General features: G+C 46.5%; 1 protein-coding gene across 2 annotated transcripts; it reads left to right on the forward strand.

Annotated features, from left to right (window-relative positions):
• Window positions 1-48,859: 48,859 nt before the first annotated feature.
• On the forward strand, window positions 48,860-118,856 carry KDM6B (lysine demethylase 6B). 2 transcript variants are annotated; one of them, XM_082255393.1, is made up of 23 exons: window positions 48,860-49,087; window positions 76,225-76,297; window positions 85,479-85,596; window positions 85,812-85,910; window positions 86,094-86,307; window positions 87,760-87,852; window positions 87,933-88,079; window positions 88,483-88,620; window positions 88,721-88,945; window positions 89,072-91,665; window positions 96,665-96,791; window positions 97,491-97,596; window positions 97,795-98,000; window positions 100,746-100,789; window positions 100,835-100,855; window positions 103,597-103,668; window positions 104,796-104,944; window positions 107,856-107,970; window positions 110,155-110,342; window positions 112,857-112,998; window positions 114,183-114,309; window positions 114,399-114,569; window positions 118,596-118,856. In XM_082255393.1, exons 3-23 carry the CDS (start codon window positions 85,484-85,486, stop codon window positions 118,617-118,619), a joined length of 5,115 nt encoding a protein of 1,704 aa, XP_082111519.1. In that variant the 5' UTR covers window positions 48,860-49,087; window positions 76,225-76,297; window positions 85,479-85,483; the 3' UTR covers window positions 118,620-118,856. The 2 variants fall into 2 exon arrangements, with proteins under 2 accessions (XP_082111519.1, XP_082111520.1); XM_082255394.1 differs by lacking the exon at window positions 88,483-88,620.
• Window positions 118,857-144,179: the final 25,323 nt, after the last annotated feature.

Consider the following 144,179-nt stretch of genomic DNA (forward strand, 5'->3'; position numbering starts at 1 on the left):
AGCTTCCATAGCAAAAAGACCTTATGAGGTCTTGCCTAAAACATTGGTCTTGTTGACTTTGTGGAATAAAAATTGTTATATTCCAAGTCTGCCGCTGGTAATCACACCATTATGCACAAATATCCTAGGTGATGCCATCTGTGTTTCATTGTGACCATGTCGGACATACAGGGCCGCTGAAGGGGGGGGGCACCAGCCCTCTTGTAGGGGGCCCGAGCACACAGGGGGGCCCACACAGGGAGGGGCATTAGTAATGGACAACAAATACAGAAATCTTCCTCCAGCACCTGAATCTGATCTATCCCTCTCCCTGCTAGCAGCTTTTATCTGCTGAGAAAGAGACAGTCGTCTCTCACTAATTCCCCTCCCTGTGTGGGCCCCCCTCCCAGCACTGGCTCTAATGTTATCTCTGCTCAGGAGTTTATTTGTAACTTTGTTTTTCTTCCTCTGTCTCTCTGATCACTGAGCTCCAATTGCCCAGCCTGTATATTTTTCTCATCTCCTCTTCATTTTTATTTAACATTGTTTTTTTTCTAGATTTAGCAGGAATTATGTGAGTTATGTTATATTTGCGTCTGCTAATAGTGATTCTGTTGTAATTTTAGCTAAAAATATCTTTAATATTTTCTTGGGGGGGGGCCCTGCCAGGTAGTCTGTACGGGGCCCCACGATTTCTAACAGCAGCCCTGCGGACATATACACAAGGCGATGAGTTGTGCAGTTTGAGACCCCGTTCAGACAGGGGCGAACACGAATAATTGAAGTAAATGCAAGTCGCCTCCAGGTCGCCCCAAAGTAGTACAGGACCCTTTTTCTAAGTCGGAGCGACTTGTGTCACTCCTATTAGAACGGGTCCTGTGCTAATCAATGACAAGCGACCAACCGCGACTTGTCAGGCGACCAAGTCGCCTGACAAGTCGCGCTAGTGTGAATGGGGTCTGATAGTAATATATTACTTAGACCTTCTGGCTTTTGTCTATGGGTCAAAATCAAAAACTGCAGCCTAGGAGCACCACTGTTTGAATCCCATACCCCTTACAGTAGTTTCTGGTACCAACAATTATACTTGGCACCTTCTGTAGGTAATATAGGATTTATGGTCTGTTTTATGATAGTGTTCTATTGATTTTTGGATTCCCTGTGTCATTTTACCATTTTTCGACAAATTTTATAGCAAAGTGGCTTTTTTTTTTTTGTAGAAATAAGATCCCCCCTACTTTCCGTCAGGCATAGAAACCTTTGCAAAGGGGTCTCCGAGACTGGACATATGACTGTATGCCTTATGAACCTGTTTGCTGTTAATGATAAAGATCAGAGTTCAGATTAGCTGACCCTTTCCTTCACCTGAGATCCTATAACCACACATGGTGGGAGATTCTTCAACCATGGGAAATATTGTGTGTTCTGTTCCCATTTAAAGTGGTTGTAATCCTCAGACATGAAATATGAACAAAGCATATCCCTCTAGTGTGTACTAATTTCAGAGCACGAAGTGTCACTTTTGTCTGCTGCCTCCTTCCTCTGCTGCCTCCTTCCTCTGCTATCAACATGAATCACTTTTGACAATTTTTTTTTCCTTACGCCAAGAGAAAAAATAGTGACGGGAAGGGAGCTCTAGCTCATTGATTGACAGCCTCGGCTCTGTTGCGTGAATGGGGGTGTCCCTTTCCTCCAGTCAGCTCTCAGAGCTCTCCTCCCTGAGCTCTGCAGAGTGTAATTCCAGATCTACGCCCCCTTTTTTAAATTTATTTATTTATTTTTTTCTTTTGAACTCTCAGACAAGCTTTAAAAAAAATTTGGACTCTGAGTCCCGGTTCACATATGTGCAATGACCGACATCGATGTGGGAACCCGCAGTGGATTTGCAGGGTTCCCGCATCGCATATATGTGAACCGGGGACTGAACGTGTAGAGAGAATGAGACTGCAGATAGATGGCTACAACGTATGTAGGAGGATTTGTTTGATCTGTGTATTACCTGATGTTAGTCTCTTCAGTGGTGGGTATATGGAAGGGTTTACAACCACTTTAAAGCGGAGTTCCGGTCTCCAAATCTACATAATCGATTTTGGGCCATCCGCTTGCTCTAGGTCACCTGAAAAACAAATGGATAGTTACGATTTTTTTTTTTTTTGTTTACTTGCCTTGTTATTGAAGAAAATATACTCCCCTTTCTTCCACTTCCTCCCTCTGCGTCCGCCGTCTGCGCCGTCACTTCCTCCTTGCATTGATTCCTGGGAGCTGAATGTCATCGCTCCCAGGAATCAATGCACCGGCCCCGCTCGTCCGTTACGGTGCGGGCGCCTCTTTCCCTGATAAACCGCAACTGGGCATGCCCAGAAGCTGTGGAGGGATGACGCGCCCGCACCGGAAGTGACGAGAGGGGCCGGTGCAGACGCATTCTGGGAGAAGAGGACACGGAAGGGGACGCAGAAGAGGATGCGCTGGCTTTAGCTGCCCACACCTAAGATGGCAGCGCTGGAGAAGAAATTTTCAAGGTAAGTATTTCTTCTAAAAGGTTAGTGCAACCTGGGACAGTACAGAGGCTATCCATTGTGGAATGTACTAGCCCTGACTGTCCCGGGGGTATTTTTAGCTAAATTTCACCCCGAGGCCGGAACTCCGCTTTAAGTAAGCGCAGGAGATGGGGAAAATGAGGGACCTTATTTTAATGAAATTCAGAAAAGTAAGGAGCTGGTAAATTACATATTTACCGACCCCTTCCTCGTTCTCTATTGTGACACATCCCCTGCAGCAGCTGGCAGGAGAGGGGAGGGAGCACAGTGGGGTGGGGGGCAACACAGTGTGGGGAGCACACAGGGGCCCAGAGACAGCAGAACACAAGTGAACTGGATAGGAGAAGTGGCGGGGGCAGCTAAGGGAGGAAAAAGGAGGACAGTGATTTCTCTTCATGCTGCCCCGCTGCCCCTCCTATCCAGGTGTACAGGGGAGCCGCACAGGCCCCCTTGAGCATGGGGCCCGGTTTCAGTTGCAACCCCTGTAGGTAGGGCCCTTCTATAGACATTCCTTCATGTCACCATTGCTGGTGGTGAAGGTCAAGGCTTAAATTGGCTGATCCTTCCCTTATGCAGAAATCCTATAACTTTTGTGTGATCATGTGTGCTTTTGGTTGGGTGACCACCACTAAAGGGAGCCTGGAAAAAGTATTTTCCCCAGACAAGTTTAGTTTTTATTCTTCTGTTCTCTTGATTTTCTATATAAATTGTAAATGTTATTAGTTTAGATCCTCGTTTTGTCACAATGTGTATTTTAGAAAACAGTCCTTTAAAACTTTAACTGATCACTCCCACCAACTCCCGCTGCGTTTGTAAGACTCCCTCCCTTGGCACCTGTTGAACAGTCAATTTTCCTGCTCAAGTAGTTTGAAATTTGAGAGATTTGACACCTCCTCTCTGTTTCAAGAGAGCTCAGATGGCTGCCCGGCCATCTGGACTCCACTCGGTTTGTCAGTTGGGCGAATGAGGTAATACGCTACAACTGTAAATCTTTAATACTCTGCCAGTACCGTGACATTTAATTTCTAGGGCCAACCCAAGCTTTAGTAGCCAATAAACCAGATCTACTTAAAGCCCATTGATGGGCAAATGTAAAACCCACACCAGTGCTTTGTAGATTTCTAGTAATGTCAGTGGGGAGTTAGGGGACCAGAATTCTGGGAATAACTGTCTACAACAGAATAATTTTTTCTGTGTTAGAAATTTGCTTTTGAATTTTTGGAAATTTTTATGAATGCATGCAGAGTTTCCCCACTTTTTGAAGGAATATTTGTCAGGATTTCGGAGATGCACTATACTGTCAAATGTTTTGGGACACCTGCCTTTTCACGTACATGAACTTCAATGGCATCCCAGTCTTAAGCCTCGTACACACGCGTCGAAAATTGGCAGGGAATTTTCGTCCGACGACCGATCTGCCGATTTTCGGCTTGTTAGTATGATGCTTCCGACAACCAACTCCGACTTTTCGGCTGAAAAAAATCTGGTGTGCAGGCTATAAAATTTTTGTCCGCCGTCAAAACACGGCCGATTTTCGTGCAGTCAGTATAGATTTCGACAGGGAAAAATCTAATGAGCAAGACTGGGCATGCTCAGAGAAGAAAGAACACAAAGAAAGCAAACCAACACATGACATCACTTCTGAAGTAGATTTTTGTTAGCCGAGAAAATTCGTGTGCAGTCTAGGCACATTCCAACCAACAAAACACCACTCTGGACAAAAGTCGGACGATCAGTCGGCCGATAATCGTTGCGTGTGTACGAGGCATTAGTCTGTAGGGTTCAACTTTGAGTTGGCCCACCCTTTGCAGCTATAACAGCTTCAACTCTTCTGGGAAGGCTGTCCACAAGGTTTAGGAGTGTTTCTATGGGAATGTTTGACCATTTTTCCAGAAGTACATTTGTGAGGTCAGGCACTGATGTTAGATGAGAAGGCCTGGCTCGCAGTCCCGCTCAAATTCATCTCAAAGGTGTTCTATCGGGTTGAGGTCAGGACTCTGGGCAGACCGGTCAGGTTCCTCCACCCCAAACTCGCTCATCCATGTCTTTATAGCCCTTGCTTTGTTCACTGGTCCAAATCATTTGATGGAGGGGGGATTATGGTGCAGGGTTGTTTTTCAGGGGTTGGGCTTGGTCCCTTAGTTCCAGTGAAGAGAAATCTTCAAGCGGAGTTCCAGTCCCCCCAAATCAATTTTTTTTTTCTTAAATACTCTGTAATTTGTTCAACTTTATCTGCAACATTTAGATGGTATCTATTGTGTAGTCCTTTTAATCTATGTTTAAATAAAGTAAGACTACCTGGATCTCAAAAGCTGGCAGGGTCCATGTCCACTGTGGGCATCTGAAGCCCTCTTGTATCTTTTTCTGGAATTCGGTGCAGCTGGCTACCCAGCATGCACCTTCCGATCTCGCGCATTTGCAGTAATGCCACTGCGCGGTGTTCCTTCCTCCTGACACATTGCCATCGCAATGGTCTGGCAATAACGCGAGATTTCGTCACTAGGCGATTCGCAAGGACTCCTGGGATACATGGCGCTGCTATCCCAGGAGCCCTTGCAAATCGCCTAGTGACGTAGTCGCCTAGGCGGCTGCAGCCGGCAGTGCTGCAGAAAAAGGAAAAAAAGGTTTTTACTTGCAAAAAAAAGTTGGCATTTGTAAAAGCATTTGCAATGGTTTATACCATATCATTTATATTTATATTGCAACGTTATATCATACGTTACAACAATAAAAAATGGGTGGAACTCCGCTTTACGGCGTCGGCATACCAAGATATTTTGGACAACTTAATGTTCCCAACAGTTTGGGAATGGCCCCTTCCGGTACCAACATAACTGCACACCAGTGCACAAAAGCAAGGTCCATAAAGACATGGATGAGTGAGTTTGGGGTGGAGGAACTTGACTGGCCTGCTCAGTGTCCTGACCTCAACCCAATAGAACACCTTTGGGATGAATTAGAGCGGAGAATGCGAGCCAGGCCTTCTCCAACATCAGTGCCTGACCTCACAAATACGCTTCTGGAAGAATGGTAAAACAATCCCACACTCCTAAACCTTGTGGACAGCCTTCCCAGAAGAGTTGAAGCTGTTATAGCTGCAAAGGGTGGGCCAACTCAATATTGAACCCTACGAACTAAGACTGGGATGCCATTAAAGTTCATGTGCGTGTAACGGCAGGTGTCCCAATACTTTTGGCAATTTAGTGTATGTACCGGTTCCTCTCCTGATTTCAAGGCACACTCTGAGATTCTCACAATGTACATTAGAAGCTGCAGCAAGTCCTATCGATCCCACCTCATTTCCTGGCTAGCCCTTTCCTGCCCATCCCGACTGCCCGTGGCCCTTTAAATTGGACTTCAGTTCTTTCAGTCATGGAGGCTCAGCATTGCCTGTGGGCATTACCTATGGAGGGCTGCATGGAAATACACACCCACTTCTCCAGACTGACTTCCACCCATCAAGGCATTTTAATATTTGCATAACCCTTCAAAGAGCCAGCCCACTGCTTGCATCAGAGCTAAAGGCTCTTAAGAGTACTGGGGCAGGGTGGTATATTTTCAGGAAGCTATGTACAGCACCACGCCGGCCCCTACCACCAGCCATAATCTTTCTGCAGGGCCGGGACAAGGGGTGGGCAGGAGGGACGGCTGCCCTGGGCACTGTGGTATCATATGAGGTACAGGCGCACCACAAGGAGATTGGGGGGGAGGGGATTTGTGTTGAGAGGGGGAACTTGGGGGGGGGGGGGCAGCAGGAGGTAAGGAATATTCGAGGAGGGGAAATTTTGGGCAGGGGTGGTAAGAATGGTAATTTGTGTGATGGGGAAGAGGATTTGTGCAAGGAGGGGGAATTTGGGGGGAGGGGGGTTTGTGCTGGGCATATGTGGAATGAGAGGACTTGAGTGGGGGGGAATTAGTGCTAAGGAGGGGGGATTTCAGCAGTGGGGTGGATTTGTACAGAGAGGAAGGGGAAGTTATGCTTGCGGGGGCAGGCATGCAGATTAGTACTCAAAGTGCTTTTTTTTTTTGGGGGGGGGGATCTTTGCTGACACACAATGCTCATACATCTTGGGGGGGGGCGCAATTTGGCATGTTCACCGTGGGCTCTAGACCTTGTCCCGACACTGTCTCTCTATATAGAGAAGTATAGAAACCCAGTGCTGACATCACTGGTATTAAAATTTAAGGTATGAAATGAAAATTTTAATAAAAAAAAAAGAGGGGGGGGGGGAGGTAGGAACCGGGGGAAGTCAAAATAAAGAGCCGATTAAACGTCAGCTTGAACAGACAAGCACCTAGACCAGACCAAGGTTTGATGTGAGCATGAGTTGGAGACTGCCGAGAGAGATAAAAGTAGTCTCTGTGTGAAGTCTGAATGTTCCGGCACCCAACCTTGACCGACATGTGAGAGAGTTGTCTGTGCTGGAATGGGCTTAGAGCCAGAGCAGACCAAGTGGTGTGGTGGAATAGCCGGAAGGCTGGAAAATCACTGGTGGAAGTCAGTATGTGTCTGTATGCCGGAGGAGGAAAGACCCTGTATGGTCAGGCACCTGGGCTAGGGACAGTGAGAGCAATGTCTTCTTGGATGGGTGTCCTACACAACTAACACAGTTCTGTATCAGATTAAGGAGGACCTGTCACCAACCTAAAATAATTGTTGGTAAAAGCATGGAAAAATTAGGCATTTTGAACTGACTTGCCAAGTTTTTTTTTTTTTTTTTTTTTCTCGTTCCATTTTTTATTTTTTATTTTTATTCATTTGTAATGTGCCTTTGAACTTGCTAAAATATTTGACCACTCCAGGAAGGGTCCATAGAACAGCCACCGTTCCTTCTCCCTCCCTGCCACATCATGGCCATCTCCTTTTCTGGGAGTGTCTAATTAATGAGTCACTGGCCCAGCAACTCTTCCCCCCCCCCCCCCCCCTCCCTTTATTATCCAAATTTTTTTTATAGTTGCCAGGAAGGAGCCAATGAGAATACTATAAAGCAAGGGTGTCAAACTATTTCCTTGCGGGCCACATCAGCACTATGGTTGCCCTCAAAGGTCCAGTTGTATCTGTAAAATGGGTCTTCTCTTTATTATATTTAAGGTGAAGTATAGCCAAAGCTTTTTTTGGCTATACTTCTCCTATGGATTACAGGAGTACAGGTAGTTCTGCACTCCTGTGACCTGTTTTCAGCTGACAGCAGGCTAAAGCCCGCTGTTGGCTGACATCCGAGCCGGTCCAGGCTGTGAAAAGATCCTGACCATATGGTCAGGATCTGCCCAGAAGCCTGGACTGGCAGATGGCTCAGCCTCTCACTGAGCCAGCCCCTCCCACCCCCTCCACAGTCCAGTGAGCGCTGGAGGGGCAGAGCAGAGAGCTGGTGACTGACAGACACCAGCTCGCTGCAGGCTGAAGACCAAGAGCTGAGCGGTCTGCGGTGTTTGATTGCACAGTTCTCACTGCAGAGGTGGCGGGGGAACTGATGAAGCTTTAGATCAAGGCTGCATCTTCCCAGAAAGGTACAAGAGCTTCTTTGGGGCGTCATGCGTCCCGCAATTTTTTTTTTTGCGCAATGTTATCGCGATTCAGCAGGTGGAAATCGCGGCAACATCGCACAGTGTTTGGGGTGCTATTGCAAATCACAGGCAATGCACAGGCGTCCTGCGATTTGCATTGATTTCCGGATCAAGGGCAGAATCGATGTGATTCTGCCCGCGATCGCTACGCCGACATGTGAACGTAGCCTAAAAGCTGTCTGATGCCAATCCTTACAATAGTAGGTTATTTATGTTTCCAATATAGTTATTTGTCATGCACAACACATTTTCTTTTCGATCTTTAGGAAAAATGGCATACTTTTTTTTTTTTTTTTTTTTTTTTTGGATTTTATTTTTTTTTTTTTAATTACAGTGTAAGAAGGTATATATGGCATTAAAGCCCAACTTCGGCAAAAGGGAGTGAAGGCAAGCTGTATACTCGAAAATGAAAATAAAAAAACACGGCAGCCTAAACCCACTCAAACTGGAAGAATGGGAAAAGATTTTTAATCATGCTGTATACTCACCCGATCTCTGCTCCACTGGAAAATGGCACTCCCCCACCACGATCCAGCAGTGGCCTGTTCCTGACGTCTGTCTCATGTCCAGAGCAGGTCTGTGGGCATGATGACTTTTGGGAACAGTCCACCACACTAGACCCCACCATGATCCAGCATTGGCCTGTTCCTGACGTCTTGTCTCATGTCCAGAACAGGTCTATGGACATGATGACGTTTGGGAACAGTCCACCACACTAGACCCCACCATGATCCAGCAGTGGCCTGTTCCTGACGTTTGTCTCATGTCCAGAGCAGGTCTGTGAGCATGATGACGTTTGGGAACAGTCCACTACACTAGACCCCACCATGATCCAGCAGTGGCCTGTTCCTGATGTCTATGGGCATGATGACGTTTGGGAACAGTCCACCACACTAGACATCACCATGATCCAGCAGTGGCCTGTTCCTGACATCTGTCTCATGTCCAGAGCAGGTCTGTGGGCATGATGACTTTTGGGAACAGTCCACTACACTAGACCCCACCATGATCCAGCATTGGCCTGTTCCTGACGTCTGTCTCATGTCCAGAGCAGGTCTGTGGGCATGATGACGTTTGGGAACAGTCCACCACACTAGATCCCACCATGATCCAGCAGTGGCCTGTTCCTGATGTCTGTCTCATGTCCAGAGCAGGTCTGTGGGCATGATGACGTTTGGGAACAGTCCACCACACTAGACCCCACCATGATCCAGCATTGGCCTGTTCCTGACGTCTGTCTCGTGTCCAGAGCAGGTCTATGGGCATGATGACGTTTGGGAACAGTCCACCACACTAGACCCCACCACGATCCAGCATTGGCCTGTTCCTGACGTCTGTCTCATGTCCAGAGCAGGTCTGTGGGCATGATGACGTTTGGGAACAGTCCACCACACTAGACCCCACCATGATCCAGCATTGGCCTGTTCCTGACGTCTGTCTCATGTCCAGAGCAGGTCTATGGGCATGATGACGTTTGGGAACAGTCCACCACACTAGACCCCACCATGATCCAGCATTGGCCTGTTCCTGACGTCTGTCTCGTGTCCAGAGCAGGTCTATGGGCATGATGACGTTTGGGAACAGTCCACCACACTAGACCCCACCACGATCCAGCATTGGCCTGTTCCTGACGTCTGTCTCATGTCCAGAGCAGGTCTATGGGCATGGTGACGTTTGGGAACAGTCCACCACACTAGACCCTGGGGAAAGTTGGTGGCAGGGGCCTATCTTGCATGGAGAGAATTGGGGGATTAAGTAAGTACATCTCCATTCTCCTCTCCTCTCCCCTAGACAAAAACAGGCAGCTGCCCCATGTAAGTTTTTTTGCCTGGAGTTGGGCTTTAATGTTTCCATAAACAGATAAGACAGTATGTCATCGTTATCACCTTTCACCAGGAAAATTATTTCTGTTCTAAGAGAAAATACAAACTAATATCGCTATTAGTAACAAGCTTTTTAGCAATGGCCAAGTATACCAACAGTTCTCATCTTTCATCCGGTGAAGCTAAAACATGTATCCACTATCTGTCAGGTTCTGCAACCCTACAAAGGTTTCTTTTTAACAATTGCAGTTTTTTACTCCCTCTTTAGCTTCATAAATGTCCCCCATTGTCCTACAGACAATTGCTTCATACAAGATAAAACGGGCATTCACAATATTTCCTTGACTAAGAAACGAGTTCATGTTTTTCACTTTCTTTTAAGAAGTTGACCTGAGAACGGAGAACATCAGACCACAGTTGGTATTGAAAGCTCATAATGTGTGAGCCTGTGGTGAAAACTATGAATCTGTATAAACACCTAATGTTTAGTTTTCTTTTAATCACGTCTTCCATGGTCTTTGTGGCCAAATATTTGCAATTCCGAGTTATGAAAGCAAGGCTCAAATTCGTTGTGTAGTTTGCAAAGCAACTTTTATACATCCTGCTGGAGATCCTATTCCCTAGGTAGGTAATGACTGGGTCAGAACATCAAAGGGAGTCCCTTTATATATTTAGTGTCTATGGGCTGTTAGATGGGAGGCTATCTATTTTTTATTTTTATTTTTATTTTTTTGTGGTTGTAGACCAGTTGCAGTAGCTTTTTTTTTTTTTTTGGTGTTCAGAATCTTGAAGCAAGTCCAGTCTAAACTGAAAAAAATGTCAATGGGAATCCTGATTCTTTCTTTGCTCAGTGGTCTCCAATGTATGGCCCTTTGCTTGACCTTATCCAGCCCTTGAGGCACTGTTCCTAACTCTAATTTGAGTCAGTTACTCCCATAGATACATGGCACTCTTCCATCCACTGACACCAGAAAAGGGGCACTATTCCTTCCAGTGACACCAACAATGGGGCCCTGTTCATCCTACTGACACCAATGATGAGGCACTGTTCCTTCCACTGACACCGACAATGGGTCCCTGTTCAACCTACTGACACCAATGATGAGGCACTGTTCCTTCCACTGACGCCAACAATGGGGCCCTGTTCATCCTACTGACACCAATGATGAGGCACTGTTCCTTCCACTGACACCGACAATGGGTCCCTGTTCAACCTACTGACACCAATGATGAGGCACTGTTCCTTCCACTGACGCCAACAATGGGGCCCTGTTCATCCTACTGACACCAATGATGAGGCACTGTTCCTTCCACTGACACCGACAATGGGTCCCTGTTCAACCTACTGACACCAATGATGAGGCACTGTTCCTTCCACTGACGCCAACAATGGGGCCCTGTTCATCCTACTGACACCAATGATGAGGCACTGTTCCTTCCACTGACACCAACAATGGGGCCCTGTTCATCCTACTGACACCAATGATGAGGCACTGTTCCTTCCACTGACACCCAACAATGGGGCCCTGTTCATCCTACTGACACTAATGATGAGGTACTGTTCCTTCCACTGACACCAATAATGGGGCCCTGTTCATCCTACTGACACTAATGATGAGGTACTGTTCCTTCCACTGACACCAATAATGGGGCCTTGTTCATTCTACTGACACTAATGATGAGGCACTGTTCCTTCCACTGACACCAATAATGGGGCCCTGTTCATTCTACTGACACTAATGATGAGGCACTGTTCCTTCCACTGACACCAGTAATGGGGCCCTGTCCATCCTACTGACACCAATGATAAGGCACTGTTCCTTCCACTGACACCAATAATGGGGCCCTGTTCCTCCTACTGACACCAATGATGAGGCACTGTTCCTTCCACTGACACCAAAAATGGGGCCCTGTTCATCCTACTGACACCAATGATGAGGCACTGTTCCGCCGCCTACTGACCACAGGCCCTATATTTTAGGGATCGACCGATTATTGGTTTGGCCGATATTCACTTTTTTCCAAGTATCCGTATCGGCCACAAACTTGGCCGATATGACCGATATTTCTGCCTCCAGAGGGGAGGGGGGGGGGGAATGGGGATTAGGGCGCCACCTGATAACACAAAAAGCAGGCTTCTTCTGCTTACCCAGCGTGGGCGCTGTCATACGAAGTCCCGCCACCTGGAACGGCTCCTACCTAGGATAGACAGCACACTGGTGACATCTGTCATAGGAGCCGGTCCAGGAGGCGGGACTTCGTATGACATTGCCCGCGCAGGGTAAGTAGAAGAACCCTGCTCTGTGTAATCAGGCGGCGCTCTAATCCCATGCATTGGTCACCCTGCATTGTTGGGGGCACTGGTCACTCTGCATTGGAAGGGGGCAATTGGATGTGTGATTGAATGTGCAGAATATCGGCCCATATCAGCCGATATTGATACGTTGTGACCAAAATATCGGTATCGGTCTATCCCTACTATATGAAAATATATATAAAATACCAATTTTAGGCCGCATCCAATTCACCTACCAGCATGTCTTTGGAGTGTGAGAGGAAACCCACGCAGGCAGAGGGAGAACATACAACTCCAGGCAGGTAGTGTCTTGGTTGGGATTCAAACCCTGCTAGGCAGAAGTGCTAACCACTACACCACTGTGTGCTTTTTTTTTTTTGCTCTCATTGGTTACAACCTGGCCTTCCTAAGGCCTATGAGACTGTAAACTGGCCCTGTGTTAAGAAAGGTTGGAAATCCCTGCTCTAGCAAATGCTAAGGAAAAAAAAACATTTTGACTCTACATAAACTTTTAGAACAACGGACAAAAATGTAACCACAATTTTTTACACAAATCTGGTACTGAACATGTTAATTTTTGTTTAATGCTTAATGGCTGGCTCCCTGTGGTGGCTGGCTGGCACCCTGTGGTGGGTGGCTGGCTGTCTGTCTGACATCCTGTGGTGGGTGGCTGGCTGTCTGGCACCCTGTGGTGGGTGGGTGGGTGGCTGTGATACACTCCCGCGAGACTAGTCCCGACTCCAGACGAGGCTGTCCAAGGAGAGGGAGGTGGCCTAATAAGGCAGAATGACGTCACAAAAATATCGGCCAGTTCCGGGGCTGATACTGATATATCGGGGAAAGTGCATATCGGCCTTGCCGATAATCGGTCTACCCCTAATGAATAAATCTATATTAAAATATTCGGCCAGGATCTGCTCAGTGGAGACCTGATCCAGACCCCCTATACAGCTCTGAAGGAACAGGTTACAAATAAAAGCTACCGATCACTGGCTGCAGTCAGCCAGCAATTGATCATAAAGCAGAGATCTACTGCTGTAGGGACTGGCTGGAGAGGCTGCACTGTTGTCAGAGCCTCTGTGCTCGTCACTCGTGGTATCGGTACACTTCCAATGTAAACACAATGCAGAAGTATTGTATTTACAATTTACTTCATTGACACTCTACTATGGAACGAACTGTAGAAGAATTGGAAGGCCAAGAGCTAATCCTTTCATCTTCTGGGCTTGATGCTGTGTCCCGTCTGTCACTGACCACTGGCAGTTCCAGCACTAGTGCAAATAGAGGCTGCAGGAGCCACTGAGTCTGTGTTCCATTTGAAAACACTGCTGGGACAAATAGCTACCATCCATGTGCCATTTTAAATGGCTTCGGGACTACAGCGGCTAAGGTGCATCATTTTTATAGACTAAGACATTGGCTATCCATTATGTCTATGACCTTCAGTTGCAGTGCTGAGAAGTTAAATTTATTATTGGCGAGCCAGTCAACTGTTCAGAGTCCTAAAAGGACCATTTTATTTCAGGCAGGAGAAAAATTAATTTGGAAGCAGTCTAGCTCCCTATACTCTGTCAGAGATTAATCTGTATTTCTGTCCACAGAATGTTGGCAAGGAGGTATGGGCTGGTAACCCTAGTGGCCCCTGAGATGCTTTGTGGAGAGCTATCACAAGGTAGCCTATAATGCAGAGACAGGATATGAAACGACAGGGGTTAAGCGGATGAGCCAAAGTTGGACAGGAAACAGGCAAGAGCGTAGTTGGTGCTCAAACAAAGGCTGAAGCAGGTGGCAGGTAAGAGCATAGTCTGTGTCCAGGCAAAGGTAGAGGCAAGTGGTAGGCAAGAGTGTAGTTGGTGTCCATGCAAAAGCAGGCAAGAATGTAGTTGGTGTCTATGCAAAGGTCAAGGCAGGCACGAGTGTAGTCTGTGTACATGCAGAAGGTAGAGGCAGGCAGCTGGCAAGAGCCTAGTACATGTCCAGCCAAAGGTTAAGGCGGGTGGCAGGCATGAGCATATTCTGTGTCCAGGCAAAGGTTAGGCAGGTGGCCGACAGGAGTATAGTCATGTTAAGGCAAAACAGAGGCAGGCAGTAGGCAGAAGCATAGTCAGTATCCAGCCAACATTAGAGGTGAGCGCAGGCAAGAGCTTAATCAGAGTCCAAGCAAAGGACGAGGCAGGCAAGAGCGTAGCTGGTGTCCAGCCAAAAGTCAAGACAGGCAAGAGCATAGCCCATGTCCGGGCAAAGGTCAAGGGAAGCAGAAGCATAATCTGTGTCAAGCCAAAGATCAGGGCAGGCAAGAGCGTAGCCTGTGTCCATGCAAAAGTCAAGGCAGGCAAGAGCATAGCCCATGTCCAGGCAAAAGTCAAGGGAATCAAAAGCATAATCTGTGTCCAGCCAAATATCAGGGCAGGCAAGAGCGTAGCCGGTGGCCAGGCAAAGGTCAAGGCAGGCAAGAGCATAGCCCATGTCCAGGCAAAAGTCAAGGGAATCCAAAGCATAATCTGTGTCCAGCCAAATATCAGGGCAGGCAAGAGCGTAGCCGGTGGCCAGGCAAAGGTCAAGGCAGGCAAGAGCATAAGAAGTGTCCAGCCAAAAGTCAGCAGGCTAGAGTGTAGCTGGTTTTCAAGTAAAGGTCAAAGCAGGCAAGAACATTTCTGTGTCCAGGCAAAGGTAGAGGCAAGCAGCAGGTACGATTTGTAGTCTGTATCCAGACTGAGGTCCAGGCAGGCAGCAAGGCAAGAGACTGTTATCAACAGGCTGAGTTGGCAACAGGGTCAAGAGACACAAGCTGAGTTGGGAAGTCTTATCTGTAACCCGAGGAATCTTCACACAAACACACGCAGGGCAGCAGGCAAGAAGACACAGCACCAGCCAACAGGAAATTAGGTGTTTAAATACCCTCCAAAGAGTGAGAGAACTCCCAGCTTTGAGAACACAAGACAATGCACTCTAATGCACATGCACCAACACGTCAAGCTTATGCGTGCAACCAGCCATAGCCAAACGGCCAGCCCTTAAGCTTGTGGTTTTGGTTGTAGAAAAGATCTGAAAAGCCCACCTTTTTGAAGTACCCTGAGATACAATGTTTCCTTTTGTAATGGAAGATATTTACATATGGGGATATGTCTTAAAAAAATGTATCTGATAGGTTTTTTTTCTATTTTGCAACAGCGTTACAATACTTTAAAGGCAGGCATGCTAAAGTGGGGTACACACTATAAGTGTCAGTTCACACTATGGCAATCCGACTTCAGGGGCGACCTGTGAAGTCGCGTGCACCGCGACTTCGGCGCGACTTGCACGGACTTCACATAATGGAAGTCAATGCAAGTCGCTTCGAGGTCGCCTCGAAGTAGTACAGGAACTATTTTCTAAGTCGGAGGGACTTGAGTCGCTCCTATTAGAACGGTTCCCGTAGCACAGAATGGACCGCGACTTGTCAGGCTGACCAGTCACCTGACAAGTCGCGGTAGTGTGAACCGGGACTAAGAAAATCAGACGAACGATTGTCCGATCTTCCTCGTTGTTTCACAGCAAATCAAAACCGATTAAAGAATTTTCGTACGTAAATTCATACGAAAATTCTCGTACGACAAAGACTTTTTTGTTTATTGTTTCTGATCATGTGCAGTCTTTTTTTCGTTTCTGATTTTTTTTCTTGTACGAAAATGGTACACATTAAGCGAAAATCGTTCGTTCGTTTTTTCCCATACGAGAAAAAATTTGGAGTTTTGTCCCTTCGAGAATTTTTGTAAGCAAATTCTGAATCGTCTGTAGAAAGTTCTGTACACTCTATACGAAAATCATACGAAAATTCTTTGGACGAAAATGTTCGCCCGATTTTTCTTCTAGTGTGTACAAGCCTTAACTCTGTGCCGCTAGTTTGCAAAGCTCATCTTGATGACAAGTTTGCCTGAAAGCAGAAACATTGGGCAATTGTCGCCTTCTCCTCCTTCAGCGAAACTTTTCATATCCCATCTTTTTGTGATTTTTAAGCTCAACCCAAAAGTCTTCAAAGTCTTTTTTTTTTCCCTCTTGACTTTAAAGCTAGGCATACAAGAGTAGAATTTTGTTCCCTTATTGCTGAACGATCACGCGGCCTCTTCTCGCTCACTTTCTTTGGTCTTGCGCACACATCTGTGAGCTGCCCCCCCCCCCCCCTTCAAACACACCTCTGGCTCCCCCTCCCTCCATACCTCTTTCTTTCTAGCTCGCAAGGGGAGGTCAGCGGTGGGGAGGGAGGTGCACTATATGGGGTGAGTTAAGGACAGACTCCAGATGTTATGTAATATAACCAGAGAAAGGGGTCTGGGCAGAGGGCCAGGAGCTGTATACAGCTGTGCGTATATGTGCGTACGTACATGCAGCTCAGCCTATAGACCGAGTCTTTGTGTCTGTGCCGAGGAATGACAAGCCCCTACCGAGTGTGCCTGCGTCTGTGTATACCTGGGGCTCCACCATGCCTATTGTGGTGCTGCTAGCCTGCAATCTATGATTATTTAATCAGGTTACTGTTGATCCTTCAGGCGTCTCCTCCTACCCCCCCCCCCCCCAATCCATGAAGTCATTGCCTCCTTATAATGGGTCACACCCGCCAATGCCAAACACCAGCATTACACGCCAGACAGGTTGTGTGTGTCACTGCAAGGCTGGAAAAGTTGTAGAACTGTAAAAGACTGTAAAGGAGGGGACTCTGCTCCCTTCTGTTACTGTGGTCACCCAGGGGGAGGAGAGTGCAGAGTCCCATGTTACTGATAACATAAATCTCTTCTGTGACACCCTGCAGGACGAGGACACATAGCTAGGATTGGTTTCAGACATAGTGCCGGTTGGTGTCACCCTGCAGGAGGAGAATACTTGGTTCTATTTTGGTGTCACTCTGCAGAAGGACAGACTCCTATTACCCTTCTGTCTGTATCACCCTGCAGGAGGAGGACAGACTCATAGCCCCCTTCTGTCCGTATCACCCTGCAGGAGGAGGACAGACTCATAGCCCCTTCTGTCTGTGTCACCCTGCAGGAGGAGGACAGACTCATAGCCCCCTTCTGTCTGTATCACCCTGCAGGAGGAGGACAGACTCATAGCCCCCTTCTGTCTGTATCACCCTGCAGGAGGAGGACAGACTCATAGCCCCCTTCTGTCCGTATCACCCTGCAGGAGGAGGACAGACTCATAGCCCCTTCTGTCTGTATCACCCTGCAGGAGGAGGACAGACTCATAGCCCCTTCTGTCTGTATCACCCTGCAGGAGGAGGACAGATTCATAGCCCCTTCTGTCTGTATCACCCTGCAGGAGGAGGACAGACTCATAGCCCCCTTCTGTCTGTGTCACCCTGCAGGAGGAGGACAGACTCATAGCCCCCTTCTGTCTGTATCACCCTGCAGGAGGACAGACTCATAGCCCCCTTCTGTCTGTATCACCCTGCAGGAGGAGGACAGACTCATAGCCCCCTTCTGTCCGTATCACCCTGCAGGAGGAGGACAGACTCATAGCCCCTTCTGTCTGTATCACCCTGCAGGAGGAGGACAGACTCGTAGCCCCCTTCTGTCTGTATCACCCTGCAGGGGGAGGACAGACTCATAGCCCCCTTCTGTCTGTATCCCCCTGCAGGAGGAGGACAGACTCATAGCCCCCCTGCTGTCTGTATCCCCCTGCAGGAGGAGGACAGACTCATAGCCCCCTTCTGTCTGTATCACCCTGCAGGAGGACAGACTCATAGCTCCCTTCTGTCTGTATCACCCTGCAGGAGGAGGACAGACTCATAGCTCCCTTCTGTCTGTATCACCCTGCAGGAGGAGGACAGACTCATAGCCCCCTTCTGTCTGTATCACCCTGCAGGAGGAGGACAGACTCATAGCCCCTTCTGTCTGTGTCACCCTGCAGAGGGAGGGGACTGTAGCCCTGTTCGGAGTCACCCTGCAGAGGGAGGGGACTGTAGCCCTGTTCGGGGTCACCCTGCAGAGGGAGGGGACTGTAGCCCTGTTCGGAGTTACCCTGCAGAGGGAGGGGACTGTAGCCCTGTTCGGGGTCACCCTGCAGAGGGAGGGGACTGTAGCCCTGTTCGGAGTCACCCTGCAGAGGGAGGGGACTGTAGCCCTGTTCGGGGTCACCCTGAGCCCAGCCTCCTCTGTACAGGTCACTCAGGACACAGACAAGGACTTTATCCTCTTTGCAGTAGATGTCACCATGCAGAGGGTAGGGTGGGGTGGGGGCAGGTCTGGTCAGATGTCAGGGGGGCAGGCAGGCAGGAAATGTAGGCACAGGATGTCAGGGAAGAGATGAGGACAGGCTGGGGAAGGGAGGGGGGCTGTCAGGGAGGAGGAGGGATAGGGTTCTGAAAGCGAGGCTGGTGTTCCGGAGGGGGGGTGGAGGAGGGCAGAGACAGATCTGGGGGGGGGGGGGAGGGGAGCTGAGCTTTCTTTGTTTGAATACAGACTGGAAAAAAAAAGAGAGAAAGGCAGACTGAGTGTGAAAGGGAGAAAGGAAGAGAGAGATTCGGCTACTGACACCCGGACTGTGATCAGGAGAAGGGAGGGAGGCACGGGGCACAGAAAGCCTCTTCTGGGATCTGTACCCCCAGCTACTTTTTATATTTGTGGGATTATTCCGGTGAGGAGGATGACCGATCCCGGGATGATCCGAGCCGAGTGATCAGCCCCATGCAGGTACTGAGCACGGGACTCTCTGCACGCCGCCGGCACGCGCCGGTTTAAAGGGACGGAGAGGGGATTTAAATGTTTAAATGGCCATTTAAAGGGACAGCGAGACGTGCGGCGCCGGCTGAGCCGCCGGGCTCCAGGAGGGGGTTTGAGGACAGGCTGGGCGGATTACAAAGGGTTAGCTGCAAGGGGTTAATGCCCGATGACATGGAGCCTGCAGTCAGTGTATTATGGGGTGCAGTGTGTAAAAGAGGGGGGGGGGGTGCTGGAGATCGGGAGGTGAATGTAGCACAGAGGGCAGGAGGGGGCATGCAGCGAATAGCAGAACAGCTGATAGGCAGTGACCGGGGTGCAGTGTGCGGAGACAGCAGCTGATTGGCTGAGACTTGGATTGCAGTGGTCAGGATGGAAGCATGCATTGATTGGGGGTGCAGTGCAACAGGGGCGACAGATCGTGGGGTGCAGTGGGCAGTAATCGGGTGCAGTGCACAGGGATTTTAGACACTGAGTGATTGGGGTGCAGTGCACAGGGAAATCAGGCATTGAGTAATTGGGGTGCAGTGCACATGGACAGCTAGTTGGGTGCAGTGCTCAGGGACAGCAACTGAATAGTATTGGGGTGCAGTGCACAGGAACAGCAACTGAAAAGTAATGGGGTGCAGTGCACAGGGAAATCAGGCACTGAGTAATTGGGGTGCAGTGCATCGAGACAGCTACTGGGGTGCAGTGCACAGGGATATCAGACACTGAGTGATTGGGGTGCAGTGCACAGGGACAGCTACTGGGGTGCAGGGCACAGGTAAATCAGGCATTGAGTAATTGGGGTGCAATGCACAGGGGCAGCTAGTTGGGTGCAGTGGGAAGTAATGGGGTGCAGTGCACAGGGACAGCAACTGAGTAGTAATGGGGTGCAGTGCACAGGGATATCAGGCATTGAGTTATTGGGGTGCAGGGCACAGGTAAATCAGGCATTGAGTAATTGGGGTGCAATGCACAGGGGCAGCTAGTTGGGTGCAGTGGCAAGTAATGGGGTGCAGTGCACAGGGACAGCAACTGAGTAGTAATGGGGTGCAGTGCACAGGGATATCAGGCATTGAGTAATTGGGGTGCAGGGCACAGGTAAATCAGGCATTGAGTAATTGGGGAGCAATGCACAGGGGCAGCTAGTTGGGTGCAGTGGGAAGTAATGGGGTGCAGTGCACAGGGACAGCAACTGAGTAGTAATGGGGTGCAGTGCACAGGGATATCAGACACTGGGTAATTTGGGTGCAGTGCCCTGGGAAATCAGGCATGGAGTAATTGGGGTGCACAGGGACAGCAACTGAGTAGTAATGGGGGGCAGTGCACAGGAAAATAAGGCACTGAGTAATTGGGGTGCAGTGCACAGAGACTGCAACTGAGTAGTAATGGGGGGCAGTGCACAGGGAAATAAGGCACTAGGTAATTGGGGTGCAGTGCACAGAGACAGCTACTTGGGTGCAGTGCCCAGGGAAAGCAGCTGAGTAGTAATGGGGATGCAGTGGGTAGTGGTGATGTACCAGAAAAGCAGCTGATGGGAAATAATGGGGTGCAGTGCACAAAGACAGCAGCTGATGGCATGCAATACACAGGAAAAGCAGCTGATGGTTAATGCTGGGGTGCAATTCACAAGGACAACAGCTTGGTGGGGTGCACTGTACCCAGACAGCAGCTGATGGTGTAGTAATGAGGTGCAGTGCACAGAGACAGCAGCGGATAGGCTGTAACTGAATTGCAGTATGCATGAGAAAACATGCATTGATAGGGCTGCAGTGCACAGAGTCCTCATCTCATAGGCAGTGGCGGGGTGCCATGCAAAAAAGAAAGCAGCTGATGGGCTATAATAGACAGGGACATCAGCTGATAAGCAGTGATTGGGTGCAGTGCACAGGGACAGCAACTAATGGGCAGTGAAAGGAGTGCAGTGTGCAGAGACATTAGCTGATCGTCTGTAACTGAATTGCAGTGCGTTGATTGTGCAGCAGTGCACAGGGACAGCAGCTGATGGGGTGCAGAAAATGGGGGACTTCCAGCTTTTGGGTAGTGATTGGGGTGCAGTGCACAGGGACACCAAGTGCTGGGCAATTCTGGGGTGCAGTGCACAGGGACATCAGCTAATTTGGTGCAGTGTACAGGGACAGTCTGGCAGTGCTGGGGTGCAGTAGCACTAGGTGACTTTCTGCACGTACACAGTGCCGGCTGGACATTGTAAACGAGTAGAGCGTCTTATCTCTGCACTAATGCAGCCTTGCAAAGACAGGTGAATCAATACTGGTTAGCATCTAATGTTCCTCTGGGTATACTGTGTGCTGCATTCACCAGGATTCTCTAATGTCCTGCTATCTGTAGGATTTGTATATTTCCTTTTACGGCAGACTCCTGTGGTGTGCCATTGACTGTCTGTAAGAGATTAGACTATTGTTGTGCTAGACTGGTACCACATACGTGTGTATCCGATGTGATAGATCCAGGGATGAACTCTGTGACATGATCTCTTGCTCTGTACCCCTCTTTGTTCATCTATGTACCTCTGTCCTAAATTGTCTTAGATAACCATTAAAAGCAAGAGATCATCACATGACCGCAGCATGAGATGGTTTGGCGATCGCATGGGTTGGTAAATGTTGTACAATTTTTCTCTCTGTACACCGTAGCCGGTTAAGGTAGATATGAAAAGAAATGAGAGCCGGTGTCGTATGCTTCTAATCATAGGCAGGGCGATCACCTGATATGCGCTGATTAGTGAACACGCTGGGCAAAGGCGGGATCCCTTAGTCTTCTAGCCATTCAGCTTTTGAACAATCCAATCCACGTGTGTATGGTCGCATTATTTGTGTCATGTAAGGTCTGTGTTTACCATAGGATGTCGACTGTGTAGGAAAAGGTTTATATATAAACGGTAAAACAAGATCAAAGTCCGTTTTCGTAATTTGTAAATGAGGTAACCTGAAGTGTGACGGGACTGGTGAGCTCCTATATTGGGCACCTCCTTTGGGTTATATGGACCAGTGACCACTTCTGTTGGGTTATATTGACCATTGAGCGACTCTGTTGGCTTACATTGAGCAGCTCTGTTGGGTTATATTGACCATTGAGCGACTCCTGTTGGGTTATATTGACCATTGAGCACCTTTGTTGGGTTAAATTGGCCGGTGAGCACCTCCTGTTGGGTTATATTGGCCACTTTTGGGTTATGTTGGCCAGTGAGCACCACTGTTGGGTTATGTTGGCCAGTTAGCACCACTGTTGGGTTATGTTGGCCAGTTAGCACCACTGTTGGGTTATGTTGGCCAGTGAGCACCACTGTTGGGTTATGTTGGCCAGTGAGCACCTCTGTTGGGTTATTTTGGCCAGTGGGCACCTCCTGTTGTTGGGTTGTATTGGCCAGTGAGCACCTCTGTTGTATTATATTGGCCAGTGAGCAACTCTGTTGGGTTATATTGGCCAGTGAGCACCTCTGTTGGGTTATATTGGCCAGTGAGCACCACTGTTGGGTTATATTGGCCAGTGAGCACCACTGTTGGGTTATATTGGCCAGTGAGCACCACTGTTGGGTTATATTGGCCAGTGAGCACCACTGTTGGGTTATGTTGGCCAGTGAGCACCACTGTTGGGTTATGTTGGCCAGTGAGCACCACTGTTGGGTTATGTTGGCCAGTGAGCACCACTGTTGGGTTATGTTGGCCAGTGAGCACCACTGTTGGGTTATTGTTTTGGCCGGTTATTTTGGCCAGTGAGCACCCCCTGTTGGGGTTATATGGGCCAGTGAGCACCCCCTGTTGGGGTTATATGGGCCAGTGAGCACCTCCTGTTGGGTTATATTGGCCAGTGAGCACCTCCTGTTGGGGTTAAATTGGTCAGGGAGCACCTCCTCTTGGGGTTTATTGGCCAGCGAGGACCTCCTCTTGGGGTTTATTGGCCAGCGAGGACCTCCTGTTGGGGTTTATTGGCCAGCGAGGACCTCCTGTTGGGGTTTATTGGCCAGCGAGGACCTCCTGTTGGGGTTTATTGGCCAGCGAGGACCTCCTGTTGGGGCTTATTGGCCAGCGAGGACCTCCTGTTGGGGCTTATTGGCCAGCGAGGACCTCCTGTTGGGGTTTATTGGCCAGCGAGGACCTCCTGTTGTTGGGTTGTATTGGCCAGCGAGCACCTCCTGTTGGGGTTATATTGGCCAGCGAGCACCTCCTGTTGGGGTTATATTGGCCAGCGAGCACCTCCTGTTGGGGTTATATTGGCCAGCGAACACCTCCTGTTGGGGTTATATTGGCCAGCGAGGACCTCCTGTTGGGGTTTATTGGCCAGCGTGGACCCCCTGTTGGGGTTTATTGGCCAGCGTGGACCCCCTGTTGGGGTTACATTGGCCAGCGTGGACCCCCTGTTGGGGGTTATATTGGCCAGCGAGGACCCCCTGTTGGGGGTTATATTGGCCAGCGAGGACCCCCTGTTGGGGGTTATATTGGCCAGCGAGGACCCCCTGTTGGGGGTTATATTGGCCAGCGAGGACCCCCTGTTGGGGGTTATATTGGCCAGCGAGCACCTCCTGTTGGGGTTTATTGGCCAGCGAGCACCTCCTGTTGGGGTTGTCATGGCCAGCGAGCACTTTTATTGCTGTCACATTGACTGTAAACATCCCTTGTGACAGTAATAGGCAGTGACAGGTACTCTTTATGGAGGGACCTGGGGTCTGTAAGACCACAAACCTCTCCACTGCACTTCAGTATTCAAAACTTCAAAGTTTGGCTGTTTTGAATACTGTGAATACTGTAATTTTATTTATCGACAAGTTTGTGGCTGATACCAATACTTAAAAAAAAAAAAATGAATATCCGCCTCTGATAATCGGCCCCACCAATAATTGGTCGATCCCTTGTCACAACACATTATTTCCGTTAGACCAGAAAGAAAGAAAGATACTCTGGTCAACAGCTAACAAAACACTACAGCTAGACCAGGCAGCTTGTGCAGGCCCAATAGTAAAAAGCAAAAATAACAACCCGCAACATCTGGATCAGGTATCACAATGGATGTACGTTGTACCCCTCTGTTGGGTTATACTGCCAGTGAGCTCCTCTATTGAGATTCTTATTCTATTAAAGTTGACTAGGGTGTTGCTTACTAGACTGGTAAGTGTTTGTTTATACTGTGTCATGCTATAAAGTGGTTAATAGGTTTTGAAACCGGAATGGTAAGTGTCCTTACTGTGATATAAGCTATTAAGGGGTTAATAAACTCAGTGACAGGAATGGTAAGTGTTTTATAGTGATTGAAGGGGGTTAACATGCTTTGTTATAGGACAAGTGAATATTTTGTGTGCTTTAGGCCTCTTTCACACTTGTGCGACTTGGGACTGCAAAGTCGCATGACAAGTCACACTCCAGGATTTCCAATGATTACCGTTCATATCTGTGCGACTTCAAAAGTAGTCCCTCCCTGCACTACCTTTGATGCATTTTGAGGTCCATAGACCTCAAGGTTACACAGGCATTGCTTCAAGTACAGTCAAAATTGTGGCAAAAAATTGCTGCAAAATCGCGCGACTTTTAGGTCGCACAGGTGTGAAAGGGGCCTTTAGGCTATTAGGTGCGTAATTAGATTTGTGATCACCTATACCAGGGATTGCGAACCTTGGCACCCCAGATGTTTTGGAACTACAATTCCCATGATGCTCATGCACTCTGCAGTGTAGTTTAGCTTTATGTGAAATGTAGTTCCAAAACATCTGGGGTGCCAAGGTTCGCCATCACTGAGTCCTATACTATACAATAAAGTATTAGCGGTTTCCTTTGAATGCTTTATTTTTTTTGGCGTCCTCGTATTATGCCGCAATATACATCAAATAATAACTTTGCAGATTCCATACAATTGTGTGCGTATAAGAAAACCTAATTAATTGTTGCTTGAACAAACCGCTGCATGGTTCATGCAAAAGGGGTTAACCTGCGCGAAGGAACCCGGGAGTGACATATCTGGAGAATATTTGTACGGCGGTGTGTGTGATGATGTAATGTGCAGTGTGACCCAGAGAGCGGATCCACCAACGCTCGCGTTATGTTGTTTCTGGGTTAATAGGCTGCCTGAGGTAACCATGAGTATAGAGAAAAATGGAAAGGGTTAATTCGTGGCGCTATCCAACGGCGTTCTTCCGATTTGAAAGAAATGGCGTGCCCCCAACGATGGGGGCTTCATAGTAATGTGGTCAATGAAGGGGTTAAACTGGCATTTGCCTTACAATATAAGGTCTGCAGCGGGACAGGAGTGTTGGATATTGCATATATGAAAACGTTGATCTGTAATACTTCGATATATTGTGTGGAAGGGGGTCAATCTGCAGAAAATGGGGCCCTGAACATGCTTGCTGTGCCGCAAAATGGTACTAGAGAAGGGGTTAATGTTATAACAAGACATGGGAAATTATAATGCTGGGTGACAGGAGCAGCTAGTTGTGTAGTATGCTGTACTCCAGAAAGGGTTAATGTGCTGGGTGACAGGACCAGATAGTTTTATATATGGTACACTGGACTCCCAGATGGGGTTAATGTTCTGGGCGACAGGAGCAGCTAAATATATAGTATGCTGTACTCCCAGAAAGGGTTAATGTGCTGGGTGACAGGAGCAGCTAAATATATAGTATGCTGTACTCCCAGAAAGGGTTAATGTTCTGGGTGACAGGACAAGCTAGTTATATATAGTATGCTGTATTCCTAAAAGGGGTTAATGTGCTGGGTGACAAGAGTAGCTAGTTATTTATAGTACATTGTACTCCAGAAGGGGTTAATGTGCTGGGTGACAGGACCAGATAGTTTTAAAATAGTACACTGTACTCCCAGAAGGGGTTAATGTGCTGGGTGACAGGACCAGATAGTTTTTTATATATATATATATATATATATATATATATATATATAGTACACTGGACTCCCAGAAAGGGTTAATGTGCTGGGTGACAGGACCAGATAGTTTTAAAATAGTACACTGTACTCCCAGAAGGGGTTAATGTGCTGGGTGACAGGACCAGATAGTTCTATATAGTATTCTGTATTCCTAGAAGAGGTTAATGTGCTGGGTGACAGGAGTAGCAGTTGTATATAGTACATTGTATTCCCACTGTATTCTGTATTACCAGAAGGGGTTAATGGGCTGGGTGACAGGAGTATATATATAATATAATATTATGCTGTACTACCAGAAAGGGTTAAGTGCTGGGTGGCAGGAGCAGATAGATATATAGTATGCTGTACTCTTAGAAGGGGTTAATGTGCTGGGTAACAGGAGCATCTAGTTATATCTAGTACACTGTACTCCCAGAAGGGGTTAATGTGCTGGGTGACAGGATCAGCCAGTTATATATAGTATGCTGTACTCCAGGAGGGGTTAATGTGCTGGGTGATGGGATCAGCTAGTTATATATAGTACACTATTACCAGAAGGGGTTAATGCGCTGGGATCAGCCAGTTATATATAGTACACTATTACCAGAAGGGGTTAATGTGCTGCGTGATAAGACCAGCTAGTTATATATAGTACACTGTACTCCTAGAAGGGGTTAATGTGCTGGGTGACAGGATCAGCTAGTTATATATAGTACACTGTACTCCTAGAAGGGGTTAATGTGCTGGGTGACAGGATCAGCTAGTTATATATAGTACACTGTACTCCTAGAAGGGGTTAATGTTCTGGGTGACAGGATCAGCCAGTTATATATAGTACACTATTACCAGAAGGGGTTAATGTGCTGCGTGATAAGACCAGCTAGTTATATATAGTACACTGTACTCCTAGAAGGGGTTAATGTGCTGGGTGACAGGATCAGCTAGTTATATATAGTACACTGTACTCCTAGAAGGGGTTAATGTTCTGGGTGACAGGATCAGCCAGTTATATATAGTACACTATTACCAGAAGGGGTTAATCTGTGTTTATGTGACAGGACCAGCTGTATACAGTCCTGTGTACGCGGTTATCCTCCTAGTGGCCAGTGACACGAGGGGTTAATGTGCAGCACAGAGTGCAGCCAAGTGAATATTTATATTCGGCTCTGGAAGGTATTTTTAGGAGTCAGTTGGGCTGTGTGTGATTTGTATTTAAAGGGGAAGGCACACTTCAGCATTAAAAGATTAGCGTTAATCAGATTTAGATAAGATGAATACATGGTTATCTTCTGACCAAGCCTCCCACATTCTCCATGATGGGGACAATTATCTTCCCCTGGTTATAGAAAGTAAAGTCAGACTGGATGAACTATACTGGCACTTTGAAGGGTTAGCACAGTGTATGTAAAGAATTAAAGCCGCTTCGCAGGAACTTTGAACTGGCTTCTGGAATTGCTTATTATAACCTTGCTAGCCCCCCCTCCCCCCAGCCCCCAGCCCTTTTAAGTTGGAGGAGGAGTTAATATGCGTCCCAGGACAACACAGCCTTAAATACCAGTTATCTGTGTCCTCCTAGTCCATTGGGGGAGGAGGTAGTTTACATACCAGGACCAGACATCCCTAAATATCAGTTGTCTGTATCCGCCCTGTCCATTGGGGGAGGGGTCAGTTTACATCCCAGGACCACACCTCCTTCAATTCCAGTTGTCATTGTCTGCCCAGTGCATTGGGGGAGGAGTCAATTTGCATCCCAGGACCACACATCCAATTCCAGTTGTCTGTGTCTGCCCAGTGCATTGGGGGAGGAGTCAGTTTACATCCCAGGACCACACCTCCTTCAATATCAGTTGTCTGTGTCTGCCCAGTCCTTTCGGGGGAGGAGTTAATTTGCATCCCATGGCCAGACCTCCCTAATGCTGGCCATACATGTAAAGATACTAATTTGGAATTGATAATTTTAAGAAAATTCGTTTGATTTTCTAATAGTGGGGTCAGTGTCCAAGTTCGACTGCAGTGATGGGAAAATTCAAAGGGGCAGGAAGGAAAACGTTCAATATATTTCCGGGCAGTGGCTGTGGTTATCCCTCAGAAATTACATTTATTTTAAAATCGAATGTTAAAAAGACAATTTTCAAACAACTTTTGTCCATTCATCGAATGTTCAAAGAATTTTAGTATGAATGGTCTTACAAACATCCTCGTCCAAATATCTATTTGTGTATGCCCAACATAAATATCAGTTGTCTGGGTCCTCCCAGTCTATTGGGGGAGGAGTTAATTTACATCCCAGGACCAGACCTCACTAACTCTTCCCCTAATGGACTGGGCGGACACAGACCACTGATACTTCGGGATGTCTGGTCCTGGGATGTAAATTAACTCCTCCCCCAATGGACTAGCCGGACACAGGCAACTGATAATTTACATCCCAGGACCAGACATTACTAAGTATCAGTTGTCTGTGTCCGCCCAGTCCATTGGGGGAGGAGTTAATTTACATCCCAGGACCAGACCTCCTTGAATATGTTGTCTGTGCCCGCCCAGTCTATTTGGGGGAGGAGTCGTATAACATCTGAGGACCAGACATCCCTAAATACCAGTTGTCTCCACTCAATCCATTCGGGGAGGAGTTATTTACATCCCAGGACCAGACATCACTAAGTATCAGTTGTCTGTGTCCGCCCAGTCCATTGGGGGAGGAGTTAATTTACATCCCAGGACCAGGCCTCCTTGAATATGTTGTCTGTGCCCGCCCAGTCTATTTGGGGGAGGAGTCATATAACATCTGAGGACCAGACATCCCTAAATACCAGTTATCTGTCTCCACTCAATCTATTCTGGGAGGAGTTATTTGCATCCCAGGACCAGACATGACTAGGTATCAGTTGTCTGTGTCCGCCCAGTCCATTGGGGGAGGAGTTAATTTTCAACCCAGTCCATTGGGGGAGGAGTCATATAACCTCTGAGGACCAGACATCCCTAAATACCAGTTATCTGTCTCCACTCAATCTATTCTGGGAGAAGTTATTTGCATCCCAGGACCAGACATGACTAGGTATCAGTTGTCTGTGTCCGCCCAGTCCATTGGGGGAGGAGTTAATTTTCAACCCAATGCCAGACATCCTTGAACATGTTGTCTGTGCCCGCCCAGTCTATTTGGGGGAGGAGGCATATAACATCTGAGGACCAGACATCACTAAGTATCAGTTGTCTGTGCCCGCCCAGTCCATTGGGGGAGGAGTTAATTTACATCCCTGGACCAGACCTCCTTGAATATGTTGTCTGTGCCCGCCCAGTCCATTTGAGGGAGGAGTTATAGAACATCCGAGGACCAGACATTCCTAAATACCAGTTGTCTGTCTCCACTCAATCCATTCGGGGAGGAGTTATTTACATCCCAGGACCAGACATTACTAAGTATCAGTTGTCTGTGTCCACCCAGTCCATTGGGGGAGGAGTTAACTTACATCCCTGGACCAGACCTCCTTGAATATGTTGTCTGTGCCCGCCCAGTTAATTTGGGGGAGGAGTTATATAACCTCCGAGGACCAGATATTCCTAAATACCAGTTGTCCGTCTCCACTCAATCCATTCGGGGAGGAGTTATTTACATCCTAGGACCAGACATCACTAGGTATCAGTTGTCTGTGTCCGCCCAGTCCATTGGGGAGGAGTTAATTTATATCCCAGTACCAGACATTACTAGGTATCAGTTGTCTGTGTCCACCCAGTGCATTGGGGGAGGAGTTAATTTACATCCCAGGACCAGACCACCTTGAATATGTGGTCTGTGCCCACCCAGTCTATTTGGGGGAGGAGTTATAGAACATCTGACCAGACATCCCTAAATACCAGTTGTCTGTCTCCACTCAATCCATTCGGGGAGGAGTTATTTACATCCCAGGACCAGACATTACTAAGTATCAGTTGTCTGTGTCCACCCAGTCCATTGGGGGAGGAGTTAACTTACATCCCTGGACCAGACCTCCTTGAATATGTTGTCTGTGCCCGCCCAGTTAATTTGGGGGAGGAGTTATATAACCTCCGAGGACCAGATATTCCTAAATACCAGTTGTCCGTCTCCACTCAATCCATTCGGGGAGGAGTTATTTACATCCTAGGACCAGACATCACTAGGTATCAGTTGTCTGTGTCCGCCCAGTCCATTGGGGAGGAGTTAATTTACATCCCAGTACCAGACATTACTAGGTATCAGTTGTCTGTGTCCACCCAGTGCATTGGGGGAGGAGTTAATTTACATCCCAGGACCAGACCACCTTGAATATGTGGTCTGTGCCCACCCAGTCTATTTGGGGGATGAGTTATATAACATCTGAGGATCAGACATCCCTAAATACCAGTTGTCTCCACTCAATCCATTGGGGGAGGAGTTAATTACATCCCAGGACCAGACATTACTAAGTATCAGTTGTCTGTGTCCGCCCAGTCCATTGGGGGAGGAGTTAATTTATATCCCAGTGCCAGACATCTTTGAATACAAGTTGTCTGTGCCCGCCATGTCTATTGCTTTCTACCACAAACCAGCCAAAGCTGCACATTTCATGGTAAGAAGTGATGTTTTCAGTGCCGTTCCCATTTGGAAAAAGGAAACTGTGGGCAGAGTTCCCTCTGGGTCGGCCGCATAGGCCAGGAAATATGTGAATCACAGCTCCAAACAGAACTTTTTTTTTTTTCTTTTCAAGCTAAACTCCAGCCATAAAAACTCAAATATATTGTTCAATAGCCGCAACTGGATATAAATACAGTGTGTATGGACCAAACCCAGATATTACCTCGTAAATGTATCAGTGCTGTACATAGCCTGTGCAGAGAGCAGATCTGTGGGAGGGGCCAAGTATTGTCCAGCCACCACAGGCTGTCTGCAGAAAACTACAGGAGGGGGCGGTGACCAGACCAGTCACCCTGCACAGGGAGGGAGATCAGCAGTGAGTGGTCTTTATTAAAGGAAGTTTAGTGCCGGTTCACACTAATACGACTTGTCAGGCGACTCGGTCAGCCTGGCAAGTCGTGCACCGTCGCGGTCCATTGATTAGCACAGGACCCGTTCTAATAGGAGCGACACAAGTCGCTCTGACTTAGAAAAAGGGTCCTGTACTACTTCGGGGCGACCTGGAGGCGACTTGCATTGACTTCCATTATGTGAAGTCCGTGCAAGTCGCGCCGAAGTCGCGCTGCATGCGACTTCGCAGGTCGCCCCCGAAGTCGGAGAGACCTAATGTGAACGGGGGCTTACAGCAAAATTTAGCAGATTTCCACTAATTTAAAATAATAAACCTGGAAACATAAAAGAATGCTGGAAAAGTGAAGTTAAATAAAGTATTGCTAAACCCAGGAGCCTGCAGTCACCATATCTGGTCTCCCACAGTTCATAGAAGATGGAAATGCAATTATTTTAGTAAAAAAATTATTATTATTATTATTATACAGGATTTACATAGCGCCAACAGCTGACGCAGAACTTTACAATATGAGGGAAGACAATACAGTTACAATACAATTCAATACAGGAGGAATTAGAGGGCCCTGCTCGTTGGAGCTTACGATCTAGAATACCTTTACTCCTCAGCAGTATATAGCAGTCTTGTGACTTCTATCAGTGTCTGGTTAAAGCTTGTAGGAGGAGTTTTCGTTCTCCTCTGACTGTCCTATGAGGCTGCAGGACCCCTGACTCTCTGCCTGGATAGTGCTGATTGGCCCTGTGCTGATCACATGCACTCTCCCAAGAGGAGAAAAAAAAAAAAAAAAACTTTCTAGCAATACACACTAAACTGATTATGTGCCGAGTGACTCCAAAGCTTTGTTCCATCAGGAGATGGATTGGTGACAGTGGAAGAAGAGGAGGATCAGAGAAGACAGGATCAAACAGCCTTTTTACTTAATGAGGATTAACCCCTTAGGTTCCACAATGGCTATAACTAGCATGCTTTACTGCATATACAGGCTGATTTTTACTTAGTTTAAATCTGTACAACTAGAAGATGCCAATTCAGTCAAACGACTCCTTAAATTCTGTGCACAGCAGCAACTCGATTGGGAGTAAGAGAGGATCCACGCTCTGGAGGGAGGAGCACAGGGAAGACTGTTCCTCAGGGGCGTTTTCTGGTCCAGGCTCTGGCTGTGCTGCCTAGTATAGGGTTTCCCAAGACTGGCTGAGCATGATCTCATCCCCTGGGGCTCTTTCGGATATGCAGGTATTGTGATATGTTGCCTCCTCCCATCAAAATGCCAACACACTGCACCACAACCTATGGTGGTTGTGGTGAGGCCCTATTCACTTGAATGGGTTGGGTTTGGTAATGGTAAAGCTGACCAAATGCGACGGTTTATTTTTATTTTTTTTCTGTGTACAGCCCTGAGTGGTTGCACTTCTATGGGGTGGTAAAACCAGTTTAACTGCCTGCATTTACCGCCACCTGTCTCCTATGTGAATGAGCCCTTAGACTACTTTCATACTGGAGCATTGATGACTTTTGGTTGTTTTTGAGCGTTTTGTGTTTTTCACGCTTGAGCATTTTTGTATTAGCCAATGGAAAGCTTGTTACTAGGAGAAGACGTTTGTTGGACGTTAAACTACGCGTTATGCATGTTTCTCATGCGCTCACAATTACGTTTATGGGATCAGAAATGCACAATTGTGCTCCAAAGAAGCATCCAAACCAATTCGGCATGTCACTGTAGTGTAGTTTTGTTTAAGTGAATTTTTTTTATTGCAGATTTCCTTTTTAATAAGTTTTTTTCATGATATCGTTTTTTGCAAAAATCTCTATCTGGATGCAGCAGACTTTTTTTTTTTTCAGTGCATGAAGGCAGGCAGTGGCAGCTGGTGCTCCATGGGCCGGGGGGCGGCGGCAGATGGACCACACCCTACCCCCCCCCCCGGACCACACCAGCCCCAGCCCACACAACACCATACCCCATGGCCCTCCCGGTCGCCAGCTCACTCACCCTGGACTGACATGTTAAGGGCGGGTAGCGGCGGCGGCTTCCCCCTCAGTCTCCTCCCTCTGTCTCCTCATCCTCCTTGGCCAAAAGCATGGCTTCTCCTTTCAGGACCCGCTTCTTGATTGGCCAGGAGGAGAATCCGTGTGACAATAGCGACTATTCATTAGCTATTGCCACACAACTGGGTGGGCTTGGGGCGCAGTGCTCTGCGCCCGAGCCCACCCTTCTTTGGAGCTTATTAGAGCCTCCTGCTCTATTCACGTGCTTCAAAAAACCCATTGGAATCCATGCATCTGGCTCTCCCTGCATGTAGATTAGGTGACCGGACGCATGGATAGGGGGGCGGCGCCCTTGCTCCCCAATGGACAGGCCGCCACTGAAGGCAGGACAAGAGCCTCTTATCAAGTGAATATGAGGGCTACGGAGGGCAGTAGCTCAACCAGGGAAAAGCTGGCTTTATTTTCTCAAGCTGAATTTTAGTGATCGGTCAGGAAAATGGGGGTACAATGGGGAAGACAAATGAAGACCTTGAATTCTTGCTTCATTTATCTCGTAGATTTTATGCCTGGAGTCAGGTCAAATTTCTGGTTTCACAACAAATTGATGGGTATAATCGCGCTCCCAAAACTGATGACAGGTAGGCACTGTAGAGTGGACCCAGGGATAGGGTGGGATCGACTGCCCAAATTCCAAGCTTGTGGAGGGACAACAGGAGCACTGATGCCAAGAAGATGGAAAAGCCTGAAGACGATGGAAAAGAGGAGGGGAGAAGCTCAACCTCCAAATTTTTTGTTTGACTGAAATGTACCCGTGTTTTAAACGGAACTCTACAGGCTGCCATTGGATGACCTTCTAAAGATATTCCATAACCATCTTTGGTACAAACTATATGATCCTCGCTGGTGTTGACTTCTCTATCATTTGAGGGTCAACCCCATTTGGTAAGCAGTTCACCTTCTATCCACATGGTGTTTGGTGACTTGTTTTCCTTCTGATTCACTGGTGTGTGGAGAAAATCTATTTGTTCACATTTGATATGGACTTTCTATTTGGACTATGATCTTTATTACACCTTATACATTTACATTGGTGCTGCCCTCTTCTCTATATGTGACCTAAAGATGCCACTTCTCTCACTTTCTGGATTAAAATTGCCCTTCCAGTAAATTTACAAGTCTATATGAACAAAGTTGTGATAGACCATATACATCAAAACCGTATCCATATTCCACCTTTTTTGCTATTTTTATTAAAAATCCTAGGCTGAGATGATGTCCTCAGTCTGCTGCATGCAGGAAGCAGCATTTTCCCAGTCTCTCCTCCCCCCAGTGATATAACATTGTAGCAAGTCCCAAGATGAGAATTTGCAGGAGGGGCTGATTCTGGTTCAGACATTTTGTGACCACAGGCCCTGGGATTTACGTAAATTTGTCATCTAAGCCTGCACCTCAGTCCAAGAAGTAGATGGTGACCCTGGTGATGTCTGACTAAAGATGGCTCCTTCTGGAGAGAGAAGCTGATGAGGACATTAGGGGGGAGTACTTTGATCTTTCTGAGAAATCATACATACCTGGAAGTATGTTCCTTTTTTAAAATTAATGTATTTACCTAAAAAAAAAAAAAAAAAAAAAAATCTGATAGGTCCACTTTAAATTTCTTGTATCCTAACCTCTCCATAATAGGTCGGAGTGAAGGCTGGACAGGGGAGTCGATACTCCCCTGTCCCAGCACCTGTGGCAGTGAAAACAGCAATGTGCCTAACATTTTTCCCTTCACTATAAAGGCTGGACAGGGGAGTCAATACTCCCCTGTCCCAGCACCTGTGGCAATGAAAACAGCAATGTGTCGAACATTTTTCCCTTCACTATAAAGGCTGGACAGGGGAGTTAATACTCCCCTGTCCCAGCACCTGTGGCAGTGAAAACAGCCATGTGTCTTAACATTTTTCCTATCACTTTAAAGGCTGGACAGGGGAGTCGACACTCCCCTGTCCCAGCACCTGTGGCAGTGAAAACAGCCATGTGTCTTAACATTTTTCCTATCACTATAAAGGCTGGGACAGGGAGTATCGACTCCCCTGTCCCAGCACCCGTGCCTCTTCACTCTTTTGCTGGGCTACACCAGATGAAAATCTGCAGCTTTCGACACTTCCGGGTGTGTCAGATGCTCACAAACAACCCCTGCCACCCCCCTCCTCCATTGTGTGCTCTGTTGGGCAACGAAGCAGCCTATCACAATGATGGGGCTACTAGGAATGTCTGGATGGCGGAATGAGACGAGTAAGTTGTGACACTGCCCCGATGTGTCAAAGCTTTGCCTGTTCTAAATGGACTACTGCACCTCTAGTTGCCCTTTACTGTATAGCTGCTTTCTTTTTGATGGGATCACTTTAAATTCCGAAGGTTGAAAGTTTGTAAAGTCACCTGGGGGAGTAGGGGGGAGGGGCTGTCTGTTGACAGTTGTAAAAGAACGATCCCTTGTCCGTGAATGCACTCTTCCCTCCCCTGAGAGTGCCTTTTTAAGTTTCAGTCTCTCGCGCTTCCTGTATGTGTATTCCTCGGGCACCGCGCTCTCTCTTCTCGTAGATCTTCACTTCCCTTTTTTAACCGCTTTCTAACGTGTTTTTACAACACCGTCTCGTGCTTCCTTTTCCTTTCCTGTTTCCTCCTTTCATCCTGTGTTCCACTTTTTCCTCTCTGACCTGCCTCTCTTAAAGGGTCAGTCCGCTATCATTTTTTTTTTTCTAATTTGAGTCCTCAACTACCAGTTCGCTATTACTGGAGTGTCTCGCTCTGTATAGCAAGGAAAGCAATCCTGGGCCCTGTGGCCGGTAAATTTTGGACACCGGCATTCCCAGAGATGTCAAACCAAACGGGTAGCTGATTGCGGTCTTCTATTGGGAGTTTGACCCTTCAAACTGAGCCTGTTGCTTTTAGTTTAGTGGATGTTTTAGTTGTCAGCTGGTAAGTCTGGCTGCGATTGCATAGCGTGTCATTGCGCTCCAGAGAATTCAGCAGCAGATATTGCCTTTTGATACTTATCTACCATGTTATCAGACCAGCACATGTAAGAGACCCATGTTTTTGTTTTCTAACATGTATAAGACCCATGTGGCTTCATGCTGATTGTTTAATTTGTTTTGTTTTTTTATCTGCTTTCTTGCTAACGTTATACTCCAGATTTATTTAATTTTTTCCCTTTGCTGTTAGGTTCCCATGCCCTTGCGTCCCTTGCCTTCTCTATCCTAGCGCCCTTGCGTCCCTTGCCTTCTCTCTCCCCGCGCCCTTGCATCCCCCGACCCTCTCTATCCCCGCGCCCTTGCGTCCCCTGACCTTCTCTATCCCCGCGCCCTTGCGTCCCTTGCCTTCTCTATCCCCGCGCCCTTGCGTCCCTTGCCTTCTCTATCCCCGCGCCCTTGCGTCCCTTGCCTTCTCTATCCCCGCGCCCTTGCGTCCCTTGCCTTCTCTATCCCCGCGCCCTTGCGTCCCTTGCCTTCTCTATCCCCGCGCCCTTGCCTTCTCTATCCCCGCGCTCTTGTGTCCCTTGCCTTCTCTATCCCCGCGCCTTTGCGTCCCTTGCTTTCTCTATCTCCGCGCCTTTGCGTCCTTTGCCTTCTCTATCCCCGCGCCCTTGCGTCCCTTGCCTTCTCTATCCCCGCGCCCTTGCGTCCCTTGCCTTCTCTATCCCCGCGCCCTTGCGTCCCTTGCCTTCTCTATCCCCGCGCCCTTGCGTCCCTTGCCTTCTCTATCCCCGCGCCCTTGCATCCCTTGCCTTCTCTATCCCCGCGTCCCTTGCCTTCTCTATCCCCGCGTCCCTTGCCTTCTCTATCCCCGCGTCCCTTGCCTTCTCTATCCCCGCGTCCCTTGCCTTCTCTATCCCCGCGTCCCTTGCCTTCTCTATCCCCGCGTCCCTTGCCTTCTCTATCCCCGCGTCCCTTGCCTTCTCTATCCCCGCGTCCCTTGCCTTCTCTATCCCCCCGTCCCTTGCCTTCTCTATCCCCCCGTCCCTTGCCTTCTCTATCCCCGCGTCCCTTGCCTTCTCTATCCCCGCGTCCCTTGCCTTCTCTATCCCCGCGTCCCTTGCCTTCTCTATCCCCGCGTCCCTTGCCTTCTCTATCCCCGCGTCCCTTGCCTTCTCTATCCCCGCGTCCCTTGCCTTCTCTATCCCCGCGTCCCTTGCCTTCTCTATCCCCGCGTCCCCTGACCTTCTCTATCCTCGCGCCCTTGCGTCCCCCTGCCCTTCTCTATCCTCGCGCCCTTGCATCCCTTGCCTTCTTTTTTGCCATGCTTTTCAATCCCTATTTTCTTTTCCCATGCTCTGCTTCTCTTCTGTTTTTTTCATACCTTGTATTCCCTGCTTTCTCTTTTTCCAATCATTACTTCCTGTTTTCCTGGGCCTTCTTGCTGTTTTGGCAAGCTTTCTTTCCCTTCTGTTTTCCTGTGATTCCCTTCCCTGCTATATTCCCATGCTTCCCTTGCATTTTCCTGCACTTTCTTTGTTTTTCCTGTGCTTTCCTTCACTGCAGATTTCCCTTGCCTTTTTTTTTTTTTTTTACCCTTTGCTTTCCTATACTCTGCTTCCCTTCCCTTCTATTTTCCTATACTGAATATAACAGAAGTACACTCTTCCTTTTACCTCTGTTTCCCCCCCCCATACTGAGCCTTCTGCACATTAGCTTCCATCTTCAGATTTTTGCTTGTGTGCAAGATACTGATGGTATATGCCAGGGATATGCAAACTGTGTCCCTCCAGCTGTTGCAAAACTACAACTCCCATCATGCCTCTGCCTCTCGGTGTCATGCTTATGGCTGTCAGTCTTGCTATGCCTCATGGGACTTTGTAGATCTGCAACATCTGGAGGTCCACAGTTTGCATATCCCTGGTATATGCAATGCAAGGTATTCCTGTGCACATGGAGCCAGTGGTATACAGGGTGCGGGGCTTGCTTGTGTATGGGAAGCCAGTGGTATACACGGCGCTTAGATATGTGTAGGGAGCTCAGGGTAAACGGGGTGCTGGGTATGTTTGTAAATGGTACCAGTGGTATACACTTTACTGGGCTTGCTTGTGCACAAGAAGCCTTAGTATACACAGCGCTAGCTTAGTGTGTACAGGTAGCCAGTGCTATTATACGATGCTAAGTATTTGTATACAGGGAACCAGTGGTATACACAGTGCTGAGGTTACTTGGGTACATGTGGCTGTTAGTATACACAGTCCTGGGTTGTTTGTCTTGAGGGAGCCGGCGCTGCAAACAATACCTTGTTTTTGTGTACAGGGAGCCGGCAGTGTACTTTATACCTAGTTTCTATGTGTACAGAGTGCTTTTTGTTGACTCTGCCTCAGGGCACGTACAACAGGTAATATCACTTTCCATTTTGGCATTCATCTGGTATCGCTCACCGTGCCGCCTTGCCAGTCTGTTTACCAACCTTGATGCCAATATGCCAGTAGTGCAGTAAAAAAAAAACTATCTATGTGACCTTTAAAGGGAGCCAAGGCCTGTGATCCAAAATCCAACATGGAGACTGCCAGGTCACATGAAAAGAGAATAGGCATCCTCTATGCCAAGGTGAATATTAAAGTGGAACTAAACCCATTGATTTAACGGTTCCCTACAACGGTTACATTCAAGGCATTTCTTGAATGATAACTGTCAGTTGCTTGTGCTCGCAAACGAACTGTCAAGTAACTAAATGACTGCTGTCATAGATGATCACATGTGCAGCACCATAGCACCTGCAGAACAAACCGAAGTAAAGATGGCGGCTTCCATGGTTGTAAAGGATTGGAGGGTTTAGTTTGGCTTGCACACCTAGCCTGATACAGAGGCCGCCTTCCCCGTCGGAGACTAGAGATGATGCCAGCACAAGGACCTCTATGGCCTGAGTTGGGGTCTTTAGCTTGAGATTCAGGGGTCAGGTCAGTGGTCTTCAATCTGACCTCAGATACTCTCTGCCAGCTCTGAAGTTTGCATAATAGAAAAGCTCAGGCAGGGGCTGACTGGCAACCTTTGGCCCAGGGGGGCAAGTAAAAACCAGGAGCCCATGGTGCAGCGAATCGGCCCCACTCCCACTATTCCTCTTCCTGGCCTCCTCCTGACCCCCGATTCCAGGCTGAAGCTCCACTCCAGGCACACTCTGCTCACCGACCAAATCCGAGTTCCTGACCTGGCCAGTAGGGGGAGCTGGGACAGCTCAATCTGGGCTGGCTGGGGGAGGAGAGTCTCCAGTGGGGCATGGAACCGGCCTCTGTTCAGAAACAGTTTACACCATCCATGCTTTAGGGGGGAGGCCTGCGCTCTGTCCTTGTCTTCATCCCGCACTCAGTAGGTCAGTGGTGGAGACTTTTTTTACTTCTGATCACCAGGCATCCTTTAAGCATGTCTGTGGCAGAAGAGGTGCAGCCTTTTTACGGGGCATCAGAGCGGCCAAGAGGGCAATTGCCCCCCTGCACCCTGGCCCAGTCCTCCCCTGAGCTCAGGTATGAAGATTTATTTTTCAGAAGGAAGCCATTAAGTAATTCTTCTTGCTTCTGGTTTCCTTTTTTAAAAGTCCATTTTCTTATTCATCCAGCTGGCAGCCACCCAGAACTGAAATATCACGTTTGAGCGGACCGACCCTTTTTGGTGGCAGATTGTTCGGGCGGCGGGGCCGATAACAGGAAAGAGGGACAGCTTGCATTGTGTGCCGTGCCGTGTGGTGCAGGACACAGCCTGCCATTGGCCTTTTCAGTCTCGCTGTTCATGAATTACTAAGGGAGCGTATGTAATACTTGACGTCTCATGTGTCTGCCTCCCTTGCTGCTTTTTTTTTTTTTTTTTCCAACGCTCCCTCAGTTGGCTTTCTTTGTCTCCTCGCCCTTACCCCAACTGACACGGAGTCCTCGCCTCCCCCCCCCCCTCAGGCCCCTCCCTTCCTCCCCCTTTTCCCAGCCCCTCCCCATCTTCATCCTTTCCATCAGCTGTTCATAAATCATTCATACTCCCTGGCTGCCATCCAAGCTCCCTGCCGCTGGCCCTTTAAACGGCACGCGGTTGTCACAATTGTGTCTTGTGAATATTTAACGCGTGTGTGTGTGCGTGTGTGTGTGTCTGTCAGGGACCGAAGAAAGAGAGCATTTAATTTCACAGCTCTGCAGGGTGACACCGACCAAAGAAAGCCAACAGTCTGTTCTCCTCCTGCAGGGTGATACAGACAGAAGGGGGCTATGAGTCTGTCCTCCTCCTGCAGGGTGATACAGACAGAAGGGGGGCTATGAGTCTGTATTACCCTACAGTAGGAGGCCAGACTCATAGCCCCCCTTCTGTCTGTATCACCCTGCAGGAGGAGGACAGACTCGTAGCCCCCTCCTGTGTATCACCCTGCAGGAGGAGCACAGACTCCTAGCTCCCTTCTGTCTGTATTACCCTGCAGGAGGAGGACAGACTCATAGCTCTCTTCTGTCTGTATCACCCTGCAGGAGGAGGACAGACTCATAGCTCCCTTCTGTCTGTATCACCCTGCAGGAGGAGGACAGACTCATAGCTCCCTTCTGTCTGTATCACCCTGCAGGAGGAGGACAGACTCATACCCCCTTCTGTCTGTATCACCCTGCAGGAGGAGGACAGACTCATAGCCCCCTTCTGTCTGTATAACCCTGCAGGAGGACAGACTCATAGCCCCCTTCTGTCTGTATCACCCTGCAGGAGGAGAACAGACTCATAGCCCCCTTCTGTCTGTATCACCCTGCAGGAGGAGGACAGACTCATAGCTCTCTTCTGTCTGTATCACCCTGCAGGAGGAGGACAGACTCATAGCTCCCTTCTGTCTGTATCACCCTGCAGGAGGAGGACAGACTCATACCCCCTTCTGTCTGTATCACCCTGCAGGAGGAGGACAGACTCATAGCCCCCTTCTGTCTGTATAACCCTGCAGGAGGACAGACTCATAGCCCCCTTCTGTCTGTATCACCCTGCAGGAGGAGAACAGACTCATAGCCCCCTTCTGTCTGTATCACCCTGCAGGAGGAGGACAGACTCGTAGCTCCCTTCTGTCTGTATCACCCTGCAGGAGGACAGACTCATAGCCCCCTTCTGTCTGTATCACCCTGCAGGAGGAGAACAGACTCATAGCCCCCTTCTGTCTGTATCACCCTGCAGGAGGAGGACAGACTCATAGTCCCCTTCTGTCTGTATCACCCTGCAGGAGGAGAACAGACTCATAGCCCCCTTCTGTCTGTATCACCCTGCAGGAGGAGGACAGACTCATAGCCCCCTTCTGTCTGTATCACCCTGCAGGAGGAGGACAGACTCATAGCCCCCGTCTGTCTGTATCACCCAGGAGGAGGACAGACTCATAGCCCCCGTCTGTCTGTATCACCCTGCAGGAGGAGGACAGACTCATAGCTCCCTTCTGTCTGTATCACCCTGCAGGAGGAGGACAGACTCATAGCTCCCTTCTGTCTGTATCACCCTGCAGGAGGAGGACAGACTCATAGCCCCCTTCTGTCTGTATCACCCTGCAGGAGGAGGACAGACTCATAGCTCCCTTCTGTCTGTATCACTCTGGAGGACGACTCCTTCTGCAGGGTGACACAAACAGAAGGAAGCTATAAGGTTGTTCCTCCTCCTGTAGGGTGTCACACAGAGCAGAGTTCTGAGTCTGTCCCTACTCCCTCAGGGGTGACACACAAGTATCTAGCCCCATGGCATTAGTGGTGCTTGTCCTGTGGCAGCTCGTCTGGTAACTAAACATCTCTGGTACCCCTGGGGGTGGTTTATTAATCACAAACATCCCTTCACACCTGTCCCTTACCCATGGGGGACGCTCTTACATCATGACATTGATCTAGTTGCTGTCTGTTGCATCACGATAGGAGTGCACTATGCATGTATGGATTGCATAATATGTTTGTGTGTGTATTGTAGTAGTATGGTTAGGCGGCGTTGAGTCATTAGTGTGCGTAAGAGGTGTGCCGAGGTTATTCCTGTTTGTCCCTCTGTTGCAGAGATGGGCCTGGACAGACATGCTGTAGCTTCTGCAGCAGGCTTGTGTGTATTAATCCTCTGGTGTACTGTAAAGCCCCCGGGTTTTCTTAAATTCAGCGTCTGTGTTTAAGACTGAGCACAACTGACCCATAATCGCCATTTTCTGAGAGGCTGTAGAGGAGTTGATTAGACATTAGATGGCGACCAGCCGGGCATACATGGAAGATTGCAGTACAAACATGAACATTTGCATGGAGCGGACATGCATGTTTGTTTCTCTGGAACAAGGAGTGGTATTATTATGTAGACTTCTCTGCCGCCTACATTGAGAACTATTGCAATTCGACAGGAAAACTTACCTACCTGGTCTATTCTTCTCTGAAGAAGCCTCTGGTAAGATATGTTTGCCATGGTCGGGGAGGACCTAAAGTTCACTAGTCAGGCCACAAATGGGCTGAATAAGGTCATTAATGCCTCATTTCCAATGAGTGGTACAGTACGGTTCGGTACGGTACGCAATTTTTGCCGTTTCCATTGTCAAAAGTTGTGAATGGTACCCAAATACCGAACCGTACGGTACCACTTTTTTTCGGACCCTTTCGTTGGGGTACCAAGCACATTAGTACCGTACCAACAGGGTGGAGCTACACTTTTGAGGTACTGTTGGCGGTGGAAATTATATATTCTATATTATATATAGGCTTACCTGTAGGTAAAAGTTAAAAAGCGGAGTATAGTACCGCTTTAAAATCTGAAGCTGAGCTATTGTGTTCTGACAGGGGGATGCCCCCTCTCTACCAGAACACACTGGCCAATGGCTGAGAGTGCTGATCAGGTGCCGATCAGCAGACCTTTTTCGGTCATGCATCTTTAACAGAAGATGGCCGAACAGTCCACTTCTCTTGGACCGGCTGCCGTACACACCGACCAAATTTCGGCTGTTTTTCTATTGAAGCGGACAATGCCGCCCGATATTTAGCATGTGTGTACATCCCTTAACTGAACTTGTGGCCTCGCCATGCAGGCATTGCTAGGTGCCTGCTCACGTTCCTTTAGTTATCTTCAGAATACTATGCGGCGTATGCGCCATAAATAGTGAGCTATTATTAAATAATCAATGAAATAGTAACACCCTCTTTTTTATGTTTGCTCCATGGTCTGCCTTCTTCGGTCCCTTGCACCTTTCCATTTCTGCCTTCTTCGGTCCCTTGCACCTTTCTATTGAGGCCAAACACTGCACTTGGTGGCCAGTAGGGGGATATGGGCCAGGGATGGGCAATAGAAACTGAAAAGAGTTCCTGGGTTTATGGAGATACCTAAAGAATATCTGAAGATGCCCTATCCTAAGTACTTGTGACCTCTCTTTGGTCCGCTTCTTCAGCCCCTTTCTCCCTTTTGTTAATGTCTCCCACCACACCTGGTGGGTTAAGGGCCGTACACACTTGACGAAAATCGGACGAAATATCCTCCGATTTTTCTCTGTCTTCTCAGCGTTCATAACCGTTTTTAGTTGACAGTGCATAAATGTTCACAAAATTTCTCGTCCCATTTTTCTTTTTTTGGCACATTTGTTCCTAGACTTCTGGGTTGTCAGCAACTTCAGATCATGCGCGGTCTTTCGTATCCAATTTTTCACGGACGTACTGCAAACACATTAAACGAAAAACGGTCGTCTGGGGACGGACGAAAAAAATTTTGGTGTTTGTCCCTCCGTTTTTTTTTCGTTCAAAATGTCGGCATCGGCTGCTGAAAGTTGTGTACACACTAGGCGAAAATCGGACGATTTTACCTCGGGCGGGAATTTTCGGCTGATTTTCTACTAGTGTGTAACCCACTTAATAGGGAGAGAATTGACCAGGGATTGATAAAGGAAGCTGTGATTGATAAGATTTCTGGGGTTTGTGAGGATACCAGGACCCGCCATATATCGGGACATGCCCTCTATATTCCTGTGACAACTTGAGAAGGTAAGGTGAGCCCACAGGTTCTCACTGTGAAGTCCAAGGCCACCCAAACTGATCTTTTTGTGGTGAAATCAACCAGTGGTTTCTGGTGTCCCCTGCCATTCAGTGGCGAGATTTTTCCAAGGTAGTTTTTTGGCGCAACCCCTTCTTGATTTTTTTCTTTTAGGCAAAGTCAGTCAGTAGAGGGTGACCCCATTGCTTGACCGAAGTCTGCCTAACCAGGCTGGATGTTCAACTATTCTCTGTTTCTCTGTAGGTAGCTTCAGTCAGTATACATGGGATGTATGGGAGGTTCTATGACTTCACTATTGGCACTTTTCCACTGCAAGTACCGGCTCGGCTCTACTCGGCCCTGCTTGGCCTGGTTTGCTTTTCCACTGCTGGTACCGCATGGTACGATGTTGGAATGGTTCGGTACGGTATGGTTTGCTTTTCCACTAAAGTAGCACTAAAGTTAAGTGGGTGGGATAACAACGGGGTGGGTGGGATTCTCTGACCAATCAGTGGCTAGTAGTGACTGCATGCGAAGGATTGTGGGATATGGTACCGGGTATGGTACCTGTTGGAACCACAATCGAGTTGGTACTGTTTTTGAGAGCCGTACCGTTCGGTTCCATGCAGTGGAAAAGCGCCGCCGTACCGTACCGAACCGTTCCTACACTATACCATGCGGTACCAGCAGTGGAAAAGCACAAAAGCGAGCCGAACCGTTCGGTTCCATGCAGTGGAAAAGCGCCATATGTTTCCTAAAAACTGTTTATGCGGCAAGTCCTAAGAGAACAGACAATGGCAACCAATTATGTGACCAATGCCGTTCTCGACTCCTACCATGCTTTCCCATTGGCTTTAATTTGAAAAGCAACAGATATTTTGTAAATTTCTATTCTTCTCTGTATTAAAAACCTCAAAGACTACCTTCTGTATAGAATAATTATTTTTTTTTTCTGGAGAATAACTTTGACCGATATCTCCCATTTCTTCAGCCATTATGGCTGTACCAAGAATGTTGCCTTCTGATATTTGGATTGTTGGATTTTTGTCTGTTCCCCCTCAAAAATAAACTGTCCCGTGCGTGCCTAGCCAAATATATACTTGTATCCACAGAACATGGCCTAGATATGTCATCCCTGAGTCACTCTGCTGAATCAATAAACAGCAGTAACGTTAAGCCAATTTTTTTTTTTTTGGAAGTCTGTCTTTGGCTTGATGTCCCAAGCTGGCGTGCTGGTTGTAAACACCAGGCTATGTTCCCATTGTAGACAGATGCCGCCCCCTCCAGGTGTCTCATCTCTTTCCCTTTCATTGATGTCAGCTGCCCACCCCCTAGTTTACCAGCTGCCTCGTTTTTTTGGCCCTGACGGCGTGCCCGTACTTCAGCCGCAGGCCTCCAGGAAATTGGAGGATGATCGCATCCTCCTGGAGACAAAATTTCCTGTCTGGGGTGGTCTTTGGCGGCATTCAGCTGCAAAAAGAGTGACACGGTTGGCAGCTGACCAGCTTGCTATGAAATTTTTATATAGGTTTACAGCCTATATGTGACCTGCCTAATTTGAGATACCTTTACCCCAAAAAAAATAAAAATACATTATTACTGATGATTAAGACATTTTATCCAAGTAATTTTCCTCTGGCTCTTATAGGTTTAAAGAGACCCTTTCATTTTTCAAATTGTATGTTCTTTTCAATAAAGTGAATTGATTTTAAACATGACTAAAAGGGAGGAAGATGCGTAACAAACCGAAATTTTAAGACCCTGTTCACACAGGGGCGACGCTACTTGCTGGGGCGACCAGTGAAGTCGCGGTGCACGCTCGGCGCGACATGCACGGACTTCATATCATTGAAGTCAATGCAGGTCGCCTCCAGGTCACCCCAAAGTAGTACAGGACCCTTTTTCTAAGTCGGAGCGACTTGTGTCGCTCCTATTAGAACAGGTCCTGTGCTAATCTATGGCAGGCGACCCACCGCGACTTGTCAGGCTAGTGTGACCTGGGTCTAATGGTTTTGTTTACAAGCAGGGACATAGAAGAGGAAAAAAAATATTGGATGAATAATGGAAGGGCAAATGAGTACCATTAAACAAGTATGCCAAAAAAAGATTTTTAAAATTTTCTATGACTATGTACAGTAGGGTAAAGAAGAAGCCTTGGCAAACCAAACGTGGTTCCAAGGCTAAGAAATGTATTTACAATGTAAAATGAAAAGTGAGGAGATTTGGGGGTGGTTTTGGAGAGAATGTCAAGGTAAGGAGCAGTTGGGGGTATGTGGTGGGGGACGCACTGCTTGGTGTTAGTATGCATACTGAGGTTTGACCTTAGGGTGGTATTGGGCATTGTGGTAGAGGTTGCCCTTTAGATCTATGGTATGAAGATGTAGCCAAGGGAATGAGAGGATAAAAATTGTGGTGTTAATATGCAACTGTGTATGTCTGTTCATTTTAATTATTTTTTTTCCTTCCTTCCAAAAAAAGAAAAAAATATTAATTGTTCGGTTTATGTCACAAGGTATCAAAATGGACTGGCGCTCTGAACCTCTTTTAGGGCGTTTTTTCGAGGTTTAACTTGATGTTTTCTAGGTACACCAGGTATAACACCTTACATAATATTATTCTGCAGGTTTCCTTTCGAAAAGGGGCAAAGAGTGCCAACAGCACCTCGACCCAGCCTTGAGGAAAAGACTCGATCATCTGCAAGTCTCCTGGCGGGACTTGGCAGCATCCCACACCTCTCTCCGAACTGAGCTGAGATCTTTATATTACTAGTCCCTGCGCTTGCTCCTGCGCTTCCCCTCGCGCTCATGAACACTGGTCTGTCAGTGAAAGCACATACACATCTAAAGAGCACACTCCTGTGCAGTCACCGTCATCGGATTGAAAGTTAAAAACATTTTATATGGCCTTTACACAAGACATTATCCATTAACACAGCAGCTGCCTGTTTGGTGCAGTCTCGTAACCGGAAGAGCTTTTGTGTCTAATGCTCTTATCTGGACTATACACAAGGGGGCACACTTTTCAGAGTGGTTAAACTAGCTGGTAAGCCGGGTCATTATAGGAGGTATGTGTTCCAAAGAGTAGAGAGTGCTTTAAGACCTATCGGAAGAGGGGGTTGTTGACACCTAATGAACATCGGAAGTCAAAGAAACATACATTTAAGTCCTAGTGATCAAAATGGACCAGCAGCCTTCACATGAAAGGGCTTGAGAGAATAAGATCCAAGAACGAAATCTTGGAAAAAGTTTGGTTGAAAACCTGGAGGCAATTTTTCAAAAAAAGTTTTGAAATTTCACCTGCAATTTGTTTCTTGCTTGAATTTCTCAAAATTGAGTTTTTTTTTTTTTTTTGTTTCCCAGACAGGTTGCAGGGAAAATTTGCAAAAGTTGTCAAAATTTGGCAAATATAAGCCAACTTTTTTTGTTTTTCATCAGAACTAATTTTCGTGAATTTATATTCTTTTGTATTTGAAGTTTTGCCTTACCGGGGGGAGTTGTGTGAATGGATTCATTGCTTACCAAGATGGCTTTGGATAAGCCTCATTTCTCTTACTTCTACTTTGTAGCCATCACGTGGATCGTAAGCTGGCCATATATACAAGAGCACGTCTTCTGTTGATCCTAAAAAAAAAAAAATTTGAGACCGTTTTTTGACTACCTTCACATTCGAAGGCGCCATTTTCTAATGCAATTTTTTATTTCTGAATGTTCTAAATAATTTTTTTTTGTATCTGGTGCCTAATGGCACGGCTTATGAATGCTTGTTTAATAATATTTCTTTACTATTTCAAATTGGAATTTATTTTTTGATAAATACAGTATATATGGCCAAAAATAGGCAACCTGTTGTCTTCTGGCTGCTGGTGAAATAAAGTCCCAGCATGCACTACTAACTAGCAGAGACAGATTGCTTATCCTGTACCAAAAATATTATCTATATATTTTCTGTGTTTCATTTTAACATGCATATGTTTGTCTTTCTTAAAGCCTTATTCGAGCCAATGGGGTTTTTTGTAAAATTGGGAAGAGTTAATATTTCTGTCAGGTTTTGAGGTTTTCTCCAAGAATAGAAGCATAGACCGCAATACAAAAATGGTTGCATGTTTTAATGCCTCCCTCTTGTACTAAACTTTATTTGGGGGGGGGGTTTGGCTCTTGGGAGGAGAGCTTTCACGTTACAAAACAGGAATTAGAGAAATCTCTCCGATTAGGGTTATAGATGGCAGTTAAATCCTGACGGGAGCATTAACTCTACCCTGCTGTATTCAAATCAAAAAAGGTTTGGCTTGAGTTGGGTTTTAAAGAGTTCTTCAACCAAAACATACTGTGGCGTTGCTATGAGGCAGAGGAAGGGTCTTAAATTGTTCTTCCTTTGGAGGAGCAGTTCTGTTTTTTTGTGTAAGAGGCTATTCTGAAATCTAGCTAGTGGTAAAACCCCATACCCCAATGAGCGGCCAGTAGGTGGTGGTCAAACCCTATACCCCAATGAGCGGCCAGTAGGTGGTGGTCAAACCCTATACCCCAATGAGCGGCCAGTAGGTGGTGGTCAAACCCTATACCCCAATGAGCGGCCAACAACCCAAAGAACCTACTTCAACTGATCAAGCTGACCCACTAAAAATAAGGTAAGATAACTGGCTAAAGATGGGTAGATACCTTCCGAAGAATGTTTGGCTGAGAGACAACAACTTCTCCTGTAGCATTGGTATCCACTTCTCTGCCTGACAGAGATGAAGAAAAATGGCCATTCTGAGGTCCAGCTAGTGGTCAGCGCCCATACCCCAAAGACCTGCCAGCAAGACCACGAGCCCATTTCAACTAGCAGAGTAGTCCTCCTTGCAAATGGGATAGCTCCAAATGGATAGATACCTTCCTAAGTATGCGCAATCAAGTGACAAATCCTCTGTAAATAGAATGAGCAGCCGAGAGACAAATACTCTGTAGCTTCAGAATCCATTTCTCTTTCCTTTGTAATTCCCTACATAGCCTAGAGGTAGATATGTGGAGCTAACATCTCTTAGAGGGCTGGATTGGGCACAGAATTTTCAACAAGTCGATGTAGTCCCCAATGGCCTAGGCATCCTAAATGGTGTTAAATCTTGGACAGGATCAGACCCTTTATGGCCACCATAATTTTTGAGTGGCCTTCCACTGCTTCATAGGAACTCTGAATAAAAAGTATTGAAGAATCGTTTATTTATTTTAACTCTTGCTTTGGTTTCATGAGATCATTTTTTGAAAACTGGTTTCTTATGTCTAATTTTATGTACAGACCCCCACTTGGCAGCACCAATACTCTGTACATTGATCACCTTCTATGCTTACCCACACACACTGCGATGGCATCCGTACCTGCGTTAATCCGGTTTCTGTTATTTCTAGGAACTACTGTGCTCTCAGCTGTGAATCTATATCTGGCCCTCAAGAAGTCCTCATCCAGGTCCTGGATGACCCAGTAAGTTCTCACCAACCTAATATTTCTTTGCAAGGGTAGCTGTAGTCTACTTGCATTAGATGCATGCTAGAAGTTATTGAAATGTACAAAATGTTTATGTATCATATTCTATGATAAATATATTTTCACTTCTTGGCTAACAAAATATTAATACTTAGGGAATTTATTGATAAATGTTTGTTTTTTACACAATATTTACACAACTGTCACCTAAGCCTCCGTTCAGATTAGGTCGCTCCGACTTAGGGGGCGACCTGTGAAGTCGCGTGCAGCGCGACTTCGGCGCGCGACTTGCACGGACTTCACATAATGGAAGTCAATGCAAGTCGCCTCCAGGTCGCCCCCAAGTAGTACAGGACCCTTTTTCTAAGTCGGACCGACTTGTGTCGTTCCTATTAGAACCGGTCCTGTACTACTCAATAACCGCGACGGTGCACGACTTGCCAGGCTGACCAAGTCGCCTGACAAGTCGTATTAGTGTGAACCGGCACTAAGAGTCACACCGTGGAATGGTGTTCATTGGAATTCAATCAAAAATACAAGAAAGCTGTGTGAATATTGTGGGAAAACCCCCCCCCTAATGCTTACGATTTCAAGCCAGCAAAGAGAGCTGTTTACCAAGCTAATGGTAACTGCTATGCTGAATAAAACTTGGTTTCATAAGTAGAAAAAAGCCACGTGACCAAGTTCAACCAAAAGACCAAATTAGAGGAAAAAAAAGCTTTTCTCAGAACCTTAAACCTTTTAGCTGATCAAAAGAGCTGATCAAAAGGAAGGCAAACAAGTCCATTTCTAAAGCATATTTCTATATACAGCAATACATAGCTATAGTGCTCCCACTGGCCCTCCGATGCTGGGGCACTATAGTGCTCCCACTGGCCCCCCCTGATGCTGGGGCACTATAGTGCTCCCACTGCCCCCCCCTGATGCTGGGGCACTATAGTGCTCCCACTGCCCCCCCCCTGATGCTGGGGCACTATAGTGCTCCCACTGGCCCCCACTGATGCTGGGGCACTATAATGCTCCCACTGCCCCCCCCCGATGCTGGGGCACTATAGTGCTCCCACTGCCCCCCACTGATGCTGGGGCACTATAGTGCTCCCACTGCCCCCCCCGATGCTGGGGCACTATAGTGCTCCCACTGCCCCCCCTGATGCTGGGGCACTATAGTGCTCCCACTGCCCCCCCCTGATGCTGGGGCACTATAGTGCTCCCACTGCCCCCCCCCTGATGCTGGGGCACTATAGTGCTCCCACTGCCCCACCCCTTATGCTGGGGCACTATAGTGCTCCCACTGGCCCCCACTGATGCTGGGGCACTATAGTGCTCCCACTGCCCCCCCCCCCGATGCTGGGGCACTATAGTGCTCCCACTGGCCCCCACTGATGCTGGGGCACTATAGTGCTCCCACTGCCCCCCCCCTGATGATGGGGCACTATAGTGCTCCCACTGCCCCCCCCCCTGCTGCTGGGGCACTATAGTGCTCCCACTGCCCCCCCCTGATGCTGGGGCACTATAGTGCTCCCACTGCCCCACCCCTTATGCTGGGGCACTATAGTGCTCCCACTGCCCCACCCCTTATGCTGGGGCACTATAGTGCTCCCACTGGCCCCCACTGATGCTGGGGCACTATAGTGCTCCCACTGCCCCCCCCCCGATGCTGGGGCACTATAGTGCTCCCACTGGCCCCCACTGATGCTGGGGCACTATAGTGCTCCCACTGCCCCCCCCTGATGCTGGGGCACTATAGTGCTCCCACTGCCTCCCCCCCTGCTGCTGGGGCACTATAGTGCTCCCACTGCCCCACCCCTTATGCTGGGGCACTATAGTGCTCCCACTGCCCCCCCCCCCGATGCTGGGGCACTATAGTGCTCCCACTGGCCCCCACTGATGCTGGGGCACTATAGTGCTCCCACTGCCCCCCCCCCCGATGCTGGGGCACTATAGTGCTCCCACTGATGCTGGGGCACTATAGTGCTCCCACTGTCCCCCACTGATGCTGGGGCACTATAGTGCTCCCACTGGCCCCCACTGATGCTGGGGCACTATATTGGCCCCCCCTGATGCTGGGGCACTACTATATTACTCCCCCCCCCCCCCCTAACGATGGGGCACTATATTACTACCCCCCCCCCCCCCCCGACGCTGGGGTACTATATTGCTCCCACTGACCCCCCCACGCTGGGGCACTATATTGCTCCAACTGGGACCCCCCCTGATGCTCAGGCACTATATTGCTCCCATTCCCCCCCTCCTGACACTGGGCACTATATTTCTCCCACATTCCCCACCCCCTGATGCTGGGGCACCATATTGCTCCCACAAAATACCCCCCTACCTCCAAAGCGGGAACACAATATTGCCCCCCCCCAGTTACTGGGGCACTGGCCTCAGTGTGAGTCTTGACCTCCTTAAGACTAAAGGATAGTAAACTGGTCATATGGTCACAAAATCGGTTTCCTAAAGGGAGCTGTCTACTTGTTACTATATCCATTACTTGTTACTATATCCATTAATTATCAACAACATTACAGTTGGGAAATGTTTGTACAGACAGGTTAGCATTTTCAGAAGAAAAGATTAAAAAATGATCGTCTTGTTTTTATAATGTTTTATAGGTTTGCTGTGTAATATTTTGGTGATCCTTCATTTTGTTTTTTTGTACACCTTTGTTGCCACTAGAGGAAGCATCTCACTTTAGGAGCTTAAAATGACACTGTCATTAAAAAAATATAGGGATTGCCATTTCTGGCTGTCTTTTAAAAATGCTATTTGCATGGCTGTCTCTGACTTCAAATTTTTGGGTTACAGACACAAAACAAGCCTCATCTTCTCTACCCTTCTAGATCATAGACTGTAGCGTTCTCAAAGGAAAGGTCAGCAATGGTAGCCTCCATACTTTTCTCATGATTTAATCACTTTGAGAGCTTTGTACACTATTGCATGTATTTGTACAATCCCCCTGCACTCTACACGGTGGCAAGACCAAACAACTTGACTGTGTCTTTAAAGAGAACCTGACCTCCCAGAAGCTGTGCACAAAAAACTTGCAGAGGACAAATGACTAATCTGTAGTATAGCCTTTTGGCTTATTTATTTTTTCTTAAATATTGACAATGCACCACGTCTCTTGATGAAGGCGACCATCTTGGTAGAGACTTTCCTACCTCATGTCAGAGCTGTCTCCCTCATAATTGGTGAGGGCATATTCATAAAGAAACAAGCACACAGAATGCATTAACCACTTGCCGACCAGTCACGTTGACTGTACTGCGGCAAAGTGGCTCGATTCCGTCCAGCGACGTAGACCTACGTCGCTGGACTCCTCCCCCTGTAGGCGGCGCGCTCCCGCTGTTTTCAGTCACAGCGGGAGTCGGGCCAGGGGAGGAGCGGTGGCGATCGCCGCTGCTCTTCCCCCATTGTCGGGGAATCGAGTTTGGAGATCCGCCCGCTTGTGTAAACAGAGCGGGCGGATCTCCTAAGTGACAAACAGTGACAGATTGCAGGATTCAGCATAGCTGAACATGCGATCTGTCCCTGTGTCACTCAGTCACCTCCCCCCACACACGTTAGTAAGCACCAGGCATACATTAACCCCTCCCTCTACAATAAAATTAACCCCTTCCCTGCCATTTTTACAGTAACAGTGCATATTTATAGCACTGATTACTGTAGTAATGTCACTGGTACCCCCAAAAGTGTCAAAAATGTCAGTCAAGGGTCCGATCTGTCCGCCGCAATGTCGCAGTCCTGCAAAAAAAATCGCAGATTGCCGCCATTACTCGTTAAAAAAAAAATACCAAAAACGACAGAAATCTTTCCCTTAGTTAGTAAACGCAATAACTTTTGCGCAAACCAATCAAAATATGCTTATTGTGATTTTTTTTTTTTTTTTACCAAACATAGGTAGCCGAAAACAAATTGGCCAGAAATTTTTAAAAAATTTTCATTTTTTACAATTTTTTGGGGGGGGAATTTCATATAAAAAAAATGTTAAAAATATTGTTATTTTTTCAAAATAAACGCTCTTTTTTTGTTTATATCGCAAAAAGTAAAAATCGCACAGGTGATCAAATACCACCAAAAAGCTCTATTTGTGGGGAAAAAAAGGACGCAAATTTTGTTTGGGTACGGCGTCGCACGACCGCGCAATTGTCAGTTAAATTCTCACAGTGCCGAATCGCAAAAAGTGGCCTGGACGTAAGACCGCAAAATCCTCCGGTGGTAAAGCGGTTAAGCAGAAACAGGGAAATCCTTGCACTGCAGGCCCTCAGGTGCAGCTTCCCCTCCAGCAAGGAGGACAGCACAGTACAGACATTCCCAAATCTCACTCCAAATCTGGTGAGACTAGCATTTAGAGGCAGCTGTTCCTTAGATCTCACCCTGCAAATATACAGCCATGAGGCTCAAGGTACAAGGGTGACTAGGCACGGGATGTGCACCTCCCTTATTTATTTTTACAGGAAGAAGTCAAGACAAATAGCACTGCAATGAACCTTTCTAGAGGTTCCATTTTATTATGAAAAACCTTTTTGAGTTCAGGTCCAGTTAAAAGTGGCACTTGTCTCTCCTTTGCACCCGTATTTCATGAACAAATAATTGTTTTGTCCTATTTGTTGTAAAACTGGATGGGTTTGTTTAGATGCACACTGTGTGGGTGTTTAAACAGATGCTCATCCATGAACTTCATTGTTCATTTCTATTGAATGGTGCCTGGGTTGGGGAGGTCATAGTCTTCTCTTTTATACTTCTAGTAAAATGCTGGTAACCTTATCAGCATGCTTATGAAAATCTTTATTAAAAAAGAATAGCACACACATGCAAAAGAAATTACTACCAAATTTGAAGACAATCCATAAATAAAAATGGGGATTTGGTCCCACCATATGGCCATATAGTGCTCAAGCCCACCACTACGTCAAAGTACCCCATTATCAGTGGGTCCTACACTATCCATAAAAAAGAGATGCATCCAGCCTTTCTAACCCTTGGAGACAACACTCCTTGCTGGGAAAGATGTGCAAATGCACTACAGGGGACTCCTCCTAGGAAAATCTTTGTACAGTATATTTGTGAGGTCAGGCACTGATGTTGGACAAGAAGGCCTGGCTTGCAGTCTCTGCTTTAATTCATCCCAATAGTGTTCTATCAGGTTAAGGTCAGGACTCCGTTCAGGCCAGTCAAGTTCCTCCACCCCAAACTCGCTCGTCTATGTCTTTATGGGCCTTGCTTTGTGCACTGGTACGCAGTCATGTTGGAACAGGAAGGGTCATCCCCAAACTGTTCCCACAAAGTTGGGAGCATGAAATTGCCCCAAATGTCTTGGTAGGTTGACAGCCTAGGAGTTCCCTTCACTGGAACTAAAGGGCCAAACTCAACCCCTGAAAACAACCCCCCCCCTCCTCAACCAGAGGATTTGGACTAGTGCACAAAGCAATGTCCATAAAGACGTGGATGAGTGAGTTTGGGGTGGAGAAACTTGACTGGCGTGCACCCAGTCCAGACCTCAACCCGATAGAACACCTTTGGGATGAATTAGAGCGGCGACTGCGAGCCAGGTCTTCTTGTCCAACATCAGTGGCTGACCAAATGGGTTGGGTGCACATCCATGGGGATGCTGGGAATGCTTTATTTGGTGTGTTTGGGTGCAGATCTATGGGGGTGATGGGAATGATTTCCCTGGTGTATTTGGGTGCACATCTAGGGAAGTGCTAAGAACGGGTTATTATTGGGTGTATTTGGATGTACATCTAAGGCAGATATTGTGAATGCTTCTTTTTGGTTTGTTTGAATTTACATAGGGGATACTGCAAATGTTTGTTTCTCTTTTGTTCATTGAAAAACACAGCTCTTCGTCTTCTTGACCGTAGGGTTATACTGCTCCCTACAGGAGTAGGACACTAGGCAGAGAAAAAGCTTGAACACGCCTATGGGGCACCCCCTGGGGGGTATGCTTCCACTTCCTGCTATAGGTATTCAGTTTTATTTTCTGCCTAGTCGGGAGTAAGGACCTAGTTCCTTGCTGGGATCTCTGGTCCTGGTCTTTTTTTTTTTTTTTTTTTTTACATGGATTTTTTTCCTCTATTATTTTGTTCCTGTGAGAGCTACAATCAAGTGCTGGACTGGGCGACAAACTGGATAATATAGATCCTTAGGGTCCCCCCCAGTCCGGCCAGCGAGCACAAGCAGCTGAGGATCCATGCAATTGCAGCTGGGCCTCCACAAAAATGTAGGCTGCGGCCTGCTAGGCCATGTGGTCAGCTTGGCACCTCCCTTGAAAGGGGTACTGCTGTGGGGGAGCTTCATTTTTTTCGACAGCCTTGCCGCCATTATTGTGTGGGACACCTGCTCTGTTTTAGTGAGGGTACCCTGCCTGCGCTTCGGCGTCATGGCGGGCAGCCCCCTTTTTTAAGAGGGCTAAGTCCCATTATGTTCTTTTATGGAGGGCGACCCCCTTGTTTTTTGCAGGGACCGATAGATGGTCCATTGTGAGCCCTTGGCCGGCGTCCTCTTTGTGGCCTCCCCTGATTGTTTTTTTTTTCGGGGTGAGCTTAGTATATAGCGACCCTACTGAGTCTGCGTCCACACACCCTGAGTGCTCAGATAGTGAGGATGATTCCTCTGCTGCACTGGTGGATGCACGGTTTGTGTCAGTGCATGAAACTTTAAAATGGAGCTTGCAGCTGATGCTGCGTCGGAGGTACAGGTTCCTTTTGGCACCCACAGGCCCTCCAAAGCGGCAAGGGTGTTCCTCTTTCCGCTTACCTTGACAACCTTGTCACAAAACAGTGGGGTTGTCCAAAACGCAGTGGTTGCTAAGCATTTTTGCTTGCGGTATCCTTATGTGTATTACCTGCGTTACATGTGGACGGTTCCATCTGTAGTGGACTCACCGTTTTTCAGGTCTAATTGAACTACCTTCCTTCCAGTTGAGTAGTCCCGGGCCTTTACAGGTCCAGCTAATAAGAGGGCCGAGGCTCTGGCCTTCCATATGTGGCTGTGGCTGGTTCGGGGATTAGGCCAGTATTTACTATTGCCCTGGTGTTGTAAATTCTGACTGAATGGGCTAAGCTTTTACGCCTGGGACCTGGAGGAGAAGCAGCTCCCTCCTGCCTTGGTGGAGCTGGCAGATCAGTTGGTCCAAGGGCTACAGTTTGTCTGTGACGCCTGGTTGGATGCCGCTCCCCTGCTTTCTAAACTGTCTGTCTCAGCAGTGGTCCTACGGCGCATTATCTGGCTGAAATGCTGGTCTGCGGACCAGGCTACTAAGAAGGCATTGTCTGATCTTCCATTTGTGCGGGATCGCCTGTTTGAAGCTTCCTTGGACGACATCATCAATGGCTTTACAGGGGGGAAAGAATGCTTATCTTTCTCAGGCTTCCAGGGGTAAAGAGTCCCGTTACAGACGGGGACCCTCCTTTTCGGCCCACAAGCAAATTTTTTGTCCCTTAGGGTCTCAAGACAAGGGATCCAAGCCCTTTCGGGCCTCCGCTGGAAGTTCCAAAAAGTCTTGGTCTGGCAAACCATTAGCAGGTGCTGCCAGACCTGTGGACAAAAATCTCTCCGCATGAAGGGGCACCCTCACCCATATCGGGGGACGTCTTCGCTGCTTTCTGGATCCATGGACCTCACTGATTCAAGACAAGTGGGTCCACGAGGTCATTCGCTCCGGCTAAAAGATCGAATTTCAATCATATCCTCCGGGAAGGTTCTTCCCTTCCAACCTGCACTCATCCCCAGATCCCTTAAAGAGTTTCTATGGGGCGGTGCAAGATTTGTTCTGTCAAGGGATGATTGTTTTGGCTCCAAGGTCGGAACGTTTTCAAGGTTTTTACTCAAACCGGTTTACAGTTCTGGAAGGAAGGCGCGAGGTGCCCCCAGTACTGAACCTCAAGGTGCTAAACCGCTTTGTGCGGGTACAGAAGTTCCGCATAGAGTCCATGCGCACGGTGGGGGCGTCCCTACATGAGGGGGATAGTCTGGCCTCCATCAACATCAAGGATGCCTACCTTCACATCCGAATATGGGTTGCCCATCAGCGTTTCCTCCGCTTTGCCGTGGACGAGGAGCATTATCAATTTGTGGTGTTACCCTTTGGTCTCGCTTCCACTCCTCGGGTCTTCACCAAAGTGTTGACCCTGGTTCTAGCATTACTGCTTCAACAGGGAGACTGCAGTACTGGGATACCTGGACGATTTTGCTTTTACGAGCAGAGTCTTTGTCTGCCTTGTTGGACAACTTGGAGATTACTCTGCAAACGCTAAGGGAGTTTGGTTGGATTCTGAATCTTCAGAAGTCTGCCCTGGTTCCATCCACTAGCCTAGTCTATCTGGGTCTGACTCTGGTCCCGTCCTCAGCCAGAGTCTTTCTTCCTCGGGAGAAACTTCAAAAGTTGCAGGAGACAATTCGGCTTTTGCTGACCAGCAGATGGTCTTCTCTTCAGACTTGCATGCACCTGTCCGGGTTGGGAGGCATCTTCGGCACAGATTGTGCTCGGGGTCTGGTCCAGACTTCCAATCAATGTACTGGAGCTCTGAGCAATCAGACTTGTCTGGATCGTTGGACAAGTCGTCTCCAGGGGTGTCCGGTGCAAATTCAATCACCAAGGGGGCACAAGAAGTCTCCTGGTTGCTCGGGAAGTAGCCAGCATTCTAAGGTGGGCAGAAATCAGCCCTCTCTGCTGTGAACTTTCCTGAGGTGGAGAATTATCAAGCGGAGAATTATCAAGCGGACTATCTCAGTCAACAAGCGTTAGACCAGGGAGAATGCTCTCTTCTTCCGGAGGTGTTTCATCAGTTGTGTCCCGGTGGGGTACTCCAGATGTGGATCTGTTGGCCTCTCACCTAAACGGGATGGTTCAGAGGTTTGTGGCACGGTCTCTGGGTCCTCTATCCGTCGCTACAGACGCTTTAGTGGCTTCTTCGAATCAGTATCGTCTGATTTATGCCTTTCCTCTTCTCCAGCTTCTGCCGAGACTACTGCGCAGGAAGGGAGAAGGGATTCCGGTCATCCTAGTGACTCCAGACTGGCCTCGCCAGTCTTGGTACGCCTATCTGGTACGGTTGAGCTCCAAGTTATCTGGTTGGTTATGTTTAACCTTGGGGAAGTTTTGTTTTTTCTGATGTTCCCACCCCTCATGTTTGACACTGCTTTGGGACGTCCATACGGTCAAGAAGATTAAGAGCTGTGTCCGTCAATGAACGAACAAGAAAATGGGATTTTTCTCTTACCATAAAATCCATTAATGTGATGTTCATTGATGGACACAGCACCCTCCCCTCTATGGAGTTGGGTTTTTCCTTCTGACACTGCTTGTTAAAAACTGAATACCTATAACAGGAAGTGGGAGTATACCCCCAGGGACTGCCCCATATGCGTGTTCAGACTTTTTCTCTGCCTAGTAGGGGGCAGTATAACCCTACGGTCAAGAAGATGAAGAGCTGTGTCCGTCAATGAACATTAGAGAAATGGATTTTACAGTAAGACAAAAATCCCATCAAAAAGACAAAAATCCACATCTAGGAATGGGAATAATAACTTTTTTAGTGTTTTTGGAGACACTGGGGCAATGCTGGGATTAGATGCTTTGGTTTATTGGAGGTATTTGGGTGTAAATCTAAGGTGGATGCTGTGAATGCTTCCTTCTGTGTTTGGGTGTACATCCAGGGTGATGGGAATGTTTACTTTGGTTGGTAAGGTTTGGCTGGCAATGTTTACTTTGGTGTGCTTTGGGTTCACATCTAGTGGGAGGCTGGGAATGCTTCCTTTTGGTGAGGTGTGGGTGCACCTCCAGTGAGATGGCAAGCACGCTTTCTTTTGCTGTGTTTGACGTTGTTGTTGGAAGATACTACATTGGGTGGGACGGAGCAGATCCTTATTGAGCTTTCGCATTGAGCTGGCCACACATCGATCGAAATTCGACCAGTTCAGCAGGGACAGGCTGAATTTCGATCCATGTATGTGCTAGCTAGTCGATCTGTGTACAACCAGCCTGTCAGCCCATTTTTCCGGATGATCAGTGCTGTTGGCTATAGTGGGTAACACTGATCATTGTATTTTGCCAGTGGGAAAGGCTCCCCACCAGCAGAATACAATACCACAACAGGAGTACCCCCCCCCCCCCCACATTGAATGTGTAGACAGGAGAATAGAATCCAATTTTTTTTTATTTTTTTTCTTCATTTTCTTTCATCCTGCTGGTTGAACGAAAATTTTTTTTTAAAAATATTAATGTATGGGCTGCTTTAGGAAAAGCAGAGGATGGAAAAAAGAAAAATGGTATCCCGCCAGGTCTTGTGCCCCAGGAGGTGTAAAACCAAAAAAGAAAATGCAATACTTGCCTTTCTGGTGCTGTCCCCCACAGTAATTCCTTTTCACCACTAGATTTCTTCAGTCTTGTAGGTTGACTGACGCTAACTTCCTGTAAGTGCAGGGTGTCATGGACACACCCCTTGAGAGGGTGTCACTGGGCACCCTACACTAGTGTAAAATCATGCAGAGAGCGGTGTGGATGTTTTCCCATTACTGCTGCTCTCTGCATCGAACAACAAGCTAGTGGGAAGAGGGCCCTGAGCATAATGGGATCATCTTGAAGACCTTTGTAAACGGGAAGTACAAAATACACCCTGGTGAGAGCCTTCAGTGACTTTGGGTTGGGTGTTGGCCCAGAGTTGGACATTGAACTGAAATTCACCATCCTCATCAGACAACAGGAGACTTCCTGAATCTCTCATAGTTACTGATTACTGGTGCTGTGTGAAAAGCCAGAGCAGAAAATACTTAATAGGGAATAATCCCAGAAGCAAAACCAGGCTTCTACATGTGGCTGCCCACCAACAAGCAGGGAAAACAAGCTAATAGGGATAGCATGAAAACTTGAACCCCTCAGCACTTGGAACCTTTTATCTTTCAGTTGCCAAGGTGGAACGGAGGCTCGTATAGGTAATGGGGAACTAGAAAGTAGTTGTCAGGAGCTGGTGGTGTCTCGGGCGCTGGTGGTGTCTCGGGCGTCTTCTAGCTCGTCACGTACTTGATTCTGAAGCTCACGCTTATATGTGACGTTTCACAGAGAATTGTGGAAGCTGGAAGAGAACTGTTGAGTAACCTTTTTCTTTTTTTCTGAGAATGCAGAAGTTAGTCCTCATGGGAAATGATATTTAAAGAGAACCTGTCTGTTGGACATATGAAACCATCCAAGAGGGAATTACCATTTCTATACTCTTTTTAAAACTCCAGCCTTCCCTTTAGTCTTGCAATCAGGTTCCTTTCCTGAACTGTAATGGCTTACTCTGATTTCACTGCATGCTGTGAGCTTCTCACAACTTGCATTAGAAGTTGCAGCAAGTCGGATGGAGCCTACCTCATTTCCTGGCTGGAGGACATCCGTGTCGCCTCAGTGTGAACCGGCTCTTAAAGTTTTGAAAAGAAAGGGGAAGGGTTGGGACCTTTTTTGTATGTGCTGGGGACACTCCTCATCACTGGTCCGAAGATTGAAAGGGGGAGGTTTACTAAAACTGGTGCCCACCGAATAGAAGAGTTCTCTCCAAAATAAGGGAGGCCCCCCAGACACACCATAAGAGTTGCCTTCATATTCTTTTATGGTGACAACTCAAAAGTTTGAATTTCCCCTCACTTTGAGAGACATTTACTAAAACCGGTGCACACAGAATCTGGTGCACCTTTGCATGGTATCACCTTCCATTTTTTATTATCAAAGCTTCATTGAACAAGCTGAAGTTAGAAGCTGATTGGTTACTATGCACAGCTGCACCAGATTCTGTGTGCTCCAGATTTAGTAAATATCCCCCAATATATGGGAAGTTCAAACTTGAGCTGTCATCGCAATAGAATATGGGGGCAACTTTTCTGGTGTCTGGAGGGGCTCCCTTATTTTGGAGAGAACTGCTCTATTTTTTTTCCAATGGGACCCAAAATAACCAACCAAAGAGATCTTCAAGTGATAGTAAACTGCACTTTTTATCTTGTACCTACAGGTAAGCCTATAATAAGACTAGCCTGTAGGTACACTGAATATCTCCCAAACGTGCACCGTACTGGAGATATTTCCATTTGTAGCAGCCAGTGACATCACCGGTGCATGCGCAGAACTGTACCGTGACGTCGTTGCAGCTTGGCCATTCAAACAGGTAGGAAGACCTAGTGAAGATGGAAGCCCTGTCAGTGGTACCAGCACACTCCTGCAGGGATTTGATTTATAGGTAAGTTTGTCCTACCGTAGTATGCAGTGCATTTTAGCACATTGAGACTACAGGGGGACCATTTTTTTCCTTTTGATCATTTTACTACCACTTTAACCACTCCCTACCACATGGTCCAATAAAAAATATATGCTTCCCTGACATGAGTGTAATTGTTGCTGGAGTCAGTGGTGCACCTGGATTTCTGTTTTGTGGACTGTTAAAAACTTAGACTTATACTTGCCATGTTGTGTGCTGAACCCCCCTATATTAAACATGTCAGGTCCTATGTAGTTGGCCTCAGTTCTCTTCTTTCCTAACCACATTTTCTGTGATGAATGCAAAAAAAAAAAAAAAGAGAGGAAACCTCTCCTTAGTTGTCACCAAAAAAGGTGTCCCAATTGGAAGGTTCCCCTTGTCTCCTGTTTTTGGATTCCATTGATTTCTGTCTTGGTAACAGGACAAACTGGGTAAATCTCCCCAGTGGGGGGACATAGAGAGCACTAAAACCTGAGAGGGGTTCTAACCCTTCCCCGCTCCATCCAAAGGTTCACATATAACAGATCGAATTGTGTCTGTTTTTATATAAGGACTTTTGCATTTCTGACCTCCATCAAAGACTAAAGCCCCGTACACACGCACCGATTGTTGGCCGTAAATTTTCGGCCAACGTCCGATCGGCCGATTGTCGGCTTGTTAGTATGATGCTTCCGACAACCGACTGCGACTTTTCGGCCGAACAAAATCTGGTGTGCATGCTATAAAATTTTTGTTGGCCGTCACCAGAACGGCCGATTGTTCGTCAGTCAGTACAGATTTCGGCCGACAAAAGTCAGATGAGCAAGAATGGGCATGCTCAGAGAAGAAAAAACGCACGAAAAGTAGACCAGAACATGACATCACTTCTGCAGTTGGTTGTTGTTGGCTGACAAAATTCGTGTGCAGTCTAGAGCACATTTCACCCAACACAACAACACTGGACAAAAGACGGCCGATCGGTCGGCCAACAATCGGTGCGTGTGTACGAGGCTTAAGGTTATATCCGTGGAGTGCGGACGGTTGAACATCCTGTTTTGAATCTCCGTGGGCAGTGAACCCTCTAGTGAGGCATTGGTGCGGGATGGGTTGTTTGAGTCTGACACAACTTTTGTTTTGGGTGCTCTTTATATGGGCTTTTGGCCATGAAGTGTTAAATAAATGACATGTTGAAGACGCTGGCTGATGACGTGTGTGTGTGTCATGGCTAGACGCCCCCTCTGTGTGTGTTTTGGGAAGAAGGGGGACAGAACAGAACATGCAGAACCCCAGAGCAGCTGTATAATAGAAGGTGACCTCATCTGTAGACTCCACACTTCCTACAGCCTGCTGTACTTACTCACTTATCTGTATGGCAACTTTATCTTTACCGAGCACACTTCATACCCTGCACCCTCCTTTCTAATATCACCCCCCCCCCCTTCATTCTCTCTACTTTCCTGCTCTCTCTATTTTCCCTCACTCCTCCTTCTCCTTCTCCTCCTCCTCTCTTACTCTTCTCGTTCTCTTCTCTCCTTTTTTTTCCTCTCCTCTCATTAGAGTTGCCACCTCATCCCTTTAAACCAGGACACATGAATTCCACAGGTTCTGAGGCTGATATAATGCAGATCAGGCACTAAGTGAGTTTAATTACCACTTTAATCAGCCTCCGAACCTGTGTAATTAATGTGTCCTGGTTTAAAGGGATGAGGTGGCAACCCTGCCTTTTATCTCCTCCTTTCCTTTCCCCACCACTCTTTCTGCTCACTCTCTTCTAGTTCCTTTCTTTACTCTCTCTCCTCTCCTCACCTTATTGCCTCTTTCTATTTCCCTCTCGACTTTCTCTTCTATTCTTTTCTTTCTTTCTCACTTCCATATCTCTCCTACATTTCTCTTCTTCATTCCTCTTTTCTCCTCTCTAGCTCTCATCCACCCCTCTCCTCTTTTGCTCTTTCCTCTTCCGTTTTTCACCCTCTGTCTCACCCCACCCTCTCCTTCTCTTCCTTTATTCTCTCTTTTTTCTCTTCCCTCTCTCACACTATCCCTCTTTCCTTTTCTTTCACAATCTCCTTTCCTCTTGCTCTCCCTCCTTTACTTTACTCTCCCTCTTTTCCTCACCCTTTCCTCTTACTCTCTCCCCACCGTCTCCTCTTCTCCAATTCCTTATTCTTTATTTTATTCCTACCTTCTCTCTCACTGCTCCCTCTTTCCTGTTTTTTTTTATCACTCTCTCTCTCTCCTTTTCTTCACTTTCTCTTGCTTTTGCTGTTTCCTCTCTCCCCTTCTTTCCTCTCCTCTCTCTCCCCACCTTTCCTCTCCTCTCTCTCCCCACCTTTCCTCTCCTCTCTCTCCCCACCTTTCCTCTCCTCTCTCTCTCCCCACCTTTCCTCTCCTCTCTCTCTCCCCACCTTTCCTCTCCTCTCTCTCCCCACCTTTCCTCTCCTCTCTCTCCCCACCTTTCCTCTCCTCTCTCTCTCCCCACCTTTCCTCTCCTCTCTCTCTCCCCACCTTTCCTCTCCTCTCTCTCTCCCCTCCTTTCCTCTCCTCTCTCCTCTCTCCTCTCTCCCCTCCTTTCCTCTCCTCTCTCCCCTCCTTTCCTCTCCTCTCTCCCCTCCTTTCCTCTCCTCTCTCCCCTCCTTTCCTCTCCTCTCTCCCCTCCTTTCCTCTCTCCTCTCTCCCCTCCTTTTCTCTCTTCTCTCTCCCCTCCTTTTCTCTCTTCTCTCTCCCCTCCTTTTCTCTCTTCTCTCTCCCCTCCTTTTCTCTCTTCTCTCTCCCCTCCTTTTCTCTCTTCTCTCTCCCCTCCTTTTCTCTCTTCTCTCTCCCCTCCTTTTCTCTCTTCTCTCTCCCCTCCTTTTCTCTCTTCTCTCTCCCCTCCTTTTCTCTCCTCTCTCTCCTCTCCTCTCTCCCCTCCTTTCCCCCTCCTCTCCCCTCCTTTCCCCCTCCTTTCCTCTCCTCTCTCCCCTCCTTTCCTCTCCTCTCTCCCCTCCTTTCCTCTCCTCTCTCCCCTCCTTTCCCCCTCCTTTCCTCTCCTCTCTCCCCTCCTTTCCTCTCCTCTCTCCCCTCCTTTCCCCTCCCCTCCTTTCCTCTCTCTCATGCACTCTTACTCTTTTTTACACACACTGTGTGTCTGTCTCTCTCTCTCTCTCTCTCTCATACCTCTCTCTCTTTGCTCTCTCTCTCTCCCTCACGCTCTCTCATACCTGGCTCGCTTGTGCGCGCTTGCTCGTTCGCTCGCTCCCTCTCTCTCTCTTGCGCTCTCCTCTTCTATCTCTTTCTCCTCGCGCGCTCTCTTCTCTCTTCTCTCTCTCCGCACGCGCTCTCTTCTCTCTCTCCTCGCGCGATCTCTCTCTCTCCCCTCGCACGCTCTCTTCTCTTCTCTCTCTCTCTCTCTCTCCCCCTCCCTCTCTCTCTCTCTCTCTCTCCCCCTCCCTCTCTCTCTCTCTCTCTCTCTCTCTCTCTCTCCTCGCGCGCTCTCTCCTCTCTCTCTCTCCTCGCGCGCTCTCTCCTCTCTCTCTCTCTCTCTCTCTCTCCATGCGCGCTCTCTTCTCTCTCTCTCTCTCTCTCTCTCTCTCCTCGCGCGCTCTCTCTCTCTCTCTCTCTCTCTCTCTCTCTCTTCTCTCTCTTCTCTCTCTTCTCTCTCTTCTCTCTCTTCTCTCTCTTCTCTCTCTCTTCTCTCTCTTCTCTCTCTCCTCTCTCTCTCTCTCTCTCTCTCTCTCTCTCTCTCTTCTCTCTCTCTCTCCTCGCGCGCTCTCTTTTCTCTCTCTCTCTCTCTCTCTCTCTCTCCTCGCGCGCTCTCTTTTCTCTCTCTCTCTCTCTCTCTCTCTCTCTCCTCGCGCGCTCTCTTCTCTCTCTCTCTCTCTCTCTCTCTCTCTCTCCTCGCGCGCTCTCTTCTCTCTCTCTCTCTCTCTCTCTTTGCGCGCTCTCTTCTCTAGCTCTTCTCTCTCTCCGCGCGCGCGCTCTCTCTCTCTATCTCTCTCTCTATCTCTCTCTATCTCTCTCTCTCTCTCTCTATCTCTCTATCTCTCTCTCATACCTAGCTTGCTTATGTGCGCTTTCTCTCTCCTCTCCATCCGTCCATTTCTTTCTTTCTTTTCTTTTTTTTCTCTCCCTCCCACCTTACCCCGTCTGCCCGGTCTCTCTCCCCCATTCCTTCCTCTCTGCCTATGATGTCACTTCCTTCCTCCTCTTCAAACTCCTCGAGCGCTGTGTGCTGTCACACTGTATTTCTGGAAGCAACATCCTTCCTATGTCACGAGCCTTCTAGGCGTCACACAACATAACACCAGCTGGCACCCCTACAATGGGTGGGCAACACACACCTGTTCCTAACACGGCATTCATTAAGGCAGCGCAGAGGATCGGCAGTGGGCTTTTAAAGGGGAACTCCCATAGGAGAAAATAAAATCCTGTTTTTCAAGCAGTTATAACAACCCATACTGACCTGTGAAAGAGTTTTTTCTTTTCTTTGTAGTCTATCCTTTGATCACTCTTCCTCATGCTTTCTGGTAACTTACCCTGAAAAGGGTGAGTCCCTTTAACTGCTATTGTGTTTTATTTCTAGACTCCACCCCCATTGCTTAGACTCCAAACTCTAGACTGATACTAAGAGATCAATTCTGAGGGGACTGAGCTTTTAAGAGTGGATGCAGAAGGGTCTGTCTTCAGGTTGGCGTGCCAAAGATTGCACATTTCTTCAAAAAGCAGTAATAACAGATTTCCAAAATGAAATTGCATCAATTACAAGAATCGTAGGTCTTGCCCATGTAGGCTGTATTTGGTGTGGCCCGTTGCGAAATGTGCTTGTGATCGCTTGGTAAAAGTACCGTGAAGAAATCTTGCAAGGCTAAGCACCCGAAGGAAAAAGGAAGCAATCCTTACTCAGAATTTTCCTGCGTTTATCACCACTGCACCGATTGCCCTTTAGAGTAAGCCTTTCCTAAGGGAAGCATCTGGGCTTCTGTTGATAAAATTGCGGGTTGCCTGGCCCTACGTTGGCCCTCTGGCTCCAGTTGTTTGTCATTGACTTGAAATAAGAATGCAGAGCAGTTCATGAGATACTGACAGCGGGCGAAGACCAATTTCACTTTCCAGTGACAACTTGAAATTTTGGATTTTATCTCCTTTTCATTCATGGTCACCAAGACGAATAGACAATAAAAACCTGACAGAGGTTCTAACCTTTTTTGCTCTCTTTCCTTAAGACTTCCAGTAGCCAAACACTATCTGGTGATTTTGAAGTGCCAAAGTTTGTAAAGGATAAAGCGGAAATATATGGGAGTGTGTTTACCTTCTATAGAAGTGGTCTCCAAACTGGTCCTTTTCTTGCCCTTGTCTGGTCCTTGGAGAACTAATTCACCAACTGACTCCAATGATGGAGCACCATTCCACCTACTGACACCATTAATGAAGCACTATTCTTCTCATTGATATCACCAATGGTGCGCTATTCCTCCCATTAAAACCAATGATGATATACTGATGCCGGGGCATTTTCTAATCCCACTGGCTACAGTTCAGCCTCCATATAGCCTCAAAGACTGTACACTGGCCTTTTTGCTTAGAAAGTTTAGAGACCCCGGTTATATATATTTGTAATTTATTCAGTCTTGTGTCCAGGCACCCATACCTGGCCAACTATCCCTGACTCCCATTGTAGTTTTAGCAGTAAAGTTTTGGTCTAGAAAAAGCCCATCCTTGTGAGCATACAGTTAAGGAGCAACAGCAGACTGATTTGTCACCCTCTGCTCCTCCTATTCTAAAAAAAAAAAAAAAAAAAAAAAATGGAGAGTCTGCGTTGGTACCAGTGGCCGCAATAACCCTCAGCATTGGTGCCAGTGGCCGCAATAATAACCCTCAGCATTGGTGCCAGTGGGCGCAATAATAACCCTCAGCATTGGTGCCAGTGATTGTAAAAGCTCCTAGTGTGGCTGTTAGTGACCGCTCCCTCTGATGACTGCAATATTAATGCTCAGCATTAGTGTCCATGCCGAAATAATATTTCCCCAGCATTGGTGTCTGTCGCTGCAATAATAACCCCCATTATTGGTTCCAGTGGTCGCAATAAAAACCTCCCGCATTGGTGCCAGTGGCCACAATAATAACCCCCCCGCATTGGTGCCAGGGGCCACAATAGTACCCCACCCACGCATTGGTGCCAGTGGCCGCATAAATAACCCTCAACATTGGTGCCAGTGATTGTAAAAACTCCTAGTGTGGCTGTAAGTGACCATTCCCTCTGATTACTGCAATACGAATGCCCAGCATTAGTATTAGTGCCGGAAAATGAATCCCCCAGCATTGGTGTCTGTTGTCGCAATATTAACCCCCATCATTGGTCCCACTGGCCACAATAATAAACTCCCCTCATTGGTGCCAGTGGGCGCAATAATAACCCCCCTGCTTTGGTGCCAGTGGCCGCAATCATAACCCTCAGCGTTAGTGACAGTGATTGTAAAAACTTCTAGCGTGGCTGTTAGTGACCACTCCCTCTGATGACTGCAATATTAATGCCTAGCATTAGCGTCCATGCCGCAATAATAACCCCATTATTTGTTCCCGTGGCCGCAATAATAACCCCCCCCCCCCCCCGCATTGGTGCTGGTGGCCACAATAATAACCCCCGCGCATTGGTGCCAGTGGCCACAATAATAAGCCCCCCCCGCATTGGTGCCAGTGGCCGCAGTAATACCCTCCCCCCGCATTGGTGCCAGTGGCCACAATAATAACCCCCCCGCATTGGTGCCAGGGGCCACAATAGTACCCCACCCACGCATTGGTGCCAGTGGCCGCATAAATAACCCTCAACATTGGTGCCAGTGATTGTAAAAACTCCTAGTGTGGCTGTAAGTGACCGTTCCCTCTGATTACTGCAATACGAATGCCCAGCATTAGTATTAGTGCCGGAAAATGAATCCCCCAGCATTGGTGTCTGTTGTCGCAATATTAACCCCCATCATTGGTCCCAGTGGCCACAATAATAAACTCCCCTCATTGGTGCCAGTGGGCGCAATAATAACCCCCCCCCCCCCCCCGCTTTGGTGCCAGTGGCCGCAATAATAACCCTCAGCGTTAGTGACAGTGATTGTAAAAACTTCTAGCGTGGCTGTTAGTGACCGCTCCCTCTGATGACTGCACTATTAATGCCTAGCATTAGCGTCCATGCCGCAATAATAACCCCATTAATTGTTCCCGTGGCCGCAATAATAACCCCCCCCCCCCCCCCCGCATTGGTGCTGGTGGCCACAATAATAACCCCCGCGCATTGGTGCCAGTGGCCACAATAATAAGCCCCCCCCGCATTGGTGCCAGTGGCCGCAGTAATACCCTCCCCCCGCATTGGTGCCAGTGGCCGCAATAATAACCCCCCCTCCCCTGCATTGGTGCCAGTGGCCGCAATAATAACCCCCCCCCCCCCCCCGCATTGGTGCCAGTGGCCGCAATAATAACCCCCCCCCCCCCCGCATTGATTCCAGTTGGCGCAATAATAACCGCCTGCATTGGTGCCAGTGGCCCCAACCGCCCGCATTGGTGCCAGTGGCCACAATAATAACCCCCCGCATTGGTGCCAGTGGCCACAATAATAACCCCCGCATTGGTGCCAGTGGCCACTATAATATCCCCCCCGCATTGGTGCCAGTGGCCACAATAATAACCCCCCCCCCCGCATTGGTGCCAGTGGCCACAATAATAACCCCCCCTCCCCCGCATTGGTGCCAGTGGCCGCAATAATAACCCCCCCCCGCATTGGTGCCAGTGGCCGCAATAATAACCCCCCCCCGCATTGGTTCCAGTGGCCGCAATAATAACCGCCTGCATTGGTGCCAGTGGCCCCAACCGCCCGCATTGGTGCCAGTGGCCACAATAATAACCCCCCGCATTGGTGCCAGTGGCCACTATAATATCCCCCCGCATTGGTGCCAGTGGCCACAATAATAACCCCCCCCCCCGCATTGGTGCCAGTGGCCACAATAATAACCCCCTGCATTGTTGCCAGTGGCCGCAATAATAACCCTCAGCGTTAGTGCCAGTGATTGTAAAAACTCCTAGCGTTGCTGTTGGTGACTTCTTTCTGACCGCAACAATTATGCTTGGCATCCGTGTCAGTGGTCGGAATAATAAGCCCCCAACTATGGTGCCAGTGGTTGCAATAATAACCCTCGACATTGGTTTTTCAGTCCGGGAGGCAGGTACACAGAGAACGTTCCAGCGTCCCGAAACTCTGAAAAGTGCACGACGCATGGCCGACCACTTGTTAACCAGGAAAAAAAGGGTGCCTGAACACCTTGGGCTCCATCTAACTACACTTGCCCTCTAGTAGGGTATCGGAACTGACATTTTTGTTGTCTGGGTTTCTCTGCTATGGCTGTATTCATTGCAGCCTGGGCCAGGATTGGCCCCAAGCTGTGATTGGACCATAACAGAGCAGCAGTACACTGATAAGGTCACTCTTCTACTCCTCCCTCCTATACACATGGCTCCTAAGAGTGCGAGGGGAAAAAGGCCAGTAGGGGCTCTCATGCTCAGAGTGCTGACCACAAAAGGGGTCATGTGACATTTTGGGCACATTGGGGGTGCCAATATCCCATTCAATTTGAATGCGCTGCTTTAACGCAACACACAATAATGCACTATGTAACACGCCGCAAAAAAAGTAAATGGGCACTTAAAGCTGTATTAAACCCAAAAAGAAACCCTTATTATATTGCAGCTTACCAATTCTTAGATGTGATGGCTGCATTTGTTTTCTTTTATGCATGTTTTCTTTTATGCTTTCTTTCTTTCGTTTTAACCTGGTGATTGTTGTTTATTTCAAAAGAACAAGATTTGTTCTAGATGTATCCGTTTACAGATATGAGATAAACAATTTAACACCGACTGGGGTGCTTACAACGATCAGCTTTTATTCATGTAAAACCTTTATCCCAAAAGAAAACAAAATATGGATTTTGGCTTTATTTTGTTAGTATCTAAATCTAAAACGCTTCCCTCCCCCTAGACTGACAATGCTGCTGTCCAAAGATGCCCCTTGTGCTCCTTCATCCAGAGTGGGGCGCTCTAATACAGGTGTTGTGTTACTGGCCAGATCACCAAGTGAAAGAAGCCTAAAAAAAAGAAAACTAATGCAGCCACCACATCTAACGATTGATAAGCTGCAATATATTACATATTGGCTTTGGGTTTATTACTGCTTGCATACCTCGATCTGGTGTTGCAGTACTTAGGCAAAGCTGCTTTAAGTGATTCATCTTCGCGTTCCTAGAAGCATAATTAATGCCTTTTTAAAAGTCTTCCCGATCGGCATTAAAAGAAAAGCTTCAAGGCCAGTCCGCCTTAACTGTCAGCAGCCCCAACAGTTCCACCTTAAGAGAAGAGTAGGCTGGGTGTGGGCGTGGTGTGTGTGGTCAGGGAATCCCAGGGTGGGCGTGTTCTGGGGGTGTAGTGACATCACCAATGTCCCTTTAAACTTGGCTTCCTTGCAGAGATGGCGGAGGTGAGGGGAGGGGTGGAGCCTGGCTAGGGGGGGGAACAAGAGCGTAAGAGAGAGCCTGCTAGAGCCACACACAGGAGCAACCGGCATCTTCGAGACATTGGCTCAGCGCTGTGAAGTTTTGTTTATCGCTGCTGTTGATTTCGGAGAGATCTGTCTATCACCTAACAGTGTTCTGGGTGGAGTTGGGGGAAGAAGGGGGGAGAGGAAAAGGCTTCTAGGACCCTCCCATGGCAGCCGGCTTTGTCCTGGAGGTGAGTGACAGCTTCTGGGTTCACTTTTGTTTATATCAGAGAGCTTACAGGGTGTTCGACTTTAAGTGTGTTCCACCGTCTGGTCTACACTTGTCTTTGTATCCTTCTCTCTATACTTGTATCCTTCTCTCTATACTTTGTATCCTTCTCTCTATACTTTGTATCCTTCTCTCTATACTTGTATCCTTCTCTCTATACTTTATCCTCATCTCTATACTTGTATCCTTCTCTCTATACTTGTATCCTTCTCTCTATACTTGTATCCTTCTCTCTATACTTTATCCTTCTCTCTATTCTTTGTATCCTTCTCTCTATACTTGTATCCTTCTCTCTATACTTTGTATCCTTCTCTCTATCCTTGTATCCTTCTCTCTATCCTTGTATCCTTCTCTCTATATTTGTATCCTTCTCTCTATACTTGTATCCTTCTCTCTATACTTTGTATCCTTCTCTCTCTACTTGTATCCTTCTCTCTATACTTGTATTCTTCTCTCTATACTTGTATCCTTCTCTCTATACTTGTATCCTTCTCTCTCTACTTGTATCCTTCTCTCTCTACTTGTATCCTTCTCTCTATACTTTGTATCCTTCTCTCTCTGCTTGTATCCTTCTCTCTCTACTTGTATCCTTCTCTCTCTACTTGTATCCTTCTCTCTCTACTTGTATCCTTCTCTCTCTACTTGTATCCTTCTCTCTCTACTTGTATCCTTCTCTCTCTACTTGTATCCTTCTCTCTCTACTTGTATCCTTCTCTCTCTACTTTGTATCCTTCTCTCTATACTTTGTATCCTTCTCTCTCTACTTTGTATCCTTCTCTCTATACTTTGTATCCTTCTCTCTATACTTCTCTCTATACTTTGTATCCTTCTCTCTATACTTGTATCCTTCTCTCTATACTTGTATCCTTCTCTCTCTATACTTTGTATCCTTCTCTCTCTACTTGTATCCTTCTCTCTCTACTTGTATCCTTCTCTCTATCCTTGTATCCTTCTCTCTATCCTTGTATCCTTCTCTCTATCCTTCTGTTTATACTTCCTTCTATCTCTTTTATACTTTGTATTTTCTTTTAATACTTTTTATGTTTTAGATTGTTTTGTGTGTGTTTTTTTTTTTTTTTTTTTCTAACTTCCTTTTTCTCTCATACTTGTTCTAGTCTGTGTGTCTCACTATCAAATCCACCAGTCTCTTGTGTTCTTTCCTTCTCTGTTCTCTTCTCTTTTTATTCTCTTCTTTTTTTCACACTCTCTTTTCTCCTTCTCTCTCTCCGGTCTGTCTCAGTCACTCTTTGTGTTCCATGATCTCTCGTCCCTGTCTCTTGCTCCGCTTCTGTCTCTCTCTCTCTTGCTCTCGTGCTCCCTCCTCCGTATCTCCGCTGCACTTTACGTCTTCCTCTGCCTTGTGCTCTCGCCTTCCTTTGTTTCTTTCTGTCTCTCTCAGCCCCTCCTTTTTTGATCATATTCTTACTTTACTGTCTGTGTCTAAACCGGCTTTTTCCCTTGCCTCTTAAGTTGCACTCTGTCCTTTTTTTTTTTTTTTTTCTCTCATGGTTTCTTCCCCTTTGTCTCTTGCACATGCTCGCCCTTCTGTCCGTTGCTCACCATGCTACTTTCTTGCTTCTTTTTGGTTTGTCGCACCGTCTCCTCTGCTGTATTTCGGCACGCCTCGTGCGTGTGTCTCACCCCTGTCTTTTGTCTGTCTGTCTCTCTCTCGTTAACTCTCTCTCGTCATCTCTCTCTCCATCCCTCTTGCCCTCCCTCTCTCGCCATCCCTCTTGCACTCTCCTATATATTCTGTCTTTCTGTAAATCTCTCTGCCGTATAGAGCAAATCTCGCACAGTGTCGCTCTTCTGTGTCGTCTGGTCATGTGACCCATACAGTTCTGCCTAACCCCTCGCCTGCCAGTTCCCATTCACAACATACACACATTAACAATTTCCCCTCAACTGCCGGCCGCTGACGTAATGGGGAAGCCCCGGCAAATTTGTGTTACGTAGGCGGAGGGAAGAATCGGGGGAAATTAAGGGAAATATCTAATAGATGACACCGCTGTGTGTGTATACAGGTCACGGTGTAGTGGTGTCTGTACTGTGTGTATACAGGTCACGGTGTAGCGGTGTCTGTACTGTGTGTATACAGGTCACGGTGTAGTGGTGTCTGTACTGTGTGTATACATGTCACGGTGTAGCGGTGTCTGTACTGTGTGTATACAGGTCATGGTGTAGCGGTGTCTGTACTGTGTGTATACAGGTCACGGTGTAGCGGTGTCTGTACTGTGTGTATACAGGTCACGGTGTAGCAGTGTCTGTACTGTGTGTGTATACAGGTCACGGTGTAGCGGTGTCTGTACTGTGTGTATACAGGTCACAGTGTAGCGGTGTATGTACTCTGTGTGTATACAGGTCACGGTGTAGTGGTGTCTGTACTGTGTGTACACAGGTCACGGTGTAGCGGTGTCTGTACTGTGTGTATACAGGTCACGGTGTAGCGGTGTCTGTACTGTGTGTATACAGGTCACGGTGTAGTGGTGTCTGTACTGTGTGTGTATACAGGTCACGGTATAGCGGTGTCTGTACTGTGTGTGTATACAGGTCACGGTGTAGTGGTGTCTGTACTGTGTGTGTATACAGGTCACAGTGTAGCGGTGTCTGTACTGTGTGTGTATACAGGTCACAGTGTAGCGGTGTCTGTACTGTGTGTGTATACAGGTCACGGTGTAGTGGTGTCTGTACTGTGTGTATACAGGTCACGGTATAGCGGTGTCTGTACTGTGTGTATACAGGTCACAGTGTAGCGGTGTCTGTACTGTGTGTATACAGGTCACGGTATAGCGGTGTCTGTACTGTGTGTATACAGGTCACAGTGTAGCGGTGTCTGTATACATGTCACGGTGTAGCGGTGTCTGTACTGTGTGTATACAGGTCACGGTGTAGCGGTGTCTGTACTGTGTGTATACAGGTCACGGTGTAGCGGTGTCTGTACTGTGTGTATACAGGTCACAGTGTAGCGGTGTCTGTACTGTGTGTATACAGGTCACGGTATAGCGGTGTCTGTACTGTGTGTATACAGGTCACAGTGTAGCGGTGTCTGTACTGTGTGTGTATACATGTCACGGTGTAGCGGTGTCTGTACTGTGTGTATACAGGTCACGGTGTAGCGGTGTCTGTACTGTGTGTGTATACAGGTCACGGTGTAGCGGTGTCTGTACTGTGTGTATACAGGTCATGGTGTAGCGGTGTCTGTATTGTGTGTGTGTGTGTGTGTGTGTGTGTGTGTGTGTATACAGGTTACGGTGTGTTGTGGTGTTTGTACACAGCATGTAGATATTTTTTTCTCGGCCTCTGGCTTGGAGACGCGGGGGTGGATGAGCGTCAGTCAGACGATGACATTCTAAATAGGGATGTAATAATTGTCTCATTCTCTTCCTACCGCTCGTTCCCGTCACTGTCCTCCCCCGCCCACACTGCTCTCTCCTTCCCGTCTACTGCAAGCTCTCTGACACACAAGGGTTAAATCAGTCACACGTGGCTGTGTGTAGTTTGTGAGTGGTATGGTGACACATAGGGGGTGTGTGACTATGTGGTCTGCTGAGTAACACTTTTCTCTTTGTAAAGCTGTAAGGGGGATCTGACTCAGCTTGTATGTGTGGGCCATGAGAACATGTCATCACCTCCGCAGACAGACTGCCATGTCTTCTGGGTACGGCACTACGGTCAACGTGTATAGAGCTACACCCTGCAGGAGGAGGACAGACTCATAGCTCCCTTCTGTCTGTATCACCCTGCAGGAGGAGGACAGACTCATAGCTCCCTTCTGTCTGTATCACCCTGCAGGAGGAGGACAGACTCATAGCTCCCTTCTGTCTGTATCACCCTGCAGGAGGAGGACAGACTCATAGCCCCCTTCTGTCTGTATCCCCCTGCAGGAGGAGGACAGACTCATAGCTCCTTCTGTCTGTATCGCCCTGCAGGAGGAGGACAGACTCATAGCTCCCTTCTGTCTGTATCACCCTGCAGGAGGAGGACAGACTCATAGCTCCCTTCTGTCTGTATCACCCTGCAGGAGGAGGACAGACTCATAGCTCCCTTCTGTCTGTATCACCCTGCAGGAGGAGGACAGACTCATAGCTCCCTTCTGTCTGTATCACCCTGCAGGAGGAGGACAGACTCATAGCTCCCTTCTGTCTGTATCACCCTGCAGGAGGAGGACAGACTCATAGCTCCCTTCTGTCTGTATCACCCTGCAGGAGGAGGACAGACTCATAGCTCCCTTCTGTCTGTATCACCCTGCAGGAGGAGGACAGACTCATAGCCCCCTTCTGTCTGTATCACCCTGCAGGAGGAGGACAGACTCATAGCTCCCTTCTGTCTGTATCACCCTGCAGGAGGAGGACAGACTCATAGCTCCCTTCTGTCTGTATCACCCTGCAGGAGGAGGACAGACTCATAGCCCCCTTCTGTCTGTATCACCCTGCAGGAGGAGGACAGACTCATAGCCCCCTTCTGTCTGTATCACCCTGCAGGAGGAGGACAGACCTTTCCTGATATTATTTTCATTATTTTTATTCTACTCCGCTTTGAAGCTCTCTTAGATGACCCTTTGAACACAGTCTAAAGTGAAAAAATAATAAACACGTGTGCTCTTTAAAAAAAAAAAACGCATTTCTGTTTCGCCTAAAAAAAAAACAAAATGTAATTCTAGTTTTAGTGGTGCCCTCTAGTGGCTTTTTTGTAAACCTAACGTGGTGGCTACAAGAATACATTTTGCCTGTAAACCAGCCTTTCTTAACTTTATAACCCCAGAGGAACCCTAAAACTGTCAGGTTTGGGTGGGCTGAAACCAATTAACCAGAGAAAAATGGGCCATTACATTGATGGTCAGTAGGCAGGATGCAACCCTTACAGTGGGGTGGTCAGAATGGCTCCTTTTTAAAGACCGCTAAGAAGATTGTTTGCTATCCTGCTGCCGGCTTTTCCAGGTGGTGTTGGAACTATGCCGGCACAATCAATCAAACAGGAGGTCCATCAGCCACAGCCCAAGGAATCCATAGCAAGCTGTGGAGGAACCTTGGTTGAGAATGGCTGCTCTAAACTGGTGTGCGTGCCTGCGTGCTCGCGTCTGCGTGTGTGTGTTTTTATATTATTATTGGTATTTTTTTAATTCCAATCTTTGCCTTGTGTCTTGCAGACTCACTTTGTGATTGAGGACAACATGCTTCCCCTCCTGTCTCTGCATCTGTGAGACCTCGTCGATCGAAACGGTACTTTACATTCATAGGTTTATATGCAGTGGAAGTAAAGTTTGACTTGAAGCACCTCCCAAATGCATTCCCTTTTAGATTGCTCATGTCATTACAAAATCAGAGCAGACGTTCCCTGTGATCTCAGCTGCAACACCGGCTGGTTGGTGATGGGGATGCACCTATCCTATATTCGGATCGGATATTGGCCCCCCGATACGGGCGAAATAGCTGGATCGGGGGATCGGTAAAATTAACAGATCCACGGGCCGATCCGGTTTTGCTCTTTATAGCTTGTGAGGGAGCAGAGAACAGCTGTCAAAGAAAAGAAAAAGAGCCTCCTGCAAATGCCTTTCAACTCTCCCAGTTAGGGTCCTTTCACACGGCCGCTCAGCTGCTTTCCGTGTGTCCGCAAATCATCCTATTTTTTTGCGGATGATTTGCGGGCATCAATGTAAGTGAATGGCACTGCGGGTGTCAGCGGAATACCATCCGCTGACATCCGATTTTCCTCCTGTCAGTTCTGTTCCGTTTTTATGAATGGAACAGAACCCTATTTTTCCTTCCGTGTAAAAAACGGAAAGGAAGGAAAATCGGATGTCAGCGGTGTCATCCGCTGACATCCGCAGTGGCATAGACATACATTATGTCCGCATATCATCCGCAAACGGATGGGATGATATGCGGGCACACGGAGCGGATGACAGAAATGTCATCCGCTCCGTGGAAAAAAAAAAAAAAAAGTCCCGCAGCGGACCTTTCACACGGAGCGGCCGTGTGAAAGGAGCCTTAAGTAAACACAATGATTACAATGTATCTTTTCGTTCACTCTGCCGGAGGAGGGAAGTTTAACCACTTGCCGACCGCCGCACGACTATCTACGTTGGCGGTCAGCCCCTCACAGGCAAGTTGACGTAGGTCTACGTCGCTTGCTTGTGAGGGTCTAGGGAGCAAGCGCGCGCCCCCGCGTGGTCACGGACCCCCCCCGCGCGTGTGACCACTCTGCGATCGGCGGGGGAGAGGGAGAAAGTCAGGCAGCTTGTGTAAACAAGCTGCCTGTCATTCTCCTCGGTGTAAAGACACTGATCACACGGATCTACTATGTAGATCCGTTGATCAGTGTCCTTACAGCTCAAGCCACAGCCAATCACAGTAGAAAGCACGCCCCTAGGGACACACACAGCCCCTCCCTCCCAAAAAAGTTAACCCCTTCACTACCAGTGTATTTTTACAGTAACAGTGCATATGTATAGCACTGATTACTGTAGAAATGTCACTGGTACCCCCAAAAGTGTCAAAAATGTCAGTCAAGGGTCCGATCTGTCCGCCCCAATGTCGCAGTACCGCAAAAAAAATCGCAGATCGCCGCCATTACACGTTAAAAAAAAAAAACAACAAAAATGACAAAAATCTTTCCCTTTGTTAGTAAACACGATAACTTTTGCGCAAACCAATCAAAATACGCTTTTTTTTTTTTTTTTTTTTTTTTTTACCAAACATAGGTAGCATAAAACAAATTGGCCGAAAATGTTAAAAAATTTTGATTTTTACATTTTTTTGGGGGGGAATTTCATATAAAAAATGTGAAAAATATTGCTATTTTTGCAAAATTGACGCTCTTTTTTTGTTTATAGCGCATGATCAAAAAATCGCACAGGTGATCAAATACCACCAAAAGAAAGCTCTGTTTGTGGGAAAAAAAGGACGCCAAATTCGTTTAGGTACAGCGTCGCACGACCGCGCAATTGTCCGTTAAAGTCACGCAGTGCCGAATCGCAAAATACCCCCTGGTCGTTTAGCAGCCAAATCCTCCGGGGCTTAAGTGGTTAACCTCTTAAAGACTAAACCCATGACATTTTAGATTTTGAATGCACAATGTTATAAGGTATCTGCCTATACAGATCCGGAAGTATTATTTTGTTATAAGCACACAAAACAGTACTTCCCAGATCGGACTCGGGATCTGCGATTTCACAAAGCAAAAGATCGGGATCGGGACCAAAAAAGTCGGATCGGTGATATAAGATTCTGCCGGGCACTATGCTCAGGCTTTGCAGAGCTGGCCATCCCAGGAACATCTGATATGAGGCATGTGTTACTGAGGGATCTTGAATTAAACTGAGGTCCTGTTCTTTTGTACACCCCCCCCCCCCCCCCCCCCATATGTTAATAACAAATGACATGCACACAGGATGATTTTACTGCCGCTGTTAGGGGCGTCTAAACGCCCCTCCATGTTAGCCTATGTGTCCATGCACACATCAACTTTCAGAGGCATAAGCATTTATTTTAGGGGCAGTAGAAAAAAGCAACAGCCTGGGCACACAGGAGCAGAGGCTGTTGAGCTGTCAAAATGCTGCTGAACGCAGCAACAAGCTTTTAGCAGCTTTCGGTGTATTTCGTTCTTTACATTTATAGGGAGTGTTTTTAACCACTTAAGGACCGGAAGGTTTTGCCACCTTAATGACCAGGCCATTTTTTTGCGATTCAGCACTGCGTTACTTTAACTGACAATTACGTGGTTGTGCGATGTTGTACCCAAATAAAATTGATGTCCTTTTTCCCCCACAAATAGAGCTCTCTTTTGGTGGTATTTGATCACCTGTGCGAGTTTTTATTTATTTTTTATTGCGCTAAAAACAAAAAAGAGCGACAATTCTGAAAAATAAAAACAATATTTTTCACATTCTGCTATATAACATTCACCAAAAAAATGTTTTTAATCATTTTAGGCCAATTTGACCATATTTTCTGCTACATATTTTTGGGAAAAAATCCCAATAAGCGTATTTTGATTTTTTGGGCGACCTGGAGCCACCTGCATTGACTTCAATGTTATGAAGTCCGTGCCGGCCGCTCCGAGGTCGCGGTGCGAGCTGCGCACCGCGACCTGTGAGGTCGCCCCGGCAAGTCGGATCGCCCTAGTGTGAACGGGGTCTTAATGGCGGCGATCTGCGATTTTCAGCGGGATTGCGGCAGACAGATCGGACCCCTAACTGACATTTTTGACACTTTTGGGGGAACCAGTGACATTACTACAGTAATCAGTGCTAAAAATCTGCACTGTTACTGTAATAATGACACTGGCAGGGAAGGGGTTAACCCAGGAGCGATCGAAGGGTTAAGTGTGAGCATAGGGGAGTGTTTTCTAACTGTATGGGGAGGGACTTGTGGAATCAACACAGAGATCTGTATTCCTAAATAGAAGGATCACAGGAGCGCTGTGTTCATTCCAGTGAGCAGAACGGTCAGCTGCGTTTACAACAGCAGACAGTCATTCTCACTCCATGGGGAGCGATTGCGGGTGCCCAGCGGCATTCGTGGCCGCCGGCTTTGTGGATTGGCTTCCCTGCTGCCTAATGGGGGTGTGCGGTCGGCAAGTGGTTTAATGTAAAAACGCCCAAAAACATTAACGACAAAAAATGCACATAAATGCCCGTTTTTACAGCTGCTTTTTCCTGGCAGCAGCTCTGGCATTTTATTTAAACATCCTGTGTAGGGATGTACCGAATATTCGGCGGCCGAACATTATTCGGCCGAAAATAGAGAAAATAGCACTTTCGGCGTTCGGCCGAATAAGTCAAAAGGCCGAATAATTTTGAGCCGAACAATGTCAGCTTCTGCCCTGACCGCTCACCTTCCTCATTGCGGCTCACGGCTCCCTTCTCACACGCCGCGGGTGTCCTGTCCGGCCGCGAGTAGGGGGTGTGACGTCACGCGCGCGTCCCGCCCCCTGCTCCTGACTGCGACTCCTTCACACTAGGTCCATGCCCCGCCCCCCTGTTCGCGGCTTTTGGCTCTGGCTGCAGTTCAGGTATGTGATGTGGAGCTGAGCACATTTGGGGGAGAATACGGTAGCTGGCAGCTGCACAAGCATTAGTGTGCAGACTGCCATATGTTGTTGCCACTTGCCATGCTCATTACATTAGAGTGCCCTATAAAGTGCCCCTTAAAAAAAAAAAAAAAAAAGAAAAAAAATGTGCCCAACAGAGTGCTCCCTTGACATAAAATGTGGCCATCAGCGTGCCCCTTATTTTATGCTAAGGGACATGCTGATGAGCATATTTTATGTTAAGGGGCACTCTGATGAGCATATTTTATGTTAAGGGGCACTCTGATGGGCATATTTTATTTTAAGGGGCACGCTAATGGGCATATTTTATGTTAAGAGCAACGCTGATTTAAATGTTTTGTTTTGCCCATCAGCGTGCCCCCTAACATAAAATGTGCCCATCAGCGTGCCCCCTAACATAAAATGTGCCCATCAGCGTGCCCCCTAAAAATTGGCAAAATAAATGGAAAAAATGCGAAACACCACGTTCGGTATTCGGCCTTCGGCCAAGCATTTCATTATTATTCGGCTTCGGCCAAGAATTTCATTTCGGTGCATCCCTAATCCTGTGTGCATGAGCCCTAAAAAATTCTTAAAAAATGATCACCTTTACACCCCCGCTTCCACTGGCTTTCCTGTAGTTGAGGGTGACGTCCCTGCAGGATCCTGATAAATCTAAGCAGCCCAATTGTAGATATGAAGGAGATCCTCCAGCTGTTTGCAGGAGTGGCCTCTTGTGAAATTTTGGTTTCCTCCGCTTACCTAAGATCAGAGGAGAAGGTGCAGTGCCATTGCCCTCGCCCAGATTAGTTTACCAGAAAACAAGGTGTACTTTTTTTTTTTTGTTTTTTTTTTTACATTTCTGTTTGGAAGCTACCAAAAAAAAAGTAGACCTCACATTTTCATGCAAAGTCTGCTTTAAGGGGTGCATTTTGGACTACTTATGCCGTATTCCAGTTCCACTTTTAGGCGAGCCTGTTCTTTTGGCAATAACTTGTATATCGAGTTGTGTCAGGCACAATAAGGCACTTTGTATGTTTTGCTTTATGTTAATAGGGTTGTGTCATATTCTGAATGCTGTTGTTTGCATGCAAATAATGACCTTTCTCCAGCTGACACATAAAGTAGAATTCCCGATTTGCTATGACTATCGTTTGTTGGGCCACGCTAGCCGACATGAACCATTTTGTTTACTGAACAATGCAGCTGCTGTGTGCACTGTAACATACTGTAGTAGCATTAGCAGCTACACTTTATTGTTAAAAGTATTGGGACGCCTGCCACTACACACATGAACTTTAATTGCACCCCAGTCTTAGTCAATATTGAGTTGGCCCACCTTTTGCAGCTATAACAGCTTCAAGTCTTCTGGGAAGGCTGTCCACAAGGTTTAGGAGTGGGTCTATGGGAATGAAGAAGCACATTTTATGAGATCAGGCACTGATGTTGGAATGAAGTCCTGGCTCGCAGTCTCTGCTCTAATTCATCCCAAAGGTGTTCTATCGGGTTGAGGTCAGGACTCTGTGCAGGTCAGTCAATTTCCTCCACCCCAAACTCGCTCATGATGTGACCGGCCGATCGACTTTGCAGGAGGGTTGTACCTAGTGGGGGCTCCTGCCTTGGCATCCCTTCCTGCCTGGGTCTATCCTTGAGGCCTGGGTCCATGTAAACCTCGTGGTCCTGTGCGGGGCCACCTCTTTGTTGTAGCCTGTGTGTTTCTATACAGGGCAGTCATGTTTGTGCAGTCCAGCGGCCATTTTGCGGTGGTTTGCCATTGAAAATAGCGATGGCACCGTGGTCGACAATTTCGGCAGTGGGAACCCCTCCTCATTCCCTGGTGCTGACTCCTGGATCCTTTCACTTCCAGATCGCCATGCAGATTATCCTGGTGGCTGTAGGTGCCTGTTTCTGCTGGGTGGTGAGCCTAGTGGGGTTCTCTCCCCCTCTGCTGAGGATCGCTTTGTGCTTGGTGACTGGGTGGTGCTGCCAGCGCGGTGGCGGTTTTCCCTTGCAGTGTTTTACACTTTTTGTGGGGTCCCCCTGGTAACTCATGGAGTTCTTTGGAACACATCTCCCCACCTGATCCCCTCTCTGAGGCTGCAGGGCCCTCTGCTTCCCAACCATCCATCGATGCACCGACGGCAGTCCTGGCGTCCTTTGTGTCCCAGGTGGAGGTGGTCATCGGGCGACGGGCTACCAAAAAACGCCCCCCTGCCTTATCTGTCTCATCGGATCCTGAATGTGATTCAGCTGCCACGGGCATGGGTCACCCTGCTGGGTCTGCAACCACGCGCCCAGAATCCTCTAATAGTGAGGAGGATTCCTCCTCGTTTGCAACCGCGCACAAAAAGGTGCTGGTAAAAGCACTTATTGTATTTGTGCATGAGACCTTGAAGATGGAGGATGCAGCTGCAACGGTAGGCGCGTGTTCCCTTTGGCACTCACAAGCCATCCAGAGCGGCAAAGGGGTTTCCTTTTCCTGCTTATTTTGACAGAATTGTCACTAAAGAGTGGGGATGACCAAAGCGCCCCCGTGGGGTCCCTAAGAACTTTACTAGGCATTACCCCTATGAGACGTCCCTTCTTAAGAAGTGGACTGTTCCACCGGTGGTGGATCCTCCGGTTTCCAGGTTGAACAAGGCAACCATGATTCCAGTTGTAGAGTCCCCAGCCTTTAAGGTTCCGGCTGACAGGAAGGCGGAGGCTGTGGCACGTAATATGTACACTGGCTGGTTCGGCACTGAGGCCGGTATTTACCATTGCCCTGGTGTCGCAAACGTTAACCGAGTGGGCTAAGATTTTACACCGTGACCTGGAGGGAGAACCACTCCCCCCCTTTGCTGAGCTGGCGCACCAGCTGGTCCAGGCGCTGCAGTTTATCTGTGATGCCTCTTTGGATGCGGCTTCCCTAGTGTCCCAGCTCTCAGTGGTCCTTCGGCGTGTCTTTTGGCTCAAATGCTGGTCTGCAGACCAGACTTCTAAAAAGGCCTTGACTGATCTTCCCTTTCAAGGAGTTTGCCTATTTGGAGCTACCCTGGATGCCATCATAAAAGGTCTCACAGGAGGGAAGAGTACCTTTCTTCCGCAGGCTACTTAAGGGCAAGGAACCTTGTCGTAGATGTGGGCGTTCCTTTTCGGAAGGTGGAAAATCTGGAGATCACAATACGATCTCTGCGGGAGTTGGGCTGGATACTGATTTTTCAGAAGTCTGCCCTGGTTCTGTCCACAAAGCTGGACTATCTGGGCCTGACTCTGGACTCATCCTTAGCCAGAGTGCTCTTTCCTCTGGACAAACTCCAGAAATTGCACGCTGAAATTCCTCTCCTGCTGTTCAACCGTTGGTCATCCCTCTGGACTTGCATGTGGGGGCTGGGCCTGATGGTGTCTACCTTCAAGGCGGTTCTGTTTTGCATAGTTCCATACAAGGTCCCTGCAAAGGGAGATTCTGACCAAATGGGACAAGACTTCGCGGTCTCTGGACAATCAGATTCCGCTAAGTTGGGGAACGAAGGAGTCCCTGATATGGTGGCTTCGGCTGGGCAAATCCTTCCTCCCCTTGTATTGATGCCAGCCTGTTCAGCTGGGGAGGCGTCCTCAGCAAGCATTCTGCTCAGGGGATCTGGACGCTGGAAGAGTCCAAACTACCGATCTATGTCTTGGAACTCCGAGCGATCAGACCGTGTCTGGACTATTGGACGGATCGTCTTCAGGGTTGTCCAGTGCGCATTTAATCAGACAATGCCATGGACGTGGCTTATGTCAATCACCAAGGGGGCACAAAGTATCCTGGCGGCTCTGGAGGTAGCGGGCATTCTAAGGTGGGCAGAACGGTTCGTTCCAGCCTTCTCCGCTGTACTATTTTCCTGGGTGAAAAACTGGCCGGCGGAAAGCCTCAGAATGCAGGCGTTGGACCAAAGGGAGTGGTCCCTTCCCCCGGAGGTGTTTTGTCAGTTGTCTCCGTTGGGACATCCCGAGGTGGATCTGTTGGCGTCCCGGCTCAACAGGTGCAGAGGTTTGTGGCTCGGTCAAGGGATCCTCTGGCGGATGCCACAGACGCGCTGGTGGCCCTGTGGGTCAGTATTGTCTGATTTACACCTTTCCTCCTCTCGAGCTTCTGCCAAGACTTCTACGCAGGATCGAGGCAGAAGAGCTTCCCGTCATCTTTGTGGCTCCTAACTTACCTTGCCGGGCATGGTACACCGATCTGGTGCGGCTGGTCGCCGACGTTCTTGGAAGCTTCCTCTCAGGGAGCATCTGCTGTAAAATGGCCCGATCTTCCATCCTGCTTTACAGTCGCTGGCTTTGACGGCTTGGCTGTTTAACGCCAGGTGCTGAATGATAGAGGTTTATCTGACCTGGTGATTCCTACACTTTTAAAAGCTAGGAAATCTACTCTTTGGAGGATCTACTATTGTAGGTTGAAGACGTACATTGTGTGGTGTGAGTCTCTTGGGGTTCATCCTCTCTCCTTCTCGGTGGATCGGATCTTCACCTTTTCATCAATGGGGGTTAAACAGAAATTGGCCTTAGTACCATCAAGGGCCAGGTGTCGGCTTTTGCGGTCTTCTTCCAATAACCTTTGCCTGGTACGTACCTTTCTTTAGGGTGTCCGACATTTGGTTCCTCCAGTGTGGGCTCTGTTGCCGCCTTGGGACCTGAAAAAGTGTATCCACTGATTTTTAATAAACAACCTCTTGCCTGTCCCACGATCCAGCGGGGCACTCACCCCAGCCGTTTTCACCCTGGGTTCTCCCTCTGCTGCGCCAGCATCTTCACTATTGGCACCTGGGTGTGATAGCTTGCGACTGCGCGTTTGCAAGCGGCGCTGCACTCTGACTTGTCCCAAAGTCTTCTGGGACCTGTCGTGTCCCAGAAGACTTCGGGAAGGGGAACTTCCGCTTCCAATCGCCTAAGACCACTGGAAAAGAAATAGGAGTGGGTACCTGCTTCCCCTCCCTCCCTCCAAAAGCTCTGTTTTTCACAAACAGAAGCCAGGGTGGAGGCCCTAAAGTAGAACTTTCCCTTTTTGGGTGGAGCTCTGCTTTAAGTGACACGACTGCAGTCTCTGAAAATACTGTCGCCCATCTTTTATGTTTCAAAGCCATAAAGTAAAATAGGGGTGGGTAGATGTTACCGTATGTACCTTATTTCACAAAATTTTCAACCAGTGAAAAAAATTTGTGGTACATGTTTAAATAATGCATTTGGCTAAAAAAGGAGTAAGGGAACATTCCCGATGTAATGGGGTTAAAAAAAATAATTGAAAAGCGAGCTAGTTTGTTTAGACACTTTGATGCCCTTGTGCCTGTTATTTGCCAAGCTTTGGCTTTATAATCCCTTCCCCTCTTATCTTTTTTTTTTTTTTTGCAGTCTGGATGTATCGCTCACAGGATCAGTTTGGAGCCCGCTTCCCCCGCGACTCCTTCATCGGTGGAATCAACACAGCATGGAGTCCACCGCACCCCAGAACATGGGTATCTTCCGGCAGGTGAGACCTCGAGCCCCCGAGTGATCCCCTTTACCGCAGCAATTTCCCTTCATAGAATGAGTATTGACACGGTTTGTGAACAAGGGCGCCCTTCACGTTTTTTGTTTTTGATCTGTTCAGCTTCCCGTATGCCTCTGATGGGGGTGCGATGAAGCTTGTGTTGTACATGTATCGCTGTGTCAACTCCTCCCCCTGCTTTTTCCTCTTTCTCTCAGATGCTCTTCAAACCTTAACCAGCCTCAGCTGCCCCCTCACTTACCGTCTAGTCATGTGACAAACATTGGTCACCCAAGCAAACCTTATTACCCTATCGGGTAAGTGTCTGTGTGAGGGCTCCGCATGGGGGTTATGTGAACAGTACTCTAACAGACGGCTTGTTATTAGAACTCTAAAGGGAAACTCTTACTGTAAAAGTTGTCTTGCTGGGCAGGCAGTCTCATTGACTGTATGCTAACTTCTTTTTGTGTTGTCTCTTTTTGTCTTGGCACCCTTTGTAGCTCTCCACCTGGACATCGCTATGGAAAGCTGGAACGGGTCCATTCATGCGTGCAAAGCCTCCTGCGTGATGAGCAGCAGCCACAGATTTGGGAGCAGTTGGGTCAGATCTATGAGTCAGAGCAAGAATGGGAGGACGCCGTGCGCTGCTATCAGGCCGCCTCACGCTACCATGGAGGTTATGAGCTCAACAGTCACATCTCCCGGCTCCAACAGGTGAGCAGAACTGTGGATCGGAAGCAGAGGTAGATCCTTGCTCTTAAAGCGGAGTTCCAGCCATTTGACTCACCTGTCCAACGGTCCAGCGATGCGGCCGCCCGAAGCCTCGATCCTCTCCCTCGGCGCCGGCATCATTGCTGTGGGCACCCGGCTGTTACAGTTTGTGCTTCACAGCCGGGTACCCACTGCGCATGCGCGAGTCGCGCTGCGCGCCGTGATTGGCCGGCAATCTTCTGGGACCTCTGACGTGTCCCAGAAGATTGCAGGGAGGGAGGGGGAGAGGAGAACTTCCGCTCAGGGCGCCGCGGCGCTCCGAGCGGAAGTGGGAGCGGGTACCTGTCAAAACTAGGTACCCGCTCCCCCCCCCCCCCCCCCCCCAAAAAAATGACATGCCAAATGTGGCATGTCAGGGGGGTAGGAACACCTAAAGCGGAAGTTCCACTTTTGGGTGGAACTCCGCTTTAATGTTCTTTTGGTGTGCCACTTTGGAACTCGATATGTCAAACAACCGTTGTAAAATTACCAACAGATCTTTTTTTTTTTCATGGGTTCATGACAAGTTTGTATGAACAAATTCCTGAGACATTGCAGCAACCGTACTAGTTTTCAGAAAAGCTTCAGGTTTTATTATCTGAAAATCGACACTTTGCACCACTCTACGGATTTTGCCTTGATTGAGATGATGTCGTCAGTCTGCTGCAGTTAGGAGGAAGCATTTCCTCAGTCTCCTCTCCTCCAGCAATCACACTGCAAAATTTTTCAGCAAATCTCCCAGCTCTGTCAAGTGTATGTCAATAGGCCCTTGTTCAGACTGTGCAATAGCCTCTGGGAAAGATGGAGTAGGGTCTTTGTCCATTGCGGCAGGATCGGGTTGCCTGGCAAAGGGTCCAGCTGTGCTGCCGCCAGGCATCTCGCCCTCTGTTTTCGTAGCCTATGTTTTAACCTGCTTTCTTGGGTCCCTGTATCTCTTGGAGATGGGAGCAATAGCCCCAGAAAGGTGTAGTGGTACAGGAAAAACAGCGTAAAGGGTCTGAGCAGAATCACAAGGCTCCGGTCGTACTTTAAAGATTGGTGTGCAGGATTAGTGGCAGTAGCTCTCATATTTGCATCTTCCTTAGGAGCCAATCAGGCTCTGCAGCGGCGCACATGTGCTGGCTCAAATTGTGCTGATGAAAGATGGAACTACCTCCCTATGCTGCTTCTTTCTTTTGTCTAGTCAGCAGGTAAATGGTATTAGACCCAGGACCTAGCTATGCTGTCTGGTAGGGGCATCTTGCTCAGGCCACAGAGAATTACTAGCTATTTAGCAGTTTCCCTAGAGTGTAGCTTTTTAAAAAAAAAATAAGAATAATAGTCATCCTATTTTTAATCAAATTTATCTTTAAGTACCACATTTTGTTTCCCCATTCCCCATTTTTTTTCCATAACGTATCCATCTCCTTTTCATAGACTCACCTGTGGAATGTCCACGCAGCACCCCCACACCACCGACCTAAAACCCTGCCGCGCTTACAGCAAGTGTGGGACCTTATGCAGCACGAGGTGAGCCTTCTCTTTGAGCATAGGGTGGTGGTAGTGGTGTTTGTGTGTACTCTTTGAGATGACTCCCTATATATTTCCAGCAAAAGAGACATTTTGGAAGCAAGCGTGGACCCCCACAATTGAAGCGACCGCCTCCCTCCTCTGATTCACTCCAGTCACCCCCCCATAATTCGCACGGAGGAGATGAGCAGCCAATGAAACGAAGGAGGAGTGGAAGTCCTGAACAGGTAAGCAATTCTGTACTATATGTGCACTCTATGACCTGACAGAAAACCTTTTTCTTTCAGGCTTGGCAAGAATACAAATAAACTTTGTATTGATTTAAGTTAGATGTGTCCTCTTCAAAGAGGATTGGTGGCTTCTGGGATGTGTAGGGACATCAGGCTGGGAATGATGGGTCCCCTCAAATTTGGTAAGGAGAGGGGAAGGTGGCACTTTTTATTGGGTCCTCATTAAAACTTCTGCCTGAAGGGTGGTACATGTTAACAAGGCATCAACCATAGACGAAGCAACTGGGCAGCAAAATGACTGAATAGTCTTGGGTCAGCCAGTAAAAAAAAAAAAAAATTGAGAAATATAAGACTAGGTGTTTGGAACCCAGATAATGATGTTATTTTCTTTGCCTTTTAGCAAAGAAGGGGTAACCCTGGCATGCATTCACCTCCGGCTTCAGGGGGTTCTGGAAATCCTTACCATCAGTCAATCACAAAGCCCAATGTCTGGAATCCAATAAATCATGAGCCCTGGGGGGAGCGTAGGGAAAGGCAGGTAAGAAAAATGGATGAGGAGGTTCCAAGGGATCTATACTTGCATACATTCATCAAGTATTCCTGGTTTCTTAAATTATCACCTTTTATCTCTTCCATAGGATTCCCGACCTCCACCCCATGTTCCCTCTTATTCCTCATACTGCCCCACACGTCCACCACCACCACTTCACCAGCAGCCCCGTCCTCCAAGTGACCTTAGTGAGGCTCGGTGTCAGAGGTCACCTGCGGAGGTCATTCCAGCGCCACCTCCTCTCCACGTGCCTTACGACCAGAGAAGACCCCGCATCCCACCACATAAGACCTCTAGGACTGATATATCCCCTGTAAGTGTTTTTCAGTTTATCTCCTATTCTCCCCATTTTTACACTGTTGGCAGTCACTGAGATCAGATGACACCATCCTGTGGGTTTAAATTTTAAGTTTGTTTCTTTCCATTTTTTTTTTTTCAGCCCTCTGATCGCTTTTCTAGTCCTGTGGACAACACGGCCAGAGTCTGTCCTCCTGCAGAAGAGCTGGAACCTCCAAAACCAATTTGCCCACCACCCCTCCAAGCTCAACCCTCTTCAGCCTCTTCGCTCCAGCAGAGCTGGCTGCCAGCTCCAGTCAAAGAAGAGGTAAAGAGTGGAGATGATTTGGAGGACATTCTATATGGGGAAAGCCATGGGACTGGCAAACAGGAGACCTACTATTCACCCTGCGATAACCCAGTGGGAAGCAGTGTCTTCGATCACCGAACTCAGGATGTCACCACCAGCAATGTCAGGCCAAGGTCTGAGGCCTACCAGGATCCAAGCTTGGATCATGTTCTTAAGAGCCTGCAAAAAATGGATGAGTCTGGGTTATTTGCCCCAAAGAAAGAAGAGGATGTGGGACAAGATATTAGCAAAAGCCCTCAGACCCCAGAGATGGACATGGAAGGCAAGCATTTAGGCCATGGACTCTCGAAGTCCGAGGGCAGCTATTCAGGTGGAAAGAGGTCACCAGCTCAAGAGGACAATGCCTCATTCAGTTCCTCTTCAACCACCTACCACAATGATACCTCAGGAAACCTTCAGGTGCTGGGCTTAGCTGCTTCACCAACAGCGCCCGCTTCAAACCCAACTCCGGAGTCTTTGAGCCCTATTCCAACTTTGTCGGAGAGGAAAGGACGTGAGGACGAGAAGGATGAGCCTGCTGGATGCAATCAGCTCTTTGACTTTCAAGCAGGACAGTTAGCAGAGCCGTTTGAGGAAGCCACTGAGTTTGCAAAGATTTTGCCTGATGGGTTGGATGACATTATGAAAATGTTAGACGAGTCCATTGAAAAGGAGGAAGTGAGGAGCAGTTCAAGAAGAGGGGGCTTTATTCCTGCGACTTCTTCCACCTGCCCACCAGCAGAGGCCAGAGCAACAATCCAACCTAAAAGTGCACCTCAGTCAAACCTTTTGACCAATTCTGCTTCTGGTGGAAAAACCTCAGAAGCAAGGTCTGGCTATTATGGCCCTAAAAAAGCAATACTGGGTCAAGAAGCTGCCAACGAGTCCAAACCGGCTCAACATGGGGGGAACAGTGTGCTAAAATCGCTGGCTAGCGTTTTGGAGGGACAAAAGTATTCCTACCGAGGTGGGCACAGCCTCAAGACTGGAGGAGGCTCGAACTATTTCACTGGTGCTACTATGGCTGGCAAGCGTAATGTTGACCCATATACTGCGCAATCTACCTCACATCGGGCCTGGGAATCTAAGACCAGAGCAGCCCCTACCTCAGACATATTAGGACAAGGGGTGTCAGCAGCAAGACCCGGAATCCGCACAGAGACTGACATTTTGGAGGACATAGCACGAGCTTGTGAGACGTTGGTGGAAGGCACAAAAGGGTCCAGTTGTAGCCAGTCAGAGAAGGAGGAGAAAGTGGCCCAAAGACCCAACGTCATTGTTGAGAAGAAACTTGAGAAATCCTGGATTGCAGAAAAACAGGACACTGATTTTAAAGCTAAACCTGAAAATATTTGGGGTGCTGATAAGCTAGATGCCAGTAGTGGGAAAAAAACAGAAACCTCCTGGGTAGAGGTTGAACCAGAAAAAGTAGAAACCAGTCCCGAGCCACACTGGGCAGTGGCAAAAAAAGAAGCAAGGGATGAGACTAAACAGCAGACCCCAAAAGGTGCTGATAGGACTGAAAGGGCAGCAAGCCACAAAGAGACAGTTGAGGGGATGCTGAAAAAGGCTGTCAAAATATTTGATAAAAAGAGTACTGCCGCTAAAACAGAAATCGTTCCGACTGCATCAGTTGGAGCTGACAGTGCTACTATGTCAGAGGGGGCTCCTACGGGGGTGATAGCCAAAAATGAAACAGCTGTTGAGCGATCTGTCCTAGGTGCAGAGCAGAAGTCGCCAGAGAAACTGCCAGAACAGCAGAAGCTGCATTCTCAGGAGAGTAGTTCTGAAGCTCTCAACTCCCCAGTTAAAAACAAAGGCCTCCAGTCCCCAGAAGAGTTGCCCGTGGATGTGGCAGAGCCAGAAGCAGACAGCGCAAAGGCAGCTGAGGTGGAGAGGCCACAAGAGAGACTAACCCTGTCCCTTGTTGCACCGACTCGGAGCAAGGATGAGTGTAGGAGAAGAGATAGGAGGCATCGCAAGACTAAGAGGGACAGAAGCAGACGGGCTAAAGACAGGTCTCGTAAGGACAAGGATCGGCAGATTTTGGGTAACCTGGATCTCCAGAGTCAGTGCAGGGACACCCCTAAATCTTCAAAACAAGGGTCAGGTGGAGAGAGGAGGAAATCTGAGGGTGGGAGACGGGGAGTAGAAGACCACCACCAGACGTCCTCACCTGCAGCCCCAGCATCTGTACCAACCTCTGCTTCCCACGGTACAGCATCCTCAGATTTGTTGAAGATGAGACCTTTCATGGAAGGCCCACCCAAGGAGCTGAAGATTCGGCTGATAAAAGTAGAAAGTGGAGACCGGGAAACCTTTATTGCATCAGAGGTGGAAGAGAAGAGGCTGCAGGCCAGCGATCTGACCATCAACCATACGGCTGCAGATATTATCAAAGCTACTAAGTAAGTGTTCAGTTATGCTGTTATTGAAAGGAGGTGTACTAGATGGCTTGATTGGTAGCAGTGCACTAACTGGCTGTTCTCAAACACTTAGAGTCAGTTCACACTAGCGCGACTTGTCAGCCTGACAAGTCGCGGTCCATTGACCGCTACAGGACCCGTTCTAATAGGAGCGACACAAGTCGCTCCAACTTAGAAAAAGCGTCCTGTACTACTTGGGGGCGACCTCGGAGCGACTTGCATAGACTTCCATTATGTGAAGTCCCTGCAAGTGGCTCCGAAGTTGTGGTGCACGGGACTGCACAAGTCGCCCCCAAAGTAGTAAGGAGTCGTGCCGCCTCAGTGTGAACCGGCTCTAACAGTTTAAAGGAGGCCTATCGCTTTTCAGTTTAAATTATATTCCAAGTCAAAACGTTCATTTTGGTAAAGTAGGGAAGTGTTAGAACATAATTCAGGTTACCATCTTTGTCATAATTCCTCTCACTTCTTGTTCTGTAGACACAACAGGAAGCAAATGGTAACCTCTCTCCTGGCCTGGCGGGTTCTGTCTAGGACCTAAACCCACATGTGCAAGCCTGCCAGAAAACTGTCATCATGATGCAGATGATTGGCCCATACAGGTGACATTATCCTGGCAGGCTCGCGCATTTTGGGTTCGGATCCTAGACCAAACATGCCGGAGCTCATCACTGCTATCCAGCAGGGAGAAAGCAGGGGTTTTAACGCTTTACTACTTTGGTCATACCAATCTATAATGTATATAAAGAAATAATAACCCGCACCATTGCTGCTGTTATACTGTATAAAAACAACTAAAACTCAAAAAAGCCCCACCTCCCCAATGGATAACAACGCTACCTATACACTGTAATCAAATCCACATAAAAACATAAATGTGCAATCGTAAATCATATCGGTAATAAAAGTCTAAATGTGATCTCAATCACTGTGAGCCAATGCAGCCAATGTGCTATTTTGATTCCTTGTATCAACAAGAAAGTCAAAACCATGTGTAGTTATATCCAAGGTGTTATGGCTTCCATATACTCCAAACGATTTGTCCTTCTGCTCCAATATTGGTTGCAGCATATGGAGAATTCCATCCCGATATAAGCTGGATTAAAGAGAGAAGGATAGCCCACATAGTAAAAAGTACCACTGTTTTTATTTAAAATGTAAAATAAATGCACTTAGAGTTTTAAATAGTGTTTGCCTTAGAAAAGCATTGAATTCCAGTATTAAAGATGTCCGCCACATATTTCCAGTGCTAAAAGTGACATCAAACTGGAAGTACCTACCCAACGCGTTTCATTCTTGGAAATGACGTCATCGAGCGCTCCTGGTTTTTACTCTTGTTGCGTTAAGGAGCCAAAACTCTGGGTGTGGTGTAAAGCCTGTGTAGTGGCTCTTCTGGAGTGAGAACACAACACACAGTGGAGTACACCCTGTCCCTGTCTGTGTTTGCAGCATTGTAGTGAAGGAGTGGGACTGTCACCTGAATAGCACATTGGTTCACTGTGACAGTGACTGAGATCCCAATTGGACTTTTATTACCGATCTGATTGCACATTTAAATTTAATATGACTTAGGATTGCACATGATCATTGTTTTTTTATGGATTTGATTACAGTATAGGTAGCGCTGTTACCCATAGGATAGTTGGGGATTTTTTTTTTTTTTTTGTGTTTCTTGATTTGTTTGCAACAGCAGCAACCAGAGTCTTCATCTTTTTTTTTTTCATTTATTATTTTATCACAGTTTTCCTTAGTTACTATTATTCCATTTGTTTGACATTAGCATGAGTTATTATTTCTTTATAGGACTTATGATGGCACATATTTTTGTTTTTATGTAAATTTGGTGTGAAGGTAGCACTGTTACCTGTAGGGTAGTTGGGGATCTGTCTGTGGATAAAGGCTATAATTTTAAAGCTTCCTTTCCGTATAGCTATACCGACTGCTTATCCTGCTGGTGTTCCGTCAGTATAACGCTACCTATCAGATTCTGCTACCGGAAGTGACGTATGGACTAGAACAACTTACTGCGCATGCGCCATGCATTCCAACATGGCCGCTATTCCTTCCTAATGTGACGGAACACGAAGCAGCTGCGGACATCTTCTTACACCCACGCAAGTCCTGAACTTTACATTTATTTTAGCAGGAAACTCACCTTCTACACTGAATCACAGAATTACATTTGTATTATTATTGTATTCTAGTAAGTATAGCAAGAAACATGCAGGTAGAAGGTGGTGACGGCCATCTTGGTACACCCCGCACTGCTCAGCGACAAACTGATTATATAGTGAAATAGACTATTTCACTCGGTCGCGGTGAAATAGTCTATTTTAGTATAAAAGGTGAGTTTACTGCTAAAGTAAATGTAAAAAACAAAACTTGCGTGGGTGTAAGAAGATGTCCGCCGCTGCTTCGTGTTCTGTCACATTAGGAAACGTATTGGAATGCATGGCGCATTACGCAGAAAGTTGTTCTAGTCCGTACGTCATTTTTGGTAGCAGAATCTGATAGGTAGCGATATTCTGACAGAACACCGGAAGTTCTTTGCCAGTCAGGCTGGATTCACACGTATGCGTATTTGAAGTGAATATTTTTTTTTTTTTTTTCCAAAGGTACTCTTGTGGAGGGATCTGGGGGTCTAAAAGATCCCAAACCCCCTCCTCTGCACTGAAAAGCATTCAGAACGCAAGTTTGGCTGTTTTGAATGCGGTAATTTTTTTTAATCTGGCGCCGGGTACCCAGAAGTGATGTCATGACATCCCTTCCGGGTTTTTTACATGGAGACCCGATCAGAGCCGAATACGGCTTTGATCGGGTCTTCGGTGGAGGTAGGATACCCTGGTCTCCCAGTGGGACGGGAGACCCAGGCGAGCTGGGGAAGGCGGCGGGAGGGGTGGGGGGGGACATCCCCTCCCGCTCCTTGTAATGACAGCCGAACGGCTTCTCAGCCGCATCGGTTGTCATTACAAGACAGCCAACCGTCCTTTATGGATGCCTGTCCTGGGGTGATGCCTCTAGCTGCAGGCATCACTCTGGTACATGCACTTTCCCGAAATATCGGTAAATCAAAAGGCCGATTCCGATATATCGGGGAAAGTGCATATCGGCCCCCGATATATTGGTGTTGCCGATAATCGGTCTATCTATCTATATTATATTCTATTATATTATATATAGTGATGCACCGAAATTTCGGCAACCAAAATTTTCGGCCGAAAATGGGCTTATTCAATTTCGGCCGAAAATGGGTTAAAGATGCCGATATTAAAGATGGCCGCCGCGGGCGCAGCGCAGGTTTCAAAAGACCCGCCTCTGGCCGGCGGCCCGCCTCCCGGTGATGTCACTACTACTACGATGTGCATGAATGAACTAACACACCGGGTGGGCAAGCGGCCGTTAATAGCTGTAACGAATTGAGCGCTTCACTTCCCTATGAGGCGGGTATCTCCTCTGACAGGGAAGTGAAGCGCTCACATAGTTATAGCTATTAGCGGCCGCTCGCCTGCCTGCCCGCCCGGTGTGTTAGTTCATTCATGCACAGATCGTAGTAGTAGTGACATCACAGGGAGGCGGGCCGCCGGCCAGAGGCACGTCTTTTGAAAGGAAGGACACCGGAGGAGCAGAGTGAGAGTAAGGAGATTGCATCCTTGGGATGGGGAGGGACGCTGAGGCGGGGGGGGGGAGGGACACTGAGGCAGGGGGGGAGGGTGTACTGCCGAGAGGGACGCTGAGGCAGTGGGGGGGGGGGGGGGACTGAGGCGAGCTTACCAATGATATTAGTATTATGCAGCATGAGGGGGTTAATGTATTGCCACTGCTGGTCACTGATGCATTAGTGACCCACCAGTGGCATTTAATTAACCCCTTTGTGCTGCATTAGTGCAACCAGTGTTAATTAACTCTGATACTGTTTGCACTAATGCAGCACAAAGGGGTTAATTAACTGCCACTGGTTGGTCTTTAATGCATCAGTGACCAGCAGTGGCAATACATTAACCCCCTCATGCTGCATAATACAAATACCATTGGTAATTAAATTAACCACTTGCCAACCCGTCACAGTACATATACTGTGACAGGGTGGCAGCGACAGGTGTACGTCACTGCCTGCTTTTGGTGTATGCCCCTGATCTATCTATTTTAAAATTATTTGGGGGGAAAAAGTCATTTTCGGTTTCGGTTTTCGGCCAAGGGCATCCTGCATTTTCGGTTTCGGCCCAGAATTTTCATTTCGGTGCATCCCATATAATATATAATATATATATATAATTTCAATCACTCACCCTCCCTTCCCTTTCATTACTGAGTAAGCGCACCTGTTAGTGTGTGAAACATGTCTACCTGTACACTGTTTGCAACACTTGGGATGTTCGCCCATTAAACCAGAATTTTGATGCATCGTGGAGTGCGGCCACTTCTTTTCTTTGTAATCACTTGTTAAAATAAAACCTCAGCCATGAATGCTGATCATCTGTTTTTAAAGGGTTAGTTCACCTTTTCACAAAACATGAAAAGGGTGACTAACTTGCAACACTCTCCCCACACCATCCACTCCCATTGCACTTACCTCCTTGGCTGCTTATCTTTCATTGCCCATGCTAACTAATGTAGCAGTCCGTGCATTTAAAATAAGCCAGTTTTCTGCACCCATCCTGGAACAAAGAAGGCTCAGATTCTCATTGGTCAGCGCAGTCACGTGCAGACGCCAACCAACGCCTGCTCACCATTTATTTATATTTTTATTGGGCTGACTGCTTGCACATGAATATCCAATAGACGGTCAGAATAATTGTATTCAAATTGATTTCTTGTTTTTTAAATAAATGAAGCATTCCCCAGTGTGATTGTGAACCCTCTGTATGGAAAGAATGACAGCCACACTGTTTGCCTGTTTTTGTGGGATCAGGAGACACAGTGCACTTTACACGTACACTATGACTTTATTGCCCGCTAATCATTTCTGTCTCTTCTAATTCCTTAGAAATATGGTGCTGAAAGGAAAATTCAAAGAGTCCTATGTCCTTCCTTCCATGTCTGTGAAACCGCCAATGGGAACAGAGCGCAATCTGCCCCGTGAAAAACTTAACCCACCTACACCCAGCATCTATGTACGTATATTACCTTTTGTATAATATGTTTGTAGAGCCTCCTCCTGCAGGGTGATACAGACAGAAGGGGGTATGAGTCTGTCCTCCTCCTGCAGGGTGATACAGACAGAAGGGAGCTATGAGTCTGTCCTCCTCCTGCAGGATGATACAGACAGAAGGGGGCTATGAGTCTGTCCTCCTCCTGCAGGGTGATACAGACAGAAGGGGGCTAGCAGTCTGTCCTCCTCCTGCAGGGTGATACAGACAGAAGGGGGTATGAGTCTGTCCTCCTCCTGCAGGGTGATACAGACAGAAGGGTGCTATGAGTCTGTCCTCCTCCTGCAGGGTGATACAGACAGAAGGGAGCTATGAGTCTGTCCTCCTCCTGCAGGGTGATACAGACAGAAGGGGGCTATGAGTCTGTTCTCCTCCTGCAGAGTGATACAGACAGAAGAGAGCTATGAGTCTGTCCTCCTCCTGCAGGGTGATACAGACAGAAGGGAGCTATGAGTCTGTCCTCCTCCTGCAGGGTGATACAGACAGAAGGGAGCTATGAGTCTGTCCTCCTCCTGCAGGGTGATACAGACAGAAGGGGGCTATGAGTCTGTCCTCCTCCTGCAGGGTGATACAGACTGAAGGGAGATATGAGTCTGTCTATGTTGTCGTCCTGCAAGATGTCCTGTTCTTAATTGGTAATGTTTATTATGTTTTCTCTTCTAGTTGGAAAGTAAGAGAGATGCATTTTCTCCTGTGTTGCTTCAATTCTGCACTGATCCCAAGAACCCCATCACCGTGATTCGAGGTCTTGCTGGATCCCTACGACTTAGTAAGTTGCTTTGATTGTAAAAAATTTCACAGCTTGCAATCGGGATGCTTTAGTAGCACGTAAAAACGCTAAGGCAGAGCTATTTTAGGTTTCCACACAAAGGATATGTAAGATTGTCTTCTCCTTGCACCCGGTCATGTGATGAATGTCGAGGCATTGTATTATCTTAGGTCTCACTTTCATCTTCTTCTTTGACAGATTTGGGCCTCTTCTCCACCAAGACGTTGGTAGACGCTAATGGAGAACACACTGTAGAGGTCCGTACTCAGGTGCAGCAGCCGTCTGACGAGAACTGGGACCCCTCCGGAACCCGCCAAGTCTGGCACTGCGAAAGCAGCCGCTCCCATACTACCATTGCCAAGTACGCGCAGTACCAGGCTTCATCCTTCCAGGAATCCTTGCAGGTAGGTGCCCATTATTTGGTTCTTTCAGCTTTCACTTAATGACACTTTAGAGGGGTTGTCCACTTTCACATACGTTGCCCACTGATTTTCCTTCCCCCAATTAAAGAGTTAAGTCGTAAATAAAATAGTGGCTTCTCTCTGCTGTTCAGTGCTGGCTATGGCTGTGATTAGTTTGGCATAGTCACCCCTGATTATGGGAATTCCTATTGCTGTGGTTTTTTGGTGTATGTGCTGTTGCTTTGTTGTGTTTGGTTGCCGTCTTTTGACTTTTCTGACTCTTAGATCAGACCGCAACATAAATCTGACGGTAAGGGTTCTAACCCGTCCGCACTGCCTCCCAAAAAAAAAATGTATGTCTAGAGATAAACGTTGAGCCTTGAAGGAGGCCCGGGAGTGGAACGAGCTATGAACTCCACCTATAACTGTAAGCAGACCTTTACCCCCCAAAAAAAAATGCTTTGCAGCTTCCTCTCCCACAATGTTATTCATTTTTGTGCTGTAGATCAGCACTTCCTTCCCTAGATGAGAATGGGGCGTGCACTCATTTCCACATGTGCTGATGTATGCAAGGGCTCTGGCTGGTCTTCGCGACCCATTAGAGACCCAAGTACATCTTTGTAGGTATGGGTTTTCCCCTCGTGCAAAGACAGCACAGGTAAAGAGGTCCCTGATCCTTGATTTTATGCGCATGTGCAGATACCTCAAGGCTCTGTTAGGTGCCGGGTAGAGCCATTTGGCACATCTGTGCACTTACTGAGCCCTTCAAATATAGTCCAATAAAGTGTGAGAATAGGTGCGCTGCTGGGATGGCTACTATCCACACCTCTAAATGAACTGCAGCACTCGCCATCACAAGTACTCAAGAGCTTGCAAGGAGAAATCTAAAAGCAAAGGGTAGTGCGCTATTCAGATGTGTGATGAAGCTAAAATAATAATATGATAAACCAAGAAGTGTAATAAATAAAAAACAATATGATAACCCTTCAAAATTACCGTGTATGAATATATATCTATATATATATATATATATATCTATATATATATATATATATATATATATATATATATATATATATATATATATATATATATATATATATCTATATATATATATCTATATATATCAAGCAAGTAAAAAAAAAACAAATGCTGAATAAATATAAAGCACAAATATATAAAAAAAATCTTCCCAATTGCAGTGAATTTCTAAACGTGCAAAATGATGCCGAAAAGTGCAAAAACACTAACTGAAAAATGTAAGTCCAAAGATAAAAATAAATATATATATATATATATATATATATATATATATATATATATATAGATAATATATATTTTTTATCTTTTGGATTTACATTTTTCAATTCATTTTTTTTTTTTTTTTTTTGCACTTTTTTTTGGCATCGTTTTGCACGTTTAGAAATTCACTGCAATTGGGAAGATGCTTTATATGCTTTTTGCTTTATATATCTCAAGCAAGTAATAATCAAATGCTGAATAAATATAAAGCAAAAAGCATATATAGCATCTAACCAATTGCAGTGAATTTCTAAACGTGCAAAACGATGCCAAAAAAGTGCAAAAAAAAAAAATGAATTGAAAAATGTAAATCCAAAAAATAAAAAAAAATATATATAATCGATATATATATTTTTTATCTTTGGACTTACATTTTTCAATGAGTGTTTTTGCACTTTTCGGCATCGTTTTGCACGTTTAGAAATTCACTGCAATTGGGAAGATGCTTTATATGCTTTTTGCTTTATATTTATTCAGCATTTGATTATTACTTGCTTGAGAGATATATATATATATATATATATATATATATATATATATATATATATATATATATATATATATATATATATTTTATATATATATATATATATATATATATATATATATATTTTATATATATATATATATATATATATATATTATATGTGTGTGTATATATAATGTGTAATATAAGTGTGTGTGTGTGTGTGTATGTGTATATATATATATATATATATATATATATATATATATATATATATATATATAGAGATATGTGTGTGTGTGTGTAATAAATATATATATATATATATTATATATGTGTGTGTGTATATAATGTGTAATATAAGTGTGTGTGTGTAATATATATATTAATTTTTTTTTTTTGAAGGTTTATCTTATTTTTTATTTATCACACTTCTTGGTTTATCATATGATTATTTTATCTTCATCACACATCTGAATAGCGTACTACCCTTTGCTTTTATATTCATATATATAGTCAGCCCCATTGAAAGTGAACCATTTGTTCTTTTGCCAATAAAAAAAAAAAAAAAAAAGTTATTTAGAACGGTTTATTTTCGTTGCTGGGATTCTGCTGCCCTCAAATGCACTTTTGATATACGCTTGTTCTCCGAATAATGGAGGTAAACATGGCCAAAAGTCTCAGGGGGAAGTGAGCGAGGAGTGGATGTTTACAGGACAATAAAAGAAAGTTATCTGGGTTTTGGGGGGGAACCCTTTTAAGGCGGCTTATGTAAGGGCTCCGCATTCCAATAAGGTTTTGTGATGTCTGTAATACTCCTACTAGCGTTTTCCTTCTTCACAATTTGTACTTCCCGCTTTCCTTCCTGCTTTTATGTCAGTTCTTCCGCCCTTCCCTTCACCTTCTTGTCTTGGCTCTCCTTTGTAGCAGCCGCTCTCTCTCAGGAGTTTAATATTCTCTTCGTTCTCCACCTTTTATAGGAGGATAAAGACAGCGATGACGAGTCTAATGAGCCGGACAGCACCACAGGAACCACAGGAACCACAGGAAATACAGGAAACACAGGAAACACAGGAAACCCACCTCCCAGGTAAATGAGCGGGGTTGGAAATTCTGATCCCTGGCTGGGCTGAAGAGGCGGGTGATTTCAGGGTGGAAATGCAGCAGCCCAAACCACCTGAAGTGAATTCTTGTAGACCATGAAAACTTTTTTTTTTTTTTTTTGTCTTTTACATTTTACTAGTGAAATTGTGGCAGTTTACCACTGCAGTAATGCACCTTTCCATATTCAACCCAATAATCAGAGAGCACAGAAGTGCGCTTTAGTACAGTGGGGGAGAGTGCTGAGGCATGAGTCAGTGCAAGTGGTAGCGAAGTGCATAGGTGGGCATTGGTGCAGTGACAATGACAAGTGAAGTGGGGAGTGATGTTGAAAGCAGGGGCAGAGAACGTGGGTTAAGGTTAGATTTGATTGCGAGAGTTGGGGTTGGTGTGGACGTTTTGGTACAGGAGATAACGGGGGGTAACAGGATGGGAGCCAACTGCGGTGTGGAGGGCAGAGAGGGACGTTAAAGGCACAGTGGTGGGGAGGTTTCAAGCTTAGTGGTGAGAAAGGGGAATGCAGTGGCGGCGGAGGTTTGCAGATTCACTGGTGGCGGCGGAGGTTTGCAGATTCACTGGTGGCGGCGGAGGTTTGCAGATTCACTGGTGGCGGCGGAGGTTTGCAGATTCACTGGTGGCGGCGGAGGTTTGCAGATTCACTGGTGGCGGCGGAGGTTTGCAGATTCACTGGTGGCGGCGGAGGTTTGCAGATTCACTGGTGGCGGCGGAGGGTTGCAGATTCACTGGTGGCGGCAGAGGGTTGCAGATTCACTGGTAGCGGAGCAGGGTTGCAGATTCAATCGTGGTGGCAGAGGGTTGCAGATTCACTGGTGGCGGCGGAGGGTTGCTGAATAGTGGAGGGTTGCAGATTCACTGGTGGCGGCGGAGGGTTGCTGATTCACTGGTGGAGGGTTGCTGATTCACTGGTGGAGGGTTGCTGATTCACTGGTGGAGGGTTGCTGATTCACTGGTGGAGGGTTGCTGATTCACTGGTGGTGGTGGCGGTGGAGGGTTGCAGACTCACTGGTGGTGGCGGTGGAGGGTTGCAGATTCACTGGTGGTGGCGGTGGAGGGTTGCAGATTCACTGGTGGTGGCGGTGGAGGGTTGCAGATTCACTGGTGGTGGCGGTGGAGGGTTGCAGATTCACTGGTGGTGGAGGGTTGCAGATTCACTGGTGGTGGAGGGTTGCAGATTCACTGGTGGTGGAGGGTTGCAGATTAACTGGTGGTGGCGGTGGAGGGTTGCAGATTCACGAGTGGTGGCGGTGGAGGGTTGCAGATTCACGGGTGGTGGCGGTGGAGGGTTGCAGATTCACGGGTGGTGGTGGTGGTGGTGGTGGTGGTGGCGGTGGAGGGTTGCAGATTCACGGGTGGTGGCGGTGGAGGGTTGCAGATTCACAGGTGGTGGAGGGTTGCAGAGTCACTGGTGGTGCTGTAACTATAAACGCAGTCCTCTTGGCCAGCAGCAGAGATTGGGCATGGGGGGAAAGGTTGGTGATCCTGCCAGAAATCAAGTGAGCTTGTAACTTCCTATAGCGAGCAGACAGTCCCTGTACTGCACTGAATTCCCAGGAAGTGTCATAAGGCCGGTCTTGTTCTCCTCTTTTGGACTACAGAACCCCCAACCCCCCCCAAGGGTGTTTTGTAGTCCACATCAGGGCTGTTCCTCCATAGATACTGAGCAGTGAGTGAGCACCTACCCCCTGTGCTATAAAGAGTTGAATAGTTTGGTCTTCGGTGGCCAATCTGCGGTCTGCTGGCCGCATTCGGCCCTTTGGTGTATGACGTCCTCAGACCTCAGCAGTCTGTAGTGGGAACATTGATTAGGTAATGGCATTGATCTCTACTAGCCTCATGTAACATGTTTCCAGTTTCGTATGGTCTTCTGCAGCATTTCCCAAGCCAAAAATGTACCCTGTCCTCACTCTGACACTCACTCCCTCTATTTGTTCTGCAGTCTGACAGTCCTCTCAAGCATTACATAAATTAAACATTATGTGTGGCCCTTTGGAAAAGTCAGGGGCCACAGTTGAGGCCCCTTTTTGCTCTTAAGGTGACAACCACTGGTATGGGTGTTCTCTAGTCCTGTCAAAAGGTGAAAACTGTTCTCCTCTATAGATTAAATCTGTTCTTATTTTGCTCCCACCCCCACCCCCTATCAATTGTTAAAACCCCCCAGTATGCAGTGAAATCAGAATAAGCAATTTACATACAGAAGAGGAGACTATAAATCTGCAAGTCCACAACATAATAACATTATTAAAAAAATGGTCAGTTATCTCCATCCCTAATGATAATGGGGAAAAAAAAGAAGAAAAAAGGGGGGGGGGGGGGGGGGTTGGGACTCCCCCCCCCCCCCCCCCCCCCTCTTTTTGTTTTTCTTTTCTTTTTTCCCCTTATAAGGAATGGAGGCAATTGACCATTTTTTATAATGTTATTATGTTGTGGATCCGCCTATATATTCGATTTTTCTTACGCTATATTATGTGCCAATTGTCCTCGCGTACCTATTTTAAGTCCTAATCCCCCCCCCCCCTCTTTTTCCTCATTAATAGGGATGGAGGCATTTAGCCCTAGATGGCCAATACCTCATTTAAAGTCCCAAAACCTTTCTTTTTCGCACATGTATAATTTATCTTGCTGGAGATGTTCCTGTACCAGTGTGCTCCTGAGATCATCGTATGATTGGTAGCCGATCACTAATGTTGTGTTTTCTCTTTTCTTTTTCAGCACAAACCAGGAGCACAAAACCCCACACATCATTAAATTTGGCACCAATATTGACCTCTCTGACCCCAAAAGGTGAGCATACCCGTGATATATGTCAACGTTCTCTGCCAGTGTTCAGCATGTTCTTGATACCCCAGCTGTACATTATAAGGAGGGTTAGCACAGTTCCCGGTTGTCATTTCCCCTCCTGGTTCCTTTTGACAAATAATGACCGTTGCCACAATGGATACTCCCACTCGGAGCACTCAGCCTTTCTTAAGCCCACCTATACAGGTGCATCTCCTAAAATTTGAATATCATCAAACGGTTCACTTGATTTCAGTAATTCGATTCAAAAAGTGATACTCATATATTTTATATAGATGCATTTCACACAGAGTGATATATTTCAAGCATTTTTCTTTTAATTTTGATGATTATGGCTTACAGCTAGTGAAAATCCAGGGCTCCTTTTGCATGAATTACTGCATCAATGCGGCATGACATGCAGGCGATCAGCCTGTGGCACTGCTGAGGTGGTATGGAAGCCCAGGTTGCTTTGATAGCGGCCTTCAGCTCATCTGTATTGGGTCTGGTGTCTCTCATTTTCCTCTTGACAATACCCCACAGAGTCTCTATGGGGTTTAGGTCAGGTGAGTTTGCTGGCCAATCAAGCACAGTGATGTCATGTGACCAGGTATTGGTACTTTTGACAGTGTGGGCGGGTGCCCAAGTCCTGCTGGAAAATGAAATCAATATCTCCATAAAGCTGGTCAGTGTGTTTGTCGTGTGTGTGTGTGTATATATATATATATATATATATATATATATATATATATATATATATATATATATATATATATATATATATATATATATATATATATATATATATATATATATATATATATATATATTCTATTATGTTTGGTAGTTCTCAGTATTTTTCTAGCAAAAAATACTGATTTTGACTGGTCTTCAAGTGGATAAACAGACGGCCTGTTCAGTCAACAGTCCTCCGAGCCCCTTGTAAATGAGGTTTAAATTAAAAATACAGCCTGATGTTTCTTGCAGGTACCAAACTTCTGTATATGCAGCCTTCTGCATTTTTGCTTGCCGGCCCCTTAATTCAGCCAAACCTAGAAGACTATACAGTGGGTTTGTAAGGATCAGCTTCAGAGCTTGTAGGATGTGGGAATGACGCAATATCTCTTTTCCAGGTGGAAGCCCCAGTTACAGGAGCTGCTGAAGTTACCTTCCTTTATGCGGGTTTCATCCAATGCAAATATGTTAAGCCACGTAGGCCATACCATCCTGGGCATGAACACGGTGCAGCTGTACATGAAAGTCCCTGGCAGTCGTACACCAGGTGGGCACCACCAGTCTGCCTTTCTCTCTTCCTCTCTCCATCCTCTTGTCTCCCCATCTTCTCTACTGTTGTCAGTTATCCTCCTTCCCTGTCTGTCTATCTCGCCCTCTGTCCTTGCTCTCTCTCTGCCGCTTCCCATCCTGTCAAATTCAGAATACCCGTCACTACTTTGTTCACTCGGAAACTTATAACAAAAGCACAAACCGTTCATTAGCCATGATGTTTTGGAATGCACTCTGATCCAGGATGAGGCCAGGTTTGCATGTTATTAAAGAGGTTGTAAACCCCCCTGTAATGTTTGTACCTATAGGTAAACCTAAAATAAGGCTTACCTATAGGTACTGTAAATATCTCCTAAACTTGCACCGTTTGGGAGATATTTACATTGCATGCAGCCAATGACTGTCATCGGCGCATGCGCTCTGAAGGAACGGCCGCCCGTGCCGTTCATTCAGAGCCCTGTGACGTTACACGGCTCGGGCCAGTCCGCAGACCTGGAAGGAAGACGGGTGAAGATGGGGACGATGCGGGCTTTGTTTGCAGGTAAGTGTCACATAATGTGCTAGTATGCATTGCATACTAGCACTATGTATAGTATGCATACTAGCACATTCTGCATTTACTTTTCAGGTAAACAAAAACATTTTTTTTTTTTTTCGTAACTTTACTTTGTTTAAAGCTGATGTTTGCTCTTAAATTTTTCTACTCTACCCCCCATCAACGTGCTAATGAAATTTCTAAAATAAGACCTTTCCTCTATGCAATGCAAGCAGATGCAGGCAGATTATGAATAGGGTGGTGTACATGGCTTCCTGAGACCATCACAGCATCCTGCCCCAGTACTTTTCCCAAGAGCCCTCAGCCATGATGCAAGGAGTGGTCTGGGTTAAAGAGGAAGTAAACCCTCCTCTGCAAGTTGTACCTATAGGTAAGCCTATGATAAGACTTCCCTATAGGTACTGTAAATATCTCCTAAACATGTACCGTTTAGGAGATATTTACTTTATATGCAGCCAGTGACATTACTGGCGCATGCGATCTGAAGGAACGGCCGCTCGTGCCGTTCCGTCAAAGCCCTGTGCCGTGACTGTCGGCTCCCGTGCGCATGCACGGGAGTGACGTCTTTGCGGCTCCAACCAATCAGATGGCCGGATGCCGCAAACCCGGAAGAAGGGTGACCGAACATGTCACTCATGAGACAAGTGAGCGGGTGGCACTGCGAGGCTTCGTTCTAAGGTAAGTATTTCATAATGAGCTAGAATGCGATGCATACTAGCTCATTATGTGTTTGTCTTTCAGGTGTTTGTTTTTTTTTTTTTTTTAAATTTACAACCTCTTTAATGCAAATATCAAGGTGCCTTGATGGGTAGATGCCGCTCTGGAGGAGTGGGCATTCCTAGGCATGATGTATTTTTTTTTTTGTTTTTTACATTAAAAAAAGTTTGAGGTTTCACAGATAATTGAGCATGTAGTATAACCATTGGTACATACAGCATCAGATGTAATATCACATGTCGATTGCTTATTCAGTTATAGAACTGATAGTAGATAATAAGTCGTCCTTCCTACAATCTTCAAGGTTCAATGCGTTATGTGCATGGAAAATACTTTACAGGTAGGAAATGTACAATGACAGTAGAGATGGGTAACATGCTTTGTAAAGTTCGACAGACCTCTCCCGTACATGTATCTGGTTGTGCTAGCCATCAGTCCCACACTTTGTTGTATTAGGTGGGGCAACCGAAATCAATTTTTTTTTATATATATATATATATATATATATATATATATATATATATATATATATATATATATATATATAATGTGTATATATATATGGAAGGGTTAGATTCACCTCCCGTATCCACATTTCCAACTCCAGTTGCTTGCAATCCCCTTACGGGCCGCAAATAACGTCTCGTGCAAAGATCTGGTCAAGAACTTGTCCATGTCATCGTCTGGGGCAAACCTGAGCAAGCAGGGTTTAGGGTCCAGGGAAAAGGGAGATCCCATGTGATCATGGAGGAACCAAATCACCTGGGCCCAAAACATCTGCACATGTACATTTTGGGTTAAAGCGGAGTTCCGCCTCCCCCTCCAAAAATTAAAAGTCAGCAGCTACACATACTGTAGCTGCTGACTTTTAATTTTAGGACACTTACCTGTCCTGGAGTCCAGTGATGTTGGCACCACAGCCGATGTTTCCATCGGCTGTCAGGTGTTGCCACCGCCATTACTGGTAAGGGAACCCGGCAGTGAAGCCTTGCGGCTTCACGGGAGGGTCCCTACTGTGCATGCGCGAAGCGCGCTGCACATTCCTATTGGCTCGGCAACGGGGGAGAGAGGAGGGGCCCCAGAAGTGGGGAAGGGTCAAAAACAGGTACCCATTCCCCCCTCCCCCCTGAAAGGTAAAAAATGTGGCACCGGAGGGGTGGAGGAAGCAAAAGAGCGGAAGTTCCACTTTTGGGTGGAACTGCGCTTTAAACGATCATCCTGGGAGAGACCATTTGGTAATTATCAAGTATTTCCTCCCACTCGTCATCCTCTATAGAGCCCACCTGGTTTTGGCCCGGTATGCCAGTGTAGTTACAGAAGATGTCTGTAGGGTATTATGCAGTGTGGAAATCAACTTCGTGGGTACTGAGCCTACTATCACCTTCATCATAGTCAGGGGGGACGTGTGAGGGAATTCCTCCCAAGAACTGCGCTCTCACCGCATGTCGCAGCTGTGTATTAAGCAGGATGTATTTACATGCAAACCGCCACATGCAACGCCCACGTGTGTTGCCAAGCCTCCACAAATAAAAGAACTCTTCTATGGACTACAGGACACCTCGCCCCCCATGTTATGAAGATGAGAGAGAGGTGCCTTTTTTGTTACTCACTGTAATCTCTGGTTCTTCTTCTTTAGGTCACCAGGAGAACAACAACTTCTGCTCGGTTAACATAAACATCGGCCCCGGGGACTGCGAGTGGTTCGCCGTCCATGAGAATTACTGGGAAAAAATCAGTGCCTTCTGTGACAGGTGAGAGGGCTAAATGGAAAAAGGGGTCCTAGCGTTTCTGGATCTCAAATAGAATAAATCAATTAAATTAGTGATGGCTGCTGCTGACTGATAAGGTGTATGTGCTGCATTACTGCTTTGTGCCAGCAGAGGGCATAATATGGTCAATTCCGCAATCCACCAGTTGATGGCACTAACCTTCACGCAGTTACCTGGTTAGCTCTATTGCATCATTCAAGTTTAAATGTCCATTGTCGTTGTATACAGTGCCTTGAGAAAAATATTCATACTCCTTGAAATTTTTCCTCATTTTGTCACGTTACAACCAAAAACATAAATGTATTGTATGTGATAGACCAACACAAAGTAGCACGTAATTGTGACGTGGAAGGAAATGGTTTTCAGCATTTTTTACAAATATGTGAAAAGTGTGGCTTGCATTTGCATTCGGCCCCCTTTACTCTGATACCCCTAAGGTCCCTTTCACACGGGCTTTCCGATCAGGTCTATATGTCAGTTTTTCAGGCGGACCTGATCAGATGCTCCATGCACCCCTATGGAGCAGCGGATGTCAGCGGTGAAATCTCCGATCCGGTCCTGTGAAATCCAGACGGATGGAAACTTGATTTCTCTATCGTCCGTTGACAGACTCGGCTCATGGAGATGAGGCTGCGTCTGTCGACGGACATCAGAAAAAAAGATTTTACGGTAAGATCTTACAAAAATCGTATTTTTCCAGGCAGTCCATTTTCATCCGATCTCCCATAGAGGAGAGCGGGGATCTGACAGGTCTGTCTCTGCACAGTGAGCAGAGATGGACCTGTCATCCACCTGCTCAACGGGGATCGGCGGATCAATCCCTGCTGAGCAAAACGGAGTCTGCCGGGTGGAAAGCCAGTGTGAAAGGACCCTACCTAAAATCGTGTGGAACCAATTGCCTCAGAAGTCACCTAATTAGCAAATGGTTTTCATGGTTTGTCATTTTTTTTTTTTTGCGGGACTGCGACATTGCGGCGCACAGATCGGACCCCTAAGGCCCCTTTCACACTAGTGCGACTTGTCCCGCGATTTTGGACCGCAAAATCGCATAAGTCCTTTTCCATTATTTTCAATGAGCCCCATTCATATCAGTGCGTTTTTGAAGTCGCACCGACTTCAAAGTAGTTCCTGCACTACTTTGGCACGATTTTAATGCGTTTTGAAGTATATAGCCCTGAGCCATTGCTCAAAATCGCATCAAAGTCGCTGCAAAATTGCGGTAAAATCGCGTCACATAAGTGTGAAAGGGGCCTAACTGACATTTTGACACTTTTGGGGGAACCAGTGACATTACTACAGTAATCAGTGCTAAAAATATGCACTGTCACTGTAATAATGACATTAGCAGGGAAGGGGTTAACCCTGTTGGTGATCAAGGGGTTAAATGTGAGCCTAGGGGAGTGATTCTAACTGTGGGGGGGGGGGGGCGCTTCTGAGATGACCATAGAGACATGTGACCCTATATAGAAGGATCACAGGAGCTCTATGATCATTCCAGGGAGAAGAACGGTCTGCTGTGTTTACAACAGCCGACCGTCCTTCTCTCTCAGCGGGGAGCGATTGCGGGTGTCAGGCGGTAATCGGAGCCTCCTGACACACGCATCGGCTTCCCCGCTGATGAGCGGGAGCGTGCGCTCGCCCCCTAGTTTCCCGAGAGCGAGCGCCGTACATGTACGGTGATTTGCCTGGGAGCGGCTACCTGCTGCAGTGCACCTGTGGGGTGGGCGTTTGGAAAGGAGTTCATTTGTCTTTTTTTATATGAATATAATGCAATCGTTCTGATTTTGCTTCTGTGAGATATAATACTCCGACTTCCGATTAGGTTCTGCTTTTTTCTTTTCTTTTTATTTGTACTTTCTGTTGGGTTTTGTATACTACTAAATTATGTCAAGATTGTGGTAATGTCTTCCAAGTAAGGGCCTTGGCCTATTTTTGTGGATATTTGGAAGCTTTTACATAGAATTTTGTGTATACTTTGTTGGAAACCCTATTAAAAATGTATCGAAATTAAAAGCAGTTTTCTGGCAGAAAAAAACGTTTAACTTTTCGAAACCACTGTACAAAAACGCTCTGAGCATTGTTTTTTTTTCTGCGATAAGAACTGGCGTTTTTTTTTAAGCCCAGTGTGCATGGACCCTAATGAGGATTTTAACTTATTCTGTTCAGGCACAACCTGGATTACCTGACTGGGTCATGGTGGCCAGTCCTGGAGGACCTGTACCGAGCGGACATCCCCGTCTATCGGTTTGTGCAGCGTCCCGGAGACCTGGTCTGGATCAATGCTGGAACCGTGCACTGGGTGCAGGCCATCGGGTGGTGCAACAACATAGCCTGGAATGTGGGGCCTCTAACACGTAAGTTACACTTGAAATCTTTAATAGTGAAAGAAGGCGCTGTATACATTTGTGTATGTGCTGGGATTCACCACCAATACTGTTCAAACATGATACAATGCATCTATATATAGATATTAGTGATCGTTTTTTCATTGCCGATACCGATATTTTGGTCATCGCGTATCGGTGTCAGCCGATATTTTCAAATCTACAGGTACTCTTGTGGAGGGATCTGGGGGTCTAAGGGTGTTTTCACACTTGGTGCGATTGCCTGGTCCGAACCCGAGTTCGATTGCTTCCCCCTCCCCCCCAATGGACTGTAGAAAAGAGAGAGAGACACAGAGCGCCTCTAAATGCAGCAATTTATTGTAAAAATGGACATCATAATAAAAGCAACTCACTAGATAAAGAGTAGTCAGGGCTTGTAATCTCCGGTGGTAGGTGGAAAAACGTAGCTGTAGCCCCCGAGGTCCCGCAGGGTGGAATGCTTGGTGCTTGCCGGATAGACGATCAGACGCTAGGTAGAGGATCCTCCGGTCTTCCGGGTACCAAGTACAGCTGGGCGCTCAGGAACCACGCTGGAACGCAGTGCACGCTGCGTGACGTCACCGGAGATGAACCAATGGCACGACGCGTTTCACGACTCAATGTGCGCGCTCTTTTTTCAAGTGCAGGATAATGGACTGTGTTCACATTTGATTTTTGTATCCGAACCGCGGTGCACTTGTGTCATCAAGCTGCAGCCGGCGCGTACTCATGTTGCTTGGCAACCGCTGTAAACGAGAAGGTGCTAAAATGGATAGAATTGCTTGCTTTGGTACGATTGCATTCTCATCAGAAGCGAACCGTACTGGAGTTCACAAAAATCATACCCCAGACCACCCTTTTTAAGTGGACTCTGGTACGGTTCGCGGGTGCGCACCCGAGTTCAAAGACAGTGTTCACATCATCAAAAAGAACCGAATTCTGATGTCAATCGAACCCGGGTGTGCATCAAAAGTGCTAGTGTAAAATGAAAACACCCTAAAAGACCCCAAACCCCTCCTCTGCACTTTAAAGCTTTCAAAACGCCAAGTTTGGCGGTTTTGAATGCTGTCATTTTTTTTAATCTGGCGCCAGTACCCGGAACTTGTGGAAGTTATCTTCCGGGTTTTTGCATGGAGATCGATCAGAGCCGAATGCAGCTTTGATCGGGTCTTCCGCAGCCGTGCAGGCTGGTTGCCCGGGTCTCCTGGTGGGACAGGAGACCCGGGCGAGCCGCAGAAGGAGTGGGGGGGGGGGACGTCCCCTCCCGCTCCTTGTAATGACAGCTGAGCGGCTATGGACGCCGGTACCGGGGTGATGCCTCTAGCTGCAGGCATCACTCTGGTACAAGCACTTTCCTGAAATATCGGCAATATCAGCAACCTCAGGGGGCGGTTCCGACATATCGGGGAAAGTGCATATCGGCCCTCGATAATCGGTCGATCCCTAATAGATATGTGCAGCAATGTGCCAAAAAAGGCAACCTACACATACCTATATGAGATGGTTTGCTGTGTACTCAATCAAAGCTGAGTGTCATTAGCAATCTGTGAAATGTGAATAGTAAATATATATACAGCAATTAATTATAAATAAAATCATCTAGTTAATAAAGTGAATACAATTCATGTGCATACTAAAACTATTCAAAAATAGATACAAAAAAGTGCTATGTGCATACAAGATCAGTCCAATTCAGAAAACATGACAAACAAATGTCTAATAGTGTGGTGAGTGATGAGTGGCTGGCAGAACACCTGCACCTTTGTGAATGATAAATGGATAATATATTTGCTCACCAAAAAAGATTCAGGCCACCAGGACCTATACCACTTATACAATGGATGGATGCTCCGTCCACACTTACACCCTCTTATCTTCCCGCAGTTTGATTGCATACATATGAGGAACACAGAAATATATTTTTTTATTAAATCCAAAAAGAAAGATGAAAAGTAATATACATAATAAGACAAGACAATACAAGTTAAAAAATATTCCTGGTTGGAATATTGATGGATCATCAAGCTCCGCTTGTTCGCACCCTCTGCTGCCACATTTGGCACTTTTTTTTTTTGGGGGGGGGGGGGGGGGGATACCTGTGAAAACCAGGTTCCCACTTCCGAATAGGATCAGCTCACAATGATTGCGATGATCTACGAAATTTCCGGCCTCTCCTTCCTCTCCCCCCTTTTGCCTTCTGGGGGACGCATAGGTCCCAATAGACAGCAGGACAATGCAGAGAGCGCAGCACGACAGGAAACAGGCTGTGAAGCTGGTTTGGCCTCACTTCCTGCTTCTGTTAGTGAAGTTGCAGGCGCCTGAACCCACAGCCGATGAATGAATCGGCTAGGGGTACCGACATCACGGGATACCTGGACAGGTAAGTGTCCTTATATTAAAAGTCAACCGATACAGTATCTGTCTTCATGGCTCATTGTGTACATCCTTGGTTCTTCTGCATCTACCATTTTTATAAAATGCTGATTGTTTGTTGTCTCCTCGCAGCATATCAGTACCAACTGGCACTGGAGCGCTTTGAGTGGAACGAGGTGAAGAACGTCAAATCCATCGTACCCATGATTCACGTCTCCTGGAACGTATCGCGAACTGTCAAGATCTCAGATCCAGATTTGTACGGCATGATCAAGTGAGAGCCCAGCCTTTCGTTTTGTTTTTGTACCTTTTACACTGTCCAGATTCCGGTGGCTTGTCGTCATTTCTTCATTTTAGCTATAGCATTTTTTTTTTTTACTTTTTCCTTCTGACTTTGGTCTCCTCTTAATTTCCTTTTAAATTCTATTTGTGGTTTGCCCATGCAGAGCAACAGGGTTACTTTAGTGGTGGCCTCACCAGTAGCTTGCATCAACCTATCCTTTGCTTCCCTCATTCAGCTTCCCATTCTGTAATCCACCAAGAAAAGTACCCAGTACTTCCATGCATGGGGAGCATGCAACTCCATCCCTTTCCTTTCACATGACAGCGCTAGAGTTTTGTGATTGGATGCTGACAGACCAACAATGCCATATTGGTCATGGGTAGGGAGTCCTCTGCCTTGTGTAAGCTCCAAGCCACCATTTGGATCTTGCACCCGGCTTCATCTCTTTTCACTTCCAAATGGAGCTTCAGGGTAGTAAAGGGAAGGTGATTTAGGGGCACCTGGTGAGGCTGGCATTAAAGTGTACCTGTTGTTATATTGCACAACTGGTCAAAGTGCAGGTTCCTTTTAAGCATGGTATCCCTTTCTGCTATTCTACATCTAAGCCTTGTCTTGCCTTTCTTTACTCGAGTTTCTGTTCTTGTGCATGTTCATTGGACCACCTTCACTTTATCGTCGATGCTGCTTGTTTATGATAGAATATTTCTATATCTTGCCAGCATAGTGCCAGATTGTCCATGTTCTGCTCTGCCTTCTCTTCGCCCTACCTCATCCTCCATTATTGTATCCAGGGAACCGTATTACTATCCAGTATTACCATTATTCATGTCTCTCTTTTTCTATTCTCCAGTGCACATTTATTCACAATCAGCCAACTCTTTTATTTATATATATATATATATATATATATATATATATATATATATATATATATATATATATATATATATATATATATATATATATATATACACAGTGGTTAAAAAAAAAAAAGGGACCACTCATATTAGAGACATTCGTAGACCAGGAAGACAAGAATGGGGGGAGTCCACCTGTTCATGTTATCTATACTCCCATCTCTGGTCTACACTTTTCCCATCTCCAGTCTCAGGTTAAGATTTTAGGCTTCCTCTATTACTTGTATTTATCCGTCCTCTTGCGGTCTCATCTTGCAGGTACTGCCTCTTACAGTCAATAAAGCGGTGTCAGATACAGAGAGACAGCCTGATTCGCAGCGGGAAGAAGTTGGCCTATCAGGCAAGAGTGAAGGATGAGCCAGCTTATTACTGCAATGAGTGTGATGTGAGTACCAGTCTATGGCAGTGATTTTGAAGGGCGGGTTTATCCACAGATATAATTTCTAATGATTGTATGCCTTTTCTGTCTGATAGGTGGAGGTTTTCAACATCCTCTTTGTCACCAGTGAGAGTGGGGGAAAAAACACCTACCTGGTCCACTGTGAAAGCTGTGCCCGCCAGGTCAACAGCAACATGAATGGAGTGGTCATCCTAGAGCAGTACAAAATGGAGGAGCTTATGCATATTTATGACAGCTTTCACCTGGTAAGAATCTGGGGTGGGGCAGAAGGAAGAATTTATTCATGTGCCTGCATTCTGGGTGTAATTCTCAGTATCTAGTCCTTATTCTGTATGTATGGACTCTGCACAGTACCACTTCTCTTGTCCTGTATGCCGGGTGTAATGCTCAGTATCTGTTCCTATGTGTTCGTTAGGGTGAGTCCTTGGGGGTCCCTGTTATCTCTATCTGCTGATAGGTACCCTGAGCCCTGGGGGAATTCCTTAGTGATGCCAAAAGATTGTTTTTGTTTCCTTATGGAGCCTCAGGGTCACATCTCCCCCACTGACCCCCTCATAGAGGTGGCATGTCTCTCAGAACCCCAGCTTCCCATGTTTGCACTGACGGTGGTCCTGCAGTCCTTTGTGTCCCAGGTGGAAGTGGCGTATGGGCAAAGGTCCAGGAGGAAGCATCACCCGCCTTTCCCTGCTCAGTCTGTCTCATCTGAGCCTGATGCCACCATGGAGGCGGCCCGCCCAGGGGGGCTTAATATCGCACTCCGAGATCCATCCGCTAGTCAGAATGACTCCTCGGTGGTCGCAGCAGTGAATTAAAAAGCACTGGTAGATGCACTTATCACTGCAGTGCGTGAGACTTTAAAAATGGAGGATGCAGCTGATGTAGCCACGGACGTGGCTGTGTCGTTTGCTATGCATAAGTCACCTCGCACTCCAAAGGTGTTTCCTTTTGTGCCTTATCTTGACAGTTTTTTCCTGTAAGGAATGAGAGCAACCAAAATTACCCTTTGTGGTCCCCAAACGTTTTGCTATACGTTACCCTTTTGAGGAGTCACTTTTAAAACCTATAGACTAGTCCACCAGTGGTGGAACCCTCCTGTTTCCAGGTTGAGCAAAGCTACTGTGAATCCCAGTAGAGGAATCCTCGTCCTTTAAGGACCCGGCTGACAGGAAAGTGGAGGCTGTGGCACGCAGCATGTTTACTATGGCTGGTTCAACTTTGAGGCCAGTCTTTGCCTCAGCCCCGGTGTCTCAGCCCCTACCTGAATGGGCCACGCTTTTTTGCGCCAGGGCCTGGGGGGTGAGCAGGTCCCCGCTGCTTATGTTGATTTAGCGGACCAGTTGGTCCATGGGCTGCAGTTTATATGTGTTGCACTCCTGTGCTGTCCAACCAAATTTTCTGTTTCAGCGGTGGTGCTTTAGGCGCGTGCTGTGGCTTAAGAATTGGTCTGCAGACCAAGCCTCTAAGAAAGCTCTCATTGATTTGCCCTTTCAAGGCAATCACCTGGAGTACATCATTAAGGGTATCGGGGGGGGGGGGGGGAGAGAGAGAGTACCTTCCTGCCATAGTCTAGGAAAGGGAAGGAGCCTCGCTGCAGATGGGGGCCCTCCTTCTCAGCACATAGAAAATTATTTTGTGCTTCTGGAACAGAGAAAAAGGGAAAAAGATCTTTCAAATCTTCCCCGGGAAGTTCCATGCATCCTTGGCCTGATAAGCCTAGAGCTAGCTTCTCCAGACCTGCAGACAAGACCCCCTTCAGCATGAAGGTCTGCCCTCACCCATTATTGGGGTGGGGGGACATCGTTGCTGGTTTCCGGCCTCGTGGACCTCCTTCATGAGCGTCTAGGGCAGTGGTATTCAACTCCGGTCCTTGAGACCCACCAACAGGCCAGGTTTGCAAGATAACTAAATTACATCACAGGTGATCTCATTTGCTGCTCAGTGATTGCAGTATTCTAGTCTGCATCTCCCCAAGGTAATACTTAAAATCTGGCCTCTTAGTGGGTCCTGAGGACCAGAGTTGAGAACCACTGGTCTAGGGGATCCACAAAATGATTATTTTGGGGTTACCCAGAAAGGGGGACAAAGCTTGTCCTTTTTTAGGTCCGGAGTCTGCTTGTGCGTATTTAATTCCTGCAACGGTTCAGGTGATGTCCGAACTACCTAAGGTATACAGGGAATTGATTTACCTAGGTCTGATTCTAATTCTGACCTGGGTGGTTCTTCCTCTGGACAAACTTCCGGAACCACGGGCCGTGATTCACTGGCTGCTGTCACACAGATAGTGCTCTGTCCCATTTTTCATGCAGGTTCTGAGTCTGGTGGAATCCACCTTCAAGATAGTTCTGTTTGCAAAGGCCTACATGCAGCTCCTTTAGCAGGTTCGACTCCACAGGAGGATACTGAGGTTAGTGGCGAGATCACGGTTTCCTCTGGTAGATGCCGCAGGCGTCCAAGGGCCACGGTAAGGCCAGTATCCTACTCGGCTCAGGCTTCTCCTGTAATTCCTGCGAGTAATCAAGGGCGAGGATCTTCCAATCAGTCTGGTGGCCATAAACGTCCCTTGGCGGCTTCCTCTCAAAGAAGACTAGTTGTCCCAGTGGCTGATCTACCATCCTGCTTTACAGTCACTGGTTTTAATGGCTTAGCTATTAAAAGCCAGGTACTGAGGGATAGAAGCCTGTCTGGATCAGTGATCCCTACTATGGTGAAGGCGACAAAAGTCGTCTTCCAGCAAGATATACCATCGTACATGGAAAACGTTTATTTCTTGGTGTGAGTCAATTGGCGCTCATCCTCCATCCTTTTCTGTGACTCAGATTTTAACCTTTCTTCAACAGGGCATTGATCAGAAGTTGGCCTTGAGTACCATCAAGGGCCAGGTGTCTGCCCTGGCAGTCTTCTTTCAGCGACCCCTAGCCATGCACTCTTTAGAATGTACCTTCATTCAGGGGGTGGCTCCACCTGTATGGTCTCTTTTGCCACCATGGGATTTAAATTTTAGTACTTTCGGTTCTCTAGAAACCTCCATTTGAGAACATTCGAGAGATTCCCTTGCCTATGTCATCCCAGAAGGTGACATTCTTGGTGGCTATTACCTCGGCCCGCAGGGTATCTGAATTGGTGGCATTATCCGGTCACAGTCCCTATTTAGTGGTCCATAGGGATAAAGTGGTTCTCGTCCCTGTCCATCATTCCTGCCCAAAGTTGTCTCTGACTTCCATTTGAGTGAGGACATTGTGTTGCCTTCCTTGTGTCTCTAGCTGGCTCATCCCAAGGAATTTGCTTTGCATACCTTGGATGTGGTTAATGTGATTCAGTCCTTTCGGAGGTCAGACTAACTTTTTGTGGTTACGGACGGACCAAGGAAAGGGCTGGCCGCTTCTTCGGCTACCATCTCCAGATGGAACAGAGAGACGGCGACTCAGACCTATTCTATTAAAGGTCAGGTTCCCCCTTTCCCTGTCACAGAATCCTATTCTATTAAAGGTCAGGTTCCCCCTTTCCCTGTCACAGAATCCTATTCTATTAAAGGTCAAGTTCCATTTACCTTTCACGGCGCATCCTACTCGGGCGCTGAGTTCTTCTTGGGCCTTCCATCATCAGACATCAATATCGCAAGTTTCCACTTGGTCGTTAGTGCATGCGTTCACAAAATTCAAGGTAGATACTTTGGCATCTGCCGATGCTTCTTTTGGCCGCAACGTTTTGCAGGCTGCTGTTTTAAGAGGGGCTGTTCCCTCTTGAGGGGTATTTTTCTTTAAAGTTTTATATTTCAGACAGGGGCTCCTGTGACCCGGGTAAAGGCTCCTGTGCCTTGGTTAGGGGCTCTTATGTTTAGCCTTGGGTTATTTTCCCCACCCCTCATTTTCCTTTTTGGCGCTGCTTTTGGACGTCCCACTAGTTATGATTTATGGAGCGCTGTGTTAGTCAATGAATGAAAGAGAAAATGGAATTTTTGTACTTACCGTAAAATCCATTTCTCTGAGTTCGAGGAACACAGCACCCACCCCTCTATTGAGTTCTATTGATATTTCTAATACTCCTTGCTACTAAACCTAGAGCAGAGAGGGGGGTTATATACCAGCTGAGGACGTAGGGTGTAGCCAGGTGTTTTTTGTTCTAGTCCTACTCCTGGAGGAGGCAATATAACCCAGTAGTTATTAAGCTGTGTCCGTCGAACTCAGAGAAATGGATTTTACAGTATGTACAAAAATCATATTTTTCACATTTTTGTTCAAAATAATGTTTTGTTTTGTGTTTTCTTCCCTTAGACTCCTCCTCCAAGCACACGGTGATCTTCTCCCTGCTGTTCTGCTCCTACTACAGTCTCTCCCCACCCCCCCTTCTCCACCACCATCGAGCCAGCCAATCAAAACTCTTCCCCTTCTTCCCAGGACCCAGGGAGGAGAGGGGCGGTGCTAATCAACCAGCCAAACAGACGTGAACACAGAGAGAGCGAGAGAGAGAGCCACGGAATGAGGGGGTGGGAGGAAGAGGAGCCACCTTTTTTTTCTTTTTTTTTTGGTTTTTGTTTCTTTGTCTTTTTAGACCGAATGGCAGCTCATATTTTTCACTCTCTCCAGCCAATCACAAGCCTTGTTTACACAGATCCCACCCCCCTTGTGGGAACAGCCAGTCAGGATGCAGGATTCTACATGTCTTTGTCAATAATTTTATTATTATTTTCCTTCTTTGTTTGTTTCATTTTTTTGTAATTTTATCAGGAATATTTATTCTGAAATCTTGAATTTTGTGATTTTTTTTTTTTTTTTTTTTTGAGGGGAGGGGGGTGTTTTACTTTTGTGGGGGGGAGGGGTTGTATTAATTTGTCGGGTGCTTTTGGGACTGTTTTTTTCCTAAGATCGGGGGCACAGTTTGCTTCTTTTTTTTTTTTTAATTTTTCTATATGAAAAATAATTTTTAAGTACAGAGTGGTGCTCCTGTATGGGAAGTAGCGCGTGGCCTACAGGGCCTTCGGAGGGAGGGCGGTTTGATAAACGGATGATGTGTTCTTTGATGGAACTTTTGTGGGGTGGAGGGAGGGGGCAGAACTGTCTTTTTGGGTTGCTTCGGGGAGCAACTGTAAGCTCCATAGGCGATGCTGTCATTTACGTGCGTTGGTCACGCTGAAACTGTCCATTTTGTGGACCAGACCAAAATTTTAAAGAAGAAAATGCTATCACCCACCTCCGAAAAACGCTTCAAGCAAAACTGATAGGCAGCAAAACGGACTCGCCTGGCAAAATGGCCGCCTCGCTATGAACACTTTAAAAGTTCTGATCGGTCAGGACTGAAACGTAAGGCTGTCACTCACGAGTCCAGCCCAACTCAAGGTTGAAGGACAAGCATGAAAACACTGTCGAGCTGGGGAGCCGGACGCCCAACTGCCACCCTTCGCTCGTTCTTTTTTACGTGAGGAGAAAAAAATGTAAAGTGTTTTTTTCTTTCTTCTTTTTTTTTTTTCTAATAATAAAAATGAAAAAAAAATGGCGCCCTTACCACTGCGACAGAAAAAAAGACCTCTCTCCATGATGTTGTTTTGAAATAGAAAGAGAGAGATTACGGGTTTTTATAAATATATATATATATATAGAGAGAGATGAATATCTATTCACCAAGTTTTTTTTTTTTTTTTTTCTCCTTTTTAACCATTTTCCTGGACATTTTTTACTCCCCCCTTTTTTTTCCCTCCTTGTTTTTCCTCTGTAAAATAGAAATTTTATAAATAAATAAATATAAGTATATAAATATATATAGAGAGATTTTGGTTTAACTTGCCTTTGGAAAGTTCCCATCTGCTGGTTATTTGTTTGTTTTTGCTTGTGTTTTTTTTTTTGTGCTTTTTCTTTTATTCATTTGCAAAGGTTTTGCGCACACCAAACAATTTCTGTCCCTTTTCTGCCTGCCTTTGCTTCTCCTACGCACCTCACACGTACCCCTCCCATGGAGATCATGGCTTGATCCATGCTAACTTTATTGTTGGTCTTCCTCATTTTGTCTGGAGCCATCCCAAAGTCTTGATTACAGTTAAAGGTGTTTCACACATTTGCAACCTAATTGTACAAATTTTCATAAAACATGGCGTCAAGGGCTTGGCAATTTCTTTTTTTTTTTTTTGTACTTTTTGACTTTCATGTCCACTGTGTTGAGTTTGGAGCAGAAGTCCTTTTTGGCACATCTGGACCATATGGGCAAAAGTGTGTGAGCACCTGACCATCACAACGATATATGGACAAAAGTGGACACCACACTAAATTGAGTTTAGGTGTTTTTAAGACCTTTTGAAACGGCAAGCATTGGGGCTCATTTTCCTTAGCATGACCGTGGCCCTATGCTCAAAGCCAATTCCATAATGGCATGGTTTGATGAGTTTGGTATGGAAAAACTTAAGTGGCCTGGCTGGAACTCAACCCTACAGAAGGATGAATTGGAAAGCCAATTGTGAGCCAGGTCTTCTCATTCAAGTACTTGGCCTCCTCAAATGCCGCTTTGGCTGAATAGGCCCAAATTCCCACAGGCACTCTTCCAAATTCTTGTGAGAAGCCTTTCCAGAAGAGTGGAGGGTGTCCTAGCCTCAAAAGGGGGCAAGCTACATATTGATGTCCTATGGTTTTGGAATGGGATGTCCAAAAAGCTCATGTAGAGCGTGATACAGGTGTCCACACACACTTGGCCATCATGTTAATATTAAGAGTCCCAATGCCCATGTATTTTGAAAATGTGAACACCATGTTAATCTAATTAAGTCATAGTGGTCGATCTTAGATATCCATTTTGTATTTTTAGACATCACAAACATTTTTAGGGGCATCAGTGATATCAGCACACTGGATATCCATTTAAACGAGCATGCATTTGTAGAGATAACTGCGTTCCTATTTTTAAAATGTCACCGAATCATAGTGGTAGCCATATTGGCTGGCCATATTGCATGCACACATTAATAAAGGTGCATAAATTCCCCCATGGATTTAGAATATCCTAGGGAGAGAGATTGGGAGGATAGCCCTACTGCATACAGAGGATGGATCGACATTGGTGTGGTAGTCATTTATTTGGCCGTTTCATGGCCTCTCAGTATACAAACTGTACAAAATAGCCAGCTGTTCAACCACCACAGCCAGATCCCTAAAAAAAAATTATATTTATATAGCGCCGTGCTTGTATATCTATATATAACAAAAGATATACAAGTAATAAAAAGATATATAGATGTCTTGTAGCCCAACTGTTATTCCCAACGCACGGCCTGCTCGTTGTAGCGAAAGTTCCGAATATATAGCAGGGCCGGCTTGTATAAATGAAATTTTATTTTTATTATTAAAATATTAAATAGTTAAAAAAAAGTCTAGTAGGAAAAAAAAATGTATATAGGGGATAGCTGTAATTATTATTCAAAGGGGGGCAAATGAATCACTCGATTTTAACTTGGAGACGTTTTATTGCTGTGTGCTGTAAATGAAAAACGTATAGACCAAAACATTACATTGTCCGACTCGTGTTACCCATAATTCTTATTCCTGTTGCTATCATTGTCTGATCTGTGGCAGATATTATTCGTTTTTATTTTATTTTTGCTTGCTTTGCTGATATCTGAAAAGCAAATTTTGGGCTTTTGTCTGCACTTAACGTTGATTACTTATTCTGGCCAAAAGACGGAGTGATCAGTTTGGCCCTCACCGTTAAGAGTGATTTTTTTTTTTGGACCCTATTAGTGATGCACACTGATAAATACCCTAAAGAAAAAAAAAAAAAAAAGGTATAGGGGAGCCCATGCTGGAAAATCTCTTGCTCGCAAGCAGTGTGAACTGTACCATATTTAAGGAAATGATCCTTTCACCAAGCGTTTAACACTACAAAATCATCCCATGATTATTTAAATCAAATTCCATTAGACAAATCTGCACAAAACGCGTCAATATTTCTTCTTTCATGTCCACTCGTGCGTGTTTTTGTGCCGTTTTTACAATAAACTTATGGCCAAGTACAGTAAACTAGTGGTTTCAATTTACTGGAATTTGTTGTATATACCAGGACCAGGCATGATCCTTGAAACGGGTACGTAAAGCCAGCTCACTTGTGGGTGCCCAATACAAAATTCCCCTCTGGCTTAAAATTTATTAAAAATATTTGCTAGGAACAATCCCATGTGTTTCAGGGTGCAGGCATCCCTTCCCCTCCTTCAGGGCTTCGGCAATGACTGTTGACATGATGATCATTTCAACAGTCATTGGCAAAGAGAAAAGAAAGAGGGAAATCACATTGGCTGTATCAGTTTCTAACGAATAAAGCTTTTAAACGAATTTCAAGCGAGGTGGGAACTTTGTACTAGGCCAGTGATGGTGAACCTTGGCACCCCAGATGTTTTGGAACTACATTTCCCATGATGCTCAACTATACTGCAGAGTGCATGAGCATCATGGGAAATGTAGTTCCAAAACATCTGGGGTGCCAAGGTTCGCCATTACTGTACTAGGCGATCCAAACCACAAACTGCCAGACGTTGTTATTCAGTTGAGTAATTTGGCAATTGTGATCAGAGAGGCAACAGCCTAGTAGTGCTCAAAACTGGGTCCATACCTCCACCATAAACAAAGCTCTGGCTTAGTAAACGCGTTTCGTCTTCACTAAAAACCCTACTTACGGCGGCGGTCAAGCGTTTCGTCTTCACTAAAAACCCTACTTACAGCGGTCAAGCGTTTCATCTGCACTAAACCCGGTCAAGTGTTTCATCTTCACTAAACCCTACTTACTTACAGCGGTCAAGCGCAACCATACACCCACCAGACGTTCCCCGTTGGTTGGAGCAGTTGCATGTGGTTCTATTAAAGACACCGAATCCCAAGTGGCAGTGAAGAAATCTAGGGATAGGGGGGGGGAAAAAAACACAAAATCAATATAAATAATATTGGTAAGATCTATAGGGTGTACATACCGCATTTCCTGAAAAAATTGTCTTCAATGGCATTTTAAAGCGAAATTACATTTTTTTTTTTTTTCATTAAGCAAACCTTGAGTCATAACTGTAATAAATACCATACTTGAAAGTAATTTTTGACTTGACCTACATTTTCTTTATATTTCTGTATTTTAAGCATTGAATTACATACACTGTTTTTAGTAAACACTCCCTCTGGTGGACTTGTGTCAGTCCATTATGAGGACTGTTATATTTTTATTTTATTTTACTCTGCAAATAAAGTTTACGTGGAAAAAAAAAAACGACTGAAAATTCCTTTAAAATGCTATTTTGAAGACACCCCAAAAATAAAAAAGATAAAAATAATAAAAAAGAATCCCCTAAACATAAAGAATTTATAAACCCTCAACAAAGCAAAAACATTTGACCGCCAAGACCAAAAAAAGGCAATAGCAATTGACACCTGCAAGGGGCGTCATTTTTCCCATCCAACACCACCAGTCCCGCAGGGTGAAAGGATCCATTTTTTTTTTTCCAAAGCTTTCACTGCTTTTGCAAACTTCTTAATGGCAGAAATTTTCTAGCTGGCTGTAAAATTTTGGTAAATGTTGCTTCAAATCCTGGTTGGTCACTGACTCGGTGTCTACCCTATACCAAATGGTCAACATAAAATCATAATCTATTTTTGAATCAATTATTTGCAATAAAAGTTACATTTAAAAAAAAAAAAGTGTGCATCAAATTAATAAAACTTTTATCAAATGTGTTTTTTTGGATGAAATGAAGCCACAATGATTTGATGAAATCCTCCAATGAAAGCGTTGTTGGGGAAACTCAAGGAAAATTAATCATTGATCGTTTTTTATATCTATATATATATATATATATTTTTGAAATGAGCCCTAAACTCTGTTTTTCAGATATTGGTCGCTAATGTTAGCGTTGCTTATAACCAGTAAATGGGTAATACAAATAAGATTTATTGCGGACACCGGGTGCAAAGTGGGCACCCCGTGATGTTGATACTGCAGTCTAAACCGTTTTTTCTCTAGTAACCACTACACCGTTTCACGGCCACGGTCAGTCGGTTGCCTTGCACGGCACGCTACCAGGCACAGCAAAAGGGGGAGGGGAGATCCAGCTAACGACCTTCTTTTCCTTTTTTTTTTTTTTTTTTTTTTTTTTTTTGTGCTTTATTTATTGTTCCTTGCAATTTTTTTTCCCTCCTCACAAGCCTCAAGTGAGTTTTTTTTTTTTGTGTTTTTTGAGAAAAAAAAATTGTTACCTTAATTTTTTTTCCAATTGTAGGGTAAATCTCTTTTTTCAATGGTGCTATGGTTCCTAAACTTGTTGTACATTTTTTCCAAAACGGTGGTGGGTGTAGCTGTTTTTAAAGGGTGTTTTTTCATTGTTTTAATTTTTTTTCCAGAGGGAGGGGGGAGTATAGGTGATAAAAGTCTATGACTTGCTGGTGCGAGAGAGTTTTAGTTGATGTTCTACAGTTGACAGTGGTGGGATGGTGGTTTTAAAGGATGTCGGCAGCTAGCCGAAATAAGTGAGACTGGGGTGGAATGAAAACAACAAAACTTCAGGAAGAGAGGGGGGTTACAGTGTTACACTGCAGCGCCATTGCCATTCAGGGGGCAGGTGCAGCTGTCTTTTTTTGTGGGGGAGGAGGATTTGAAAGTGTTAATGCTCTGCAGGTCTTAGGTGCTAATGACCCCCTCGTGTTATCCCTGATCTGCAGAGTAGTTAAGCTCTTAACTGATCATCTGGTGCTAATTACCTACCTTGTATGGTTTTATTTTTTAAAGCTAATTTAATTTGTTTGTGTGTAAATGAGGGCTGATGGGAGGTGGGGGGGCTTGGTCTGGTAGGACCTGTCAAAGCAGTGCATGCCCTTTTAATGTCACATGGCTGGATCCGCTAAACACAACACAGATCGTATCTAAAGCACAGCACTGAATTGTCGGGTGCGGAGTTTCAGCCAATAACAGGCAATGGCCTTAATGGGAAATGGCAATTTTTTTTCCCCATTTGTGTCTTATGCTCTGTTGGGCAGTGCACTTCACCCTACCAGGAAGCCAACAAGGCAAGACCCCCATCCCCACCCCTACTCCCCAGGTTTTAATTTATGTCTGTAACCCCCCCTTTCCTTCTCCTCAAGACCATCACTCAAGACTTATTGTTTTTTTAACTGAGCCAGCGAAATTTTCTTTTTTGCCTTTTTTTTTGTGAATTTGTGATATTATTAAATCGGAGATAAAAAATAAAGATTTTGATAAAAAATTAACTTGTGGCATGTTTAATTGCAAAATTAGGTGTTGTATTTGTTACAGGAAATTATTATATATATATATATATATATATATATATATAATGTCAGAATGTTTATACTGCTCTGATAAACAGTGTCTATTTATGCAAATAAGCAAGGATCTGTAAGTAAGGAGATTCTCAACTTATTTCCATAAATCAACAAAAATACGAGATCGTTTTAGGTAATGCTAAACTGAAGATAAGGAGAATACAATTCTGTGCAAAAATATATATATTTATTAAATACTTCAGTGCAAAATAAAATGTAAAAAATATAATTGGTGATAAACACAAAGTTTAGAATAAAATGCAATAAGCTGTATCACGCAGGTAATATGAGAATTATAATCAAAGAATATTATTTCAGAATAGTAAGATAACCATAACCAATGACTTCTAGAATATGATTAATCGTCTGCCAGAAGGACATAAAAGATGGTAACCAATCAGACAGATTTGACACTTCTCTCATCCAATAGATATTCATAATTCCAATCTTTTAAATAAAGTTACATGGATACGAATTGTTATACCATGCACTGGGACTTGTTAAAAGTCCAAATAGTTTTGGTAAAGTAAACTTCTATTTAGTTAATCTACTATAAAGAATACATCATAACTGAACCATTTACTAAAGACAAAATTAGCTTAAAATTCCAAGATAATATAAATTAAACCAATCATACTGCAGTTAGAATGATTTAAATTCAAATCTTGTTGCTAACAGTTTAGGTGTGAGAATGGATCAATTAGGAGTATATGGATAAAGGTCCGTACACACGCACCGATTGTTGGCCGTAAATAGTCGGCCAACGTCTGATCGGCCAATTATCGGCTTGTTAGTATGATGCTTCCGACAACCAACAGACTTTTCGGCCGAACAAAATCTGGTGTACAGGCTATAAAATTTTTGTTGGCCAACAAAGAACGGCCGATTGTTCGTCAGTCAGTACAGATTTCGGCCGACAAAAATGTGATGATCAAGACTGGGCATGCTCAGTGAAGAAAAAACACACCAAAAGTAGACCAGAACATGACATCACTTCTGCAGTTGGTTGTTGTTGGCCGACAAAATTTGTGTGCAGTCTTGAGCACTTTTCAACCAACAAAACAGCACCGGACAAAAGACGGCCGAACGGTCGGCCGGCAATCGGTGCGTGTGTACGGGCCTTAAAGGCGAATTAGATTGTATACTTTACCAAAAACAGAGTTTCTGTTGTATGGGATGTTACGTTGTCCATGCTTCGGGATAAAATGTCACCCATCAGTATTCCAGAGCTCCCTTCAAAACCTCTTCTTTTCTTCTTCTAACGATCTCTTCCATTCTCTCCCGTCCTCTCTAACTGCCTAAAACTTTATGCTACCTAAAGTGGGGGCGGGGATCAAATTTCCATATGACCCTGACGTCACTAAGGGGCTTATTTTCTAAGTTTCTTATGACTCGGACCCAAAATTTAGCAATCACCAGAGAGCAGTGTGGTATTAGATTTAAATTTGGGACATTGAATTTAATTATACTATTTTCCCAAAGATAACCCTTTGACCCAAGTCTGAAAAGCTAAATTTCATAGATATGTCAGATTGTCAAGACTTTGTGGCGAGAGTGTAGTATTTATGGTGACCATAAAAACGTAAAGAACCTTATGTAAACATATTCTCTGTAAGTAAGTAATGCCACCTGAGGCTCCGTTCACATGTAGGCGTTTTTGGAGCGTTTTTCTGCTCACTGATCAGCTCTCAAAACGCCCAACAAGACAAATCCCATTCATTGCAATGACCCCTGTTCACATCTGAGCGTTTTGACGCCCTAAGGAAAACGCCCAACGCTCAAAAAAGTACTTGAGCTTCTTTTTGGGCAGATCACAGGCGTTTTGTCCCATAGACCTCAATGTAAAGTGTTATTTGGCGTTTTACAAGCGTTTTGTTGCTCCTGATCAGCTCAAACAGCACAACTCTCCACCCAGGTCTCCACCCCCTTGGCATGCCTCTGCTGTGAGCACATTTTCCTGAAACATGGAGAACAGCAGTTAGGCAGTTTAGGTGACCAGACCCTGCCATACCAAGGTGACCGTAATGAACTTTACTGACTTAGCCTGCTGCCATACCAGGATGACCGTAACGAAGTTTAGCTGACTTAGCCTGCTGCCATACCAGGGTGACCGTAATGTAGTTTAGGTGAACTGACTCTGCTATGCCAGGGTGACCAAACTCTTCCATGACAAGGTGACCGTAATGAACTTTACTGACTTAGCCTGCTGCCATACCAGGGTGACCGTAACAAAGTTTAGCTGACTTAGCCTGCTGCCATACCAGGGTGACCGTAACGAAGTTTAGCTGACTTAGCCTGCTGCCATACCAGGGTGACCGTAACGAAGTTTAGCTGACTTAGCCTGCTGCCATACCAGGGTGACCGTAACGAAGTTTAGCTGACTTAGCCTGCTGCCATACCAGGGTGACCGTAATGTAGTTTAGGTGAACTGACTCTGCTATGCCAGGGTGACCGAACTCAAGGTGACTGTAATGTAGTTTACAGTGAACTGACTCTACTATGCCAGGGTGACCAAACTCTTCCATGCCAAGGTGACCGTAATGTAGTTTAGGTGAAATGACTCTGCTATGCCAGGGTGACCAAACTCTTCCATGACAAGGTGACCGTAATGAACTTTACTGACTTAGCCTGCTGCCATACCAGGGTGACCGTAACGAAGTTTAGGTGAACTGACTCTGCTATGCCAGGGTGACCAAACTCTTCCATGACAAGGTGACCGTAATGAACTTTACTGACTTAGCCTGCTGCCATACCAGGGTGACCGTAACGAAGTTTAGCTGACTTAGCCTGCTGCCATACCAGGGTGACCGTAACGAAGTTTAGCTGACTTAGCCTGCTGCCATACCAGGGTGACCGTAACGAAGTTTAGCTGACTTAGCCTGCTGCCATACCAGGGTGACCGTAACGAAGTTTAGCTGACTTAGCCTGCTGCCATACCAGGGTGACCGTAATGTAGTTTAGGTGAACTGACTCTGCTATGCCAGGGTGACCGAACTCAAGGTGACTGTAATGTAGTTTACAGTGAACTGACTCTACTATGCCAGGGTGACCAAACTCTTCCATGCCAAGGTGACCGTAATGTAGTTTAGTGTAAATTGACTCTGCTATGCCAAGGTGACCGTAATGTAGATATATATATGGAATCAAAAAACACCATTTTGAAGCCCTAAAACCCAATAAATGCCCCTAAAAAGTGCCTAGGGTTCTGGATCATGCCCCAGGGACTATGAATCAGGCAAAAAAAAGTTCTTAAAAATTGTCGTTTTTGATAGAGAGCCAATTATTGAAATAATTAAAAAAAAAAGAAAAAAAAAAAGATTTCTTTGGATTTATTGTCTGGGGGGTCTAAAAAGTGTACCTGTGAAGTTTCAGCTCTGTAGCATGTCCAGAACCATAAAAAAAAATCATGCAGAAGAGGAGGTCCCTGGGAGGTCCAATGCAGAGGAGGAGGTCCCTGGGAGGTTCCTTTGCAAATGTTGTTTTTCCATTGGTCACCTCATTACACAAAAACACCTGTTAAAAACGCCCAAAAAAACACCTGTAAAACGCTTGCAAAAACGCCTGTAAAACGCCAACGCCTACATGTGAACGGAGCCTAAGTGTAATTAGCACTTAGCAATTTATATAAAACAAAACATAGTATACAAAGCAGTCCTAGAAATATATAGATATGCCACACGTATATAATGACATAATAATATCGTTACTAAAACATCACTATAAAAGTTAATAATTCTTTAAACATATTTTAGATGAATCCTAAAACGAACTATAAGGAACCATTGTTCATAGTGCAACACATTTAGTTAAAAATATCACCATCAGTTAAACCTGACATGGCTCCAGTATGCCTGAATCTTATCTGGTGAAGTGTCAGGTAACTAATTATTTATGACTTAAAGAAAAACAAAAATCTTGTGTTGAAACTTCAAGACTTTCTGTAAAAGACATCTTGCTTAAAAGAATATGAACTTTCAATCGCCCTTAACCACTTTACCACCGGAGGATTTTGCTGTCTTCCGTCCAGGCCACTTTTTGCGATTCGGCGCTGTGCGACTTCAACTGACAATTGCGCGGTCGTGCGACGCCGTACCCAAACGAAATTTACGTCCTTTTTTCCCCACAAACAGCTTTCTTTTGGTGGTATTTGATCACCTGTGCGATTTTTACTTTTTGCGCTATAAACAAAAAAAGAGCGTTTATTTTGAAAAAATAACTATTTTTAACATTTTTTTATATGAAATTCCCCCCAAAAAAGATGTAAAAACCAATTTTTTTAAAAATTTTTGGCCAATTTGTTTTATGCTACATATGTTTGGTAAAAAAAATCGCAATAAGCGTATTTTGATTGGTTTGCGCAAAAGTTATTGCGTTTACTAACAAAGGGAAAGATTACTGTCATTTTTGGTGTTTTTTTTTTTAACGCGTAATGGCGGCGATCTGCGATTTTTTTTTTGCGGGACTGCGACATTGCGGCGGACAGATCGGACCCTTGACTGACATTTTTGACACTTTTGGGGTTACCAGTGACATTACTGCAGTAATCAGTGCTATATATATGCACTGTTACTGTAAAAATGACACTGGCAGGGAAGGGGTTAATTTTATTTGAGAGGGAGGGGTTAATGTATGCCTGGTGCTTACTGACGTGTAGGGGGGGAGGTGACTGAGTGAGTCATGGACAGATCGGATGTCCAGCTATGCTGAACACTCCGATCTGTCACTCCCTGTCACTTAGGAGATCCGCCCGCTGTGTTTACACACAGCGGGCGGATCTCCAGACTCGATCCCCGACGATCGGCTAAGAGCAGCGGGGATCGCCGCTGCTCCTCCCCTGGCCCGACTCCCGCTGTGAATGAAAACAGCGGGAGCGAGCCTCCGGCGGCGCGCAAGCGCCGCCCAGAAGGGGGAGTGTCTGACGACGTAGTACTACGTCGTCAGACGATAACGAGCCACTCTGCCGCAGTAATATTACTGTGAGCAGACGTAAAGTGGTTAAAATGGATGCCAAGCTGCTCAAAATTTCTATGTATATAACTGTATAATACATAATATGTATGGTCTATATACAATTTTTTTTATAATCTCCCCAATAATCCTGACACACACAAACACACACACACAAACACACACACACACACACACACACACATATATATATATATATATAGCAGACAATACTAAACAAAGTTTATTTTGTTTTAAAACTCCAGCAAAAGTTTTTAGGGTAGAGAATTGGAAATTTGGATAGTGTGGTGAGGATTTTGAACCTCTGTTAGGTCCTTTATTGTTGTCTTGTGTCCTCACTAGGAATGTCTCCCTTTTAACGCGGAATTCCGGGCACAAAAACAAAATTTCAATAAACATACCCCTGGGACAGTCAGGGCTAGTACATTCCACAATGGCTAGCCTCTGATCTGTCCTGGTTCAGATGCGCCGGAAGTGACGAGCGGGCCGGTGCCGTCGCATTGATTCCTGGGAGCGATGACGTTCAGCTCCCAGGAATCATTGCAAGGCGGAAGAGACGGCGCGGGCCGTGCGGCCGAGGGGAGGAAGTGGAGAATAGGTGAGTATTTCTTTCTACAATTACAAGGTAAGTAAAAAAAAAAAACCTAACTATCCAATTCCTTTTCAGGTGAAGGAGACCAAGCGGATGGGCACAAAAAAAAAAAGGTCGATTTTGTGCCTGGAACTCCGCTTTTAGCTGGATAAACACTATACAATTGTCTTAAGATGTTTTCCTTTTAGATTTACCAAAACCTGTATAATAAGAGGTAAAATCTAAACACTTTCAATTTGTATGCAATCAGGCAGGCCCTTGCACTACAGAGTTGAAGGGAAATCTAACAGCAAAAGTTGTATAGTGTGTATCCAGCTTTACTTCATGTGCAGTCATCAAGATCGGGGAGTAAAGCTGGTCCTACACCAGTTGAAATTTGATCGCAAATTTTCATTTTTGGAAACATTCGATTTTGTAATGGTTACTGAGGTCCAATCGACCATTTTTGACCATAGTGACAATAAAAATTGGAGAAAGCTGGACAACGTGTCAAACTAACAAAATTGTAACGGTGAATGCGGTTTTCATTTAGGAAATTTACAATCATTTTAAAAATAGAGGCAGTAATTCAAATTTTCATTTGCTTTTAACATTCAAATAGGATTATGGAATGTACTAAGGAGATTTTTCATAATAGAAAAGATTGTATGGGCAGCTTAAAGGAGAGACAGGGGGAATGAGGGTTTCAGGAACTGCCCATAGAGAGGTCCCAAAGTCTGAAAATGATGTGTGCGAGATCTCAGGAGCTGGAAGGAGGGAGGGATACAAAGGAGAGGGTACACAGGGAAGAGGCATGAGGTTCACAGTGAAATACATAGTGGAAAGGGGTGAGAGGTCACTGGAGAGCTGTTTAAGGTGGAAGGGTGTGAACGTTCCTTGCGGCTCTACACATTCGAGAGGGGTAAGAGGTTTCTTGTGCTGTACAGAGGAGAGGAGCAAAAGGTTTCTGGTGCCCTACACATTAGAGAGGGGTAAGAGGTTTCTTGTGCTGTACAGAGGAGAGGAGTGAAAGGTTTCTGGTGCCCTACACATTAGAGAGGAGTGAGAGGTCTCTGGTGCTGTACAAAGAGGAGAGGGGTGAGAGGTCTCTGGAGCTGTGCAAAGAGGAGAGGGGTGAGAGGTCTCTGGTGCTGTACAAAGAGGAGAGGGGTGAGATGTCTTTGGAGCTATACAAAGAGGAGAGGGGTGAGAGGTCTCTGGAGCTGTGCAAAGAGGAGCGGGGTGAGAGGTCTCTGGAGCTGTACAAAGAGGAGAGGGGTGAGAGGTCTTTGGAGCTATACAAAGAGGAGAGGGTGAGAGGTCTCTGGAGCTGTGCAAAGAGGAGAGGGGTGAGAGGTCTCTGGAGCTGTACAAAGAGGAGAGGGGTGAGAGGTCTCTGGAGCTGTACAAAGAGGAGAGGGTGAGAGGTCTCTGGAGCTGTACAAAGAGGAGAGGGGTGAGAGGTCTCTGGAGCTGTGCAAAGAGGAGAGGGGTGAGAGGTCTCTGGAGCTGTACAAAGAGGAGAGGGTGAGAGGTCTCTGGAGCTGTACAAAGAGGAGAGGGGTGAGAGGTCTCTGGAGCTGTGCAAAGAGGAGGGGGGTGAGAGGTCTCTGGAGCTGTACAAAGAGGAGAGGGGTGAGAGGTCTCTGGAGCTGTGCAAAGAGGATAGGGGTGAGAGGTCTCTGGAGCTGTACAAAGAGGAGAGGGTGAGAGGTCTCTGGAGCTGTACAAAGAGGAGAGGGGTGAGAGGTCACTGGAGCTGTGCAAAGAGGAGAGGGGTGAGAGGTCTCTGGAGCTGTACAAAGAGGAGAGGGGTGAGAGGTCTTTGGAGCTATACAAGGAGGAGAGGGTGAGAGGTCTCTGGAGCTGTACAAAGAGGAGAGGGGTGAGAGGTCTCTGGAGCTGTACAAAGAGGAGGGGGTGTGAGGTCTCTGGTTCTGTACAAAGAGGAGGGGGTGAGAGGTCTTTGGAGCTATACAAAGAGGAGAGGGGTGAGAGGTCCCTGTACAGCACCAGAGACCTCTCACCCCTCTCCTCTTAGTACAGCACCAGAGATGGCTCACCCATCTCCTCTTTGTATAGCTCCAAAGAGTTAGAGGGGTGAGAGGTCCCTGGAGCTAGAGGAAGAGGAGAGGGCTGAGAGGTCCCTGGAGCTAGAGGAAGAGGAGAGGGCTGAGAGGTCCCTGGAGCTAGAGGAAGAGGAGAGGGCTGAGAGGTCCCTGGAGCTAGACGAAGAGGAGAGGGCTGAGAGGTAATAAGTCCATGGAGCTGTACAAAGCAGAAAGGGCTGAGAGGTAATAAGTCCATGGAGCTACACAAGAGGAGAGCGGTAAGGGGTTCATGGAGCTGTACAAAGAGGAGATGGGTGAGTGGTCCTTGGAGCCGTACAAAGAGTAGAGGGATGAGTGGCCCCTGGCGCTGTAGAAAGAGGAGAGGGGGGAGAAGTTCTTAAAACTGTACCAAGAGGAGCAGGGTTAAAGGTCCCAGGCACTACTGCAGCTGTACAAAGGTCCCTGGAGCTGTACACCAAGGAAAGATATGAGGTTTCTGGAGCATTGCACAGAGGAGAGGGGTGAAAGGTCACAGGAGCTACACAGAGAGAGGAGTGAGAGATCCCTGGAACTGAACATAGGGGAGAGGGGTGAGAGGTCCCTGGAGCTGAACACAGAGGACCTGCATTGTGCCCCCTGTGGGGAGGGAGAAGGGTTAAATGCCCAGAGTTCTAGTTTAGGAACAGATACTAAGTGCTTGTTCTTACGGGCGATTAAGTGGGAGATAAAAGCAGGAGTTGAGTTGCAGCTTTACCACCCCCAATTGCTCACCGTAACACAGACAATTCAGGTCTGTACACAAAACCCTGTTGTGTTTGGAAAGCAGAAACACCACTGAACGCAGCCCATTCAAGTGAGTGAGGCTGCACTACTACCACCACCCTGCAACCGTATGACATGTACATGGTTGTGGAGTGGTGGTTCAACATTATGAGGGTTAAAACAGGCAGTGAGATAGAATATAATTTCCTCACCACCTGTCAAACACCCTCTGAAAAGTGATCTGCCACTGATCACATTTCGGAGAGGCAGCAACAATGGCCACACGTGTGAATGAACCCCTAAGGGTTATACAGAGGATACATCAGTTACCTCCTGTATCTCCTGTATATATAAGAAATAAATACACTATAAACAGAGGGAGTTATGACGCCAACAAGGGCCCTTTGTGTACAGTGATGCCCTGAGACTATTACTACCAGGCACGAGGCTCTGTAAAGTTTGCCAAATTTGATTTGCTCTCTTTATGATAATAATAAAAGAGATCAAATTGGCAACCAACCAATGACTTCAGCGTTTCAATAAAGATTTGTTGTTCTGGACAACAAGCACCATGAAGTACTGCCTGGAAACCTCCCTGCTCTGATTCCATTTACCAGTTGGCTTCATCGAGGCGACGAGGGGAAAGCTATTTTTCTCTTACGTCCTCCGACAGTCGCCGCCCATTCACACAGTCTTCACTAATGGGGTATCGCTTCCTCTCTGCGGGAGTTTCTAGGCATAAGACATGTAAAAGAACAATTAATCTACATAGTTACACCCATGGGGGCTGTCCCACTAATCCAATACCCCCCTGCAATAGCCATCCCAACTCAGTTTGTCTTCTGCCTAGCTTAGGAGTGGATAGGCTTACCTGTGCTGGGGCTACAGTCTCAGCCGCCTTCTTCTTTTCTTTGATGATTTATTTTCTGAAAATGTCATTTTTCTTTACATTACTAGCTGTTTATTTTGTCAGCTCTAGTTAGTTGGATCTTCGGATGAAGACAGCTTTTCCAGAGCTGGGAATCGGACTGACCATCCTGGTTCTCCAGGACAGAGGGTCAGATGGAATCCCAGCCTGCCATTGAGCGTTTAGCAGGCTATGTGTTCGCCCTGGTCTCGCAAAGGACCCATCCCTGTCCTCAGGGATGCAGCCTGTGAGGGGGCTACCTCACTGGACACAGCATAGGTTCGTCCGTGCACTACTAGTGTCCTGCATTTTTGGCTGACGGCACTCCCCTGCCATCTGAAGGTGGGCGGTTTCCCATTGATATGAGGCACCCCACGCCATCGGGTTCAGGTAAGTACACTCTGTGTGGGGCCTCTGTCTGGGGTCGGCAGTCCTGTGTGTCTGTGGTGTCCCCTATGTCTGTGCATTTTGGGCTCCCTGGTCCCTGTGGGGGTTTTACTCTCTCACAGCAGCACTGTGTGGGGTTTTGGGGGTCCCTCTCCTAATGTCACTTTAGGGTGCTGGAGGTACAGACACATGCGGCGACCGCTGCGGGGTTAAAAAACGCTGGTCCGCCATTTTAGGTGTGGGCAGCATGTCTTTCTTCACTATGGGCGCTTATACAGCATGCTATGTAGTGTCGTTTGGCGCCTTGCGGCGCCATCTTGTGTGTGGCAAACGATCGTTCCGAGCACATGTCGGTGGCCATCTTGCCGAAGCCTCCCATTAGTTTCAATAGGCATCAATTTTCCCTTGGTCTGCAGCCTCAGTTCAGCCTCTGGCGGTTACATCACTTCCTTCTTTCTCACAGAGCCGACCGAAGGAGCTGGTAACAACTTGTGGGGTTCTGTCCTGCTGTTCCTTTCCTTCTCTACTTTGTGCAATCTTCCTGGCCAGTTTTGTCCCTGCGGGGGGTCTGTGTGTCACAGTCCTTATAGCGGTGTGCTGCGGGGGTCCGCGGCGCTCTTAAAGGGCCAGTACTCAAAAAAAAAAAAAAACTTTTATTTCTGCTATGGAATCCCAGGACAGCAAATTCCCTCCAGCTTTGGTGGGGGATTTAGGTTCCTCTGAATCCTCTACCCTGACTAATTTGTCTGCTGTTGTGACAACTTTGGTGTCAAAAATAGATGTGCTGATGACTGAACGTGCTGCTAGAAAAAGGCCTAGGATTTCCTTTTCTTCTGATTCTGAATGTGACATGGTTGCTGTAGGTAGCGTGGCCCTTTCGGGGTCTCGCTCTTCTCAGGACCCGCAAGAGTCTGAGGGGGAGGCGGAGGTTGCAGGGGTGGATGAATTCCCCCCTGGGACGCCCGAGGAACGCGCAGCTATGGATGCGCTGATTCTTGCCGTGAAGGAAACACTACATTTGGAGGATGAGCCCACTCCTCCGGGCGTTGTGTCCTCTTTTGGTACACACGGGACCCGCAAGACGGCGCAGGTTTTTCCTTGCCCCGCAGAGTTTCACCATAAAGGTGAATGAGCTATGGCGCAATTTAAAACACACCTTCGTGGTGCCTAAGAAGTTTCAACTCCTCTACCCTTTTGCGGCTACTACGGTTGCGCGCTGGTGTGTGCCTCCTCAAGTGGATCACACAGTAGCCAGATTGTCCTAAGAGACAGGGGTCTCTCCTTAGAGGTCATTCCTACTTTGATCAAGGCTAGAAAAGCCTCCAATGGAAAGATTTATTACCGTACATGGAAAGCTTATTTTGCCTGGTGTGAGTCCAGGGGTTTTTCTCCTCGCTCCTACTCGGTGACGAGGGTGTTGGCTTTCCTCCAGACTGGTGTGGACCAGCGCCTTGCGTTGGCCACGATTAAGGGCCAGATATCTGCACTGGCTGTTCTTTTCCAGCGCCCTGTGGTGTCTCATTCCTTGATTTGCACCTTTATTCAAGGTGTGCGTCACTTGGCCCCTCCTAGAAGGGAGCCCTTACCTCCTTGGGACTTGAACTTGGTTCTGTCCGTGTTGCAGCGTTCCCCATTTGAAAACATCAGGGAAATTTTGTCGCCTATGCTATCTAAAAAGGTGGCTTTCTTGGTAGCGATCACTTCTGCTCGCAGAGTGTCGGAGTTGGCGGCGGTGTCCTGCCGTTCCCCTTACCTGGTGGTTCACAGGGATAAGGTGGTCTTGCGACCTAACCCGTCCTTTCTGCCAAAGGTGGTTTTGGATTTTCATCTGAATGAGGACATTCTTTTACTTTCGCTTTGTGCGAACCCTAAGCATCCAAAAGAGGTTGCCTTGCATTCTTTGGATGTTGTCAGGGCGATCAGGGTTTACCTGTTGTAGACCGAATCCTTTCGGAAATCGGATTCTCTCTTTGTCCTTCCTGAGGGACCTCGGAAGGGTATGGCTGCGTCTGCGGCGACCATTGCCAAATGGATCAGACAGACCATTGTACAGGCCTATTCGTTGCGGGAACGGGTTCCTCCCTTCCCTGTCAAGGTGCATTCTACCAGGTCGGTGAGTGCGTCCTGGGCCTTCCGGCATCAGGCCTCGGTGGCCCAGGTGTGCAAGGCTGCGACTTTGTCGTCGGTGCACGCCTTTTCAAAATTCTACAAAATTGATGTTCTGGCATCAGCTGATGCCTCCTTTGAGCTGAGCGGCAGTGCCATAGGAGACCCTGGTTTTGTACGGGTCCCTAGCTGTTGGGGTTGTTTTTCCCCTTGGTTATTTGTTTTCCTGGGTTGTTGCTCCTGTTGAGCCCTTTTTTTTGTTACCCGGAGGGTTACCTTTCTGTTCATGTAAGGTTCCTTTCTCTGATGTGGGTACTGCGTTGCCTTTCTGTCGGTTGCGTTGCCCACCTCTCGTGTCTACACTGCTTTGGGACGTCCCCATTAGTGAAGACTGTGTGAATGGGCGGCGACTGTCGGAGGACGTAAGAGAAAACTGAATTTTTGTAAAATCTTACCGTAAAATTCCTATCTCTGTGTCCTCCGACAGTCGCCGCCCCTGCCCCTCTTTTGGGATTTTTTTCTACACTTACACTGCTTGCAACCAAACTGAGTTGGGATGGCTATTGCAGGGGGGTATTGGACTAGTAGGACAACCCCCATGGGTGTGACTATGTAGATGAATTGTTCTTTTACAAGTCTTATGCCTAGAAACTCCTGCGGAGAGGAAGCAATACCCCATTAGTGAAGACTGTGTGAATGGGCGGCGACTGTCGGAGGACTCAGAGAAAGGAATTTTACGGTAAGATTTTACAAAAAATCTGTTATACAGCCAATACACATAATGCATAAATCCTAAAGCGATACAAATAAATTAAATCAAAATGTATGCTGTACGAAAAAAAAATCTTTGCTAAAAGGAATAATTTTAATTTTATGTCTACTCTCTCCTTTCTACTCAACAACGAGAACTGATCTCCTCTTCTTATAGGGGGTATCAAACTTTTCTATAACCTGTAACTCCCAAAATGTCAGTGTTGGATCTGTGTCTATTATAAGGGGACCAGATTTTTAAAATGAAATCCGGGGACATATTTCTTTTTTTTTATTATTGGCAAATGGCACAGAACTGCATAATACACAGAGCGCTGGGCACAGGACTACACAATACACAGAGAGCTGGGCACAGGACTGCATAATACACAGAGTGCTGGGCACAGGACTACATAATACACAGATCACTGGGCACAGGACTGCATAATACACAGAGGGCTGGGCACAGGACTACATAATATACAGAGCACTGGGCACAGGACTGCATAATACACAGAGCGTTGGGCACAGGACTGCATAATACACAGAGCATTGGGCACAGGACTGCATAATACACTGAGCGCTGCGCACAGGACTACATAATACACAGAGCGCAGGGCACAGGACTGCATAATATGCAGAGCGCTGCACATAGGACTACATAATACACAGAGCTCTGTGCACAGGACTGCATAATACACAGAGTCCTGGGCATAGGACTACATTATACACAGAGCGCTGGGCACAGGACTGCATAATACACAGAGCTCTGGGCACAGGACTGCATAATACACAGAGTGGTGGGCACAGAGGACACTTCTGCCCCCACATCCATAGCTCACCTCTGCACCCTTCTCTCACAGATTATCTCTGCAGCTACCTCTTAGCCCTTCCCCCACAACAGCTAAACTCTCCATATCTCCATGCAGCTGCATCAGCTCTGACCCCTGCTCCCCCACCGCCCTCACCTGTGTACAAACACGCCCCCTCTGCAATGATTGAGGGCAATGTTGTGGCACTCTGCGATCATTGGGGGCAATGCTGTGGTCACTGTGCATTGAAAGGGGGGCACGCTGGTCTCTCTGCATTGAAAGGGGGGCACGCTGGTCACTGTGCATTGAAAGGGGGGCACGCTGGTCACTGTGCATTGAAAGGGGGGCACGCTGGTCATTCTGCATTAAAAGGGGGCACGCTGGTCATTCTGCTGGGAAAGTCGGAACTGGTTACTAAAATTTTTGAATCCCACCACTGACCATAAGGTCATCAAATATTATATTAAAGATAAATCTTTTAAGTCATCTTGTCACATATAGAACCGAGACAGAAACCTTGAGTCAGAAATAGTGGTCCGACTAAAGGACGGAAACTGCATCATAGTAAAGAGATCATTAAAATAAACGTAGAAAGGGAAAGAAAAGAAGAAAAGAGAAGAGAGTAAAGTATCAAGGCTACACCCGTCCAGGAGTCCAATAGGCCATGAAACCACTGCCAACCTTAAAGTGATTGTAAAGTCTTGTTTATTTTTAGTTAATAAAAACACACATGTTATACTTACCTGCTCTGTGTGATGGTTTTGCACAGAGCACCCCGGATCCTCCTCTTTTTTGTGTCCCTCCTTGGTGCTCCTGGCCCATCCTTCCTGTTGAGTGGCCCCACAGCAAGCAGCTTGCTAAGGCAGCACCCGAGCCAAGCCATAGCTCCCTGTGTCCATTCAGACACTGAGCCGTGACCCAGCCCCACCCCTATTCTCTTCTCATTGGCTGACTGACTTTGATTGATAGCAGGAGGAGCCAATGGCACCACGCTGCTGTCTCAGCCAGTAAGGAGGGGAGTCCCGGGCATCCGAGACACTGCTGCAACATCACTGGATCTAGATGGGTCTCAGGTAAGTATTAGGAGGGCTGCTGCGCACATAGTTTGCAAGAGTTTACAATCACTTTAAGTGTCTGGTACCTGCAAGTAAGAGAGCCAGGGGGTCCATACCTTTTTGAACAAAGGTTGTTTATCCCATAAAACACTGACCATTTTTTCAAAAAACAAATTTAAAGTTAACTTTTCTTTGATTAAAGCTAAGTCAATCACTGGGCTTTTCCAAGCAGTAGCGATAGTGATTTTAGCCGCCAGGAACATACACTATGTTGTCAAAAGTATTGGGACGCCTGCCTTTACACGCAGATGAATATTAATGGAATCCCAGTCTTAGTCCGTAGGGTTCAATATTGAGTTGGCCCACACTTTACAACTACAACAGCTTCAACTCTTCTGGGATGGCTGTTCACAAGGTTTAGGATTGTGTCTATGGGAATGCTTGACCATTCTTTTCCAAAAGCGCATTTGTGAGGTCAGGCACTGATGTTGGACGAGAAGGCCTGGCTAATTGAGATGAATTAGAGCAGAGTCTGCGAGCCAGGCCTTCTCGACCAACATTAGTGCCTGACCTCACAAACCCACTTCTGGAAGAATGGTCAAACATTCCCATAGACACACTCCTAAACCTTGTGGACAGCCTTCCCAGAAAAGCTGAAGCTGATATAGCTGCAAAAGGTGGGCCAACTCATTATTGAACCCTACAGACTAAGACTGGGATGCCATTAAAGTTCATGTGTGTGGAAAGGCAGGCGTCCCAATACTTTTAAAAATATAGTGTAATACAGATTAACTGCTTGCCAACCGCCCACCGCCCACCGTAATATTACTGCGGCAGGGTGGCTCGGCTGCGTCCAGTCACGTAGTACTACATGACTGAGTGCATGTGGTTTCGGTGGCATGCGCGCGCTGCCGGAGCCGCGCTCCCGCTGTGTTTAGACTGATTGCTGCTGCCCTCCCGCAGTCGTCGGAGAAACCTAGAAAAGACCCGCCTGCTTATGTAAACAAAGCAGGCGGATGTTCTGTCAGACAGGCAGGGAGAGATCAGCAGTTTCAGCTAAGCTACAAACCCGATCTCTCTGTGCCTGTCACAGAACCCCCCCCCCCTCGCCCCCCCACACACACACAGTTAGTAAGCACTTTAGGCATACATTTAACCCCTTTGATCACCCCCAGTATTAACCCCTTCCCTGCCAGTGTCATTTATACAGTAACAGTGGATAATATTTAGCACTGATTACTGTATTAGTGTCCCTGGTCCCCAAAAAGTGTCAAAAATGTCAGTTAGGGGTCCGATCTGTCCGCCGCAATGTCGCAGTCCCGCTAAAAATCGCTGATCGCCGCCATTACTAGTAAAAAAGAAATAAATAAATAAATAAAAAGTCCAAAAATCTATCCCGTAGTTTGTAAACGCTATAACTTTTTGCGCAAACCAATTAAAATACGCTTTTTGGGATTCTTTTTTAACAAAAATATGTAGCAGAATACAAATTGGCCTAAACTGATAAAAAATGTAATTTTTTAATTTTTTGTAGCAGAAATGTTTTATAGCAGAAAGTAAAAAATATGGCGTTTTTTATTAAAATTGTCGCTCTTTTTTTGTTTATAGCGCAAAATCTAAAAACCGCTGAGGTGAGCAAATACCACCAAAAGAAAACTCTATTTGTGGGGAAAAAAAGGACATCAATTGTATTTGGGTACAGCGTTGCACAAACGCGCAATTGTCAGTTATAGTAACGCAGTGCCGAATCGCCTGATCATTAAGGGGGTAAAACCTTCTGGGGCTGAAATGGTTAAAGTCCGTGTGGATCTTGGGATTTTTTCCAAGGGTTTGTTGGGCAGGGCGAACCAAGCAGTGCCAGGACAAGGTCATCCAGCGCCAGAGGCATAACTAGAACCTTCAGGGCCCCGTTGCAAGAAACTATGAAGGGCCCCCCAGACCCCTGGCTGGGGCCCTTCCCTTCAAGTCTGGGGCTCTTCCCACTGATCCTGGGGCCCTTTATTATGGTCCCGCAGCGGAACCCTTTCACAAGTTCTGCAGTGGACCCCCTTCCTGCCATCTTGGGGGCCTCCCCACGGTGGTGGAATGCCAGGGCCCGGTTGCAAGTGTGACCTTTGCCATCCTGGAAGTTCACCCACTGGTGTCAGTAGTTTTTATTTGTTGGTAATTTAATTGTATTATTTTTCATCATTTTATTTTATTTTTTTACAATGTCACTGACTATGACTCTGTCCATTCAGAAAAGGAAGGAGCTGGTAAATTATATATTTACCGACCCCTTCCTGGTTCTCTATTGTGACACATCTCCTGCAGCAGTCGTCAGGAGAAAGGAGAGAGCACAGTGGGGGGGGGGGTCCATGGGAGCACACAGGGGCCCAGAGATAGCAGAACACAAGTGAACTGGATAGGAGGAGTGCCCCTGTAGTTACGCCCCTGTCCAGCGCCCAGGGCAAAGATTCCAAACTGCACCCCCTCCCCCGCTCATGATGTGCAAGCTTAGGGCATTCTACACCCAGGAGTCACTTGATTATCAAAATCACTGCCACTGTCACTATTCCTGTAAGCCTTGTAACAGAAGAAAGGAGCTCCCCCAGTAAACCATTGTGCCCAGGGCAGCCAACCTTCCTGCCCACCCCTTGTCCCAGCCCTGGATCCAAGGATCTTTGGTAATGTTGACCATAGAAACTATGGTATAAAGTATAATAAAAAATAATAAAGTATATTAAGGAATAAACCAATATATAGAAACAATGGACATTAGGGCAAGTCCACCACGTGTAAAGAGCTACGCCCACCTGACCTGAAACAGGAGGGACGTTTGCCTGGGTACATTTTAGAAAGGCATTCAGGTACTAAGTACCATCTTGCAAACACATTCTACCTTGCCTTAATCAGGGCAACATTCATAATGCTCTCTCAAGATATACTTAGAAAACCAATATGCTGTTCTGTTATGGACCTTTCATAGCCCTTCTCCAAAAATGTGCTCTTCATCTCAGCTGCCTCCAATGCAAAACCTTCCATAGTGAAGCAGTTGAGCCAAGCTCTAATGATTTGGCATTTAGGTATGCGGGGTATGGCCCATTCGCATGAGCAGGATGGCAACTGCCATGGAGAAGAGAATTCCTAGAGATGGACTTAGGATAAGATTGTACAAAGATTCTGTTATCTACGTATATAAAATCCACTCAAAGTCAGATCCAAATAGTTAATATGTAGCTCTTGTTCTTCAAGAGGGAAATTCATTATATTCATTGATTTTCAAATACTGTACTGGCAAACATCATTTTATCTTGGAAAAAAAACTGATTTGGACTCCAAAGGGGATATCTCCATATATTTTATGCTCTTCTCATCATTCCATAAATAGGTTGGTATACGTGGGTGCAAAGTTAGCACCCATTGAAGCGCCACAGAAAGTAACCCCCATGAAACAGCAAGTAATAATGGGTCAGTAAAAAAGAATACCCCTTTCAAAATTATACATTTTTTTTCTATGTAACAATCTAGGTGAATTTGTAAAGCCTTAATCTATGAGGAATCAAAGAAAACAAAGCTGTGAAATCACATGTAAGCCATTTGTTATTAACTACCCATAAGTGACCCTACAACTTCTGTTTAGTAGTATGAAAGTAAACAGATAGATTCCACACTAGAGGCTAGGGAAGTCTATCCATCAGATCTCTTAAGGGCTCACACAGGAACCCAATGCTGGCCATGATGGGTCTACCCGTCATCAGAAAAGGACCCTTGGAAATCTTTGGGAGGTGATGGAATACAGGAACAACTAAAAATTCAGGTATTTGTTTTTGGACCAAATTCGCAGAACCAATAACTCACGACTGTTGGCTTCACAAACAATGATCTCAAGTTAATTTCCAAAACTCCTAGTAGGGTAGCCACTAAGCTTACAAATTGGGTTGAAGGAAAGAAAATCACTTGATTCCCCCATCAATATACAGTATAGCACTGCCCCCATGGGAGCTGCTTAAAACGGATTCCCCTGGGTTACCCATAGCAACAACTTGTAATTTTGTTTAACGCTTTAAGTCCTTGGCTCAGTCAGTAAACAGTCCAGGGGATTTCGTTTTTTGGTATTTTATTAGAACTTGGATGGGAGATGGGATGAGTGGGATACCCCAACTTGACAAACTAGGCACAATCTTGAGGACTTCTATCTGTGTTGAATGCGGCAAGC

This window comes from Pelophylax lessonae (assembly GCF_965119305.1).
Source record: "Pelophylax lessonae genome assembly, chromosome: 4".
In the NCBI taxonomy this organism is placed as follows: Eukaryota; Metazoa; Chordata; class Amphibia; order Anura; family Ranidae; genus Pelophylax; species Pelophylax lessonae.

Excerpts from the sequence above, each read along its gene's own strand:
- KDM6B (XM_082255393.1), top strand. The coding sequence starts at position 85,484 with ATGTATCGCTCACAGGATCAGTTTGGAGCCCGCTTCCCCCGCGACTCC. Across the intron at positions 86,308-87,759 it reads ACATCTCCCGGCTCCAACAG|ACTCACCTGTGGAATGTCCA; the intron begins GTGAGCAGAACT and ends TCCTTTTCATAG. Across the intron at positions 98,001-100,745 it reads CCTTCCAGGAATCCTTGCAG|GAGGATAAAGACAGCGATGA; the intron begins GTAGGTGCCCAT and ends CACCTTTTATAG.